The 143302-nt window shown below is 38.0% G+C and overlaps 8 protein-coding genes and 2 long non-coding RNA genes across 27 annotated transcripts; 2 read left to right on the forward strand and 8 right to left on the reverse strand.

Annotated features, from left to right (window-relative positions):
* Positions 1-15674: 15674 nt before the first annotated feature.
* LOC127953758 (zinc phosphodiesterase ELAC protein 2-like) lies at positions 15675-29963 on the reverse strand. Of its 3 annotated transcripts, XM_052553046.1 has the most exons (25): positions 29904-29963; positions 29563-29790; positions 28432-28482; positions 28241-28311; positions 27972-28036; positions 27781-27838; positions 26708-26776; positions 26438-26554; positions 25433-25488; positions 25253-25311; positions 25088-25160; positions 24898-25010; positions 24726-24824; positions 24509-24647; positions 23554-23639; positions 23195-23316; positions 22769-22859; positions 22080-22218; positions 21486-21524; positions 21285-21394; positions 21055-21154; positions 20353-20473; positions 18894-18972; positions 17641-17785; positions 15675-16519 (listed from the first exon to the last, which is right to left on the reverse strand). In XM_052553046.1, exons 2-25 carry the CDS (start codon positions 29739-29741, stop codon positions 16277-16279), a joined length of 2424 nt encoding a protein of 807 aa, XP_052409006.1. In that variant the 5' UTR covers positions 29742-29790; positions 29904-29963; the 3' UTR covers positions 15675-16276. The 3 variants fall into 3 exon arrangements, with proteins under 3 accessions (XP_052409006.1, XP_052409005.1, XP_052409004.1); XM_052553045.1 differs by having other exon boundaries at positions 26438-26551; positions 29563-29932; XM_052553044.1 differs by lacking the exon at positions 29904-29963 and having other exon boundaries at positions 29563-29897.
* A 1297-nt stretch (positions 29964-31260) lies between these two features.
* LOC127953277 (dual specificity mitogen-activated protein kinase kinase 4) lies at positions 31261-42145 on the reverse strand. Of its 9 annotated transcripts, XM_052552296.1 has the most exons (14): positions 41880-42119; positions 40369-40404; positions 38768-38800; positions 37007-37024; positions 36440-36542; positions 36168-36342; positions 35920-36039; positions 35712-35831; positions 35574-35625; positions 35357-35484; positions 33110-33187; positions 32887-33035; positions 32614-32659; positions 31261-31876 (listed from the first exon to the last, which is right to left on the reverse strand). In XM_052552296.1, exons 1-14 carry the CDS (start codon positions 41980-41982, stop codon positions 31763-31765), a joined length of 1275 nt encoding a protein of 424 aa, XP_052408256.1. In that variant the 5' UTR covers positions 41983-42119; the 3' UTR covers positions 31261-31762. The 9 variants fall into 9 exon arrangements, with proteins under 9 accessions (XP_052408256.1, XP_052408258.1, XP_052408257.1 ...); XM_052552298.1 differs by lacking the exon at positions 40369-40404 and having other exon boundaries at positions 41880-42118; XM_052552297.1 differs by lacking the exon at positions 37007-37024 and having other exon boundaries at positions 41880-42118.
* A 5543-nt stretch (positions 42146-47688) lies between these two features.
* LOC127952286 (uncharacterized) lies at positions 47689-82152 on the reverse strand. Of its 2 annotated transcripts, XM_052550675.1 has the most exons (17): positions 82013-82127; positions 69547-69891; positions 69093-69449; positions 67336-67437; positions 67123-67209; positions 59160-59252; positions 58979-59050; positions 58132-58245; positions 57412-57567; positions 57254-57328; positions 57055-57153; positions 56831-56914; positions 50722-50817; positions 50542-50640; positions 48541-48575; positions 48326-48385; positions 47689-48203 (listed from the first exon to the last, which is right to left on the reverse strand). In XM_052550675.1, the coding sequence occupies exons 1-17, from the start codon at positions 82059-82061 to the stop codon at positions 48108-48110; spliced, it is 2019 nt and encodes a 672-aa protein (XP_052406635.1). In that variant the 5' UTR covers positions 82062-82127; the 3' UTR covers positions 47689-48107. The 2 variants fall into 2 exon arrangements, with proteins under 2 accessions (XP_052406635.1, XP_052406636.1); XM_052550676.1 differs by lacking the exon at positions 69547-69891 and having other exon boundaries at positions 82013-82152.
* On the forward strand, positions 52255-56418 carry LOC127952291 (uncharacterized). The gene is made up of 4 exons (XR_008152894.1): positions 52255-52475; positions 53122-53187; positions 53760-53876; positions 54672-56418. It is a non-coding gene; the product is annotated as an uncharacterized LOC127952291 (long non-coding RNA).
* A 1265-nt stretch (positions 82153-83417) lies between the features above and the next one.
* On the reverse strand, positions 83418-90225 carry LOC127952288 (uncharacterized). The gene is made up of 17 exons (XM_052550678.1): positions 90070-90225; positions 89662-90003; positions 89218-89574; positions 88745-88852; positions 88568-88663; positions 87905-87997; positions 87637-87687; positions 87176-87289; positions 86817-86966; positions 86528-86605; positions 86175-86273; positions 85920-86003; positions 85145-85240; positions 84936-85031; positions 84729-84763; positions 84591-84632; positions 83418-84469 (listed from the first exon to the last, which is right to left on the reverse strand). The coding sequence occupies exons 1-17, from the start codon at positions 90125-90127 to the stop codon at positions 84416-84418; spliced, it is 1953 nt and encodes a 650-aa protein (XP_052406638.1). The 5' UTR covers positions 90128-90225; the 3' UTR covers positions 83418-84415.
* A 17747-nt stretch (positions 90226-107972) lies between these two features.
* LOC127952292 (uncharacterized) lies at positions 107973-112163 on the reverse strand. The gene is made up of 4 exons (XR_008152895.1): positions 111845-112163; positions 111425-111520; positions 110040-110135; positions 107973-109904 (listed from the first exon to the last, which is right to left on the reverse strand). It is a non-coding gene; the product is annotated as an uncharacterized LOC127952292 (long non-coding RNA).
* A 2710-nt stretch (positions 112164-114873) lies between these two features.
* LOC127952289 (B-cell receptor CD22-like) lies at positions 114874-116878 on the reverse strand. Of its 2 annotated transcripts, XM_052550679.1 has the most exons (6): positions 116745-116878; positions 116373-116408; positions 115706-115978; positions 115508-115636; positions 115194-115298; positions 114874-115097 (listed from the first exon to the last, which is right to left on the reverse strand). In XM_052550679.1, exons 1-6 carry the CDS (start codon positions 116773-116775, stop codon positions 114943-114945), a joined length of 729 nt encoding a protein of 242 aa, XP_052406639.1. In that variant the 5' UTR covers positions 116776-116878; the 3' UTR covers positions 114874-114942. The 2 variants fall into 2 exon arrangements, with proteins under 2 accessions (XP_052406639.1, XP_052406640.1); XM_052550680.1 differs by lacking the exons at positions 114874-115097; positions 115194-115298 and having other exon boundaries at positions 115466-115636.
* A 3814-nt stretch (positions 116879-120692) lies between these two features.
* LOC127952287 (uncharacterized) lies at positions 120693-129922 on the reverse strand. Of its 2 annotated transcripts, none has more exons than XR_008152893.1 (18): positions 129649-129922; positions 129237-129578; positions 128795-129145; positions 128302-128409; positions 128109-128204; positions 127809-127901; positions 127162-127236; positions 125820-125915; positions 125299-125400; positions 124945-125025; positions 124253-124357; positions 123849-123926; positions 123441-123509; positions 123178-123273; positions 122832-122930; positions 121566-122433; positions 121386-121422; positions 120693-121300 (listed from the first exon to the last, which is right to left on the reverse strand). XR_008152893.1 is itself a non-coding variant. In XM_052550677.1 (18 exons), the coding sequence occupies exons 1-18, from the start codon at positions 129704-129706 to the stop codon at positions 121244-121246; spliced, it is 1962 nt and encodes a 653-aa protein (XP_052406637.1). In that variant the 5' UTR covers positions 129707-129922; the 3' UTR covers positions 120693-121243. The 2 variants fall into 2 exon arrangements, 1 of the variants encoding a protein (XP_052406637.1); XM_052550677.1 differs by having other exon boundaries at positions 121566-121584.
* A 2179-nt stretch (positions 129923-132101) lies between these two features.
* On the forward strand, positions 132102-134331 carry mrps7 (mitochondrial ribosomal protein S7). Its single transcript, XM_052553203.1, has 5 exons — positions 132102-132266; positions 132501-132689; positions 132920-132983; positions 133509-133676; positions 133970-134331. The coding sequence occupies exons 1-5, from the start codon at positions 132223-132225 to the stop codon at positions 134189-134191; spliced, it is 687 nt and encodes a 228-aa protein (XP_052409163.1). The 5' UTR covers positions 132102-132222; the 3' UTR covers positions 134192-134331.
* Positions 134332-134423: 92 nt separating this feature from the next.
* On the reverse strand, positions 134424-138003 carry LOC127953862 (MIF4G domain-containing protein B-like). 5 transcript variants are annotated; one of them, XM_052553207.1, is made up of 7 exons: positions 137870-137986; positions 137413-137435; positions 136985-137074; positions 136790-136899; positions 136488-136643; positions 135995-136087; positions 134424-135899 (listed from the first exon to the last, which is right to left on the reverse strand). In XM_052553207.1, the coding sequence occupies exons 3-7, from the start codon at positions 137064-137066 to the stop codon at positions 135672-135674; spliced, it is 669 nt and encodes a 222-aa protein (XP_052409167.1). In that variant the 5' UTR covers positions 137067-137074; positions 137413-137435; positions 137870-137986; the 3' UTR covers positions 134424-135671. The 5 variants fall into 5 exon arrangements, with proteins under 5 accessions (XP_052409167.1, XP_052409164.1, XP_052409169.1 ...); XM_052553204.1 differs by lacking the exon at positions 137413-137435 and having other exon boundaries at positions 137870-138003; XM_052553209.1 differs by lacking the exons at positions 137413-137435; positions 137870-137986 and adding an exon at positions 137755-137777.
* Positions 138004-143302: the final 5299 nt, after the last annotated feature.

The raw sequence follows: 143302 nt of genomic DNA on the forward strand, positions 1-143302 counted from the left end.
AAAGGGTCACATCATACATTATTCCCAGGTTCACACCACAGGAGAGAGAGAGAGAGAGAGAAGCAGCATTTACATGCCATCTCTGTCTCTATCATTAGTATTCTTCATCCTGGGTTTCTGTCCCTGGCTCTCAGTCGACACACCTCAGCTCCCTCATTCCTTCTCTATATGGCTTGTTTACTAAAGCTAGGTGTTTTATTTCCCCTCAGGGAGTTCATAGACTCGCTGCTCCAGACCCCATGAAGACACAAAACATCATCAACTTTCTCTCGTTCTGTCCAGAACCCAGTGAGCTGAATGTTGACTACATAAGTGGCAGTGTTTGGGGCACTACATAGGAAGCAAACGCACACATGACGCAACCGACACTCCGATGCTGACATACTACTCTGATATGAACAAATACATTCACTGCAACTCAAAAGTTAGCGCTCAGAATGATTTTTTTGTTTGTTTGTAAGAAACTGATTATTTTATTCAGTGAGGATGCATTATTGATGACAGTAAATGCATATATAATGTTAAAAAAAAAATAAAAAATTCAAATAAACGTTGCTATTTCAGACTTTCTATTTATCAAAGAATACTGAAAAATATAAAATATGAAGCTGCACAACATGTTTTAACATTGATAATAATCAAAAATGTTTCTTGAGCAGCAAATCAGCATATTATAATGATTTCTGAAGATCATGTGACACCGAAGACTGAAGTATAAAGATGCTGAAAATTCAACATTACATCACAAAAATAAATTACATTTTAAAATATATTTTATTTTAAATTATAACGATATTTCACACACCATTTCACTGTTTTATGCCATTTCTGAACAGCCTTGGTGAGCAGAAGAGAATTCTTAATAATGTATAATAATAATAATATATAATTACTTTTACACAATATTAGATCATTTCTAAAATTACAACTACTTTATATATATACTAAAAATGTAAATGTGCAATTAAAGCTAGGTAGAATTTTTTTTTTAAATAATAAACAATTTTTTTTTAATAAGTTACAATTAGAATAGAAAATAATATAATATATAATGTACAAAATGTACAAAACTATATATTTAAAAATAAAAGCAAATTCAAAATAATTTAATAAAAATAAAACCTATATAAATATTGCTACAGTATGTGGAGTTTATGTGTTATGACTTGTCTCCCATCTTCAGTGTATATCTGTGTTATTTTAGTGCACATTTAATCACAATTCCTCAGGTGCAGGATCAAATTTGCATGCTGAACACAGGGTTTTATTCACATCACTTATTGGCAATTTAAATAGTCATGATTAATAATAAAAAAATCTAATTGTGTTTCCTCATTGTTTCATATCAGTATTACATTTGGCCAAAACTGCATGTAAAACTGAAAAGTTTGAGTCAGAACACTTTTAGTCAAAACTTCCCAATAAATGGCTCAGAGGAAATGTGAGCAAACACACTTTAAAGGATGCGTCTTGCTTGTTTTGTTCTAATGCAATCTATTAGAAACATCCAACACCTAGGCAAAGTGAATCTGTTTAAAATAAAAAGACAAGAAAAGAGAGACTTATGTGCAGCCAGACTGATTAAAAGTTTCGTTTCATTTAAACTCCCTCCGTGTAACACTGCCAGAAATCACACACGGCAGAATCCCGAACAACTTCCACAACCCACAAACGCACAGAATGTCACTCATTATCATTCAAAAGAAAACAATTACTGCGTCCGAGCGCCGTCTATTGTTCCCCACGTCAATCATTAAGGTGAGAATTAACGCTGCATTCCTCCTCAGATATCTTAATGAATGTGTTCTTCTCCTGACAGCTTGACAGACGTGTGTTTCTGTCATTCTCGTCTTCTCTTCACCAGATAAAGTTTCCTCTATCTGTTCCTGAGCAGAGACTGTCCGTCTCGGATAAGGACACATTTACTCTGGTTTTGTTGAAAAGCAGTCTATTCTTGAGTATTTACATGTATTTTTTTTTTCTCTCGATTGATTTGGCTCCCATTCCAATCACACAACTGTTGGATTTAATTACCATTTTATATAAAACACATACAGGTAGTCTACATACCTGCTTTTTTATGAAAATTCAGTGTTTCTGCAATGAAAATAGGTAGAAGTACAAGCAACATCGTGTTATATTAACAAAGCACTCTCAGAAAAAAACAAAAACAAAAAAAGTGTGAATATATTTATCTTTACCTAAGCAGTAGCTACCTATCACAGTTTCTACCTTATACCCCTACAGGTTGCATGCGATATTATGCATGCTAAATCTTACCCTCAAGAAACTAATATGCACCTTGTAGAAGTAAATAAGATGCAAACGTGTACTTTTTCAGGGTACCGCCCCAATGCATTTATTTTTTCCTGACAGTTCACTAACTTCAAATCCTAGTGATCTGCCTACATAAACAGTAAGGCATCATAGACAGATCTGGGTATAGTAACTGATTACATGTCATCTGGATTACATAATCAGATTACCAAAAGTGAAGTACTTTTAATTTGATTATACTACATTTTAAAATACTTGTAATCAGACTATTTTTTTTTGTTTTGTTTGCATTATTCATAATTTACTGATTTTCCTTAATTCTTTTCCTTTTCATGTTTCTTTCTGAAATAGCCTACCGCTTACATCGGTTCAGAAAGTCTTCCAGTTTAATGGATATTTGCACAAAATCCAGTCTCAAGTCCGGTGACTACAGAAAACTGATTGATTGCTGCTAATAACGTGACAAATTTATTAGATCAAACTTCATCAAAAAGAAATAAAAAAAGTAGTCTAATTACATTACCTGAGTGAAATGCATTACTTTACTAACTATCATTTTTGTCATGTAATTTAGGATCAGTAATGGACTACAGTTTCCATGCAATCTACCCAGCGCAAGGAAACTCGTTAGGTTTTGGAACAGAGATACAATTATATGGCTATGTTCAGAATAACTTATAGCCTAACATAATACTTATATTATTTCTGCAGGTAATAGCGTCTCCTTTGCACTATATGTGCTAGTTTTCAGTATGCATAAAACACTGATAATACTAAAAGTGCAATAACCTATAGGACAGATCAAACATGAAATACTGCATCCACACTGAAAATCACTCACCTTGCACTTAAATTTTGATTAATAAACCGGTAATAGCATTAACAGCTATTTTAAAGTCCCCTACTTTGACAGATGGATTGTGTATCATCACAGAGACCAACATTATGTAATTTTGCACAAAATCACAAATAAAAATGCAAAAAAAATAAAAATAAATCTGTGTATTCAGGCAATACACAGCACAGTTTTCAGTAAATGTAGTATACCAATCCAGACACAGCCATTATTTTGCCACAGTGTTATGTCGGCAAGATCTTAAATCGCCTCATCGCCCAGAAATATTCGCAGTCGCCCCTAAAACAAAAACCACCCAAGGACATCGGAGCGCGGCGTGATGGAGAGAGATAAAATCTTCATTTCTCCCCGGGGATAATAACCTCTATCGTGCACATTGGCTGAAATAAAAGCTGAGACATCAGCAAACCTCACTACCGCAGCTTTATGGATTCATATCGTTTAACTAAATTTGTTTCTCCGTTAGATTATGTGCGGCAGTTCCCATTTCCCGCCCGAGACTGTTTGTCCATTTTGGTGGGCGTCCTGACCTCCTGTCTTGTCATACTAATGCGTACAAATGCAAACACTGACCGCCAGTGCAAACCTTGCTCAATGTGAATGGATTTGTAAGGATAACAATCTAATCTCTGAAATGGCCACGCATTTATTTGGACTGATTAAATTACTCGGTAGAAGGAACGGAGAGGAGTTTTTTTTAGCTACTGAAACACATTGGAAGAATGTGCCTAGGAAAGATGACTTTGCAAAATCTCATTTCGTCCTCACTGAGAAACTACGCAGCCCGAACGAGCAGAAAGCTGTTTCATTCAGTCTGAAAAATAGACGAACAAACCGCTAACTCTGACAGACAAAACACTTTCCTTCGCCACAAATGTTCCCCCGGATAAAATGAGGACCCGGAGGACCGGAGAACACAGGCAAACAAAAGACACTGATTTGTAAGAGACTTCCCAAAAGTGAACCAGCAAACAAGACCGCTGCTACCGCAATCGGTTCATGTAAATTACAAAACAAAATGCAGAAAATTCAGCAGGGGTTTTGTCAATGTTAGGAAACCTTATTTGTTATTTCACTGGTGTCTGAGGGTGGAGATTGCTCTGCAGCTGAAGGCCACAAGTTCACTGCCTGACTCTAAACTATTCAAACTAAACTGAAGGAAAACAGCACAAATAATGATCGGTTCTCTGCTGGGATCGGTGCACATCCCCGTGTTTACTGAAATGCAGGTCGGTCTGAGAGCCAGAGGTTTGTTTTAGTTTGTGGAAAACAGTAAGGAATGACCTTGATGCTAAAACACTTTCTGTCTTTAGGATCTTTTGAGAAGTTGAGATCGGAAATTAGTAATAATGACAAATAAATAAAACAGAATAGGTTTAAATAACTGCAGTATAAAATTCAAAATGCAAACACCTGTTGAAAATTGTGACAAAGTGATCTTTAACAGACATCTACGTGTGTTATCTGGGTTAGTATTAAATTAGTATATTATGTGTTATGTAACGTCCGTGTTATGTATTTTTTAAAAAGGTTTTTTAGTGTGTGGATGCACTGGAGAGTTTCACTCTTTTACACAAAATAGTCTGCGAAAATGATGTCCATCATGGCAGAAAATTACCAGTAGGCAACATTTTCAACATTTTATTCATCCCTACAAAAATGCCAGATTTAAAATACTGGTGAAGCACATAATAATGGTACACTGGGCCTTATTTTGTACAATCTTTTCACTAATGCAGTGATGCATGACCAGATGCTCTGGTGCCGCTCTGAAGAAACACAAGAGACGTAAATGCTGCCAATTATTAGCCACAGTAAAAAGTTTTGTAACTGGGAGAGATGAGGGAGTCACGATGCTGTTAGTACTGAAGCTAACCAATGTGCTACGATTAGTCAAACACCGACGCGATGCATTATTGAAGAGTTTAAAATCAACACTGCTGTTTCTGAGTAGCACTGCTGCTGTGAAGGGCAGTGAGAGATCGACAATAGCGGGATATCATCGATTCTGACAAATCAATGTCATTGAAACTCAAGCTGTTTTACTGTTAGCACTCAGCTCCGAGAATATTGCCAGTTTCATAAAAACGAACCTTTGCCACACATACGCACACACTTTATCATTGGTATGGAGCCGCGGAAAGTCATAATTTTCATAATAAAATTGAACATTGACCTTTCTCACCCACACAAGCTCATTTGAGCGCCATAATGAGACGCTTTTTATTAACCTTCCACTCGCTTTTCTTTCATTATCTCCATCTTTTCTTGCACCTCTTGAAACCACGTTGTCAGACTTTACAATTCAACAATTCTGCAGCTATTAAGATATACACATTTTCGTTATTCTAAGTTAAATTCTAATGTTTTTACCAACTGTATTCCTCCAACGACTTGGCCTTCTCAAAGGGAATAAAGCATGTAATCCTGTCTTGTTGGAGTTCAGAGGAAAAACGTGAAGACAGAGAGAGAAAGTAACACAAGTGGTTTGCTAAAGGCTAGTTATCACTCATTTTCAAAGTGAGAAACTGAAGCAATACGGATCACGTCCTCCAATTCATACGGGTCATCAGACTGCGACAAATGACGAAAATCAGTGGTACTCACACCACATAAACAACTTTGCTTTTTGGGATTAGTAGTTGAATGAAACTCTTACAGTACATCTAGTGCAATAGTACTAGCGACTGACTTGGCAAATTCCACTAATTAAACTAAATTAACTGACTTGCAAGAGTATGACTTCAATTGGACGCAAGAAAAGAGTGTAATTGCCAATGCATAATTAAAGCACGTCACATAGTATGTTTTCCATCATGAGGGTTGAGGGTTTAAAAGTCTGGATTTCTTGCGCTCTCTGTTTAACAAAACGGTGGGCTTGAAAGCAATTATTTCAGAGAGACCGAGAGGAACGTGTCTCAGTGGAGCCCTGAAACGCTGATGAAGCAAACCAGTGAGAGAGAACCAATATAAAACACGGCTCTCTCGGTAACGAGCGGAGGATTAGCCAAAGTTTCTGAGCCTGGAAAAGATTGTTTCAATTAGAGATCTACAGCTTGAGATGGTTTAATGGCAGTCCATGATCAACACGGCAGAACATTGACTTCAGACCTGTGTAGTTAAACAAAACAACGAGTAAAGTATCTGTATTATAAACAGCGGTTTGTGAGATTCAGATCAGTGCATCTCAAATTAGTGCATTGAGAACAGGATTTCAAAAGTGCAAAGATATTTGCACTTGCATGCTTATACCAAAGTGAAATAAAACCAGCAAAAAGGGTGGCTTGACAGTCTTAGCTGGTCTCCTAACTTGGCCAAGCTTTTTTCATTTTTAGTTGGTTTAGTTGGTCAGCAAAGTGCCTAAAACCCCTCTAAAATTCAACAGACTGGACAATTCTGGCATATTTAGTCTCAGTTTTTAGCAGAATAGTAAAGAATAATAATAATGAATATAAAAAAAACAGGATACTAAAAAGTATGTACTTCTCCATCACAAGGCAGTGAAGTACATACTTTCAGTGAGTCAACGTATGTAAATAGTGCTGCAGACTCCCAATTCTTTACTTCGCAGTCCTTTTCATAGCTTTTCCAAAAGACGAGTCCACTGGTGTTGAGCAAATGTTTTGCTTTGAGTTATTTTCTCTTGAAACCTGCAGGGATCCACGGTTCAGTTCAGAGCCAGTGCTCTTTAGGGAATCATGGACGCACTGCATGTATTGACTGTTCTCTCTAGGCAGTCTGGGACTTTAAAAATAGTTGCATGAAAAAGATTCTAACTAGATCTTTTAATACGCGTCCCTGTCTGACGTCTGGGGTTTAAATTAGGGATTGATTCTGCTGCTGACGTCTAAGTTCACAGATACACTCTACATAAGTATGCAAATGTAGAAATACAAATATTTGGCTAATGCACTGCAAGCATGTAGCCCTGCTGGACCTATATTAACGTGTTTTTGTGTTGCTGGGTTGGTATCAAACCTCAGTATTTAAGGGAGCAGCAGAGTACATTCAAGTGTCTAAAGTGTTTTTATTCAGGTAGCTTTTATAAACAGCAGCGTTGTGGCATTTAATTTCGAACTGAGAATGCCTTTTACAATCCAACTCAACTGCTGAATTTGAATTGAATTTGTACTGAGGTTGCAAACATTGTACAGGGATGCAGAATTGCAATTCCAATTTGAAAGCAAGGAACAAACAAGTCAAAGAGCTCAAAGAAATTAATGTAACTAATTTTAAAGAAAGAAAAGCAAACTTAGTCTTTTTTTAAAGCCTTGCATTTTTTGTTGGCCTTACAGATAGAACAGCTGCGATAGATAGATAGAGACAGAAAGAATGGCTAGAGATTATAAGAGACACAATTAGTGCTGTCAAACGATTAATCTCATCCAAAATAAAGGTTTTTGTTTACATAACGTGTGCATTGTGTAAATTTATTATTTATATAAATTCACATGCATGTTAAGAAAAATATGCTAAGTTTATACATTTTAAATATTAATATATAATATCAGTTATATTAATATAAATATATACACGGAAATATTTTCAAAATATATAATGTTTGCATATTTATATGCATAACAAATATACACTGTATACACACATATTATGGAAACAAAAACATATTTTGCATGCAGTTAATCATTTGACAGCACTAGTTAGCTAGACATAATGAATGATAAAAAAGCAGACAGATAGATAGCCTTTACGTTCACATAATAGTGTAGAGTGTGTTTTGGATCAGAGACTCATTGCTGGCTGTTCAGGGCAGACACATCAAGCACATCCTAAGCTCTTTCTCAGCTGTCAGTTTTTCTGTCTGGAGATGCAGGTCATTTCTGCACTGAGACTTCGAGCAGATCCAAATGCTGTGATCCGGAGCAGAACGGGGCTGATTTCACATGCAGCACCAACAGGACATCTGGTCTCGACTCGCTCCCCAGAGATGAGGTTTGCTTCTCGACAGTCTGCTAATACAAACCTGCCCGCTGCGGGAACAGTGGAGCCAACCACCAACCATCCTGAATACTAATGTCTACCACTATGCCGCCTGTAACGCAATGCATGCCGGAGTTAGACACCTGCAGCTTTAAACCTCCGAGAAGGCCATTTTCACGTAGTTGCTGAGCTATCAAAGACCTGCCTGCATTGGCATCACTCTCTCTCTCTCTCTTCTGTGATGAATCTCTTTTCTCAAGGAACAAGACATGAGATACCAGCGAGCAGAGGTGTGACGTGTCTCCAGTTTGACGCTGATCAGTATCTGACGGGCAGGTCATGTAGTTTGGAGTCTACCAGCAATTACCGGCCTGTCCAGGTGAGCTGAAGTGCTGTGGAATTAGGCGATGATCTCCGGTGTAATCACACTCGCAAGTCTGTCCACATCAGTGCCCACTCAAGTGCACGCTGAGGGGGAGAGACAGAACCGAGGTGAGCAGACAACGTCTGACAGGTCTTAGAAGAACTCTATAATCACCTGAAGTATGAAACAAATTTCACACAATGGAGTCAATTGGGTAAGCCCCAGACTCTTTTACCTGCCTGCCTGAATGCTCGTGTAACTCAAAGTAAAGCAAATCACACATGAAATTGCTTTAACATCTCAGCTGTTTCTCCTATTACTTTTAAAAATAAAGATTCCAAAAGTGGAGCTTTCAAAACAATGCCACAGAAGAACCATTTTTGGTTTCCAGAAAAATCTTTCAGTAAATAATTATTTAGAGAGGAATGGTTTCTTAAAGAACATTGGTAAAACTTTAGTAAGGGACCAATTCTCACTATTAACATGCCTATTATTAACATATTGACTCTTTATTAGAACTTATAAAGCACACATTCTGCATGACCATATTCATCTCTAATCCTACTCAATACCTAAACCTAACAACTAACCAGAAAATTTGCAGTTTAATGAGGCAAAAGTCATAGTTAATGTTTGTTTTAATATAGAAAATTGGACCTTAAAATAAAGCGTGGTCAGAACATTTTAATAATTTAAAGAACATCATTAGTTCCCTAAAACTATTATACCTCTATAAAGAATGGAAATTGTTAAATGTTCTCCATGGAACCATCAATGCCAATAAAGATCCATTATCTATTGTTAACCCTCTTATTAAGAAACCACAACTAGATCCTAATGAATTGGAAAATTACAGGCCCATTTCAAATCTTCCATTTATGTCAAAAGTTTTATGGAGAGAAAAATCATCATTTACTCACCTTCACATTGTTCCAAACCTGTATGATGCACTTTATTTTTTTCCATCTAATGCAATTTTGAAAAATATTTATGCATCTCTTTTCCATGTGATCAAATTTCTATCAAAAAGGACTAGAGCTGTGTTTAATTCCACATCTTCTGAAGCCATTAGATGGTCTAGTGTAAGGAACTGACTGAAATTTAAATTATTATTGACTCTCAAATCAAAAAATAAATCGAATATGTGACATCGGTAACATCAAATGTTGTTGGTCCTCAAAGATCTCATGATTAAACATCATGATGTCAAAAAAGTGACTGCATAAACTGAAGTTTTAAAAGAGATCTCAAAGTCTCACTCTGTGCTCAGTTTCGCAAAGATGACAAAAGTATAATCAAAGTTATACTGAGAAGACCAAGAGATCATCTGAGCAATGGCTGAGCAACCATTGAGGAATTGCATTCTCTGCTGTAGAACACTATACAGGTGCATCTCAATAAATTAGAATGTCATGGAAAATGTAATTCCAGTAATTAAACTCAAATTGTGAAACTTGTGTATTAAATAAATTCAGTGCACACAGACTGAAGTAGTTTAAGTCTTTGGTTCTTTCAACTGTGATGATTTTGTCTCGCATTTAACAAAACCCAACCAATTCACTCTCTCAACAAATAAGAATACTTCATTAAAAAAAATATTTAGTGAATTGTTGGCCCTCTGGAGAGTATGTCATTTTACTGTACATGTACTCAATACTTGGTAGGGGCTCCTTTTGGTTTAAGGTTGCGGTTTTCTCGGTTGGTTGTGCATCTTTTTCTTCCACACTTTTTCCTTCCACTCAACTTTCTATTAACATGCTTGGATACAGCACTCTGTGAACAATCAGCTTCTTTGGCAATTAATGTTTGTGGGTTACCTTCCTTGTGAAGGATGTCAATGATTGTCTTCTGGACAACTGTCAGATCAGCAGTCTTCCCCATGATTGTGTAGCCTAGTGAACCAAACTGAGAGACCATTTTGAAGGCTCAGGAAACCATTGCAGGTGTTTTGAGTTTATTAGCTGATTGGCATGTCAACATATTCTAATTTGTTGAGATAGTGAATTGGTGTGTTTTTGTTAAATGTGAGCCAAAATCATCAAAATTAAAAGAACCAAAGACTTAAACTACTTCAGTCTGTGTGCATTTAATTTATTTAATAATTTTCATAATTTGAGTTGAATTACAGAAATAAATGAACTTTTCCACAACATTAACAAGATCTCAAACTGTGCTCAGATTAGCCTGTCTACAATTAAAACTCAAAAGGTCTAAAAATATGACCTCAGATTTTGTTCCCAAGATCAAAAGATCGTAACTGCTCCACATAAATTCTATATTTCTGTGTTTTACTGTATATGACAACAACTAACTCAATAAGATCTCAGTTTCTCTGAAGGAAGCTTAAAATAAATCTGAGACAAAGTTGATACTTGATAGCTTTGAAACGAAACATAACAGAACTCCATTCAGTCTAATGAGTGATGAAAGAGCTAAATCTGAGCAGAGGATAGCGGAGCTTCATAAAGGATCCCTTCAGGGGCCAAACCCATTTCCACAAATATCTACTGTAAAGAGAGATGCTGAGAAAACACACCTGCTTAAAAAAAAAAAAAGAGCTGCATCACAGCAGGGGATACATGCATATGCTTTTATATGAACAACACACAGCTCACTCAAGGGACTTAGATGATGGGGTTGTGTCCCCCTGTAAAATAAATAAAATACAAAAATCACAGCACAACACAACACTTCCTGGATGAAAGAAGAACACAACATAAAATGTGGAAGAACTGCAGCTGGACACACTGAACCTGAATGTCTGTGGAGCTAAAAAGAGCAAAAGCACGGATATTTTTAACTAAATGCATCAATGTTGTGTTGAAACTAAACACGGATATCTCTTTTCACACAAAATGGTGTGCTGAAGTCAGAGAGGTTCCTGATATGAGATCAGCAGGTTTAGAGGGACACTGTGGAGCCTATTTTTCTGGCCCAGAACTGGATTTTCTTCAGGATGAAACCTGAGATTTTTTTTCCAGGGAGACTGTCTCTATAAATAAAAGCATCTGTTACACTTACCAGAAGAGATGAATGTTCTTATGGACCACAGTGACATCTGTCCTGTTAGCAGAGTCAGTTCACAGGGAAAGAGTGCTTGTCTTAAACAAGTCACCAACTATGTTTTAAACCTTCACAGGATGTACTACTATTGGTCCAGTCGGCTTTTGATAAGTTATTAGACTACATCATGTATAAACAACGACCTGACCTCATCATCTTCATTAAGTATTTAGTTCGTCAATAATTGCTTCTTCATTCTTTCAGTGGGAAACAGTCAGTGTAATTCCTGACGAAAGATCGGCCTCCAGTGGCGGACAACAGAAATACATCCAGACAATTGACTATGAACAAATAAAATTGCAAAATGAGGATGTGAGCTCAGAGTGAAGAATATGTATCTGAAGAATGAATAAGGAATAAACGCAGAGGTTAATAATAAAACGTCGAAAGAAATTACCATAACGTTTTCACTCTTATTCTAAAGAGTGATTTCAAACAAGATATTATTGGAATCATTTCCAGAGCATTTCTTTCCCAGCTTTGAAACGATCATAACATTTGCCGCCAATCGAACATCTTATTTAAAAGCGCGCGCTGCCGTTACTGACAGAACTGCTGCGCGCGCTTAACGTAAACGAACCGTTGGCGAGGACAGCGCCTTTCCAACGGAAGACCGAGGGGTTTAATTGGGACGTAGGTAAACATTAATTATACGTTATTCATTTAACTAATTTTAAAGTTTAACTTAAAAAAAACATGTAAAACTATTAAAATCTGTAAATTTCACATAATATTTGCAATAATAATGAAATACATAAACAGAAATCCACCAAGGGTAGCCTATCTGTAATCATAAGTTCATCAGTCTACTACAAAGAAGACCCATCACAATTTTTTTTATCTAAATGATTTAAGGCCCGTTCGTACAAAAATAAAAAAAATTTTAAACCATATGATTTTTTTTTTAATTCATCAGTTGATGGAACGTTTTCCTTTTGGGTTTGAATGGACCTCCAATCTGTACAAAAATATTATGGTACGAAATTATTATTATAAAAATTATTATGTACAAAAATAATATTATTATGGTTTCTGATTAGGGCTGCAACTAACGATTATTTTGATAATCGATTAATCTGTCGATTATTTTTACGATTAATCGATTAATCGGTTTATGTACTTATATTTTAGTTTTTTCCATTTTTCCCCCAAGTAAATTATTAATAAAGGGTCTTTATCATTCAGCATAGATTTTTAAGAGATTTTAACCATTTTGCATTGTCATATCCTCATCAAAAATATACCTGGAGTTGTTTTATTATGTTAGTTATCCTTTGTCGAACTCTTCTGCAATCAAAACACTGACCCATACTCTAGCAAAATTCACAAGGAGATTTCAAATATTGTTTTCACCATGGCAGTCCTTAGAGCTCCTAAAGTAGTTTAACATCCCAAACAAAGCTTAAGGAATCTTTGAGAACATATTTTCACGAAGTATAAGGATAAAACAGAATAAAATTGCAGTGCATTGTATTTTATTATTTACTGGGAAAAAGCTTTATAGCTTATGCTGTGAAATTGTAAACAATCCTTCGAAAAAAAGTGCCAATGGCATGAAACCTGAATGGAACTCACAATTTAAAGTAAAATCCATCAGAAGGTTGTCCAGAAAAAAAAATTGGGACACACAAAAAACCTGCTGTGTGAAAAAGAGCAGTGAATACTTAGAAAAGAAGTGCATTTTAAATATACTCAAACATTTACCTCTCTCATTCAGTCATAATTAGGCTGCAAGTCTGAATTATGAACTGGTAAACGACAAACTGATCACATAACATGTTTGTAAAGCTTTAAATGTTAACTGTTAAAAAGCAATGTTATCAGCTTTTACGACTAAACATTTGCAAACAACCTTGTACTGGAGAATCTGCACAAATAAAATTCTTAGGGGCCGTTCACATATCGCACCTAAAAACGCGTGGAAAACGCTAGTCGCGCCGCTTTCTCCTTCTTTCCAAAGCGCTCGGGCAGAAGCGCCCCTGAGGCGTCTGCCTTTGCTAAGCAACCATGACGTGCTCTCTCCATGACGTGCCCTCTCCATGAAGACCCGGAAATTTCAGCAAAGAATAAATGGATGCGGTGTGGACGCGCCTGGAAAAACGGGCGCATCGCACCGCGTGCGTCGCGACCGCGTCGCTTCCATTATGAGAGTGCATACTGCGCGCCTACATAGGAAATAACGAACTTGAGCACGCAAAAGACACGATATGTGAACGGCCCCTTAAACAGTTCAGTAGTGCAGAGTTTACAGGTTACTCTTCATTTTGAAGGCTCAAAGTAAAGTACTCCCACTTCCCGCTGAATGCTGCAGAGACGCTGTTCGGGAAGCACGTGACATAAAACGAGGCCAGCTATTGGCTATTCGCTACTTCACCTGCTGTACTGGCTGAGTAAAACCTCCGGTGGCTCATTACTGCCACACTTTGGTCACCGCAGATTTGAAATATGCACGAAATGAGCCGCTCATGGCAAATAAAATTTATTTAACGACGAATCGATTACTAAATTAGTTGACAACTATTTTAATAATCGATTTTAATCGATTAAATCGATTCGTTGTTTCAGCTCTATTTCTGATGCTTTTAACTTGCCGAATAGTCTTGCCCCACATGGACGCCACAAGTCTAGATAACCTAATGTAGACAGAACTTGTTTTGAATCCAGAACATTCCTGTCAGAATTCAAACTAAAAGAGCTAAGAGAATATTTGATAGATTTGTTCACAAGAATGAGTTTGTACATGGAGTCCAAAATACATTTTTTTTTAATTAACAACACCAGATCGCCTCAGAGAGTGCTAGCATTAGTCTTTCATAAGCGATTTTCTTTTTCAATAAAATAAACTTTTTTGTTTAATTCAAATCTATCAGATACTTGATATATGTAGATAATTCCCACTGTAATTATATTCACAGCAAACCACACTTTATTTTAACGCTATGATGAATATTTGATCAAAACTGCTCCGCGAGCGTAGCAGCGAACAGCAGGATGCAGTGCCATCGACAAGATCAGAAACATTCCGGTTCGGTGTAACCAGTGTCAGACAGATGCCACAGACATAGTTTAATTTTTCATGTCTCTGAGCTATATCACATCAGTTTATTTTTCAGAGGCGAAATTTGATTAGATGGCAAGATGGTGTTCGACATGTACACAAACGGCAAAGCAAACATCTTTTCCCATTGGGAAACACTTAATGACAGAGTAACCATCAGACCCAGAGACGTGACGTTAAATCAAAGGCTTTGTTAGCTGACTGCACAATCTACTTCAGCGACAGCTTCATCAGTTCCCATTGAAGAAAAAAATGATGCCGTCTTCGTCTAGTCTCAGTTACAATTAAACAAAAGCATAAGGCCAAGCATCTGTCTCAGAGGTTTTTGCTCTTATTCATTTATCGATTAACATTATTTAAAACATAATTTTATAACTTACTCTGCCTTTGAAATTACTTTTGGCTGATGTTATCAATTCATAATACATAGTTTTTATGCACTTTGTGAATTGAGGGGATGGTAAAAAGCATCATCCCGACCTAATTTTTGAACTTATGTTACATCATCTAAGTAAAAATGCATTGCAAAAACTATTGCATGAGTGAAAGAGAACATCTTTACTCTGATGATAACGTTCATCCATTTTGTATGAACGTTCTACAACTGACAGCACCTTTTTTCTCTCCTCAGCCTTCCTTTCTTAGCCGTTTTAAACTTGAAACATCAGTTGAGTCATGTTTAATACACAGTTTTAAATCTTCTATAAACAAGTGGTCTGTAGCTTGATTCGCAGTTATTTCTACAACTAACATATCCTGGTACATAATCAAGTCACATGCCCAACATAAATTTCATACGCTTTTATGTAAAAACAAACAATATGCATTATAAATACATAAAAACAATATTTTTATGCAATATTTCAAATGCAGAAACATTGTATAGTTATAATTAAAATATATATTCTATATTTAGTCTAAAAATCCTTATATATATATATATATATATATATATATATATATATATATATATATATATATATATATATATATATATATATATATATACACTTTTTTTTTTCTTTTTTTTCTGAAGATGAACAATGAAGTGTTTGCACAGGCAGTGCTAACAAAATTGGGCAATGGGCAGTGAAAATAATTACAATAATGACAAACAGTTATCCATGTTTGTTTATTTCCTTAAAATAATTAGAAAAGCCTAATTTGATCAGCCATTTCATAAAACAAAATAGAATTAAATATTTCATTCAGAAATCTAGCACTTTTCACACCACTGCACTCAGTTTACTCACAAAAATAACCCCAAAAAACTACTTGATTCAAACTAAACTGAAAAGCTGCGTCAGTCCCAAATAAAAATTCCAAACCTAACATCTTCCTTCAGTTCTGAAATGTTTCTGTTTCAGGTTTAAAGAGGCTGGAGGGCCAAACTTAACATAGCAAACGTTCAAAGGTTTAAGGTAGTGTACTTTCCCACTATCACTTCAGTCAAACCTGCAGCTTTAATCAAATCGATCGCAGCGGGACTGACTCCAGATCTGATCCCAGCCAGGAACCAATATGCTGTATTTCAGATTTGGCTTGAATCTCAGATTTATCTCCAGCTGCTTTAATCTCATCCTTTCCAGTTAGACTCTGCAGACTTCTACCCAACATGAACTTTGTGATGTACATTTTAAGATCATATTGTTTCAGTTTTTCCCAAGCCTGCCTTCTGATTGGTTGGGCTGGTCTAACCTTCACCCTGATTGGTTCCCCATCAGTTCGTCTTAAGTCGTTTGATGACTGCTTCCTGGTTGAGGTCATCTTGCTCTCTCTTGGCACCTTTGCTCGTCTCATCAGGTTGTCGGCTCGTTCCAGACTCTCCATTAGATGGAGGCTCAGCGGTCTTCTTCATCTCTCTCCTTTCTCTCCTCTCCTCCATCTCTTCAATCTCCTCTGCAAACAATGCCTTCAGAGGCCGAATGAGCCGTGGAAGCATCTGGAAATCTCCAAATCGGATCTGTAAGCACAAGAAAATAGCATATCAAACTTCACATTTGATTATGAATGCATAAAGAACTTCTGAACTATGAAAGTGAGGTGAGAACGAAAAAGAAATAAAGGGAAGGAGTAAAGGAGATGGCATTATTTAAGTAAGAAATGTTGTGAGAATGTAATTTAGGAAGTAAGGAATTAAATAACGGATGGAAATGAGAAACATAAGGAAGTATGAAAGGAAGGACAGCAGGAGCAAAGCATGCAAGTCATTAAGGAAGTAACTAAGGAAGGAAGGGAGGAGGAAAATAACTAAGGGTGGAATGATAAGCATGGAAGGATATAAGTATTAGAGGAAGCAACTGAGAAAAGAAGGATGCAAGGAAGGAAACAACTAGGGATGGAAGTAAGGAGGAACATTTCAAAGGAAGGAAAAAAGGATGGAAGTAACTAAGGAAGTTAAAATAGGATGGATGGAGGTAAATAAAGGAGGAAGAAAGCAAGAAAGGATATAAGTAATGGAGGAAGTAACAGAAAAAATGACACAAGGAAGGAAGGAAATAAGGAGGAAAATAACTAAGGAAATAAGGAAGGAACGAAAGATGGATGGAAGTACTGCAGGAAGTAAATAAGGAAGGTAAGAATTATGCAAGTAAAAAAGAAAATAACTAAGGAATAAAGCAAAGGAGGATGCAAGTAATGAATTACTGAGAAAAGGCAAGGAAGGAAAAAACTAAGGATGTATGTATGGAGGATTATAGGAAGGAATAAAAGGATAGATGGAAGTAATATAGGAAGTAATTGAGGAAAAACCTTAAGGATGTATAAATTTTTTAAGGTGTCGTTGTTACACATTTGACGTACTTAATATTATAAAAATAATAATTAAATATGCATAATTACATGCAAATAACCCAAACCCTAACCATATAATGAGTACACTTAGTTATTTATTTTTTACTGTAACAAGGACACCGTAAAATAAAGTGTAACCGAAAGTAAATAGGGAAATACCTAAGGAATGAATTATGATAGTGTGGAAAGATTCAAGTAATGAAGAAACTGAAGAAGTACATACGAAAGGATGCTTTTTTTTATTTAAGATAGAAAGAATTAGTTGTGAGTTTTATGTGGGAACATCCTCACCCTCATGTGGTCGAAGGAGATCCCCACTTTGCCGTTGAAGTCGTCACTGAAGAGAGGGATCTTGGCGTACCTCTGACTGAAGTGGTTCAACACGATGAACTCCGCGTTCATCTTCATCCCAACGCCGATAGCCTGAGACGTGGTGCTGGAAAGAGTTTCAGATACAAACAAATCACTGACAATCACAATCCAAACCCTAAACCTGAGGCTGAACATCTGGGAATGCTGTGTTGCAGTATTAATCTGTTTTCCTCAACCATTTCTCATGTTCGAGGGCTGAAGTAGGAATCTGTTTTCTACAAAGCCTGCAACACAGACCTGTACATTTGTGAATTTCAGCTGATAAAGCTAAACCGACCCTTCAGCAATCTGGAAGACGCTCTCCACACTCTCAGGCAATCAATTCCTCGCTGAAACCCAAATGAATCGCCCACAAAATCTCCAATCGATTTAGCTCAGAAGCTCTCAGCGTTATTCAGCTCTTAAATTGGAAAGAGCCGCAGTGTGAGACACAGAGCAGTTCATTCATGGACCCAGCGCCTGAGAACTCCAGCAGACGACAAGAAACCCAATCAATGCTCATCTGAGAGGAGAATCCCACAACTTCAAGAGAGACCCGCTAGAAATGAGGAAGCACATTATCCACTGGGAAAGCTGACCACTTTCAATGCAGATTTTCTCCCTCTGCCTGCAATTTTTTAGCTCCCAAATCAAAAGGTGGTTTCATGTTCTTGTTTGTTTTGTTAGTTCGTAAATAGCCAATACAAATCTCTTCACTCAAGACACGAGCTGTCCGATAAGAGCTGTTGATTAACTATTGCATGATTTATGGAGGAGAGCTCATGCTGAAATGCATTCATTGCATTGGAAGTTGATGGAAATTGTGCCACAATTAATTACTTATTTTATATGTGAATTAGAGCTCAAAATTTCAAAGGTGGTAAGAGTTTTTTTTTTTTTTACACAATACAAAATTTTTTTCAGAAGAACTACTTTCTACTTGAATATATTTTAAGCTATATTTATTTTAGAATATATTTCATTTTATTTTAATGCAATTTATTCCTTTTAACAATTTAAGTTTGCCTCATTTTTAAAGTTTGCAATATTGGTTCTGTTATTTTACTATTAAATACAGTGAAGCTGCTTTTAAACAACCTGTATTGTATAAAGCGCTGCATAAATAAAGGCCACTTGACAAACACTACAAGAAAACTTCATTAAAACACTTTATTGACCCTGTGTTCATGTACCTGTGTCTCTTCTCACATGCTTCTTCTTCCATCCCGTCCTCCAGTGTGGCTTCATGAATCAAAAGTGTTGCATTCTTGCCTGAGAGCAAACCAAGAGATGAATTAAACTCTCCCCACCACACACACACACACACACACAGATAAATTACAGCTGACATGCTGTTCCCTCTTTCCCCCCATTGTAAAACACACACCAGTGCACACTCTGTTTCTAGAAATCCATCACCAGAACTGAGACAACAAAGGCCTTTCCTAATGAGACGAGCGGACCGAACCATCTCCGGATTCAGGAGGGGAGCTCGGTTCAGGCTGAATGCCCTCCATCACTGCCGGACTCCCTCAGGAGCCATTAAAGAGGTTTCTGTGACTAGGAGAACAGCGCTGGAGTGATCGATTACGTTGCTGATAAAGACGGGAAGCAGCATTTAAACGCAGGCTTCGTTCGTATCGATCCGCGAGTCACTATAGAGATTCAGGAGCAATTACAGACTCTCTCTTTCCTGCTGGGCCTTTAATGACCAGGTGCTGAAAATTTTGAGGCAAAACTCTGTGGAAATAGACAACGTTTGGTTTGTCCGAAAGTCCAGACTGAAAATATGCAACTATAAATATTACAGCAAGGAAAAGATTGCGCATCTTAAATGAACGAATGAGTGAGAGTTTGAGAGTGTTTGGGTTGACTCATCCTGTCAAAAGAATTTGCTGGCTCCCTTTTCACCTCAGAATCAATAATGAGAGAGATTTAGATAGGTCAAGTGCAAAGATCGCAAGTGTAGCTATTCGGACAAGGCAAAAATCTCATTCAATTTACTGCAAAATAATGAGAAATTATTTAGGTAACGTTTTCAAGTAAAGCCCTATTGGTTAACATTGATTAATGTTTTGACTAACAATGAGCGAAACATTGAATTTAGATTATTTTTTTGTGTTATTTTAGTATCACTAAGACACACTTACAGATTTTATTAATATTGTGAATATGTGTTTATTTTTATTTTTTGTTGCATTTGTCCGTTTTTATATTTTATTTCATATCAAATTGTTAATTCATAAATGAACAGATACGACTTTTGATTTTAACGGCATATTACTGAATGTTAATAGAATATTAGTAAATGCTGAAAGAAATCAATTAAAAAAAGATCGATAAATGCTTTAGAAGTATTTTTATTTACAATTCACAATAACTAATGTAGTTAAGTAATGTTAGCCATTTCCTAATTTAAAAAGTGTAACAGCTTTTATTAAAAATATATATTTTGGTTATAATGTCATGAATCATCAATGAGGAAAATAAAATTAACATTTATTAACTCAAACATTAAAGCATCAGTGCATATGTTCTAACAACTATAACATTTGAAAGGCAACTTTTAGCCAGTTTTACCTTTTCAACTATGTACAGTACATGTGTACAAAGTGATCATAGTGTGTGTGTGTGTGTGTGTGTGTGTTTTACCCATATTAACGACAGCATCGCAGGGCATGGTGTCTCCAGAGAACACGAGCTGCCATCCAGACTGATGCGTCAAGCTGCAGGCGAACGCGTTCTTACAGTGACGAACATAACACGTCTGAAACTACACAATCAGGACAGAACGAGAGGTTTCAGAAGCTATAGATCACAACACGCTCATGCACTCTTCATTCAGTACGGACAGACCTTAATCTGAAGGGCATGCTATCAGATATTTAAAGATTTACTAATAATACTTTGTTTTTAAATATAACAGGAACAAAAACAAAAAATGTATTGCTTCTCTGAGTGAATATGGCAATTGATATTTGATTAAAGTACTTTTGATTAATCATTACATTGGTGCATGTAAATAAATGATAACATATCGAATCCAGCTACTTTTTATGTTACTTTTTGCATTAAACATTTTGCAATTCACATGTTTGGCTGGAAGCCTGGTTGATAAAATAAATACTTTCAGAGCAATAGATATCATGATACACACTGGATGATAGCCAAAAGAATACATACATACATACACACATATATATATATATATATATATATATATATATATATATATATATATATATATATATATATATATATATATATATATATATATATATATATATATATATATATGTGTGTGTATATACATGTGTGTGTGTTTGTGTATAAAATGGCACAGTCCATACAGACCTTGACCAGGTCATTCTTCTTCAGAACAGCCTGAATTAAAGATCTGGTCTTGACTTTGGGGATCTCTGCGCCATCACACAGAAACTTTGATGGGATAATACTGGAACGATTACAAACAAAAGTGGTAAGTGTCTAGGACCAACTTCATTTACTTCAGTTGTAAGAATTCTATGTTCTCACAGAATGCTAGAAAATAAAGATAAAGGTAGAAGGTAATTTTTCTCTCGTACTTGATGTGGCTGAGGATCTGCTGGCAGTGATCGTGATACTGGTTCAACCACGTCATGATCTGCACAGGAGCGATCAGGTACACGGGACTCAACGCTTTACCTAGACTGTTCTGCATCACACAAGACGCCAGGATCAGTGAAATAATGCATACGCATGATCAACAAATAATGAAACGTATATGCAAATAGATGTATGCATACCAGAGCTCGCTCTCGCTCCAATAATAACTGAATCAAACCCTGTGTGAACAACAAAACACACAGCAATCAACAGTCAGCAGAGCACGAAATAACACTCTAGATTATTATTTAACAGTACTTATTATAAAACGAGTAGCTCTGGTCCTTGATTCTGATTCGCTGAGATGTTCAAAGCTGTTGTAAATTACTCTCCAAACATACACCTTTGTTTACGCTTGTGTGTTGCTCAGCAAGTAATTTATTGCAACCGCAACCGTTTCTGAGGAACTACATTGTTTGGAGGAAGAATAACGGTTTTATTATCATTACACTTTATTTGCTCGGTTTTATTTTGTGAAACCTAACCGCGTCATGCCTAACGCCCCTTAGCTTTTATAAAGTCACTGTAAACCACAGCATTTTGCGGCTTAATGCATTATTAAGGATTTATCACACAGCGCTATGATTCAGACTGGTTGATTCTGTGATTAAGTGTTTAAGCATAATGACACTAAACTTTATTTGGGATGATGTATAGTCAGATAATCTGGTTTACTGCATGTACAGTCACCTCATTGCACATTATCTTGTCAGGCGTGTTTGTGAAGCTCCTACCGTGTGATGATCTGCGTGGAGGTGTGACACAAAGACAGTAGAGAGTCTGGAGAGGATCTCGTCCACGTCATCGCCGTAATGACGACACAACTGACCAAACGTTCCCTCGCCACAATCCAGCAGCAGCGACTGAGATGAGCTGAGGAGCAGAGACATGTTTAGACATACTTCACTCATTATAGGGATGTAACGATTCACGGTTTGACCATAAATCATGATACAGTTCTCCACGGTTAGGATTACAGTTTCATATTTTAATTATCATTAAACCGTATTACTGCGATTTGAACAACTGAGGATTAATAAATTCTGTCCAGCATAAAGCACAATCTGATGTGCGCACATTACAAAGAGTACTACGTTTTGTGTGAAAACCGGGCGGAAAAGCTGTGAGGTTTTAAAAGAGCGCTAAAGGAATTATACAAATTAATGTGATTCTGCTGTTCCATAAGCGCCACCTTGTGGCTTTACAGAGAGTTACGTTTACATGCAGCGCGAGTGCAGTATTTTGTCTGGGCATTAAATGGACCAAATTTGCATGCCCTGGTGTACATTTTGACTGGTTGATGAAAAACAAGCTTTCTACACATTTTAACAATTCAAATAACATATCTTTATGGCGCAGATAAAATACACAATTTATTAAATCAATTATCATTTTGGCTGCCATTTTTGATTTTTTTTATTACCTGATGTTCACTAAAGTTCCACTGACGTTTCTGATCTTCATCGGCAGAGACGAGCCGGTGCCCAAAAACACAATCTCAGGAAACTTCTCACCTTTACCAAAAAATGAACAACAAATTAAAAACATCATAAACATCTAAGAATACAGAAGAAAATCAGCCCACGCTCCCTCTGCGAGAGCTCAGATATTTTACAGTTCATCATATTATGATCATTTTCCAGACTTTAGAAACACATATCCTTCAATCGGAGGCATCTGAGACAGATACAGTACAGAGTGAAAGTGAGAAGTGAAGAAAGTTTCACTCTGAGGAAATTAAATGTCAGGCTGTGGACGTGTTCTTGTGTTTCTGCTCTTCTAATTCGATACTTTCATCCCATCCATCCCTCTCTCTCTCTCTCTGTCTCTGATTCGGTAGAAAGCTCACCAGACGAGGAGACGGACGCAGCCGCCTGGAACTTCCTGCATTCCTCCACTTCCTCTAAAAACTTTGGCACTTCGGCTGCTTCCTTCACAAACTCCTCATAGTCGCAGGACGGGATGGCATCTCTACACACACACACACACACATACGAGAAAAGTTCCTCAAATAAGATCAAGTCTGGCATTTCTAAGAACTTTCTAAGAACCAGTTTGTTGAAGCTGAAAAAGAAAATCAAACTCATAATTTTTGTTTCAAGCTGTTAGCTTACACAACAAGCTTGTGTGTTTCAGTTTAATGAGGGCCACAATAAAACTGTCAATTAATACTGTACTTCTACATAGCGTCTGTTGACCTGAACTGACCTTTGCCACTCCAGTCTGGGCCGAAGCTGAAACTTCATCAGACACTCGGCTCTGACGTTAGGAACACGGAGAGAAGCCGGAGGCTCCTACAACAACAACAAACACCATGAGGAATGAATCTTTCCTTACAGATTGGGGGGGGGGGGGGGGTGTTAAAACACCTTTAACCATTAATTAAACTAGAAATAATACATATGTATGTATGTATGTATATATATATAGAGAGAGAGAGAGAGAACTAGAAGAAAATATATTTATTTTTTGTAATTTAGTAAAAAAAAAGTATATTAAGAATAAGCATAAAAAATACATGATATATTAAATAAGAGACCATTTAATATTACATTAAAAATAAATTTTATATTAATTTAGCAGAGTTCAGTTTATTTATTAAATCAATAAAATAAAATACAAAACATAAAAATAATAAAATTTGAAAATAATGTAAAAAAAATCTAAAATCTAAAAAAAAATCTAAATCAAACTTATCTGTAACAGAGACTGTCATATTAAATACAGTTTTACAAATGCATTAAATATGGAATTAAATTTGAAATTATTAAATGAACAAAATGGGGAAAAAAAATATTAAATTACATTTAAAATTTTGAAAAAAAAATTGAAAAAACAAACAAAATAGTATTAATAAATGTATTCAAATACATGAGAATAAAATGACAAATAATCAAATATATAAGTTTCTTCTGGAAATAACTAAAAGATACATTTTAAAAGTTAAATTAAAATGTGCTAAATAATAATAACAATAATAAATGAAATTAATAAATCAAACCACACACTAAAAAAAAAAAATAGCAACGGTCTAAATTTAGCTGTAACCGACACTATTTCATATTAAATTAGCCTACAGTATGGAATTAAATGAGTGAGACTGTAATAGTTAAAGACACTTTAAATGAATAAAAGTGGCAGGAGTGAATGAGAGGTGCTGTACTCTGGTCTTGTAGAGTTTGAGCGGAGGGAAGATCTCAGGATGGATGAGGTTGAGCTGCGTCTGGAGTTTGTGACTGCGGGTGTTGTGCGGCGTGAACGTCTGCTCGTTCATCACCAGATGCTCAGTGCTGCTGGGAAACCTGAGACACGACAGATGCATCACACACACACAGCTCACGATCAGATCTGAGTGTGAGATCGCTGTTCTCCAGCTGTACCTCTCCATCCAGCTCTTGTACTCGTCCGTGTCCAGCACTGACTCCGGCGTCATGTGAACCACGAGAGCCGCACAATCCTCCGCTCCGCCCGTCTGATACCTGCACACATCACAACAGGAGATGTGTAGAGAGAGAAACAGGCCTCGTCTCTCTACGGGACACACCTGCTCACCTTCGGAAGACGTGATTGGTGCAGAGCGGCCGTATGAAGTCCTCTGACGGACAGTCGACGACTATGAACACAGGCCCGGGATCAGCCGGAGTGCACAGCTCCTCGGGTCGGATCTGAAACACACGCTGCACGGTGAGCTGGGAAACCGGCAGATCTTACACTCTTCAGATCAGCAGGAGTGAAAAATCACCTCTTTTCCATCGTGCGTCACAGTTTTTCCAGCTTTCAGAGCTTCGATGATGGGCCCGATGGCTGCTGTTCCTCTGCAGATGATGCAGAAACAGAAGTGATGCTCTAAAGTGTGTGTTTGTGTGTTATAGTTCAGTCCTGAAACCATCAGATGTCAGACACTTACACCGGCAGGCCCATCTCTTTAGCTTTCAGTGCCATGAAGTTCCCTTTCTTTGAGTGCAACTGAAGGAATATTAGAAAGAAAGGATGGTTTTGAGCATCGTGTATGATCTTAAAGGGGAAAAGACACATTTATACTCATGTGTTCAGAGAAATGTGGCACATTCAGATGGTTTCTGCTCACCTTACACACGTAAGCCACCGCGAGAGAAGAATCTCTAGTAATCTTTTCTCTGCCTTCTGTGGAGAGGAAAAAAAGAAATAAATGAGTTCTGCCTCTTCTTCTCTTAAAGTGCAAAAACATGAAACGTAAATACTAATGTTTTGTGAAATGTAGACAAATTTCTTTTTTTTTTTTATGAATGAAATATGAAGTTAAAATGCATTTTTTTATTATTTAACTCAATATGTATCAATAGATCTTGTTCAAATGCAATACAAATTATTTTAATTTTATTATTATTAAATTGATCAACACAAACCATGCATTTCAAATGTTGTAGTACATTTTTTTAAATATATATTATTTTAACAAGACAAAATATGAAAGCATAATATAATGCACAAAAAAAATCATACTGAAAAAAACACTATGTAATTCAAATGCAACATTTATTATTATTTTCCCTTTTCAGAAAATCTAACAATATAATGGACTAAATTAACATTAAATTTATTAAATTATTAATTGTAACAAAATGATTTTATTTATTATCATTATAACATTATTTAATAGTAAAACAAATAAAATAAGTAATAAATATATTTGAATAAAACATACATTAAAAATTTCCCCTTTAAAGGACACAGTTAGTGATTTCAGTCCATGTCTTTGGTCATATAGACCCAGCAGTGTCTTGTGTGTACTTGTTTTTCTATTCTGGTGGGGACTTAAACCTGAATACACACAGACTCATGGGGACTCGTGTCACGTTGGGGACCTAAATTGAGGTCCCCACGGGTAAACAAGCTAATAAATTACAGAGAATGAAGTTTCTTGAAAATCAAAAAATGCAGAAAGTTTCCTGTGAGGGTTAGGTTTAGGAGTAGGGTTGGTGTAGGGAGATAGAAAATACGGTCTGTACAGTATAAAAACCATTACACCTATGGAGAGTCCCCACAAGGATAGCTGACCAGACGTGTGTGTGTGTGTGTGTGCGCGTGTGTTGTCTGGCCTGGACTGGCTGACCCTGACTCTCCTCCAGATCGTCCCGTGTCGTGAGCGCCCTCTTCTGACGGCTGTTAGGACTGCTGCTGCGTCCAGAGCCTGGAGAACAGCCGCCGGCCTCCGCCTTACGCTCAGCTGCTTTAAACATTCACAGTCGAGAGCAGTGTACAAGCCACACACACACACACACACAAAGCACACGTTCTCAAAGCAAATACACTCTACATCCTTTATGTCAATGTTTTTAAACGTTCATGGTGGAAACCAGGGAATAAATGAGGTGACACTCACAGAAGAGAGGTACTTGACTGACGGTCATCGTGTCGTCTTTATATTGAGCTTCTGTATACGGTCTGACAGCTGCAGACAGAAACAAAACAATCAATCCGTCTTATTTTAGTATTAGTGATACACTATTAGAGCATTTATATATGAACCATGACAGCTTTTATTTTTATAGTTTCACTTTTAATTTTAGTTTCATTTAAATAAGTTTATGTCCTTTTTATTATGTACTCTTTTTTTGGCGGGGGGGGGGGGGGGGGTGCTTTTTGTTTTCAATTTAAGTTTATTTTAAATTGACTTGAGTTAAATTACGGTACGTTATATTAAGTTAAGCTGAGTTTACTTTAAATTGAGATAAGTTGTTTAATTTAAAACAAGGTTTGAAAGTAGTTAAATTTAGTCAAGTTCAGTTAAGTTTCATTTAAATTTAGTTGTTTATGACGAGTTGGGCTGAGCTGAATTTAAGTACGTTTAGCTTTTTTAATTTCAGTTGAGCTGAGATCAATTTAAATTGAGTTCATTTTAGTCAAGTTCAGTTAAGTTTAATGCAAATGAAGTATAATTTAAATTAAGTTGAGATATGTTTATGATGAGTTGAGCTGATTTTAAGTAAGTTTAATTTAGCTTAAGTTTAGTTAAGTTGAGCTGAGATAAATTTAAATTGAGTTCATTTTAGTCAAGTTCAGTTTAGCTTAGTTTATTTCATTTAAACCAAATTAAGTTTAATTTAAATTGATTTGAATTGTTTAATTTAAAAATCAGTTAAGTTTCATTAAAACTAAGTTTGATTTAAATTGAGTTGAGATATGTCTATGAAGAGTTGAGCTGATTTTAAGCAAGTTTAATTTAGCTTATTTAAGTTTAGTCGAGCAGAGCCGAGTTAAGTTAAATTGAGTTGAGTTAAGGTTTAATGTTACCTTAAGTTTGCTTAGTTTACGTTTTTCATCTGATATATGGCATCTTATTTATTTCAGATTTATTGCAATAAGCAAAAATGATTTACAATAGATTTAGTTGTTGTTTTAGTAACAGTAATAGCACTGGCTGTAATCCATAGAGAGGATAATGGTGGGCTTTACCAAGTTTAATGTCTTCCAGCTGTCCTGAAAACACTCGTATGGCTTGTAAATATTTATCCTAAAACAACAAAACACAATTCAGTGAGACACTGCAAGAAAATTAACAATAGTCAAAGATTTCGGAGAGTTTTTTGTAGTGAGAAAGACACAAAGATCTGCATTAAATGCAGTGTAGTGTTGACAGACAGTACCAGCTGCGGGGGTCCTGACAGGACACACTGAGGGACTCCAGTGTCTTTGAGGGTCAGGATCATGCCTGCACACACAAAACACAGAACGAAGCCGTCACACAGTGAACCGAGCAAACACACACAGTCTCTAATCATGGGAGGAAACATGGATTGTGAACGGCTGCAGATCAGACAGAAAGCTTTTCAATCGGCTTCATAAACAGCAATGAAAGAGGCATTACTTGTACAGAGAAAGCTTCAGATGCAGCAGAATAAAGTCCCAGTCTGACCTGATAAACCGCCGACCGTCTCCCAGCTCATCCTGGTGAGGAAGATGTTGTCCAAGCGTGCAATTTTTAATCTGCACTCAAACAGAAACAATTTACAATCTGCACACACAGTTCACCAAACGCTTGTTTTGCTCTCTGATCAGATCTTTAGAAGAGGTCAAGGAGTAAAACAGTGATCGTTTATCTCTTACTTGTGTTCCTGCATCAGTCTCTGTGTTCCTTCACCACAGTTAAACAGATACCTGCATATGAAAGACATGCTTTATTAATAAGACCGTGGAATAACTTCCATCTACAAACATTAAATACTGCTTAGACAGCGAGTGGTGCATGCATATTAAGATAGGACTGTAATCAAATAAATAAATGTATATACTCATCAAGCAGATGCTTTTAGCAAAGACAGATAAATGAGTCAAGAGTTTCATGTTTTGTTTTTAAATAAAATAAATAGTAGGTGATTTTATAAATTAAAAAAAGTTAAATAATAATCAAATAACTTTATGATATATCATTTACAGCTACTAGCTAGCACTGAGCTTCTGTAAAAACCTTTAAAATCATTCCTTAACTTAAATACTCACATTTTTATAAGTTTAGCAGTAAATTCTTTCGAAGTATCATTGTACATTTCATGTTCATGAGTTTGATTTATTTTAATGAAAGTATATAAACTGTATATTTCATATAACGTTAATAATGCATGTTTATAAAGTACTGATTTACTAATAAGCATTACATAATGTGATCATGTTTGCTCTATTAATTTTATACAGCATAATAACTATTATTATTAATTATTATTAAGCATTTAATGTTCTATATTTCTTTATTTATTAGTAACATTGGATTATCAATTTCCTTAATTTATGTATTCATTAATTATACACCAAATATTATACATACTACTTAGATGTTCAGTGATTACATAATAAATACATAATATATACGCAGTAAACACACATGTATTATGTGAACAAATTTTTTTATCTTGGATGTGATTAATCGTTTGACAGCATTATTAATCATCTATTTGTTAATGCATGCAATGCATACTTCTGTTTATATATATAACTGGTTTGTAAGCATTGCATAAAGTGATAGTTTCTTAATGTTATTAGTCTTATCACGAAAACCCACATTTGTATAATATTTATTATCATTAAGTAATTAAAATTATAATTTGTTTAAATAAGTTGACATGTCATTGAACTATTCACAAATTTCCATATTTTACTCAACGTCAACTAAGCATGCATTAAACCTGGTGAAGGCTGTTCTAAAGTGTGCTATTTGACGGATGTGAGAGGATCAGCGCGCACCTGTTATACTCGGAGAAGACATACAGCGATGCTCCGTTGTCTCGGCTCCCGGCGCCCAGCGCCTGCACGTAGACGGTGGAGGGCCCGTGCAGCTCGCCCTGCCTGCGGCTCTCCTTCAGCTTCACGTGGCGCAGGTGGTCTCTGACAGGTCTGCTCTTCCTGGAGGACTGAGTCTGCATCAGTCTGACGGATCCCTGCAGCGCAGGCTCTTCACACACTCCCAGCGCTCTGAGTGCAGAGAGACGCGCGAGCATAATCCACGCACATCAGAGCGATAAACACAAATATCACAGCCGGTGTGCTGCTCGTTTGTGTACAGGACAGCAGTTTGGAGGACTCACATGTGTGTTGATGATGGACGCGCTTCCGACGCGTGGTGATGACGCTTGACGCACGTAGAAATAGAACTCGCTAGAATGGCGCATACATATTTAGAGCTAATCTAACTAACGTACGCGTTAAAATGGTTGTATGTGTCTAAAATATCTTAAATAGGCGTAGAATCCCTGAAAGTTAGTCAGGGATTATAATTCTTCTATTTTAACTCTTCACTGCGTATTTTTAATTAAATGTCTATTAAAGTTCACCAGTTTGATTGTTCAGATGTGAAACCAGCAATCCGAAATGATTTCAATTCGATGCAAACTTGACTGCGGTTGGTCCATTCTGATTAGCGCTGAGAAAAGTAACAAGTAATTGAGAGCGCTGTCATCTACATCTGTTACTTTTCTCAGCGCTGGTCAGAAGGAACAACCACAGCCGTTCGCGATTGCTGGGAAAGGATATATAAACCATCGTTTAATGGACACTGCTGTAATGCTTTCTCATTTCTATTTTACTTATCAGTTCGGGCTTTTTAAATATATTTGAAGGACTATACTTTAAAGTTGGCAAATCTCTGAAGTAAAACGAAAAAACATCTTGAAATTTGAACATGGAGAAATGGGAAATCAGCTTTCGGAGCCGACAGGCGCCCTCTGGAGGAGAAAAAAATTTGTATCAAAGAAAATTTTTATTTTAAACTCATTAAAATAATGTATTTTTGTTCCAAAATAGTGTAAACGAAATTATATATTTAAAATAATCTGTAATTTTATTCAATAAAGTTAAAAATAGTATCCATATCAAATTATCAACATTGTTATTTTTAACAATGCCATGTTTTAATAATTATTTATATTACGTAAATTATAAATAATGAAAAATAAAGATCTGTATTATAAAAAAAGTGATATAACATTTAAGAATTAAATTATAAAACACTGCATTATTTTAAAATATATTACATTAAAAACATCAAATAAAAATACATTAAATAGCATTTGTATTCACAATATTAATGAAATTATATATAATTTTTATTTATTTAAATATGAACATTGTTTTAATTGTTTATTATATATATATATATATATATATATATATATATATATATATATATAATAAACAATTAAAACAATGTTCATATTTAAATAAATAAAAATTATAATCATATATATTACATTACAAATCTGAAAAAGAGATTTAAAATATAATACTGAAGAATCAAATGATAAAACAAACTTACATTGTAAATCACTCATATTAATATTTAAAAACATCAGTGCAGTAAATAAACAACATATAGAGTCATTATGCAAAATATTAAATTATTTGATAAGATTGGCTACATTCTACAAAGCACCAAACACAGAGTCGTTTCCATATTCCTCAGTTTTATTTATATTATCAGCACATAGTCGTTGTACAGTGAGGATTACAGAAACCCCGGCCACCTCTGCATCATCATTCACCTTTACATACAAAACACGTTTAATATCACATACACGAAGAGGAGGGACGAGACACGAGCAGATTTCCAGTACGTCGAAGGCTTTCCGAATCAAATATTCCACAACTGATTTCAGAAGTATAAATACAATTCCAGGCTTATTTATTATTTCATTATTTAATATCAGTTTAAAATCACTATTCCGCATCCGCGAGATATCAGACCGCCGTCAGACGTGTGTGTTTGCGCTTTACAGGTGTGTGTGTGTGTGTGTGTGTGTGAGAGAGACAGTAAGAGAGAGAGAGAGGGAGGGACGTGGGCTAGGAGGTATTTTACAGTCGAGCTCAAACTGAACGCCGCGGTGCTCTCGTGTACGGTTTCCTGTTTAATACTGCCGTTCTGTGTTTACACCAACGCTTGCGCCCCGTGTCAGTCCACGTACATGGGGGAGCTGGGAGACGCGGGCATCTCGTCCAGGATCTTGCAGACATAGCTGGCCACGTCCACCGAACGCTCCTCGTATATCTGAATGAAGGGATGTTTCTGAGACACAGAGAGAAGTTCACTTTACTTTCATTTCTTTCACTCAACAGCAACCTCTTGAGAGTTTGTGTCCTTTATAATGCACATCTCCAATAACCTGTGCTTTTATCACATTTAAAACAGGCTAAAAACTCCTACACTGACTTACTGTAGCCTCGATAACATATCAATAATCAATATCATATTTATATAAGAGACAAGATTCCCACGTTATGTAAGTGAATAAGATATTAAGAAGTCATTTCTAATTATGCCAAGCTCTATTTTATTGCTATCTGGGAGTAAAATAATGATTATATTAATATTATTAGTAATAATAATAATAATAATAATTTTAAGTCAAAATCTCCCAATAACTAACTACTGGAAAATTCACATATATTTTAATAATAAATTATTATTTTATTTTATTTGAAGAAAATGCTGTCTAAAAGTTCCTCCACCTCTGGATAAATACATTTCCATGGCTTTTTATTTGAACAATGATTTGGTAAACAATTTTGTAAGCAAATTTCTAGCTAATTAAATATTTTATAGCATAATTTGTCATATTTTCTCAGGTCCTAACTATTAGAAATTTCTCTCATATGTCTAGGTTTTCCATAACAGTAGAAACTCTCATTCAACTTTCATGCAAGTAACACTTTTAATATCATAACAAGATATATAAAATATGATGATACAATATAATTGTCATGATATAATATAATAACAAGATGTTCAAAACAGGTACTCACCAGAAGCTCTTTGTACTTTGGCCTTTTTGACTCGTCCTTTGTAAGGCTGTTAGAAATTAAAACAAGAAAAGATTTGATTAAAACCCTTCGGAGTCAGATTGATCATAAACTCAAGTCTGAGCTCTTGCAGTTGCTGTGAATGAGCAGCAGGAGGCGTCGTGTGCGTCATGTGATCACACAATAAATCAGAGTTATTACATCCCGTCTGCTGAGTCAGCAAGCTCTGAGAAAGAGGAAACGCTGGAGAGCTCAGTGTGCGTGTGTGTGTCTCACCACAGGTTGACAAAGTTGATGAATTTTGGGGAGAACTGTCTCTCCTCTGAGCTGCTGAGCTGCGGCGGGTCGCCCTTCACCACCTGCGTCAGCTGATCGAACACGCTGTTCCACTTGGGGTAGGGGAAGCGTCCCGTGGCCAGTTCATACTGAAACAGCATTGCAACACATCAGACACGCACAGAAATCACTTTCAGATCCCATGACAGATCATCATCCTCACCAGGGTGATGCCCAAACTCCAGACGTCTGAGCGCACATCGTAACCCTGTCTGGAAGCGCTGGGGTCTATCCTCTCCGGCTGAGGGACAAACACACACATCAACATCATTATTATTATTATTACTACTGCTATTTAATACTTTCAAACAATTAATCACACCCAAAATATGTTTTTGTTCAGTTAAAATGTATGTAATGCGTCTATACAAATGTATATATATTATAAACACACATGCACGTTATATTTATATATAAAAAATATTCTATTTATATAAAATAAAATGTATACATGAATAGAAATATATACATTTTTTTAACATATGCATATGTGTGTGAGTGTATTTATATATATACATAACAAATATATACATTACACACACATATTACGTAAACAAAAGCTATTAGGAGCAATTGATTGCAATTTATCGTTTGACAGCATTATTATTATTATTATTATTATGCAGCGTTGTTTTTTATTAATAAAAACAATAAATATATTTCATGATTGGAAGTTATATTTATGTAATAAGTAATAATTGAAGTAATAATATTGTTTTGTTTGGATTGATAAAAATAACATTACATTAACATTTTCAAAAATAAAGAAATCAGGAATATTCTGCTTTAATGTGAATGTCTAAATAGAAATACAGTATTATTAATTATTTTACTAATAAAAAGTAATTTCCTAGTGCATGTGATTTAAAAAAATTATTAAATATTATTATTAGATGCTTATTTTATTAAAAAGAAAAATCCTCCATTTCTGATTTTTTTTTCTGTATCAATCAGATATACCTCACACTGTTGAGATTAAATGTTTTATGGATGAAACTATTTCATTTCTTACATTTTGATGCATTTTTTGGCATGGATCAACATGACATGACGTTCTTTTAAATTCAAAAATAATAATAATCATGTTTTTTGTTTTTTTATCTAATTTTCTGGCAAAGAAAATTTCTTCTTGTGACATATAAAGTCCCGTCCTATGAATATTCAAATTCATTCATAAACACATATGATATCTGAGGTTAATTGTGCTAGCATCATGTAGAAAAGCTGAGATCATGGGTTCATTTCTCAGGACACACACACACACACTCCTGATGAACACGTAAGCGTTTAACTGAGGAGTGCTCTTTCAGCACATCAGACTGTCTGTGTCTGACTGTGTCCAGCTGCTTTACAGACCCAAACACCACAAAAACAGATGTGCTCCCGGCACACACTTCCATCAGACGGCAGCAGAGTGTGTGTGTCACATACTAACAGCTGTGCAGCCCAGTCAACACACTGATGATGTCATAATGCAGTGAGGAGACTCTGGGGATGATGATGATGATGATGAGATCACAGCTAAGATTAGAGCATGATATCATCATCAGCAGCAGCAGAGCCACTGCAGAGCGGAGCTTCATTCATGGACACTCCTGCAGTTACATCACTCTACAGCACACACACACACACACACACGCTCCGCTTCAGAACGGATGGCAGGAAATGAATTTTACTGAATTTTATTTTTATTTTTCTGCAAGTACCTTTTTCCCCAATCATTATGAAAACACACACACACGCAATTTGATGTTAAAATGAGTATTATTTTATGTATTTCTGTATTTATTTATTTACATTATTTATATTATTTATATTTTTATTATTATTATTATTATTATTATTATATCTTTTTTTTTTTTTTTTTTACAAAAAATAGCAATGGCATCTTTAAAAAAAAATTGTATTAACATTTATTTTACTTTATTCTATTTTATTTTATTTTTATCTGCAGCACATCGAATGAATCAAAACTGACCAAAAAAGGCATGCATAATGTTACAAAACATTTCTGTTTTTGAAATTTCTGTTCATCGAAGAATCCTGAAAAAACTAAAGTCACATCAAAGTTCATACCATATTAATACGAATCGATTTCGTATCAAAGTTTCATCAAAAATATGAAGCAGCACAATTGTTTTCCACGTTGATGATAATCAGAAATGTTTCTTGAGCAGCACATCATCATATTAGACAGATTTCTGAAGAATCATGCAACACTGAAGACTAGAGCAATGATGCTGAAAATACAGCTTTGCATTACAGGAATAAATGACATCTTGCATACCACTTTTCACTGTATTTTTGGTCAAATAAATGCAACCTTAGTGAGCTAAAAGATTTCAAAATCGTACCAACCTCAAACGTATGAATGGTAGTGGTAATGAATATATAACTGAATAAATCTTACTGCCATGTACGGTCTGCAGCCTGCGTCTCTGGTTTTGGCGATGGAGTCCACCAGCTGTCCGCTGATGCCAAAATCACACAGCTTAATGTTGCCTTTCCTGTCCAGGAGGATATTCGATGGCTTTATGTCTGCGGAGAGAATGGAGCAAAACAGGACTCCATCTAAACCCACTCGAAACATGCAGACAAAAATACACCGCTCTTTCTGCTTCTCTTACCTCTGTGAATAATTTTCAAGTTTTCTTTTAAGTGGTTAAGTGCTTTCACAGTCTGAAACGACAGAAAGACAACACAGCGTTTTAATCAACGCATCACTTAATCGATGCCAACGTGGAGCAAACGAAACGAAAACTCACAACTAATGTTATTTTCCCTAAAATCTCCTCTGGAATCACTTCGTCTAAAGAGGAATAAACGTATTTGTAGAATTTGTCGAAGGAGGTAGACATGAGCTCCATGCATATCCAGCAATCCCCCTGAGGAAGACAGACACAGAGCAAGCGTCTTGAGAAGAAAGGCTCTCTCAGAAAAGCATGAGACGGACAGCAGAGCGGACGGACAAACCTCTCTGAAAAGAGCCCCATAGAACTGGACGATGTAGGGACAGTCGCTGCTCCTCATGACCACATCCAGATCCATCAGCAGCTGCTTCTGTTCGCGCTCGTCCACCGTCGACCGGATCCTCTGCCACACAAACAGAGTCGTGGAAAAGCGTGCATTTTCAACAAGGCTGTGTGCTATATTGATCACACACACACACTTTCAAAGACAACCTAAAGTGTGCGGTCAGTAACTCATGACACGTGTCTCACTTTGACGGCCATGATCTGTCCGCTGGGTTTGTGCGCCATCTTGTTGACGGAGCCGTACGCTCCTCGGCCGATCTCGCCGAGATCCTTCAGGTCTTCGGCTGTGAAGTCCCAGTGCTGCTCGGGAGAGATCTTCAGCTTCCCAGACGACTCGATACTGTGTGTCCGCAGCCGCTCTCTGAAAACACACGCACACACACACACACACACACATGCACGTGAAGAGCGAAAGTTAAACTGTAAGTGTCTCTGGCCATCAGATGCTCTGTACTCACATGTGTGGGTTCTGGAAAGGAAGTCCGGCGGTGTTCAGAGTGATTCTGGAAGTAGGTTTGATCGGAGGATTGGCAAAATTTAACTTGAGGGCTTTACGTTTACCTGACAGAGGAGGAAGAGACCTTCGGGTTAAACATCACAGTCAGGAAACGGCACTTTCACACCCAAACCAACACACTCATGTAGCATGAAGATAAAGTTTGTTCAGGTTGCTGTAGGATGAGATCTCTAACTAAGCCATGGAAGATGTGAGAGACCAAAGTTCACTAGAGACATGCACATCTGAGCACCAGGAGAGGAACCCAAGAGCCAGGTTTCCTGAAGCCATCAGAGCACGCTGAAGCTGTGAAACATCTTCACTGAGGGTGATGTGATGATGGCTTCAGCAAATCTGGCAGCAGAGGACAGCGACTGCAATCTGACATGCACAAACCCTGCGTTTGACCAAATCAGCAAATCTTTCCCAATCTACCTCCACGCCAGACAGACAACAGAGCGGTGAAAAGATCTGATCACATCCGGACACAAAACAGATGATCTGGAACCAAAACTAAAGACGGACTTACCTTCATCACAGACACAACCTAACACAACCCAAACACAAAATCATTCGTGAATCTGATTCGTGCAAACTGTAAGGTTCATGTTGACTACAAGAGGTGCGCTTTTATAAGCACTAAAAATATCCAGCACCAAAATGAAGCCAATGCAACATGAGAGAAACAGTGACGGATTTGTTCAACAGAAACACCAAAACGAAAAATTAGACTTTTATTAGTTAAAAACTGAAAACAATGTTTCCACAATTCATTTTGGTTAATTGAACTCCGTATGCTTGATATTTCACCTTAATACATTAAGTAATTTTACTCTAGAATCAAAAGTTATTTTTTTACTGTGAAAATGCTTCAAAACACATTATCAAAGAAATTAAACGTCACTGTTTCAGTCACTGTTTTTTTCCACCAAATCTCTTTAATCAGAAACAAAAAAAAACTAAACAAAAAACCCGGAAACCACAAATAATATTACTTTTTTATGTTTCTTTATAAAGAAAAATTCATACAAATAAAGAAAAAATAAGATTATTACTGGTTTGTAGGGAAAAATATCGATCAGACTGCGGAATTAATAAAAATGAATATAAATGTGGGCAATCCAGCTAATTTTCATTAAATAATAATTGATTTTTTTCTTATTTCAGTATTTTATCAATGTATTTTGGTCTGTAACTCTAAGCAGCTTTCTATAGATATTAAAATAAAATTCTGAGAAGGGAAAAAGTAATTAGTTTGCCTTTTTTCAGTTTCTTTTCTTTCGCTATAATAATAATAATAATAATAATAATTCACAAGTAATTTCTGTGACTTTTTCTGCTCTTCTCATAACAAACAGATACACATTTAACCTCAATCCACAATTGAGGAAATACGGGACTTTACGGAGTTATCAGTATTTTCTAAAACTATAATTAATGCTTGTGTCTCCATATAATTGCTAACTTGTGAATAAATTCAAATGAAGTAACATGACACAAGAGAAACAAAAACAATGTTAAATTAAAACAAACAACACTTAAGCACCAAAAAGCCCTTCAGATTCATGAAATAACTGGGAAATGAGTGTAAGCTCATCTCCGAGAACTTGAGGACTATTTTCCCTCCACCACAAGAATGTGAGGATCCGAATACCAGAGGAACGGCATTTCTGAAATCTCACGGCATGTGCGTCCATGTCCCAACAAGCTGGTGTTTGTTCGAGATGCTCATGCCAAAACCATCCCAGCAGTGCTCCAACACTAAACAAAATGCAAACCCAAGAAAACAGGAAGACGGCTACAACACCCAAGACAATCCTGACTGCACCGGTTAGTAGAAAGTCATCTAAAACAACAACCAGAGCTTCCATTACTGTATGAGAACCATTGATCAATGCATGCGCGATCATTAAAGAGATCTTGATCAAGTGCAGGCTGATTTTGATCAAATCGACTGTCCAAGAGGGAATCTTTTTATCAATGGAAACTCAAAGTCTTAGACTTGTGCCGATTTCTCACTAAAACCCTCTTTATGTTGTTGTTTCAAAACAGATATATGAACATTTCAGCTACCGAATGGAAATACTGCCTACCAATGTGTTATTTAATGGCTTAAATTACAATATCTAGAGAGAAGGGTGGCTGAAATAATGCTGATATAGACTTAATACAACCTGATGACAAACGTCAGTATGATTTTTGATTTTTTTTAGACCGGCACAAGTCCAGCAGAAACCCATTAGTGTCCCCGAAACCAGCGAACAGACACGTTTCAGAAGGGTTGGCTTACTTTGATGAAGTCCAGACAGGTTTATCTGAAACCCTGGTGGTGAGAAGAACAACGGACACATGGTTTGAACATCTGTTCAAGTCTAACGCTAATTCTGTCATAATCTGCTCTTCATAGCTATGGAGTCTCAATGAAATCCAAGAAAACCAGCTGACGGATCTCACACTGAGCTTCTAGAGCTCGCTCAAACCAAACCTTTGTGCCGGGATGTGCATCAGTGAACCGGGAATCATGGGAAATGTGTGCACATGCAGAAGAGGCTCACACACAACAGCAACCGGAAACCAGCAGAACGTAAAACAAAGGAAAACACCAGACTACGAGAGAGATGAAGGAGGGAAAATCCAAATGAAACGGTTCAGAGAGGGAATATATAAACAGCGGTTGCTCTTGGGAAAACAATTTCACAGGCTCTCACCGTGGTCCGCCATCAGGGAGGATTGTGGGTAAGAAGAGACGAGAGATAAAGGGAGAGAAATATCATGAGGGGAAATATTGAGTTTCATTGCTTAAATACATAGGTATAAAAGAATCCGTCCAGCTCGGCGTTTGGGAACTTCAGACTATGTTGGAGAAAGATTCATGTTAGGTTATTTCAGGACAAATACACTTGGAAAATGTTCACTCGGAAATTGCTACATAGTAACACATTCGAGAGACAGTAGAGAGACAGAACAGAAATAGTATTTTCTTTTAAAACATACTCTTATAATCTTTTTTTTATGACAATAAGGAAGTTTTGCAACACAAAGACATAATGAAGATGATACACGTCTTAGGCAACAAGTTTATCTGAATACAAGAACGCAGAGATGAACTTCATTAATCATGGGTTGATAAATCAGTTTCCTCTTCCCGTGTAAATGTGAAGCCAATGCATAAAGCTTCCCAAGCAAAGCTGAATCACGTCAGACAGCAGTTTCAGGAAATACAGGAACTACGGTGAGATGCAGGAGATTTTGGAGAAGCACAGGAAAATGAGGAAACAGACGAACTAAACAGGTTTCTATTGAGATTCAATCAATCATAGAGTTAAAAATCAATATGGGCATATTCTGTAAAGCTGAAATCAACCCAGAACAGTGTAAAAATGCATTACATAGACAAAAAATAGCAATAAAAATCAGTAAACATGCACCCAGAAATGAATCTAAAAAACAAACGTCAAATTCATATTTCAACCCAAAATCAGGTTTGTGTAGATGTAATTCTATAGCAATTCTCTGTTCTACAGTCATTTCTATTTAATCCCCTTAAAATATAAACATACTTCAATTATTATTATTTAGTTTTTTATTCTGCATGAATTAATAGTAGTATAATATAACCATATTATAAAAACTAGAATGAACAATCACTAATAATGATAAAAAATGTAATAAAAAAGTAATCTTATAGTTCTTATTACTGTACATTAATTTAGATATTAATAAATTAGTAGTACATAAATTGCACTATTGTGTATTTATTAATTAATTACATGATAGTATTTGTCATTTGTAAAATTGTAATAAGATGGCTTCATTTCCTAAAGACAAAACACAATTATATTTTCATACAATGTCCATGTCCAAACTGTTCAATGTAAAGTCAGTAACTACCTGAATCACTCTGAAACCTCCAGCATGAGCTGATGTCTGAAAATCAAAATGAAGTGCATCAGTTTGGAGAGAATAACCCAGGTTTATTAAAGAGGCAACTGAGGTTGGCCTAGCAAATTTGAGAGGAAAACTGACCCATAAGAGATTACAGTTAATGGCACGGTAAAGATATGCAGTTAAATCTCAAAGTGGAACTGAAACATCTTTAATAACAAGACAAACAAAACAGCAATTGTAATGATCTTGGTGATGACTTTATGATAAACACAATTCATGCACATCGTTGTACTTGTTCAAACCTGCAAGCTTTCAGTTACCGGCAACATATCTTTAACCACTTCACCACACCAAGTCCAAAATAACTCATTTAAAGAGTCACATTTTTAGTACTAACTCATTAGAGCTGTCTGTTTTCCACACAGTTCCACATTTGATGTTAAATACAGCAAAGTATCACATTTTCAAGCTGGTTAGTGTCCTAAACTAATCCACATTCTACCTAAAATTTAAAGTGTTGGTATATAATAATCTATTTTAAATGACACATTCTATCATTCATATTCAATCACGAATATATAAAGCTGCAATCGGAGTCTTAAAACTACCCAAATTACAATCCTAAAAACATTTATGCAGTAGTTTGTGTAAAAACTGGGGGCCATAAGATGCCAGTAGGCCCGTGGAAAGGTTTAGAGAGAAATAGTGTAAAACATACAATAATAATAATAATAACTAAATAAAATGAGTGAGTAAATAAAAATTACATTAAAATAAATATGTATGAATGGGTACATACACAATGAACTATATAAGGCGAGGATGATCATATGTTGGGGCCCGTGGCAACTAAAATATTGAGAAGCGCTGGTTTATGACAGATAAGCTTTCAGTGATCTTACGATTTAACAGTGTCGTTTTCTTAATGAAATCATTCTTATTTCTTTGGTCCACAGATAAATCAAATAACATCTAAATATAACCATTTATTAAGAAATGGCTTTTCAATTCCCCCCGAAAAACACTCGCATTTATCTTGAGTTCATTTTAGCATCGTATCGTTAGCCTGTTATCGTTAGCCATCCAGCTAAAAATGTCAACAAACTCCAATGACAGTCGGTAAACGAACAATGACAGAAAACGAATTGATGTAATACTAAAAACGACATGGGCTTGCAAAATATTCAGCTATACATAGGTTACGTAGTAAACAATGTAATATCACGTTAAAAAAATTAAATATTCACGGGCCTGTCAGTGTTTGACTGACGCGGTTAGCCGTGCGGCTAACAGGACGCTTACATTAGAATTAAACCTACTAGTATAAAGCAATTTAACAGCGGTTTCTACGTTAAAACATACAATTCACAGCTTGTAAATCCTAACTGAGATCGATGGCTTAGTTAAAGCTACGGGGCTAGTAATGCAGCGCGATTGAGTCTCATGTGATGCGAGTAAACGGTCGTTGGATCTCATTGTAGGGTGGATGGATGCGCGGTTCGGCGGTGTCTGACCTTGCATGCTGCTCATGGTGCTGATGTGCTGGCTCTGGGTCTGGTGGTGCTGTGCGCTGGAGGCTGATGCAGATGGGGTACTGCTGGGGCTGGACGTCGCCATTTGAGTTTGACTTCCAGCAGCCAGCGCTGGGCTGCAATGCAGATAGACAGACAGCAAAGCAACCTACAGTACTGTAGTGTACTGCACTGAACTGGACTGCACTGCACTGACTGCACTGCGCGCGTGCGCGTTTCTCTCTCTCTCTCTCTCTCTCTCTCTCTCTCTCTCTAGAGTTAATCATGTTTAACACCTCACATTTGAATAGCTCCGCTTACCAAAAAATAGTACAGTTCAAGTTTATTTTTGGGTCCCCAACAAATAGGTAAAAACTATTTTAAATGTTTTATTATATTATACACTATATAAACCATCATCATTGAGTATATTTCAAATAATAATAAAATGGATGATGTCTTTGATTTTACTTATTTTGGCAATAAAAGTTAAATATCACCATTGACCAAAAAATAAATTTTTTCTGTGACTAAGACAAACATTTTTCTGTGACTAAGACGAGACGTTGACGAGTAAAAAATAATATCTGATGACGAAATTTATTCAGCGTTTTCGTTAACTAGACGAGACTGGACTATCCTATAGGCTATTGTCTTTCAAAATGTGCGTCCCTGTCATTGCATTGCGATTGGATAAGGGCCGTTTGCATATCTATGTGGATGGATAGACTAATAAAACGCGAACTAGCGATCTGAAGTTTGAGTCTGCGCAGTAAGCTTGACCCCCAGGAAGTGCGGTCTTCTAATTGACTTCACTTGTCTCCATTGATTCCGATGGGGTTGATGTGTCCATTCCTTTTACTGTCTATGGTCATGCCGGTCGCACACCGGACGAGAAGCGCCGCGTCGCGTCGCGCCACATGTAGGACAACTCAAGGTATCGCACACTGGACGCGCACATTCTATATGCGTGAGCGCAATTTCGCAGCAAGATGGGAGTTTTATCTTCATCTATTATTATTATTTTAAATATATGATTTTAATTGATAAAAGCTGAGTTTTGAACGTTAATTAATGAAAAGAATCTGTGTTATTATAATAAGTCTGTTATTGTTTTGTTGTATCTGTTGTCTAGGCAACTGTGCAGCTGAAAACGTAACCAAACACTTTTTGTAATGTTTTATTTGAATGAAACAAGTGTACTGTATTTTAATTTCAGTTTCAGTTTATAACATCTGGGTTTTTTTAATATAAAACTATGCGGATGGCGCTCTGTGGCGCGGCAGAAATTTGAACAGCGTTCTGAGTCGTAGCTGGGCGCCGCGGACAGACGCCGAATGGCGCCGCCGGTGTGTGTACTCACATAGAGAATAATGTGTTCGAATTTTAAAGACGTGGCGCGACGCGACGCGGCGCTGCGCTTCTCGTCCGGTGTGCGACCCCCTTAATTCGGTTCATTTGGTCTGAACCAAGGGCAAACAATTATACATTGTAGCATTTTTCAGCTTTTTTTGATTCCTTTTCACACCACACTGATTGCTTTGGTCCTTACCAGTTGAAATGAAACAAAATGCAGTCACATGACAACATCCACATCACTCATTGGCCATGACATATTTCCTAAACTGCTTTTCGATTGGTCAGAATTTACGTGCGGGAAAATTCCAACATAAGAGGGAAAGCCAGAAAACAACACAGAGACAACACAACTATGGAGGGACGACCGTACAGGCTGGTTTTGTCCCTGGCCATAATCTAGTACATTGTTTGTATACACCACAATATGCAAACAATACATTTCTGGAATGAAGCGCGGATGCGGCTTGAAAACAACGTTCTAATGCACTTCAAACGGCACGCTCGTAACTTCAACTCTTCTTAACTCTGACATGCTCATGGTCATCTGACCAAATTTCTATGAGGCTCCACACCTCCTCACTACTCCAAGTCTGTCCACGAGACGCCATGCTAAAGTGCAAACTGTCAACAAACACTTTCTGATCCCATAATGCACAACGCAGCTGACTACGGCAGCTGGTTTAGTCCAAAAATGATCAGTACTTTTTGCAGTTGGGTCTGTTCGAGGTCAGACCACATTCTCACGTTCTCGGACCTCGGACGCGTTCTCGGAGTCTGAGACGCGATGCCGTTTTGTCCGATGACTGAAGCCTTTGAGTCTGAGGCATGACGCCTTTTCATTTAATGACTGAGGTCTGAAGATGTCCTAAAATGTACACCATACAATGGCCCCAGCACCCAAAGGAGTAGGGATGAGGTGACCAGATGTCCCGTTTTTCCCGGGAGTCACAATTAGTTGTTGATTAACTTAAAGTTAGTGAAGGCGGTATAGGCAGAATCACGCTGATAGAAGTGTTCTCTCTCTTGCACGTTTCCACTTCCTCAGTTCTCATATACAGCGTGATCAGTTCTCAGCACTCAAATACACACACAACAGTCCAAATGTTTATTGTGTAGAGTATCTCACGTAAATACATTAGGTTATGGATTAATGAATGTGAACAGGTGGGTGAAAACTGAACGTGTGTCAGTATTTCATGCATGCCTTCCATCTTGAAAAAACAGCCTTCCAAATTAAATACCCATGTCATAAATTTTAACCAATATAAGACGTTAAATAAATTAAAATAAGGTTTTTTACAAATAGGTTTCATTTGTATCTCTATTTGTCTTATTGTGCTTCTTTAAATAAATATATATATATATATAGATAGATAGATAGATAGATAGATAGATAGATAGATAGATAGATAGATAGATAGATAGATAGATAGTTGCTCCTTTTTCTCTTCTGTTAAATGGATAGTTCACCCAAAAATGAAAATTGTCATAATTTATTCAAGCTTAATTGATTTGGTCTAAAGAGAGAAGAATTCATGATTATTTTAATTTGAAAACTACATATAAATTAGCTACCAAAATACATTTTGGTAACTACAGGCTAAAAGTAGTGACTGAAAGTTGACAAAAATGCAATGACTTTTTGTTGACTAAAACTAGACTAAAACTATGAAAGACTCAAATGACTAAAATGTTACTAAGAGTATTAAGCATTTTCGTCTCAAGACTAAGATCAAAAATGCCTGCCAAAATTAACACTGCGTGCTAGAAATACAGCAGAGGTGGAAAGAGTACAAAAATATTCTACTCAAGTAAAAGTACCATTACATTAATGAAATTTTACTCAAGTACAAGTAAAAGTCCCAGCCTAAAAATCTACTCAAGTAAAAGTAAAAAGTAGAGTAAAAATTACTTTGTTACACACACCTGATCCAGCTAATCTAATCATTTAGGTTTATTTGAAAACTACATGATATGTGTGCTGGAGCAGGGTAAGAACTAAACTCTGCCGGGCTACAGCCCTCCAGGAACTGATTTTGACACCCTTGGGATAGGTCTCAAACTAGTTGTTTTTAATTAAAGGAATCAGTTATTTAGAATAATAATTTGGGCTGTTACCAGGCAAATCAGTATCAACAAACTCATCTTTTAATGCAGAGGAAATGCAGTAGATTCATTGGAAGTGGCATTTAGATGTATTACACTGTTTAGTACAGGACAAGAATGCATTTAATCTGCAGTTACAAATGCATGAATACTGTTTTGATATACAAGACATAAAATGTTGAATAATCATTTGAAATGATAAGAAATTAATTATTAAAAAAAAAAATATATATCAAAAGATACTTTAAACGTGAAATTAAAATGGCCAGTATGTGTCAGCAAGTCACTGTTAATAAGTGAGTCACTGCGATTGAACCGAATCATTTAAACGGTTGATTCATTCAGGAACGAAACACTGTCACGTTGCTCAGAGATGCAAAACTGTGATTTGGTGGCTGTGTTTGGAATTATTTTCTGTTGTAGAAATAGAGCAAAAAAAGGCAATATGGTGTCTAAAACGCAAGTCTCTTAATTAACTTGTTTACTGAACTGTTATATATTTGTATGTATATATTCATAATGATTTTTGGAGGAAACAACGGCATTCTTTGTGTGATTCTGATTTAATATATGAAATTATATAAATATGTGAATTTTCTGCCCCTATATCTTCAATTTTGTGATCATTCTAAATGCATTTCAGGAGACTGAATCACACAGTGAAAGAACGCAATATAAATGTGCGCGCACATCATTAAAACAAAAATGATGATATTATCGCAGACAATATAGCACACTCCTCACCACTGTCTTTTTGACTAATTTGTGCAAAACCTCTTGCTAAAATGTCAAAGCTTCATTTTAACGACGAATGCAACGATGCAATTATTTAGCTTACCTCTACATTCTTGCAAAGGGTTGATGTCTTGTCCAGATTTTATAAGATGCTAGTTTGGTCTTCCTAGTCAAGCACAGCTTACACTGCATAATAGAGCATACATATGGCCAGGGGTTCACTTCATTTCCTTCGAGTTAGACTTCAGAATATCACGGGGTTTCGTTTTCAGCGGTGTCTGCACCACTATAATAACGCGCCTGTTTTGTCCGTCTGCATCTTTCTTGCGATTTTAGCGCCAGTTTGCCCACCTGCCCATTATTTACTGCCGTAGTTTTCTAGGGAGCGATTTATTTTTATTATAATTATTATTTTTTTAATCAGTAATTAATGTGTTTTAAAATGTAGCGAAGTACAATACTTCAAACAAAGTAAAATTACAGATTAAAAAAATTACTTTAAAAACTATTAGTACACAAAAAAGCTACTCAATTACAGTAACGCGAGTAAATGTAATTCGTTACTTTCCACCTCTGAAATACAGATACCATAATGTTGAGTAGTAAAATAAAATCTTGTTTTTAGAAAAGGAAAGAGAGGAAAGACAAAAGAAAGGGTGTCGTTCTGTATCCCAGGTTTTCACCAAGAAAGGTGCACGTTAGCCTTTAGTCTGTGAGTGGTATTAACCACTTGTCCACAGTGAAATAAGCTAGCTAGTTGCAGGCTAGTGTTAGCCTACATATCATCAACATTTAATCAGTGTAGGGGAAACGATGAGCAAGATATTCATATTAAATCATTGTCCATACCCCTTTTAGCAGACTTAACAACAGATGAGTCAGCAGCACCCCAGTCTCCTCATAACTGCACCCCTCCCTGTCCCAGTGAAGAAGGTGAGCATCATTCCAGGGACTCCAGGGAGGCAAAAGTGCCTTTCACCCTGTTACGACTTGATGAACCACTGAAACGATTTTGGAAACATTATTTTAAGATCTTGCATCAAATAGTAAACTGCATACTGTATGCAGACTTGCATTTACAAATCACCAGCAGTAAATATTGTGCTAGTACTAGTATTGAACTACAAGCAGCAAGACAGTTGCAAGCCTTTGATTAGAGTTATGTAAAGCTTTTGATGGGACAGTTAGGTCCTAGAGATTTGGTGACAACGGCTGCGCAGAGGGGGCCCAATTAGATTTATTGTGTCATGGGGCCAAAATTCCTGACAGTCCAAGTATATTTTCTAAGTATACTTCATGTATTAAGTATACAAATATCAGTGCTCTAGTAGTATACAAGTGCACTGTTTCAATACTCTTTGGGACTAAATTGCCCCACTTTCTAGTAAACTTTGAGTAAACAACTAGTTTACGTCAATATTTTTTGCTTGTACTGCAACTATACTAAAAGTGAGCTTACAGGTAGACTGATAGTTTACTAATTAAATACTTGTACTAGCATTTTTAGTACAGTGCAGTATAGTATCATTGAGAAAGCAGTTGAATTATTGCTTGGGCACTTAAATAAATACTGTGCTATAAGAAATACCCTCTTAGTCTTCTCTTTTCTGTGTATTTTTTGCCACTTTTTTGAATGAAATTACAATGCCAGTTTGTGCATTTGTTGTACAGATATTTATTATAAAGCTAATGATAGGCAAAATTGTTGCAGAATACAGTAATGAAACTGTAAAATTACAGAACACTGCTGGAAACCCTGCTGCCAGCATTTTACCGTAAAATTACAAAAAAATACTTAATTCAGAATAAAGTAATAAAACTCTTAAAATAAGGTACAAGTATATTTCTTAGAAGTACATGACACCTTTCTGAAAAGTACATACAAGTAGACTAAAACGTTTAGCTTGAAAGAAGTATATAACACGCTTGAAAAAAAGTCTTGTTTGTAAGGGTAATGAAAATTGTGCAGCTAGTGCAGCTGTGTTATCATCTTCTCCAAGTATGAAGGGCATTTTCTCAGTATCACTAAGTTCAGTAAATGATGGTACCACATGAATCATGTGATTCCTCTGTTTTCTGGTTTAGGTTTGATCCACTGAAAGAAGTTTCTTCACACCCTTCTGCATTCTAGGTTATAAAAAAATAAAATATAAAAAATAAACAATATTTAAGAAAAATGAGCAATATTTAATAGCATTGCAAGAAAATATCTTAAATATACAGTATATGATCTTATAAAAGATATTCACCTCAGAATCCTGGTTCTGGTTTGATCTGGTAAATGGAAGGTCATTAGACCTTACTGCTTCCTGGATTGGAAGTATGCACATTTACATATTTTTACATAAATTTTTCCTTTTTTTCAGCAAATATCATTTGGGGTTCAAAAAACAATTCAAACAGTGCCTAAGGGTCAAGTACATTTCAGGTTGACTAAATCTCAAATCAGTGCAGTGGCACTAACCTGACAACACTGCAAACACTTCATCTTTGAAATCCCTGTTAAAAGCAGTGAGAGAAAATAGATTTTTGGTGAAGTCTCAAAACAGATGCATTAAAGCTGATTCCTATATTGAACATTCAACCTTAAAAAAAATAAATAAATAAATAAAAAACAGAATCAATCAGAAAACTTTAGTGTAATCAGAAAACGCAAATGTATATATATATATATATATATATATATATATATATATATATATATATATATATATATATATATATACACACACACACACACACACACACACACACACACAAACAACTATACATATAAATATCTGTGTGTGTGTGTGTGTGTGTGTTAAAAAAAATGTATAGGAATATATGTATTGAGCCTAACTATATTGTTGGATTCCTTGTATATACAGTAAGAATTAAGTTAAGCAACTTAGTTGGTTGCAATGCAATTTTCCATTGCCAACCAACTAAGTTCCTAACAGGTTAGCAAATATGGTTTTGGGAAATGCACACCTGATCTAGTAACTCACTTCATTGATTAATGCTTTCCAATATCTCCCAAGTATAGGTCTCTGCAGGAAAGTAATGGGAATTACCAGATAAGGTTTTTTTTAGACCATGATACCTGATTGGCAGACGTCATAGTGATGGTAGGTTTAGGGGTGGGGTTGGGTAAGCATGATCATTTTGATAGCTGCAGTACCCATTTTAACCACTAGCTGTCTGTCAATACTACATGCTCCATTTTTAACTTTAATTCTACTTTTTTCTTCTTTTTTTTTTGCAATTATCCTGCTCCTTGTTAAACTAAAATACAGTGAGTTTATATCTGTAGTCTCATGTTAATTGTAATCAAAGTCTGTTTGCAACAGCAGCTGGAAACCACCACGACTCAATGGCATAAAAAAAAAAAAAAAACTCATAACATACTCAGATTTTCAAAAAAAAAAAAAAATTCATCAATAATTAAAGCAAGTGTGTCAATTAAATTAAAATATATCATATTAAATTTCTACATTAGTGTGTTGATATTAACACACATTTATGTCTGCAAGATGTATTTTTATGATTGCTTCATCTGGAAAATGTCTGCTGTACAAAAATCTTATAGACCACTTTAATACACCGGTTTTACATACATTCTAAATCATAAACATCTAAAAAACAATTTACTAAATACTAAACATCTCAGAGCCATATTGCAGATGAAAGAACCACTTAAAAAAAACATCTTGCAGATATAAATGCAGACATCAAATAGACTTTTCCATGATGTATGTGTGCTATTAGTGTGTAATTCATAGATGCCCGAACAATCATGTTAACAAGCTCAAACTTCACAGCTGTGCTATGAAGTTAAAAGAAAAAAGACAAACACCATCATCTTTTACAACATGAATATAAGGATGAATTTGAGATATATATAGATCTGCTGTTTATCTCATTTTACAATTTAATTGCATTGCTTAAAAACTTCACATTACTCTTTATAAAACCCTTTAAAAAAACACAAGCAAATCAAAGGAATGGTAAGTAGTGTTCAATTTACTCTTATTTGCATACTGATTTTCTTTCATGAATTTTATCTGTGTCATTGTAGAAAGAGAAAAACATTTAAGGTCACCCAGGAGCTCAGCTGAAGCATATCAAAACAAAAGAGACTGGTTCGGTCAGATTACTGGATTTTGTACTTGGAAGTGTACATGCTTCAGTGTAACAGTCAAACAATTATATTCAAAAAGCACAATATACAATACTATAATGAAGAGTTCAAAGAATTATTCTAACAATATAAGGCTTACATGTTCTCTTTGTGACCTATATTGATCTAGAATTTGAGAGCTATAATCAAAACAAAAAATATATATAAATACATAAATTAAAAAAAAAAAAAACTCCTGCCAGCCTGGTGTAAATCAGAATCATAAAATCAGAATAATGGAAATCAGGTTGTGTTTTTGGCCAAACTATATATGAAACAACAAAAAAGCACCCTCTTACTTACATAACTTAAAAAAGTGTGCAGCCATCCCAAATAAGACAAAGGCACTTTCAGATGGAAAGACAATGATTCTCAGATCCCACACTGTGCGTTTACCATTTACTGAAAATGAAAAGCAGTAAAATCAATACCCTGATAATGGAGCAATTTTGAAGCTTCTTATATATATAACAATTTACTAACCTGTTTTCAGTATCAGTTCTGTCATCATTACAACAGAGTTTACTACGACAACACCGACTGATCCAAACAAATACACTGAGACTTTACGAGGATAATCTGTAATGCAAGTTAAAGCATTTAAGCATTTAAAACAGAAGAACAAAGACTGGCAACAAAACATAAGCTTTTATGATCCAACATGAACGAGAGGAAATTGTACAAACCCGATTCCAAAAAAGGTGGGACACTGTTCAAATTGTGAATAAAAAAGGAATGGAATAATTTACAAATCTCAGAAACGTATATTTTATTCACAATAAGTGAATAAAAGTGAGACATTTTTAAATGTCATGCCAAATATTGGCTCATTTTGGATTTCATTAGAGCTTCACAGTCCAAAAAAGTTGAGACAGGTAGCAATAAGGTAAAGGTAAAGGATCTTATTGTCATTCCAAAGCATGTACATGATCTGGAACGAAATCAGACACTGAGGACCGGTTAAAACCATTCACAATAAATAAATAACTACTCATCAATAGATAAAATAACAAATAATACAAGCCCATATTAATATATGGGTACAGTCTCTCCACACACTAAAAACCCTTAAAAATTAGCAGCATAGTAATAAAGTTAGTGCAATCTTTAGGAATTTAAATTTAGGACAGCAAGTTCAGTTTATCAATTCTGTAGTTAAGAGGCCAGAAAAGTTAAATGTAAATATAAGGAACAGCTGGAGGACCAATTTGCAACTTATTAGGTCAATTGGGAACATGATTGGGTATAAAAAGAGCCTCTCAGAGTGGCAGTGTCTCTCAGAAGTCAAGATGGGCAGAGGATCACCAATTCCCCCAATGCTGCGGCGAAAAATAGTGGACAATATCAGAAAGAGGTTTCTCAGAGAAAAATTGCGAAGAGTTTGAATTTATCATCATCATCTACGGTGCATAATATCATCCAAAGATTCAGAGAGTCTGGAACAATTTCTGTGCGTAAGGGTCAAGGGCGGAAAACCAAACTGGATGCCAGTGATCTTCGGGCCCTTAAGGCCCGTTCACACCAAGCACGATAACTATAAAGATAATGATATTAATATTTCTCAATATTAAATAATAGCGGAGTCCACACTACAACTGTAACGATAAAGGCATAGAGAAACGGTATCGTTGGAATCATTTTCAGAACGATTTTTTTCCAGCTGATGAACGATACAAACATTGACATCCAATCAGAATCCATCCTGCTATAAGGGCTTGAGGATTTAAAGCGGCAGACGCACGTGCGCTTAGAATAAACAGACGATATCGTTCGCTGGTGTGGACGCTAATATAGTTATCTTTATAGTTATCGTTCTTGGTGTGAACGGGGCTTTAGACGGCACTGCATCACATACAGGAATGCTACTGTAATGGAAATCACAACATGGGCTCAGGAATACATCCAGAAAACATTGTCAGTGAACACAATTCACTGAGCCATCCACCTTGTTCCAACTTTTTTGAGATGTGCACTCTAAAAACGGCTGGGTTATTTTTTAACCCAAAATGCTGGGTTGAGTCTGTTGGGTCATTTTGTTGGGTAATTTAATTTCTTTTTAAACACTTTTGGGTAGTTTCAATTTACCAGGTGTTGGGTTAAACCTGCTGGGTTGCATCGCTGGGTTGTTTCAGGCCAGCGCTGGGTTATTTAACGCGCCTTGAAGATGTTTAAATCGCTCCCCAACTGTCACTTTGGAAGAACAACGGGGCAAAGCCACGGCTTTCAACTGTTTTAAGGTAAGTTTATTTAATGTTTTCAATAATAATTATTTTAAATTGGCAGAATTATAACTTTTTTTTGCAGCAACAATACTGTTAAACGTCTACAGGCCAACATTATTTACGTTAAATGATGAACTGTTTACCTCAAACGGCCAACCTACGTTACGCGACTCGCATAATCGTGTTAAGGTATCTGAGACGACAGATTAATAAAGTTTTATTAAGTTTCAGAAAGTGACTGATGGCTGAAATATGCGAATACCTGTGAAAATAGAGGAAAAAGTAGTTTCTGACACTGAAAAGCGAATTTGATATTTAAGTGAGTCAAATGAGTTCAAAAAGTGAATACGACTTTCTGCTCTAATGTAAACGCCTGCAGTTGTCCATATCGAAATTTAAATCATACAAATTACGTACAATATAGTCAGACCGCAGGTCTAAAAGAACCGATGACCCAGTTCAAGTAAACCGGTTCAGTAATTCTCGAACAAAGTGATTCCCGGAAAAGAATCGACGTCTCAGGGCATTTCAAAGTGCGCGCACGCAGGCCACGCACAGCGAGTGACGCTGGCCGCGTTAGTGAAGTGATTTGATGCTTTTGTGGTTTATAAAGTCTTTTTACATACAAATTATAATTCAAAATTTGTTTTTTTCCTGTCAGAAAAGCGCATGGATACATTTGTGAGAGAAAAACTCGTCGAGTGCAGTCTTATTGAGGCGTCTAACGGTAAGTTCGTGTTTATTATACATTTTTACATAATTGTTTGTCTGTGATAATCAACTAACGTTAACCCTCACGTAACTTAAACGCACATATATTTTTATTTCGTGCTGTAGTTAAAGCTGCACCAGAATGTACCTAATTTATGAGCGTAAACATCATATATTAATTTTCCCGATCGTGTTTTTGACTTGTCCTTATCACTTTGGTACATCTATAAGTTTTTATATATGGACTGTTTTACCTACGTGACTTGTCATAGAAATGTCTGTGTGCGCGCATGCAGTGTGATCTCCCTTATCTGTGCCAGTGACTGTGTGTGTTTGATATAGCCAGCATATTAACATAAAACTGTGATTTATAATGACTGGAACATCCCATTGATTAGACAGTTTGAAAGCACACCTTTCAGCCAATCACTATATCATATTCTGCTTCTGTAGACCAACTCATAGGTGAATTTAACTCATAATCATGATGGGTCAATTTCATGATTAACTTCACACAGTTAATTGAACTGAATCACTGTTATTAAAACAATTTGTATTTTTTCTTTTTTTTTCAACTTTATTTTAAAGGTTGGAACAAACATGGAATTCCTTAACTGAGCAGAGTCCACAAAACCCCATCCAATTGTTGTGGCGATTTAAAAATGACAGCAGATCTCTTAGGCATTGATCATAATCAATGGACAGGTAAGGATATTCTGGACTATTTTCAAAAGGAATTGCAAATTGTATATTTAATTGTATTTTTCCACATGTGGACATATACATTGTGAAATAGTCCAAACTCAATTGAAAAGCATTTGTATTTCAGATGCCTTACACAGAAAGCTGTCAATTTGTGTCAAGGGTGGGACTATACTATGGGGCGTGTTTGTATTGGGAGATATTTTGTAGTTTTTACCCCAAATCTCTCACTGTTTGCACTCTGATGCACGTCAGCAAACAACATTGCAGTTCTACTCTTATTTACCTAGTTGCATCTTGCCCTATATTTTATTCCTCCGGTGAAAAGCATTTGGTTAATGGTGAATATTGACCAATAGTACCATGTGGCTCTAACGGTTAGCAGGGGATAGTAGCTGCATTTGGGGTAAAAATGACAGAATTATTTATTGTGTGAGGTGCCAAGAATATAGGGAGATCCGGGTTGCACTGTCTGTTCTTTATCACACATCTCTCGGAGCGGCAGCTGCCTTTAGTAGTGCCTTAACCTCCATTGTTCAAAGCATTTTGCACAGTTGTCTTTGAGTGACGTCACCTCCCAATACAAACACTCTCCATAGTATGGTCCCACCTCTGACAAAAATTGACAGTTTTCAATGTGAGTCATTGGAAATTCAGATGCTAAAGATTCCAATTGAGTTTTGGCAGGTAACATGTGCGACACAGTGAAAAAACAGACATGGTAATTCATAAAACCTCATGTACTTGTTCTTATGTTGCATCTATGCTAACATTAGTCTGTTTCTCTCTTATTCCAAGGTCACTGTAGCCACCCGTATCCAGTTCGTATCCAGACCAGATGGAGATCATCATCTAGAAAAGACCTCTACATCCCTGAAAGACCGCGGAGACCAGGACAACTAGAGCCCCAGATACAGATCCCCTGTAAAGACCTTGTCTCAGAGGACCACCAGGACAAGACCACAGGAAACAGATTCTTCTGCACAATCTGACTTTGCTGCAGCCTGGAATTGATCTACTGGTTTCGTCTGGTCACAGGAGAACTGACCCCCCAACTGAGCCTGGTTTCTCCCAAGGTTTTTTCTCCATTCTGTCACCGATGGAGTTTTTGTTCCTTGTTTTTCTTTAGTTGGGTACAATTAATATCAAGCGATATCATCCACTTGATTGCACAGAGGGACGATACATCAATGAATCAATGACGAATTGACTTTAACTGAAAATTGAGTGTTTACTTTTGTCCCTTTGCATTATTACACACTATTTTCCTATTTAATACTGTAAAGCTGCTATGATGCAGTATTTGATCAATATGACAGGCTTATTACTCATAATACATGGAAAATACAGCTACAAACTGACTTTTTCCATTTGAAATTTGGCAGTCACTAAACTGAAACCGTAATTTTTGTTCAGTGTTTTTGAAACAGTGTTTTTGTTCAAGATTTGCAATTGTGTTTTGGAATGTCACAATTTGTCACATGTGGAAAACGCAATTGAAAATATAATTAGCTATTCCTAATTATTAAAATTGTCCTTCCATAGACAGGCTCTATAACGGAGTACACTGCTCTCAGGTGTAGATCTTTGCTTCAGAGCTTAAGTGTTTGACAATAGTTCACCCAAAAATGAAAATTGTCACTAATTATTCAACCTGGTCTGAAAGCTCTCGAATATCAACGAAAACATCTTAACTTGTGTTCTGAAGATGAACGAAGGGCTTACGGGTTTGTAACGACATGAAGTTGAGTAATAAATGACAGAATTTTTATTTTTGGGTGAACTATATGTTGAACTACCCTAAGCAGTGCACATCTACCTACGTAGGAGTCTTTATATACTTGATATAAATTTAAGGACATCTTTAAATGATTTTACATTTAAATTTAAAGAATGTTAATTGTCAATGTCATTTCACTGTGTATTTAAATAGCTAAAAATCTCAAAATGTAATAGTTAAACAGCTAGACACAGGTCATTCAGAAATAATTTTCTTATTTATTGCAACTGTATTTCTGTGATTTTTATTTATTTATTTTGCATTTGCTGGAAACAAAAAAAGGGAAAATTCCATGTTGTTTGTCATTGGTAAAAAATTTTGAATGTCAGATGGCATTAAAAATATTTTTTAACAGTCTAAATAACCTGTATTCTTCATTATTTATTAATCCATGATTGCTTTGTTAAGCAAAAGTGAAATTATGAGAATAACCCAGCAAGAATAACCCAGAATCATAAAAATGCAAACCCACAAATGGTAAAAATGACTCTATCTTGGGTTTTCTCAATAACCCAGCATGCTGGGTTAAAATGTGTAAACCAGCATGCTGGGTTACTTTAACCCAGCACGTGTTCTGTCCAATATTTACCCAGTGCTGGGTTGCCAATTGGGTTATTTTTAACCCAGCCATTTTTAGAGTGTGTAGATGCCATGAAATTTAAAATCAACTCATTCTCCCCTTAAAATGATACATTTTCTCAGTTTAAACATTTGATATGTCATAATTTTGTATTCTGAATAAAATATTGAAATCATTGCATTCTGTTTTTATTCACAATCTGTACAGTGTCCCAACTTTTTTGGAATCAGGTTTGTATATATATATATATATATATATATATATATGTGTGTGTGTGTGTGTGTGTGTGTGTGTGTGATTTTTGTTCCAGTTGACTTATTTTATTAAATGCAATTAATCTCTTTGTTGTCCCTCTATTTGTTAACATTACTGTCTTAATGTTGTTTGAGTTTTTAGTTTCTGTATTATCATTGATTATAGATGTTATGCTAGATCACATATAGCAAACAAATATAAAATGCTTATTTTTTATACACAGACATGTGGAAAAGGCTAATAATAGAATGAAACAGAGATCATGAAAATATAGGAAACTCAAGAGGGAAAAAATAGACTTGAATAAACAACATGAACAAAAGTAAATTATGAATACTATACCCATATCATCTAATATATATGGGAGGTATGTCATTGCCCATAATAAATGGAGAAACCCAGCCATGCAGGCCCATTCAATGTAATCTGTAAATAAAAAGAAAAGAAAAAGTAATAAGTGAAATGTAGACTCTACTATACCAATGTATTTCTAAATACCAAGTTATTGTTTTGCAACATATTTAATTAGCTCTTTAAAGATTTCTTATTTATAAAAAATATAATACCTTTTTCACTTTTCATTGTTGTAAGGTAAAAGTAGACCATTACTAAACTTGACACAAACATGAAAAATAACCATATTGTCCTCCATGTGAGTGGGTTACCTAAGGAAAATATTTTTTTTATAAATTATCTATTATTGATCATTAAAAAAAATCTATCACTATAGCAAGAAAAATAATTAAAAAAATTTCACATACTTACACCTGAAATTTATCCCACATACATATTGCCAACTGAATACTGTCACCATAACTAAAGGTCCCAAAACTAAGAACCCTAAATTTTTGGAAATTATACATTTTATTGTGGACAAGTCAAATTGTGTTAAAACTGGTCAAATTTTACTTAAGTTAACTTACCACCTCTTGATGCTCCAAATGTATAACACAAGAGAATAAATTGCATTGAAGGTACAATATAATAGCATAAATCAGCTATAGCTATTAATTTACTAATAATCTTTTCACACAGCTGGTCCTTTTCAGATGTCTTTTGATCTCTGAAAGCAGCGAGTCCTATAAAAATATAAAATTAATTCAACAAAATTAGTGGATTTATTATGATTAGTATTTGATTTATTTAGTCATATTCTACAAATAGAATCTATTTGGGGGCACAAATAGATGCTGATAAATGTTAGGTATTTATGATACTATTATACTTGTGTGTGTGCTTGTAAAAAAGAAAACAAGCTTGCAAACTTGGAGGGGGGGGGGGGGTGTCTAGTGGTTAGAGAGTCCTAACCCTAGGGTTGTGGGTTCGATTCTCATGCCAGCAATAACATGACTTACGTGCCCTTGAGCAAGGCACCGAACCCCCGCCGCAGCATAAATGGCTTCCCACTGCTCTGTCTGTGTGTGTGTGTGTGTGTGTGTGTGTGTGCACTTTGGATGGGTTAAATGCACGGTTTGTCTATCTTTTTTTTTGATCCCTGTTCCTTTCTTTAATGATCCACATAGAACAATCGGTTTAATGATCCACGTGTGCAAACCAAATAACTAAAACACCCTTTAGTTTGTAGCACCTAAATGAATGTCACGTTCAAAACACATTTCCCCAAAAAACTAGAAAATTCTTACCTTTAATTACAATGCAGGAATACATCAGAAGCACCACTGCAAAGATGCCTGTTATGATGTTTCTGTCTTCTGCGTCATAACTTAGACTCATTCCCCAAATACGTACAAAGAGAACTATAACGTGAAAATGACATCACAAAAAGTTACCAAACATTGACGAGTTTCATTCACAGCCATATCCTCCTGACTACCAGGAAGAAACAGTTTTGTGAATTTAGTATTTTAGCATATCACATATTTTATTTATATATTTTTTTATATATATTATATGCATTAGGATTTTTGCTTTAATCCCAAATCAAAATTCGTCTTTATAAAAAAAATAAAAATAATTATAACTATAAATGGGTTATAATTTGGATATTAATATATTTTTGGGGCAACATAGAATGAACAAATAAGTGCAATTATTGGAGCAATAGTTAGAAAGATTTTCATAATATCTAATACGAATATTGATATAATTTGTCTATTTATTAGTTTTGTCTCCCAAAATGTGTAATAAACTTGCTTTAAGCCCTGGTATCTGCTACATGGACATGTATGACATCGATGGAAGGTCGGATTTTGATTTGAAACACCATAATATATGACTTTATGAATTTTTTTTTAGTTATTCTCATTCTCTCTCTCTCTCTCTCTCTCTCTCTCTCTCTCTCTATATATATATATATATATATAATTAGTCTTATAATTAGTTATAATTAGTCTGCTTGTAAGATCATGCAATGTAGCTGCAGATTCAAGCTGACACATGACAGATTAACAAAAGATTAACTGCAAACATCGGCAACTGCACATACATAAATGACGGACAAGCTCTTTTATAGGATATTGTTTTGCATACCTGTATAAAAAACTATTGAAAAAACAGCATATTCAACAGCAACACTCACAAGCTTAATCCATCTTCTAATGCCTGTAAAAACGAAGGATACTGCATGTTAAAATCTGCATCAGAAGTAAAACACTTCATCAAGCAAATGTTTAGATGGAATGCTCTCCTATGGTTTTAAAATAAAACATACTTGGAAGACTACTTAGATATGGAGCAGTATTCAACAACATAAGAGGCCTCAGAATATAAAGAGCACAGCAAATGATGATCTCATTCCAAAATCCTGAAAAGAAATCAAAGTGAAATTAATATATCGAAAAACAAAGAGGCGGCAGCATGTAATCTGACTTGTTGTTAAAGGCCGTGTTGCCAGGTTAATTTTTTATGAATTTGTGCAATTTGCTTGTTGGTAATAAACATTTAAACTGTTATCCATTGTATTTAATGTTGTTGGGTATCACAAAACGGAATATAATACGAAAAAGTAGGTACTATCTTACAGCAGTCTCCTTTCCCCCACAATACATTGCATCACGTCAGGTTTGGGAGAAAATTTACCAAAGCCGCCTTGAGAGCATTGAGAGTGACTAGAGAGACGAGTAGTAGACGAGATTATTCAGAAAGCCCAGATTATAGATAAATAGATAAATACATAGATATATAGATAGATAGACTACATATATAGATAGACAGACAGATAGATAGAGAGAGATAAACGCTTAGAAACGTCCATAGAGCTAGCATGATGCCTTCTGTTTCTAGATGACAAAGACAAAGATTACCAATTCTACGACACTATGACAAAGGTTACCGGTACTTCTCTGAACTAACGTCACGATTACTGCCACTGTCACGGTTGGGTTTGGGAAAACACAAAGAGAGGGTAGATCCAAATGCAGGTAAGGGTTTTTATTTAAACAGAGGGGTAACTACAAAAATAAACAGTCATGAGAGACAAACGTAACCAAAAGAGGGAACCGGATGAAACGGGGAACTCGGAAGAATGAGAAGGTAGAGGAAGTCTCGGGGGAACGAGAGCATGAGACACATAGGGTAAGGACTCCATGATGACAACAGAGAAAGACAGCTCTATATAGGGAAACTAATGACAGAGTATTGTCAACACCTGTGCGATTCTAATTGGAGTGCAATTACTGTGAAGACACAACCAGACTAGCGGAATTAAAGTGCCTATGGTGAAGTGCCTAAGGGGAAGTGAGCTCACTAGGGAACACCCAGGAAAACAAAGACTGGCAGCGTGACATTACCCCCTCCCTACGGAGCAGCTACCAGATGCTCCACCTAAACCCAGGAAAACCCCAACAGAAAAAGAGGCAGGAGGGAGGTGGAACGGCGGCGGACCAGGGGGAGGGACGGAGGGACAGAAAACAGGGACAGGAGCAACCAGGAGAAATGGAAAGGTGCAACACAAAACAAGGAGTCCAGGAGGGAGGCGGACAGGTGGAGGCTCAGGGGGAGGGAAGGAGGGCCAGACTAAACTAAAAGGAACAGACAGAAACAGAACTCAAAAAACACAAAACATAAGTCCATGAAGGGCATGTTGAGGCGTCCACCAGGACGGAGCAGATGACCACCACATCTTTGTGGTCGAGGCCGGCGACCACCAGGGCGGAGCGGAAGACCACCACGGCCTTGTGGTCAAAGTCAAAGCCCTCCAGGGCGGAGCGGAAGACCACCACGTCTTTGTGGTCGAGGCCGGAGTCCACCAGGGCGGAGCAGAAGACCACCACGTCCTCATGGTCACCGCCGGAGTCCCCCAGAGCGGAGCGGGCGACCACCACGTCCTCGTGGTCACCGCCCGAGTCTCCCAGGGTGGAGCGGACGACCACCACGTCCTCGTGGTCACCGCCAGAGTCCCCCAGGGCGGAGTAGAAGACCACCACGGCCTTGTGGTCACCGCCTCGGGAACTGTATCGGGCACCGCCTCTGGAACTGCATCGGGCACCGCCTCGGGAACTGCATCGGGCACCGCCTCGGGAACTGCATCGGGCACCGCCTCGGGAACTGCATCGGGCACCGCCTCGGGAACTGCATCGAGCACCGCCTCGGGAACTGCATCGGGCACCGCCTCGGGAACTGCATCGGGCACCGCCTCGGGAACAGCATCGAGCACCGCCTCGGGAACTGCATCGAGCACCGCCTCGGGAACAGCATCGGGCACCGCCTCGGGAACAGCATCGGGCTCCGCCTCGGGAACAGCATCGGGAACTGCATCGGGCACCGCCTCGGGAACTGCATCGAGCACCGCCTCGGGAACTGCATCGGGCACCGCCTCGGGAACTGCATCGGGCACCGCCTCGGGAACTGCATCGAGCACCGCCTCGGGAACAGCATCGGGCACCGCCTCGGGAACAGCATCGGGCTCCGCCTCGGGAACAGCATCGGGAACTGCATCGGGCACCGCCTCGGGAACTGCATCGAGCACCGCCTCGGGAACTGCATCGGGCACCGCCTCGGGAACTGCATCGGGCACCGCCTCGGGAACTGCATCGGGCACCGCCTCGGGAACTGCATCGGGAACCGCATCGGGCACCGCCTCGGGAACAACATCGAGCACCGCCTCGGGAACAGCATCGAGCACCGCCTCGGGAACTGCATCGGGCACCGCCTCGGGAACAGCATCGGGCACCGCCTCGGGAACAGCATCGGGCACCGCCTCGGGAACTGCATCGAGCACCGCCTCGGGAACTGCATCGGGCACCGCCTCGGGAACAACATCGAGCACCGCCTCGGGAACAACATCGAGCACCGCCTCGGGAACAGCATCGGGCACCGCCTCGGGAACTGCATCGGGCACCGCCTCGGGAACTGCATCGGGCACCGCCTCGGGAACTGCATCGGGCACCGCCTCGGGAACTGCATCGGGCACCGCCTCGGGAACAGCATCGAGCACCGCCTCGGGAACTGCATCGGGCACCGCCTCGGGAACTGCATCGGGCACCGCCTCGGGAACTGCATCGGGCACCGCCTCGGGAACTGCATCGGGCACCGCCTCGGGAACAACATCGAGCACCGCCTCGGGAACTGCATCGGGCACCGCCTCGGGAACTGCATCGGGCACCGCCTCGGGAACTGCATCGGGCACCGCCTCGGGAACTGCATCGGGCACCGCCTCGGGAACAGCATCGGGCACCGCCTCGGGAACAGCATCGGGCACCGCCTCGGGAACTGCATCGAGCACCGCCTCGGGAACAGCATCGGGCACCGCCTCGGGAACTGCATCGGGCACCGCCTCGGGAACTGCATCGGGCACCGCCTCGGGAACTGCATCGGGCACCGCCTCGGGAACTGCCTCGGGCACCGCCTCGGGAACTGCCTCGGGCACCGCCTCGGGAACTGCATCGGGCACCGCCTCGGGAACTGCCTCGGGCACCGCCTCGGGAACTGCCTCGGGCACCGCCTCGGGAACAGCATCGAGCACCGCCTCGGAGACTGCATCGGGCACCGCCTCGGCCTCCGGAACATTAGCGGGCACCGCATCGGGAACGGCCTCGGCCACCGCCTCGGCCTCCGGAACAGCAGCGGGCACCGCATCGGGAACAGCCTCGGCCACCGCCTCCGGAACAGCAGCGGGCACCGCATCGGGAATGGCCTCATGGACGGCAGCCGCCCGCTCGGGAGCGTTCTCCGGGTCCTGAGGAACAGTAGCTGCCTGTCTCCTCCTCCGCCCTCTACGATGGAGAGTCGGTGGCGTTGAGTCGGCCATCTTGTGCTGTGGTGCTGGGCTGGCGGCCATCTTGAGCTGTGGCGCTAGGCTGGCGGCCATCTTGGGCTGTGGGGCTGGGCTGGTGGCCATCTTGGGTTGTGGGGCTGAGCTGGCAGCCTTGTCTGGAAACTCTGGTGTGGTTGTTGCATTCCACTGAGCACGATGGTGCAGGTAATTGGTAAATCCCCAAAAGTCCAGGATCTCTAACCCCTTCATCTCCCATTGAGGTAAAGGATCATCCAGGCAATTATTAAACCAATCCTTTAGTGCTGCATCATTGTAACCTAACCCGACTGCCAAAGTCCAAAACAATTGCGCCAGGCCACCCACCTCCCTTCCCTCTTGATGAAGGGTGGTTAAGTTCCGGAATCTCCCCCTCCGTTCCTCCATGGTGGCTGGGGAACCGATTCGAAATCTCACACCGCTGGATCTAGGCATGATGGAGTCCTTCTGTCACGGTTGGGTTTGGGAAAACACAAAGAGAGGGTAGATCCAAATGCAGGTAAGGGTTTTTATTTAAACAGAGGGGTAACTACAAAAATAAACAGTCATGAGAGACAAACGTAACCAAAAGAGGGAACCGGATGAAACGGGGAACTCGGAAGAATGAGAAGGTAGAGGAAGTCTCGGGGGAACGAGAGCATGAGACACATAGGGTAAGGACTCCATGATGACAACAGAGAAAGACAGCTCTATATAGGGAAACTAATGACAGAGTATTGTCAACACCTGTGCGATTCTAATTGGAGTGCAATTACTGTGAAGACACAACCAGACTAGCGGAATTAAAGTGCCTATGGTGAAGTGCCTAAGGGGAAGTGAGCTCACTAGGGAACACCCAGGAAAACAAAGACTGGCAGCGTGACAGCCACTAGATATAAAGAAAACGTTGATTTTTCATATATATATATATATATATATATATATATATATATATATATATATATATATATATATATATATCCATCCATCCATCCATCCATCATCTTCCGCTTATCCGGGGCCGGGTCGTGGGGGCAACAGTCTAAGCAGAGACGCCCAGACTTCCCTCTCCCTAGCCACTTCTTCCAGCTCTTCCGGGGGGGGGCCCGAGGCGTTCCCAGGCCAGCCGGGAGACATAGTCCCTCCAGCGTGTCCTAGGTCTTCCCCGGGGCCTCCTCCCGGTGAGACGTGCCTGGAACACCTCCCTGGGAAGGCGTCCAGGAGACATCCGAAATAGATGCCCGAGCCACCTCAACTGGCTCCTCTCGATGTGGAGGAGCAACGGCTCTACTCTGAGCTCCTCCCGAGTGACCGAGCTTCAGCTCCTTCTTCACCACGACAGACCGGTACAGCGACCTCATTACTGCAGAAGCTGCACCGATCCGTCTGTCTCCTCTCCAGTACCCTGGCATAGACTTTCCCAGGGAGGCTGAGAAGTGTGATCCCCCTATAGTTGGAACACACTCTCCGGTCCCCCTTCTTGAAAAGAGGGACCACCACCCCGGTCTGCCAGTCCAGAGGTACTGTCCCCAACCGCCATGCGATGTTGCAGAGGCGTGCCAGCCAAGACAGCCCCACAACATCCAGAGACTTGAGGTACTCGGGGCGGATCTCGTCCACCCCCGGTGCCTTGCCACCGAGGAGCTTTTTAACTACCTCGATGACTTCAGCCCGGGTGATGGACGAGTGCCCCTCCGAGTCCCCAGCCACTGCTTCCTCAACGGAACACAAGTCGGTGGGATTGAGAAGATCCTCGAAGTATTCCTTCCACCACCCGACGATATCCCCAGTTGAGGTCAACAGGTGCCCATCTCTACTGTAAACAGTGTTGGTAGGGCACTGCTTCCCCCTCCTGAGGCGTCGAACAGTTTGCCAGAATCTCTTCGAGGCCAACCGATAGTCTTTCTCCATGGCCTCACCGAACTCCTCCCAGGCCCGAGTTTTGCCTCCACGACTACCCGGGCTGTGGTCCGCTTGGCCTGCCGGTACCTGTCAGCTGCCTCCGGAGTCCCACAAGCCATCCAGGCCCGATAGGACTCCTTCTTCAGCTTGACAGCATCCCTTACTTCCGGTGTCCACCACCGGGTTCGGGGATTGCCGCCTCGACAGGCACCGGAGACCTTACGGCCACAGCTCCGAGCAGCCGCAGCGACAATGGAGGTGGAGAACATGGTCCACTCGGACTCAATATCTCCAGACTCCCTCGGGATCCGGTCGAAGCTCTGCCGAAGGGGGGAGTTGAAGATCTCTCTGACAGGGGGCTCGGCCAAACGTTCCCAACAGACCCTCACAGTACGTTTGGGTCTGCCGAGTCTGTCCAGCTTCCTCCTCCACCATCGGATCCAATTCACCACCAGGTGGTGATCAGTTGACAGCTCCGCCCCTCTCTTCACCCGAGTGTCCAAGACATATGGCCGAAGGTCTGATGACACGACCACAAAATCGATCATCGACCTCCGGCCAAGGGTGTCCTGGTGCCACGTGCACTGATGGACACCCTTATGCTTGAACATGGTGTTCGTTATGGACAAACCGTGGTTAGCACAGAAATCCAATAACAGAACACCGCTCGGGTTCAGGTCAGGGGGGCCGTTCCTCCCAATCACGCCCCTCCAGGTGTCACTGTCACTGCCCACGTGAGCGTTGAAGTCCCCCAGTAGAACGACGGAGTCTCCAGTCGGAGCACTTTCCAGCACCCCTCCCAGAGACTCCAAGAAGGCCGGGTAGTCCGCACTGCCGTTCGGCCCGTAGGCACAAACGACAGTGAGAGACCTATCCCCGACTCGAAGGCGCAGGGAAGCGACCCTCTCGTTCACCGGGGTAAACTCCAACACATGGCGGCTGAGCTGGGGGGCTATTAGCAAACCCACTCCAGCCCTCCGCCTCTCACCATGGGCAACTCCAGAGTGGTAGAGAGTCCAGCCTCTCTCAAGAAGTGTGGTTCCAGAGCCCAAGCTGTGCGTTGAGGTGAGCCCGACTATCTCTAGTCGGTACCTCTCGACCTCCCGCACAAGCTCAGGCTCCTTACCCGCCAACGAGGTGACATTCCACGTCCCTAAAGCCAGATTCCGTGTCCAGAGATCGGGTAGTCGGGGGTCTCGCCTACGACTGTCGCCCGATCCACTATGCACCGGCCCCTTACGCTCCCTCCTGCAGGTGGTGAGCCCACAGGAGGGCGGCCCCACGTCACTCCTTCGGGCTAAGCCAGGCCGGACCCCATGGGGGAAGGCCCGGCCACCAGGCGCTCGCATACGAGCCCCAACCCCGGGCCTGGCTCCAGGGTGGGGCCCCGGCTGCGCCATGCCGGGCGACGTCACGGTCCTTGATTTTAATTTTGACATAAGGGGTTTTGTGAACTGTTCTTAGTCTGGCCCGTCACCAAGGACCTGTTTGCCTTGGGAGACCCTACCAGGAGCATATAGCCCCAGACAACATAGCTCCCAGGATCATTCGGGTACTCAAACCTCTCCACCACGATAAGGCGACAGTTCAAGGAGAGGATATATATATATATATATATATCTGTGTGTGTGTGTGTCGTTATTGCTGCGATGCAAAATGATAGCAACTCACCAGGACACTTCACCAACTCTCCACTCATTCTCCTCGGACCATGCATAGGCTTGAACGGACATCAGTTCTTGGCAATTCCTCATTTGCCCTCTCACGTCTGGCAGGTTCTTAATTACACAGCTGTGGGCCATCATACATGTTGGCTCTTGCCACCTCTTCCTCATCCCAGTCAGTCGCTATAGTTTTGATGCTGCGTTCCAGGCAGGTTTTTGAGCTCATAATCACTATTTCATACCACTATCGACATTGTACTGTTCCAGGCAAGTTACGGCAAACTTTCTGAGCGCAAGGAATTGTAACTAGATTATTTATTTTATTTATTTATTTATTTTACGTTACATTGACCTAAAATCATTTTTTCAACATGTACCACTTGCATAAACACTGCATCCGTAGGGGCTGTTATTGTTGTTTCGCATGCTGTGTGACCTCGAAACTCGGAGTACATCGATCTAGTACGAGACACGAGTATACGGGTGGGAAGTCATGGGTTTTATTGCAGTTCCAGTGCACTTTATTGGGTTTAACATTGGAAAACACGGGTTACGGGTTGCCTGGAACGCGGCATCATACTAGGCTGAGGCTACCTTTCCTCGACTTCTCCCCAACGTGATGTAATCACAGAGTTGTGTAAAAAAAAACGTTAATACCAAAAACTTAAAAAAATAGGTCATTTTGAGACATTTTTAAAATTATATACATATCTTGAGTGATTTATGTACCCATTAATCGAAAGTGGTGGTTAACCTGCAACATGGCCTTTAACCTTGAATGTGTATATCTGACCAATTTACAACCAATTATAAAACATAACCAAATTAAAGTAAGAGAAGAATGTTGGTTCCCCCAACTGTGGAAGTAAAATATTTACTTTCAGTGAAACCCCAAAAGATGAAGGTAAAAAACACAGTCATGTTTGGACAGATGACAAGCAAAACTTGAAGTTTCAGAGTTGTGCCTACAAACAGAGAGAAGAACTGTCAATTTACAAATAAAAAATAAAACGTAATGATATTTGATACAGACAGTCTGACTAAACTTCAGATATTATATTCTTATTATCATTATTCCTGTTGTTATAAACCTTCATTAGATGATCTGCAGTAGATCAGACAGCAGAGCAGGAGGGCAGATCCAGATGCAGAAATACAGAGTATCAACACCATTATGTGTGAAACAGAGAAACCTGTAAAACATTGACATAGCTTTTGTAAGATGTGGACTTCCACGTGTACAGGTGCTGTTCATATAATAAGAATATCATCAAAAAGTTTATTTCAATAATTACCTTCAAAAAGTGAAACTTGTATATTATATTCATTCATTACACAGAGATATGTTATATTTCAAATGTTTATTTATTTTAATTTTGATGAATATAACTAAGAAAAATCCCAAATCCAGTATCTCAGAAAATGCGGCGTTGCATGGAGTGGATCAGTCTGTGGCACTGCTCAGGTGTTATGAGAGCCCAGGTTGCTCTGATAGTGGCCTTCAGCTCTTCTGCATTCTTGGGTCTGACATATCTTCCTCTTCACAATACCCCATAGATTTTCTAAGGGGTTAAGTTCAGGCGAGTTTGCTGGCCAATTAAAAACAGGGATACCATGGTCCTTAATCCAGGTACTGGCAGCTTTGGCACTGTGTGCTGGGGCCAAGTCCTGTTGGAAAATGAAATCTGCATCTTCATAAAGTTGGTCAGCAGCAGGAAGCATGAAGTGCTCTAAAACTTCCTGGTATACGGCTGTGTTGACCTTGGACCTCAGAAAACACTGTGGACCAACACCAGCAGATGACATGGCATGTGACCCCAAACCATCACTGACTGTGCAAACTTTACACTGGACCTCAAGCAACGTGGATTGTGTTCCTCTCCTCTCTTCCTCCAGACTCTGGGACCCTGATTTCCAAAGGAAATGCTAAATTTACTTTCATCAGAGAACACAACCACTCAGCAGCAGTCCAGTCCTTTTTGAAGCGAGGCGCTTCTGAGGCGGTCTGTTGTTCAAGAGTGGATTGACACAAGGAAGGCGACAGCTGAAACCCATGTCTTGCATACGTCTGTGTGTAGTGATTCTTGAAGCACTGACTCCAGCAGCAGTCCACTATTTGTGAATCTCCCCCACATTTTTGAATGAGTTTTGTTACACAATCCTCTCCAGGGTGAGGTTATCCCTATTGCCTGTACACTTTTTTTATACCACATCTTTTCCTTCCCTTTGACTCTCTATTAATGTGCTTGGGCACAGAGCTCTGTGAACAGCCAGCCTCTTTTGCAATGACCTTTTGTGTCTTGCCGTCCTTGTGCAAGGTGTCAATAGTCGTCTTTTGGACAACTATCAAGTCGGCAGTCTTCCCCATGATTGTGTAGCCTACAGAACTAGACTGAGAGACCATTTAACCTGCTTTGCAGGTTTTCTGAGTTAATTAGCTGATAAGAGTGTGGCACAAGGTCTCTTCAATATTGAACCTTTTCACAATATTATAATTTTGAGATATAATTTTTGAGATACTGCATTCGGGATTTTCCTTAGTTGTCAGTTATAATCATCAAAATTAAAAGAAATAAACAGTCTGAAATAGCTGCCGGGAGACATTGCCAAAATGGCAGCCGAGTGGCACGACTTGCCTAAAAGGACTTTGGTTGAGGTTATATCTTTATACTGTTGCTGTAACATTTACTTATGTTACTGTATAGAAAATCAATTTGTAACCCAGTATTCATTTATTCTTATAATAGTGCCAAATAAAAAGATTTTACCAGGATAAAGTGGATAGTATTTAGCAGGTCATGTAATATTGCATGTAAAATGGCAGCCAACTTATTTATCTCTGACTTACCCAGTCTCTCCAGTACTACTGTTGCATTGGCTGAAAGTCGTCCAGCAAACACTCGACACAAGTAAACTCCTTTATCTTCAGTTCTGACACTCTTCAGTCTGAGAGAGAAGTTTCCTTTGGGGATTTCAGCAGTGAAGAACTCGACTCTGTCTCTGTATCTCTCATGTGATGCATCTGGAAAAGTCTGATTGTTTTGGTACAGAAGAACTAGAATATCTTCATCTTCATCTGTTTTCTTCCATGAAACCTCTTCAATGTGTTCAGGTGTGATGTGAGAGTCTACAGAGCAGTTCAGAGTGACGTCCTTGCCATCATATGCAGACAGGTACTGATCTGATCCTGATACTAGCAAACGCTCTGAAAGAATAAAAATAACATTAAATATGAGCATCAAATATTTTAATGAAATACTAGATTGAATTTCTACTATAAGTAATTGGATTTATTTACTTACCAACATATTTTATTTCAACCACAATCTCACCAAAATTCTGTTGACTGGAAACTTTGCAGGTGTACTGTCCCTCATCTTCAGGCATCAGATTGTCCAGACGGAGGGAGTAGTTTCCATGTTGAATCTGATCAGTAAAGAAATGAGCTCTATCATGATAATCCTGCTGCTGGGACGCTGGTCGGCTCTCACCATCTTGATACAGATGAACTAGAGTCTCTGTGTCTGTTCTTCTCCATTCCACCTCTAGATTCTTCATTAGTAAGAGTTCATCAACATTACAGGGCAAAACCACTGAAGATCCCAGAGGAGCAACCAGAGGACCAGAGGGACCACGAACAATTAACCCTGGAACAAAGACTTTTGTGGTTTATGTTTGGTTTGCAGTTTGTTCTAGTGCAATGCTTCCCAAACCTTTCTGCCCTGCACTTTTTGTGTCTGCCTAATCAGACACATCTGATTCCACTTATCAACTCGTTAGTAGAGACTGCAAGAACTAAATTGGGAGTGTCTGGTTAGGGAGACATACAAAATGTGCATGGCAAGGGGTCCTCCAGGACAGATCTGAGAAGCACCGTTCTAGTGTAAATGGAATCCTACAGAGATAATTATCATTATATACATGATTAAGTATATACAGAATGTAAAAGTAGAAATGCACAGTAGTTCCTTAGGTTCTTCTTAAAAATATCTTCTTAAAATCTCTACAAAATGTTTCTTTCCCATTTTATCCTTGTAACAAGATACATTCTATATCTAAGATTTTTTTAAAGCATATTGTGGTCTTGAGCGTTCAATAGAGCTGCTTTTATAATAATTAAAAAAATGAAAGCTGCAAGTAGCGATAAAAGCGCCCCCACCCCCCTGGCTAACCACCACCTGGTGCCCATAGGAGAACAGCGAACGTTGGGGGTATATGCTTATAAAATGGTAAATATTTGTGTCACATTTCCAACTGCCAACGGGTGACACTATGATTATAACTGAATATTGGCATGTAAATGTCTTCAGGCCAGGACTCTTACCAAACATGTAACGTTTGGGGCAAATCAGACATTGCATGTTTAAGTTAGTCTAAAACAAGTAAATTCCTTTTGCCAGCAGGCGGTGTTATGACTATAAATCAATATTGGCCTAAAGATGAGTTGAGGCCAAGACTCATGCCAAACATGTAAATTTGGGACAGACCGGACATTTCATGTTTTATTTAGTTTAAAACAAATAATTTCCTGTTGCCCTCAGGTGGCAGTGGTGATTATGGTTGAATATAATTTAATATAAATTTAGATGTGTTCAGACCAGGACTCTTATAAAACCAGTAACAAGACCCTTGACGAAAACTCAAGATCTTCGCAATTTAATGCCACAAAGGTCTTTTGATGACCCTCACCAAATTTGAAGACAATCCGATTAAAACTGTAGGAGGAGTTCTTCAAAGTACAGGCATGGAAATGGCAAAAACTCACAAAAATTGTACAGGAAATTCAAAATAACATATTTCCTGTTTGGTTCTGGATTTTGTACCATGCAACTTTCTTGTAGGTAATGGTTTGTTACATGTGTGTACCGATTTTCCTGCATGCACATAAAACGTAGCTCGAGGTGCACTCAGTTGAAATTTTACAGATAGCGCTATTGAGCCATTTTTCCACACCCACTTCAGAAACCTATGTCAGATGAAAATTTTCACCAGTTTTGATGCATGTGCAAAGTTTCGTGAGTTTTGGAGCATGTTTAGGCCCTCAAAAATGCAATTCACTTTGGTGGTGGATGAGGAGAAGATGGAGGAGGAGGAAAAGGAGAAGAAGAAGAAGAAGAAGAAGAAGAAGAAGAAGAAGAAATGGAGCAATTCCAAGAGGTCTCAGGCACCTCAGAACTCGGGCCCTAATAAAAAATTGTTAAGCTGATCAGATAAGGCAACCAGGAAATGTAACCCGAGAAAAACAACATGCTTCACAGTAAAATCTTAGAAATATATCCACAGGTGTATTATAGAGGACAATTTGAACTATGACAGAATAAATTAATAAAATCTATGTATAGAAATCTCATTGTCAGGTCTCAAATAAATTAAAGTGCTAAAAGCTAAATAAATCCCAAAACATGTTTAATGCATAAAATAGAGATTCATTTAAATTTGCTCTTAATATTCACAGTATATTTAATTTTTACATGACACAACTATATAAATTATGTGAACTTTTGACATAAATGAAACAAATTTTGTTTAGTGTGTTTCTACACTGAACAATTTATTTGAGTTCATTTTGTGCTTTTTTTTCTCCAGAACTAGTAGAAAAAAAATAAATAAATACATACCTTCAGATATAACTAGAATAACAGCCGCAGAAACAAACACAAGCAGATCCATGTTCAGCTGAAAATATTTTTTGATTGAAGGTCTGTGAGCATATGTTGAAATTTGATTTACTTTCTTCCTTTTAGTCTAGATAGATCTGATAAAATGGAGCTAATCCCGATGAGCAGGTTCTGATTAAGCTGTACTATGCTAAAAAAAATATTATAATCAGTTTATTCCATTTTATTTTTATGGTTAACTGCCTTAAAAATCAGGTTTGCACACCTGTCTACATGATTTCCCCACTCGAGGTGATCAGACATTAGATCACTGCTATTCAACACTAAAGGACAGTTACAAACCCCTCCCCCGACCAGCATTTGGCAAAGGTGACCATATAAGCATTCTGCTGTTACCAGCATACAGACAATGCCTCAAACAGGAAAAACCGGTTTCTAAAACAGACTACAAATGGAGTGAAGAGGCCATCTCCACACTGCAGGACTACTTTGATTCCACAGACTGGCAGATGTTTCAAGATGCAGCAGGAGACAACATACAGGAATACACAGACTCTGTGATAGGCTACATTAACAAATGCACAGAGGATGTTGTTCCATCCATTAACGTTAAATCATTTCCAAACCAGAAACCATGGGTCAATGGTGAGGTGCGGGCCAAATTAAGAGCACGGACTGCTGCCTTCAACTCTGGTGATTTAACTGCTTATAAGAAGTCCAGGTATGACCTTCAAAGATCAATGAAATCAGCAAAAAGAGACTTTAGGGACAGAGTGGAGTCAGAATATCATGGCTCTGACCCCCAACGCATGTGGAGAAGTCTACGCTACATCACAGACTACAAAGGAAGGAAAAGCATTGGTGTGTCTTTGTCTGCCTCTTTACCAGATGAGCTCAATACATTCTATGCCCGTTTTGAGGCAGACAATACATTTCCTGCTGTGAAAATACCTGCTGACACTGACACCTGCCCCTTGGTTCTTACCACACACAAAGTGAGTAAGGCCTTCAAGAGAGTCAACGGCCGCAAAGCTTCAGGTCCAGATGGCATACACGGACGTGTCGTGAGGGCCTGTGCTGTCCAGTTAGCAGATGTCTTCACCAACATCTTCAACCTCTCCTTGAGACTTACAGTGATCCCCACATGCTTCAAGCAAACCACCATCATCCCTGTCTCCTGCCTGAATGACTACCGCCCTGTAGCACTGACATCAGTCATCATGAAGTGCTACGAACGGCTAGTCAAATCCCACATCTGCTCCTCTCTGCCTGACACCTTGGACCCTTACAATTTGCTTACGGTTCTAACAGATCCACTGATGACGCCATTGCAATGGCCATACACTCTTCACTAGAACACTTGGAGGGAAGAGACACATATGTGCGGATGCTGTTTGTTGATTACTGCTCTGCATTTAACACCATCATCCCTACCAAACTCATAGCCAAACTGAAAAATCTGGGTCTTAACAGTCACTTATGTAACTGGGTCCTGGACTTCCTGACCGGCAGACCCCAGGTGGTCAGAATTGGCACACATCACACATCCTCCTCACTTATACTCAGCACTGGTGCCCCACAGGGATGTGTACTCAGTCCTCTCTTGTACTCCCTGTTCACTTATGACTGCTCTGCTAAGCATAGCTCCAACACCATCATCAAATTTGCTGATGATACTACTATCCTAGGACTCATCACTAATGGCGATGAGACATCCTACAGAGATGAGGTTAATGCACTCACAACATGGTGTGCTGATAACAATCTCTCTCTAAACATCAGCAAGACCAAGGAGATGATGGTGGACTACAGGAAGTCACAGAGAGAGGGTCACGTTCCCATTCATATCAATGGAGAGATAGTAGAGACAGTTAAGAGCTACAAGTTCCTTGTCATTCACATCTCTGAGGATCTTTCCTGGAGCCTTCACTCAGCGACCAAAGTGAGAACAGCCCGTCAGCGTCTCTACTTCCTGCGGAGACTGAAGAGGTTTGCCATCTCCTCTAACATCATGTCAAACTTCTACCGCTGCAATATAGAGAGCATTCTGACCAGCTGCATCACTGTATGGTACGGCAACTGCTCTTCCTTGGACCGCAAAGCTCTTCAGCAAGTGGTGAGAACAGCAGAGCTCATCATTGGACATAAACTCCCAGCCTTACAGGAGTTATCAAACTCTTTCATCTATCAAACTCGCTGCTTGAGAAAGGCTCGCAGCATCATCAAGGACCGCACTCACCCTGCTCATCACCTGTTTGCCACACTACCATCTGGCAGACGTTTACGATCCATCCGTTCACGCACAACCAGACTTAAGAACAGCTTCTATCTTCAAGCCATAAGACTACTTAACAATCAGCTGTCCTCGATCTAAAAAACAAAAAACAAAAACAAACTTGACTCTTGACTACTGTGTGTGTGTGTGTGTGTGTGTGTGTGTGTACTTTGGATGGGTTAAATGCAGAGCATGAATTCTGAGTATGGGTCACCATACTTGGCTGAATGACATCAGAATCAGAATCAGAATCAGAAAGAGCTTTATTGCCAAGTATGCTTACGTATACAAGGAATTTGTTTTAGTGACATAAGCTTCCAGTACACAGAGACAACAACACACAGAAAAAAAACAACAACAAAAAAAAAAAACGGATTGAGTGAGATGCAGGAATGTTCTGGGATGGAGGGTTAACAAATAAATATAAGGATATTGCACGTTTATAAGCATAAGTAGGGAACATTTAACTGTTCATGAGGTAGATTGCCTGGGGGAAGAAACTGTTCTTGTGCCTTGCTGTTCTGGTGTTTGCGGCTCTGAGGCGCCGGCCAGATGGCAAAAGTTCAAAGATGGGGTGACTTGGATGTGAGGGATCCAGAGTGATTTTCTGAGCCCTTTTCCTCACTCTGGATGTATACAGTTCTTGAAGGGTGGGCAGGGGAGCACCAATAATCCTTTCAGCAGTCCGAACAGTTCTCTGTAGTCTTCTGATGTCTGATTTTGTTGCTGAACCAAACCAGACAGTTAATGAAGTACAGAGAACAGACTCAATGACGGTCGAGTAGAACTGTTTTAGCAGCTCCTGTGGCAGGTTAAACTTCCTCAGCTGGCGAAGGAAATACAACCTTTGTTGGGCCTTTTTAACAATGGAGTCAATGTGATTGTCCCACTTCAGGTCCTGAGAGATGGTGGTTCCCAGGAACCTGAATGACTCCACTGCAGCCACAGTGCTGTTCATGATGGTGAGTGGGGAAAGTGCAGGTGGGTTTCTCCTAAAGTCCACGATCATCTCCACTGTTTTGAGCGTGTTCAGCTCCAGGTTGTTAAGACTGCACCAGACAGCCAGCTGCTCAACCTCTTGTCTGTAAGCAGACTCATCACCGTCCTGGATGAGGCCGATGACTGTAGTGTCGTCTGCAAACTTCAGGAGCTTGACAGAGGGGTCTTTAGAGGTGCAGTCGTTGGTGTACAGGGAGAAGAGCAGAGGGGAGAGAACACATCCCTGAGGGGCACCAGTGTTGGTGGAGCAGCTGTTTGATGTGAATTTCCCCAGTCTCACTAACTGTTGCCTATCTGTCAGAAAACTGGTGATCCACTGACAGATGGAGCTAGGAACAGAGAGCTGGGTCAGTTTGGTCTGAAGGGCTGTTGGGATGATGGTGTTGAATGCCGAACTAAAGTCCACAAATAGGATCCTCACATAAGTCCCTGTTTTGTCCAGATGTTGCAGGATGAAGTGCAATCCCATGTTGATTGCATCATCCACGGACCTGTTTGCTCGGTAAGCAAACTGGAGGGGGTCCAGTAAGGGTCCAGTGATGTCCTTCAGATAAGCCAGAACCAGTTTTTCAAACGACTTCATGACGACAGACGTTAGAGCCACAGGTCTGTAGTCGTTAAGTTCTGCTATCTTGGGTTTCTTTGGGATGGGGATGATGGTGGAGCGTTTGAAGCAGGAAGGCACTTCACACAACTCCAGGGATCTGTTGAAGATCTGTGAAAAGATGGGGGCCAGCTGGTCAGCACAGATTGTCACTTACACTGTGTTTGTTATTGTAATAGACATTGTGTATTTAATTAGTCCAAAACCATTAATCAATGCAAGGCTGTGCTAAAAGAATAAACGTGAATATTGTGTTATTCCCTCTTTTTTTAAAAAAACAGCCTACACAGAATCTCTGAACAGCTGTGGTAATGAAACCCATTTGATGAGAGCAGCACTGCAGACTTTCCTGATGGTGAAGAGCTACTTGCTGACAAATTCCGGACATGAGTTCACCTTACTATGAGTGCCAATGTTCTGTTCATAACTATACAGAAAGAGTTAAAAGTACAATAAAAGCACAATCTTACTGCTGTATCTGCTGGGCATTCATGGGAGATCATGGACCATTTTCACAAGACTTCAGCCATCAGCCATCAGTGTCATATATCCTAAACATTTTGTGTGTATGTGTGTGTGTGTGTGCGTGTGTGTGTGTGTATATATATATATATATATATATATATATATATATATATATATATATATATATATATATACATATATATATATATATACATTGGGGATTTTTTCGTCCACTAGGGGGTAAAGGTGAGTCTTATTTTAACTTTCTCTGTGTTTGAGCTAATGGAATGATTTTTGGTGTCAAATCTTATTTTGACCCATATTTTGGGATATTTTTTTGAAATTTTTCAAAAACTCAACGGTACACTGTGGGCAAATTCACTACCCTTTCTTTATGTTTGTGGATGAAAACATCCAATAAATTAAACTGCTGTAAAAATGTATCATATATATATATATTCGTTTTTTTTTTTTTTTTTTTTGCATAAATCTATTAATCAACCTCAGTCCTGATCAAAACTACCAAATGTTAAAAAAATTATTATAATAATAAAAATCCAAGATTTTAACTCTTTAATTACCAAGTTCATAAATTATGTCACTGATTTGGGAAAAAAACACACAACATTACATATTTTCAATATACAAAGTGATTGTGGTTTGGATATTTTTTTTTTTTTACCTTTTATTACAGTCTTGGGCATGTCAAAGATTAGTAGCAAGATTGGCTTTGATGCATAGTTAGATTTTGTGCAGCATTAGATTAAAATTTTTTCTCCCTCATTTGTTGTTGGGCTGTTTTTGCCTCATTGACTTCCATTATAACGTCATTTTTTGATTGCAAAGCCATGAGACAATATAATCATACATTCTTGATTGTTTGTTGTTTTCCCAATAAAATACACAATATAATAAGTAATGACACTAATTTGTGGAGATTCAGCACATTGTGATTTACGCAAACACTGCAATAGGGGCTCTAAATAACAAGTATCCTTAGATTTCAAAAGGTAGGTAAATTTGTTTATCGTCTGCATAACAATGAAAAGTAATACCAAACTTCCAAAAAAATATGCCTAAGGGAAGCACATACAGGGAGAACAGAATAGGCCCCAAAATGGAGCCCTACGGGACCCCATACGTGAAAGAAGCAGTTGAAGAGACAAAGTCTTCTAAGTGAACTGAGAAAGTACTTTTGGAAAAATAGAATCTAAACCATTTCAACGCAGTACCCTTAATACCAACACATTGTTCTAAGCATGTAATCAAGGTCTTTTGGGTTACAGTATCAAATGCAGCCGTGAGGTCTAGTAGAATTAAAATCGCACAGTATCCTGAGTCAGTAGCAAGTAACAAGTCATTAAAAACCTTCAACAGTGCAGTTTCTGTACTATGTAAAAACAGACTGAAACACTTTGTGTATGCCATGTTGATCTAGAAATGAATTCAATTTGTTCAAATAAAACCTTCTCCAGGAGTTTGGAAAGAAACTGAAGTTTTGAAATAGGTCTAAAATGAGCAAGAACCGAGGAATCCAAATTAGATTTCTTAATTACTGCATGTTTAAAAGACTGCAGTACAACTCCCGAGGTCAGGCTGCTATTAATAATTGCAAGAATTTTTGGACCAACAGTTTCAAAGGACTCTTTTAAGGACTTTTTGTCACGGTAGGGTTTAGGAGAAACACAAAGAGAGGGTAGGATCCAAATGCAGGTAAGGGTTTTATTTAAACAGAAGGGTAAATACAAAATAAACAGTCATGAGAGACAAACAAAACCAAAAGAGGGAACCGGATGAAACGGGGAACTCGGAAGAACGAGAAGGTAGAGGAAGTCTCGGGGAATGAGAGCATGAGACACATAGGGTAAGGACTCCATAATGACAACAGAGAAAGACAGCTCTATATAGGGAAACTAATGACAGAGGATTGTCAACACCTGTGCAATTTAATTGGAGTGCAATTACTGTGAAGACAGAACCAGACTAGAGGAATTAAAGTGCCTATGGTGAAGTGCCTAAAGGGAAGTGAGCTCACCGGTGACTAGCCTTGTCTCTTGAAGTTCGACGGTGACTAACCCTGACTCTGGAGGGTCCACGAACACCGCCTCGACCTCTGGAACGGCCTTGGGCACCGCCTCGGCCTCTGGAACCGCAGCGGGCACCGCATCGGGAACGGCCTCGGCCACCGCCTCCGGAACAGCAGCGGGCACCGCCTCGGGCTCCGGAACAGCATCGGGCACCGCCTCGGGAACGGCCTCGTGCACCGCCTCGGCCTCCGGAACAGCAGCGGGCACCGCATCGGGAACGGCCTCGGGCACCGCCTCGGCCTCCGGAACAGCAGCGGGCACCGCCTCGGCCTCCGGAACAGCAGCGGGCACCGCATCGGGAACGGCCTCGGCCACCGCCTCGGCCTCCGGAACAGCAACGGGCACCGCCTCGGCCTCCGGAACAGCATCGGGCACCGCCTCGGGAACGGCCTCAGGCACCGCCTCGGCCTCCGGAACAGCATCGGGCACCGCATCGGGAATGGCCTCGGGCCCCGCCTCGGCCTCGGGAACGTCCTCCTGGACGGCAGCGGCCCGCTCGGGAACGTTCTCCGGGTCCTGAGGAACAGTAGCTGCCTGTCTCCTCCTCCGCCCTCTACGATGGAGAGTCGGTGGCGTTGAGTCGGCCATCTTGTGCTGTGGTGCTGGGCTGGCGGCCATCTTGAGCTGTGGCGCTAGGCTGGCGGCCATCTTGGGCTGTGGGGCTGGGCTGGCGGCCATCTTGGGTTGTGGGGCTGGGCCGGCGGCCATCCTGTGCTGTGGGGTTGGGGTGGCGGCCATCTTGTGCTGTGGCGCTGAGCTGGCGGCCATTTGGTGCCGCTGCACAGGACTGGCGGCCATCTGGTACCATGGCGCTGGCTCAGCCGATCTGCATCTCCCCTCTCCTCTCGGGACATCCTGGGGAAATGGCAGCCCCCATCCGAATCCCGGTTTGATGGGAGGCCACAGTGGCGATCGCTGCCGGACCTCCTCTCGACCGCTTGCTCCGGAGCGACCTCCCCTGGTCCCCCGGAACACCACTAGGCGAGAGCCCTCAAAACCATTTCGCTTGCTGGCTGATGAAGACATGGCAGCAGACATACCGCTGGATCCTTGTTTGATGGAGTCCTTCTGTCACGGTAGGGTTTAGGAGAAACACAAAGAGAGGGTAGGATCCAAATGCAGGTAAGGGTTTTATTTAAACAGAAGGGTAAATACAAAATAAACAGTCATGAGAGACAAACAAAACTAAAAGAGGGAACCGGATGAAACGGGGAACTCGGAAGAACGAGAAGGTAGAGGAAGTCTCGGGGAACGAGAGCATGAGACACATAGGGTAAGGACTCCATAATGACAACAGAGAAAGACAGCTCTATATAGGGAAACTAATGACAGAGGATTGTCAACACCTGTGCAATTTAATTGGAGTGCAATTACTGTGAAGACAGAACCAGACTAGAGGAATTAAAGTGCCTATGGTGAAGTGCCTAAAGGGAAGTGAGCTCACTAGGGAACACCCAGGAAAACAGAGACTGGCAGCGTGACACTTTTTGGGGAAGTCGTGGCCTAATGGTTAGAGGGTTGGACTCCCAATCGAAGGGTTGTGAGTTCTAGTCTCGGGCCGGACGGAATTGTGGGTGGGGGGAGTGCATGAACAGCTCTTTCTCCACCTTCAATACCACAACTTAGGTGCCCTTGAGCAAGGCATTGAACCCCCAACTGCTCCCCGGGCGCCACAGCATAAATGGCTGCCCACTGCTCCGGGTGTGTGCTCACAGTGTGTGTGTGTGTTCACTGCTCTGTGTGTGTGCATTTCGGATGGGTTAAATGCAGAGCACAAATTCTGAGTATGGGTCACCATACTTGGCTGAATGGCACTTCACTTTCTTAAAAGTCAGGGAGGAACAGTATTCATGCATACATGAGGTTGATTTCATTTTAACAATGATCTCTCTGAAAGAGACACCGGCACAAACTGATTAAAAACAGCAGATTTCTGCATTCCTTTTCATTGTTATGCAGACAATACGCAAATTTACCTATGTACCTTTGAAACGTAAGGATACTTGTTCTTAAGAGCCCTTATTGCAGTGTCTTGAGAAAATTAAGGCTGTCAGATTAACAAACACTTATTAAAGAAAAGACTAAAGGTGGAATGAAGAGGAACAGACTCAGAGACTCTGGTTCATCTGTATAAAGATAGTGAGAGTCAACCAAAGGCCCAACAGCAGGATTATCATGGTAGAGCTCATTCTTTACTGATCAAATTCAACATGGAAATTTCTCCCTCCGTCTGACAGCTGAAGTTGAATAGACATGTTTACAGTGATCAGGACTGTCTCTTGCTGTGCTCTTTGTTTTCTGAGGCCTCTTATGTTGCTCTGGGTGGCTAGGCTAAATATTGTTTTGACAGTGGCATTATAAAATGCTTGATATGACTCATACCATATGAAGGCTACAGTAGCCTAGCTAAATTACCAACCTCCCTGCAAAACTCTCATGGCAGCCAAGGAGATCATGATTGCAATGATAAGTCTGCCATGCAAATACGCAACAAATGTTTTTGTTTTATTTTATTTTTTTATTAATGATCTTCAGTCTTCACGGACCTTCGCAGGGTTTACCAGACGGTTACACGAGCTCCACCAATCAGATGCATCACTGTGGGATTGTGGGATTGTTCAGGATTGTGGGTAATGAAGTACTTAGTCAAGACATCGCGAATAAAAGGCATTTATATCAAAACAAGGTTAGTGCCCCATGATCCTTTTGCGTTTATATGAGCATATACTATCGCTTAGTAGCCTACAGCCGTAGCTGGTTTTAAGTCTACCATGTATGGTTACGTTTTTATGGCTTATACCTCAAATGTCAATGCAGAAATTGCATTGAATTTTTACTTCCGGCACCAGCTGTGGGCGGGACTGGACGCTTTTGTCCATATTAGGAATTTCCTGGTATGAATTTTCCTGGTATAAAATCTTGCTTTATTCTGGGTCAGAGTAAAACATCAGATCATTCACAGACTATACAGTCTCTTTGAATTTAAATCCATATTTATTCACACCTGCTTTTGAAAACCTCAATGTGAACACACTTGCCCGAAAAAGTGAGTGATTTACAGCCCTGTAATGAGATGATTTATGCTGAACACAATACCTGTAATACAATAATAAAAATAAAAAATAAACTCCAGCGATTTGAGCGGGGAGTGGATTCCAACTTTATAAACACCTCTGATTCAAGAAGTCAACAGTGGTTTGCTACATTGCTAAACGCTGCGAAAACAAAGCACAAACTATAATGCCCTGGATAGTTTGTCCTATCTGCAATAAAATGCCATTGATACAGCTTTACGTGGGAGTGCTTTTGATTTCGTTTCCTACAGAACAATTCTGTATAAATAAGTGGATTCAACATCAAAATTAAATGTGTAATGTTAAAATGTATGTTTTTAATGTAACCTTCTCGCACAGTGATTTAATTACACTGTTGAAGATGTAATTAGCAGCTAATAATATATGACTCTTTAGGGTAACTTATTGTATAGCATTGTATAGTATAGTATAGTATATTATAGTATGTAATATAGCATGCGAGACTGACATATCGGTGTGACAGTAGCTCCCATGAAACCGTGATTTTCCTTTACTGTTTACTTAAGAAAACTTAAACAGATGCCTCTCAAATTTGCTGGTATTTATATTGCATAGATCTAAAATGAACCATTAATTTAGTTTTGTTTCATGCATTAACTAGAAGAGAGAAAATCAATGTACATACCGTTAATCAGAATGACAGATACACATGTGAATATAAGCAGGCTGTTCATTTTCAGTTATTAAAAATTATAACCAGCTCTGTGGCTGATCGAGCCTGAAGTTTGAGAGCAGTCTGGTGGATCCAGATCTACTGAAAGCGGTTTCAGAGGAACTGTAGTTAATACAGATAAACCAGTTTCTGAGAAACTGCTGATATTTGACATCAACCCAAACAAAAACACCCCTTCCTTCACTGCTCCATCCCCAACATGGAAAAAACACAACATGCCAAGTGAAAAAAGGCTTCCCAAAAAATAAAGCAAAGGTGTAAATGAACAACACAGAAAAACAAAAAAGTAAATAGTACGCAAGAGTAAAATAAGAGTTTGTTTTTAGTCACGTGCAGCACCAGTAAATGTAAATCAATTCATGATAAATAAATGTATCCATAAAAACAATACATTCAGTACATGAAGTCTTAATTTTTGGTCCGTTCTTTACACAAAACTATTACATATTGTGGACTTGGCACATGGATCTTTCATATACAAAATCTTATGTTTAGACCATCATTAAAGATTATAGAAGAATTTGAGTAAAATGTCATTTCAAAGCATATTAGCTCATCTATGGTAGTCATATATGACACCTCTAATGGTTCTGTGTATCACATTTGACAAACGTGCTGTTATGCTTATCTTTAAGAATATGTGCCATATAGTACCAAAAGAGGTTCTCCTATGATAAAAAGCCAAAGATCCACTGTTGAGCATTTTTTTTGTTGAAGCAATAAAGTACTATATGGCACCTCTTATGGTTCTACATAGCACCATTTTTAGAGTGAATGGCTGATCTGCATGTGCTTTACATTTTAAATGATTCTGGGCTGGAAAATGTATAAGGCAAGAATTACTGACATTTTCCAACAAGACATTTCATCTGTAATAATTGAACCAATATTCAACTACAAGAGAAGTTTATTCCTGTTTAATCTTTGCTATAAAGGAATGTTCTGGACTCCTGTTGATGGTTTTCTGGCTGCTGTTGTGTTGACTTTCAGGAGGTTAAAATCATCTGGCATGTTAAGCACAAGACTGCATTATCTTTAATGACACATTGGTTTTCAGCGGTGTGTGCCAACAATATTTAAAAAGGAAGTAATTTCTGTGCAGTGTAGCAGTATGTAGGGAGAGTGGGGCACAGAAGTAACACTTTTTGACATTCTCAAATTGTGTAAATCCACTGTAATTTCACACTTGTATAATACACAGGTCACGGTTTCATAATTACAGTGCATATGTTTTTCTTTATTTACTCCCCAAAATGGGAAGGGAAAATGTGACAAAATGCCCTGTAGATGGGGGCATGTTGTCACATGACAGCTTGAAATGTTATCTGATCGCATGAAAAAAAAAATACAAGACAAACTCAAATATTTTGTCAATAAAATTAATTTATTTAAAATAAAATGTGTTTTTTTTTTTAAGAATTAAATATAATCTTATGTTGGAGTTTGACAATGAACATATTGCAACCACACAACCAAGCCAAAAAAAGTAAACTGAAACACAAATACAAGTGCAACAAAAGGGCTCCATAGAGCTGAAACACACAGATCTCAAAATGAATATTTGGAAATGTAAACTGATATTTTCTACTGACACACTTCAGCAAAATATATAAATAACTGGCCGAACAACAATCTTTTAAATAAAAATACTAACGTGCCAAAGACTTTTGCACAGTAGTGTATGTATAAAGTAAATATGATTTAATTATACTTATTTAAATATACTTAAAGTATCCATTCATATGTGTTAAAGGCTAGATTTTCATTGAGCGGTGATCGCAGCGAAAGCGACTGCTCCCTCGTGACCTTTTGTAAACTCTATTTATGACAAAGATCTGCACAGATACAGATATTTTACAATCGGTTCGATAAACACACCTTGTGTCCTCTGTTTGTGTTTGAGTCCACTCACGCTGCTCCGCTGCGGTCTGCGTACTGAAGAGCGCTGAAAGCGAGGAGACAGGTCTAGGTACCGGTTTCGGTACCAAACCCCATCTACAGCTAGAATCAGCTAGTCTTAAAAACAAATCATTATTAGGCTACATGAAAGAAAAGAAAAAGTTTGATGCAACAATTAACATATTTATAGTTAGGCTACTTACAAAGCCAAGATAAAAAAATATGTAAAAAAATAAAACATATACAGTATAGCTACATTACAATTTAAGGATAAGTTTGATCTCTTATCTTAAATAACTGCGCTTCTGGGAGTTTGAACAAATGTTAATAATGTTGGATTAAGAGTGCTTTCCTCTCATTGTTGATCACGTCTGTGTTTCCATTGAATCGGGAGTTTCTTCTGTCATGTCAGTCCTACAGCCTCCAGATCCTCAGTCTTCAGGAGAGTTCATATAATTAAAGCATCTGGTTTGATTCATTGGCAGGAGCTTCATCAGATACTGCTGCATTCTGGGTTCAGGAAAAGAGATATGTTTTAATCTACTTATTTAGGATGACTTTAACATGAAGCAAATAGCCTTTTATTGTAGGTTGATAATAAAATCAATAAAAGCATCTATAAGATACTGACCAGTGAATCCTGGTTCTGGTTTGATTCAGTCATCGCTGCTTTCTGGTTAATACGGATAAATATGTTAACTACATTAAACATGAACTAAATTTCAAGTCGACTGTTCAGTAAATCTCTAATCAGTGCAATAATACTAACCTGACAACATTGCTGGCACTTTATATCAGAAATCCCTGTGTGTTAAGAGGCAGAATTAATTAAGCCATTAAATCAGTTTGGAAAACTTCATTATGAACAAGACACCACAACACATAATGACCAGCTGAAATGAATGTAAAGGACATTAAACATGCTGAAGATTTGTAATGAAAACAGAGAAATTATAATAATACCAGTTTTACTTACAGGATTGAAACAAGAGTAAAATCAGCAGAGAAAACACAAAGAGACTTTCAGAGGTGAAGACGACGACTCTCATGTCCACCACACGCTCTCCATGAACTGAAAATCAAATCTAAACATTAGACTATAATCATTAGTATTATTTAAATTCATCTTTTTCAATAATTACATCATATAGCATGGTAGCATAATAAAATGTTGTGTTGACTCACCTGTTTTCAGGATCAGTTCAGTTATCAGTGTAACAGAGTTCAGTAAAACAACCCCAACTGATCCAAACACAAACAGCATCTTTTTAATGGTGAGATCTGTAAAATAGATTCACCATTTTGTTGTTCAGATGTCCTGTATAAAGCATAATATTAATTCACTTTAGAGTCATAACACCATTTATTACCCACTAAAACTTTCAGCCATTAGAATGAGAATCCATCTTAAACTACTCTTAATCTAATCTATATTTATTGCCAATTTTATTATCATTCTCAATTCTATAAGGATATTGTTGTGTGATTCTGGAGGATCTATTTGATTATTATTTTGTTTTGAAATGGCTAAACTGGATTTAAAAAGGTTGATTAATAAATCACTAATGTTACACTCATGCGGTTTTCTGTAGTTACATGTTCACAAATTCATAAAGCAGACACACATTTAAATCGATGTAAATATATAAATTCATAGTTTTAAGCCATTTTAGTAAATTAGCAATATAGGCTAGTTGTGTTGTGGATTGATATTTTTGACCAATGTCAGCTATAACGCTGTGAATCAGAGTGCATTATGGGTAGAGTGAACCCCACAGTGAAAGTAATGTCAATTTCCCCAATCAGAGAGAGAGAGAGCCATCGATGATGTTTTATTTTATTAGAATTACAATGAAAATCTCTTCCAAACTGATAGCACACTGTAGCCATATTTAAAGCCAAAGACCGAAGGAAGGAAAAACTTCTCAAAGATAAATCCAGTAGATGATCAATACTGTACCCAGATCTTCAGTAATATGAATGTACATTCCGATCATCCACAGCACTTGCACAAATACAGCTGTACATGTCCATCCTGCTCCATCTGCACAAGAATATTTGTATTATATATATTAGACTTTATTGTATAAAAAATTCAGTGACTGAAATCCATGTTCAAATGTTCATTTATAAATGAAACACACATGAATTATGTGCTGAGGGAATTAGAAAAATATGTTTTAATAATTTCCTGTTATTAGTAATGGGATTGTACCTTTTTCATTTTTCAGTGCTGCGATGTAGAAATACATCATTACTGCAGTCATGATAAACATGACCATCATCCACGATATTACATTGAGCATATTTGAACCTGAAGAAGATTTGAACATTTGAATACAATAATCTGTTCAAAACAGAGATTGCTTGGATATTTAAAAATGTGAAAATGAAAGCAAAAACATGAATGTAAAATGAATCATGTAACAGAAAAAAACATTTTGAACTGAACTTCAGTGAGATTCAGATTAGACTGTGACACTGGTCTTTGAATCATCCAGATTTACTGAAACTCTGTTTGCTCACTGATCACAGATCTATAGACAGATGAATTCATCACATACTTACAGCTTTTATCTTGGCTTTTTGGTAAACAGGTAAATGTCAGAAAAAATAAGAACGGGAAAATGATGGAGATCAAAAACCCTAAAAACAGAAGAATAGCGACATCTGTGTAAGATTTACTTAAATAATTTTTTGTATTCTGTAACAGAGACATTTGTAATAATGCAATGTTTTTATTTTCATTTAATTTATGAACAAAGATGAGACTTAAGTCTCACTAATACTGCTGTTCTCATTTGTGAATATTTTTTACTCCTCATTAATGTCACAGATTTGATTAAGAGTCACTGACCTCCTCCAGTGGCTCTGAAAGCGATGAACAGGAGGGTGAATTGTAATGAAGGCAGAATGAAAAAGCTGAATGCAGCTATAAAGGTTAATTTATTCCATATCCATTCACATATCTCTCCACGACATGACATCTCCTTGATTTCAGTAAACACTAAAAGAAAATAAACGTTTTCTTCAGTTCTGCTTCAGATGTGATTTTTTTTTTGTCCGTAGAGATTGTAAAAAAAAAAAATGTCATCATTATTATATGGGAATTACTGTACTCATGAAGATCGCTGACAATTTAGTTGCTTATATAAGATGAGAAAACAGATTCACAACACTTACACTGTACAAACAAATGGAAACAGAAATACTTACAGTAAATGAAGTTGATGACAAAGAGCAGAATCATGACTACAAACACAGCTATTAGTGTTATTTTTTCAGACTCTGCATAATGTCCAATATTTCCCCAAGCTCGACTCAAAAGAACTGAAACAAAATAACAGCAGTTAAATGCTTGATTCTGATTGGCTGATGACATTCTAACGTATGCAAAGCTCTTGGAGAGAACAAACACAGGACAGAAACTTCTTGTCAGCAATACTATAAAAAAATGATTCATAAAATAGTTTCACAACTAAAGAGCTACATTACATTTCTTAGTAGTGAAGTGGTAAAGTTGATATATTAGTCACGATACACTAAAGTATTAATCCATTGCTGATATTTTTAGGTCACTGCAGATTATTCTGAACTAATATTGTGCATTAATGACAGCATGATAATATGAACACATGATCACATGATCATATGAAAAAATGTTTGGATTTACCAACCTGAAAAATAGACCATCATAAAAATAAACAATTCAGAGCGAAGGTAGATTCCTGTGAACAAAAAAAGATTTTTTTTAAACAAACAAATACATGCAATACTTCACAGAAAATCAATTATTCTTTTCCACATTGTTGCACTTCATTAAATAAAATAAAATAAAATAAAAAACTCATAAAGGTCACTAACAGAGATTATGGGGATTTCAGACATAATATGAGAAAACAGATGATATAAAAAGAAAAAAAAAAAACAATGAAAAATACAAACCTGACATCTTCTCTAAATATGATGCAACATAAATCAATGTCAGAGGCCTCAGAATATAAAGAGCACAGCAAAAAATCGTCTCATATAGAAATCCTGCAACAAAATCACTTATGAAATTATTGACTTGAGACCGCTTTTTATTTTCCACATTTTTCTCTACACCTCATAATGACAAATCAAAAACCTGTGTTATATATATGAATTACATAAATGAATTGAAATAAAATAAAATATCACACTGACATAAGTATGACATTTGAAATATCTAATTCTCCAGATGATCTATTATGTTAGACACAACTTAAGTATCAGAAGACTTTAGAATAATCGTATTACTGTATACTGTAATAAGTCTTTATTTTAAGTTTAACTCTTGTGCAGTCCTTATTTGTGAACCACACTCATGTTCCTTTCAGTGGGGGAAATATTTATTTGATCCCTGCTGATGTTGTAAGTTTGCCCACTTTCACTTTAAGTGAATCCTAATGACAGCTTGTTAGGTGAATAAGACACCTGTCCACACAATCTGTATCTTCCATTCCAACCTCTCCCACCAGCATGGGCAAGAACATTGTTAAGATTATATTAAGAGTATTTAATATATTATTATACTTATTTCATTTTAATATTTACAAATATAACTGAGAACACTAAACTACTCACCTTCAGTAAAGCCCCAGAGGATGAAGGCCAAGAACATACAGATGTTTGGACAAAAGACCAAATAAAGCTCAAGTTTCCTGATTTTGTTGCTTGTGGCTGGAGATCACAGTTAAAATTAACAAAACACTTACTTTGATTTAAATAACAATATATATATATATATATCAATTAGCTTACAAACAGTGTTATCTGATCTGCAGTAGATCAGAGAGAAGAGCAGAAGCACAGCTCCAGAGCCAGCAGTGAAACAGAAGAACAACACGGCTATGTGCCGAGACGAGAAACCTGTGAAACAAACATCAAATATAACATTTGCATCTGCCCTGAATCAACTTGGTGTATTTAATCATTGATTCTTATATTGCAATCAAGGCAACTCATTCTTTAAATAACCTCCTACAATCATTTTAACAGTAATTTGCACCTTACATTGCGTGGTAGATTTCAAACCAGCAGTTTTAACAAGTATCTTGTTTACACCAAGTGGAAACGATAACAGATGCTATTTTCAAATTGTGTCAACAGAACAATATTCAAATGATTTGAAAGGTGGGTGGGGTTAATAAAAATGTAAATTGCCAACAAGGTTGTCTTTTTAAATTTGGCACAAATAGACATTGTTTTACTTTTTACTTTGTTTGCGGACTCACCCAGTTGCTCCAGTAAAACAGTTGCATTGGCTGAAAGTCCTCCAGCAAACACTTTACACATGTAAACTCCTTTATCCTCAGTTCTGACACTCTTCAGTCTGAGAGAGAAGTTTCCTTTGGGGATTTCTGCAGTGAAGAACTCGACTCTGTCTCTGTATCTCTCATGTGATGAATCTGGAAAAGTCTGATTGTTTTGGTACAGAAGAACTAGAATATCTTCATCTTCATCTGTTTTCTTCCATGAAACCTCTTCAGTGTGTTCAGGTGTGATGTGAGAGTCCACAGAGCAGTTCAGAGTGACGTCCTCACCCACAGATGCATAAACTGACCGATCAGATCCAGACACTAGCAAACGCTCTGAAAGAATAAAAATTGTTTAAATTCCATCACATAAAATACATCTGTTTAATATTTTTCAGCAGAATTGAGGTGGCTCTCACTCACCATGCTTTATTTGAACCACAGTTTCTCCAGAATCCTTCTGACTGTAAACTTTACAGGTGTATTTTCCCTCATCTTCAGCTGTCAGATTGTCCAGACGGAGGGAGTAGTTTCCATGTTGAATCTGATCAGTAAAGAAATGAGCTCTATCATGATAATCCTGATGCCGGGACGCTGGTCGACTCTTACCATCTTTATACACATGAACCAGAGTCTCTGAGTCTGTTCTTCTCCATTCTACCTCCAGATCCTTCATTAGTAAGAGTTCATCAACATAACAGGGCAAAACCACTGAAGATCCCAGAGGAGCAACCAGAGGACCAGAGGGACCGTGCACAGTCAACCCTATCAAGAAACAGACTAAGTAATGTCTTAAAAATCGCGTATAAACTTAAAAGTGATAATACTTACCATCAGCGACCAACATAATAAGAAGTGGTCTTAAAATACAGGTAAGAATGTCCATCATGAATTAAAATCAGACAAAGCTATCATTATATCATAAATGAAAACGACATCCTTTTCGACGAGGGTCACGGGAGGAAAGAAACAATTTCACTTTCGCTTTATTGAATTATGTGCACATCAGGAGATGATAAGAACAGGCACTGAAACGAGAGTTCAGAAAAACACGATCAAGCAAGCCGCGATTAAGATTGGTAATATAAAAAGATGACATTTCTCTATTATTTTTTTGTACTTGTGCTTTAATATGAGTGTTATTTATAGGCGTTTTGATGGCTGTGTAACTGTACTTTTGGACCTTTCAAATCATAGCAGGGATAGAAAAAGAGATATGGGAAATTATTTGATTTAGAGGGCAATAAAGACCCCATTTTTTATAAGTAGAAAATAACAATAGTCAGTTCCTTTAAGAGACGTCACAGAAATGGAAGTAACAGACTTACCATCAGCTACATTCATAATAAGTAGTGATATTAAAATACAAGTAAGAATGACCATCATGTATTAAAATTAGACAAAGCTACTTTATAAATGAAAACGAGAGTCTTTTCGTCGAGGGTCACAGGAGGAAAGAAACAATTTCACTTTAGCTTTATTGAATATTGTGCGTCAGGACCTGTTTATATATATATATATATATATATATATATATATATATATATATATATATATATATATATATATATATATATATATATATATATATATATATATATATATATATCTGATGTATATATATGTGTGTGTATATATGTGTATATGTGTGTATATATGTGTATATGTGTGTATATATGTATATATATATATATATCTTATTGGCTAACGCCAGCTGGGGGCAGCTGGCCAATTGACGAGAAGCATGCAAATACTGACAGGTTCGCGTGCAGTATAAATTGCATGGGCACGAACATTATGTCAGAATCTCTTTTTTCATGCTAGAAGATTTGTCTTCATGCTAGAAGTCTTGTCTTGCCATCGTTGAAGTTGCATTAGAGGATTACAAACCTGTATCCTCTCATCATCCGATGGCTGTTACTTGTCAGATTTGTGTGGTTCCCATTGACCCGCAGGACCCTCACCAGTTCTGTGTGACCTGCCTGGGCCTCTCCCATGCCGAGGCAGCTTTCATGGAAGACACGTGCGCCCACTGCGCCGAGCTGCCAAGTGCTGGGAAGTGGCTTGGGCAACAGCGGGGATGAGGCCCACTGCTGCCAGCGAGCCGCTGGTGGGCCCTCCCCCGCCCCAAGACGAGTTCGATGCTGTCAGCTTCACAGACAATAGCCGCTGGTGGGCCGTTGGTGGGCCACGGGTGGGCCGCTGGTGGGCCCCTCCCCCCATCACTCTCTGCGTCACAGAAGGTTTGGGCATTTCAGTCGGACCACTCCGACCACGAGGGAGCTTGTCAGGATCCTCGGCAAGGCAGTCAAGGAGCTGGACCTCACCTGGAACGCATCTGACGAGCCTTTGAAAAGTAAGCTGAACTCGTGGTCTCTCCAGTTGAGCTGCCGCCAGGCCGCATCAAGGAGAAGAACCCCATTCTTCTCAGACATACACGAGCGCGTGGTGAAGTCGTGGGCTGCACCCCAATTGGCGCACACCCACTCTGCCACGCAGGCCATGTTCGCGCACATGGAAGGGCACACGGAGGCACACGGGTATGTGCGCATGCCCCCATGTTGAGGAGACTGTTTCTGCGCACCTGTGCCCGTCTTCCTCAGCGCTGGGTTCAGACCTCAGCCTGCCCTCCAAGCCGTGCAGGTTCACGCCCCACCAGGCGGACAAAGCCTATGCTGCTGCAGGGGAGGCAGCTTCTGCTCTTCACGCCATGGCTATACTCCAGGTGTTTCAGGCAAAGCTGCTTCAACCAGCCAAAGCTGCTTCACATCATCAGGGATCTGTGTGCGGCAACTGATCTTGCGCTGATGGCTACCAAGCGCTCCGCTCAAGCCATCGGCCGTTCTATGGGGTTCCTGCTCGTCTTTAACAAGCACCCATGGCTTACCCTAGGTTACCTGAAGGACGTGGACCACAGGGCGCTTTTAAACGCTTGAGTCACTCCCTCCGGCCTCTTTGGTGACACCCTAGCTGTGGAACCCTGATGTGTGGCCGCTGTGGGGACACTAAACAAGCAGGACACTCTGCACACGAAGTGGGGAGTTTTCACAAAATGGTGCGAGGACATTCATATTGACCCGGGGACCTGTTCCGTGTCGGATGTTTTGCGCTTTCTACAGCACAGAATGGACTGCAGGAGTTTGCCATTCAGGCTGAAGGTGTATGTGACCTCTATTACCGCTTCTCATTCCCCGGTTGACGGGCAATCAATCATTAAGCATGCTCTGGTAATCAGTTTTCTCAGGGGAGCGAGGAGATTGTGTCCTTCACGGCCCTCCGTGCCACCATGGGATCTAGCTCTAGTTTTGAGGGCTCTATCTCTGCCGCAGCTTCAATTAGGGTTAAGGAGCTTTCCCTGAAGACTGCCTTGCTTCTTGTTCTCGCCTTATCGAAGCGCATTGTAGACCTACTCTCAGTTTATAGTTTGTAGAAACACTCTTACACGGCCATTGGCTAGAACTGTCTTGTTTATGTATGGGGGTGATTGACTCAGTTCTAGGCTTTTCTTCACTGCTCACGGCTGGATTTTATACAGTTCCCATATACGTCTTAGCTGACGTAATGTTGTGTTGCCACCTCGAGAGTGGAACGTCTCCGGTTATTATCATAACCTCGGTTCCCTGAGAGGCAGGAACAAGACATTATGTTATCCGCCGTGGTCGCTATTTGATAAGCTGTGCTAGCATTCAGTCGTGATTCTGACGTAATTTTGCGCCCATGCAATTTATACTGCTGCGAACCTGTCAGTATTTGCATGCTTTGCGTCAATTGGTTAGCCAATAAGATTTCAGCAAAAGTGGAGAAGGGAGGAGTTCCCATATACATCTTAGCTGATGTAATGTCAACAAAAAGCGGACGGGACAGGTGGTCACTCCATAATCGCGCCAGTTATTCAGCCAGTAAAGTGGAGGCATATGTGTTTCAAAAATGTGTCTAGTACTACGGTACATAAATTACAAAGGTTTAATTGGCATTTTTATTTCGAACGATCCGACTGACCGTGGCCTGAATATCATTAAAAATATTTTTGGATGACTCTTAACCACAGGCACCCGCTCTTTTTGGATCAACCTGCGCATCACTGGTCAGGGCATGAGTTTGCACCACCACGAAAATGGGCGTCTATTTCTACTGTGTGAGTTGAGACCATGCATTATTAACTTAATACAATTTTAAACATTTGTAATCCGTTTGTTTTTGTTGTCTTGTTTAGTAAAGAATTATCTTTAATTTAGCATTGTGTTTGCTAAAATAGCAGGCACTTTTATTTAAAGTTACACACGGGATTAATTTACTGTTACAATACAAGCTATTCATAATCTCTTCGCCAAAATTAATTACATGTTTAAAAAAATTCAAGGAGATATAATGCACAGTGTTACGAGTATAGTTAGTTTGTTTAAAATAAAATGAATAGATCTGGAGAAGCTTTGGGGCCGTACAAATATTTGTAGACATATCTAACTTACATACATACAGACGGTTGGTCTGGGAACACCCCCAGGAACGCCCCGTCACATGATGTGAATTTAGCTGTGGGGTAAACATTGCCTTGGCGCCAATTGAAATACACGGGACAATCATGCCGTAGAGTTGCTGTGTCGTTTTCTGTACCTCCAATAAACAAACAAACTATGAATTGAAGTTCTACATCATTCCTAATAAACATACAGAGCCGGAAAGGATGACAAAATGGCTAGAAGCAATAAGCTGTGAGGATGATCAAGGGAAGTTGTGGAATCCCAAGACTAAGCATGTGTATGTGTGTGTGTGTGTGTGTAGTCGGCATTTCATCACAGGCAGGCTACATTAACATTGTGTTCATTATTAACGTTATCAAAACTGTGTAAGAATGTTTTAGAAAGTGTCAGGCATGTATAATTAGCCTTATCATTCTACATGAAGCAAAACTATGTAATGTTAGCCTAGTCTTGAACATAAACTCGCATGAAAAGGTGTCTGTACCAGTACACCAAATCGAACTGAAACATTTTAAATGTCTCCAATAAGCATGAATTCACTAATTACTTAAACTGTTGACTTTTTTTACGTGGCTGACACTCCCTCTGAGTCAAAATAAACCAATATCCCGAAGTAATTCACGTACTCAAACAATACACTGACTAAACTGCTGTTAAGAGCGAACTGAAGATGTACACGATCCGAGCCAGAACACAAACGAACACGCCCACTGCTGGAGCAGTTCTCGTTCTCGAATCAAGAACCGGTTGCATCGGTTGTCGGATCAGCAGTACACTGAACTGAGAACCATTTCTGTCAGACGTGTCCAATTTGAGAACCGATTAGCTGATTCTCGTTCTCGAGTCAAGAACCAGTTGCATCGGTTTTCGGATCACCAGTACACTGAACCGAAAACAGTTTCTTTTGGACGCATCCGATTTGAGAACCGATGAGCTGATGATACTGCGCATGCGTAATTCAGCGACAGTGTGTGTGATCTAAACTACCAAACTGAACAGTAATGGATTAAACATAAGTGGAGTATACTTTCTGCACTGATGAAGACTAATTTATTGACGTCATAACTGTAAAGCTTCCTAGTTTGCAGATCACTGCCTGTATATGTGTTGAAGCTTTAGACACAAAAATCCAAAGAGTAAGAAACGTATCAGATTATAATGATGTTTTAATTGACCTGATGTTATGATTATTGACTTTATATTTGAATGTGTTAATCCCGCGATAGACTTGACACCAATGACGTCATTACATTGAGTGTAAAAGAACTGGTGAACTGTTTTTTTCAACTGGTTTATTGAATCGAACTGTCCGAAAGAACCAGTTCGCGGAAAAGAACCGAACTTCCCATCACTAGAAGGATTTCCGTATACCCACTTAAAAAAGCCTTAGGATATGTAACAACTTTGTTTTGTGTCAGAACTGTCTGTGTTTGCGAAGCGACATGGATTGAATTGCGGGATCCAGTCAAAAGTGGAGCTTGCTATATAAAGCAGAGAGTCACGTAATTTGGCCATTTTTGAATGAATACATCTATAGTAGGGCTGTACAATGAATCAAATATCGATATGGCAGGGGCGCAGATGGGATCTTTTAACTGGGGGGGACCGGGCTGTCCAGCAGTCAAATTTTTTCAGTCCAAAAAAATCACCAGCTCAGTCATAGACGTACAAATTACGTCTCAAAGAATTTTAATATCATAGAAAAGGTTTATTTTTTGTAACTTTATTCAAAAAAGCAAACTTTCTTATATTTTAGATTCATTGTATCGAATGAGATTGTGAGAATCTCCGCTCATCGCTTACGGAACTGTTCACCCCTCCGCTCCGCTCATTATCGCTCATTATCAGGCCGCTCCGCTCATTATCGCTCAGCACTCAACGCAGTTTGCTTCGCGCTCCACTCAAATTGCCCCCCACTTGCTCCAAAAAAGAAAAAAATCTATATATGACTTTTAGCTTAGACCACACCCTTATCTCCTAAAGAACTAATGAGCAACAACAACATTTTTCAAATAGAAATGTTTTATTTCAAATTACAAATGACAAATTAGTCACAAAAATTACTGTAAAATTAAACGAATAAATGGGCTTAATAATATAAACACAAATTATATAAACAAAAATATACATAAACGTTTTAAAAGTAAATTAACTATTAGGCAACATTCTTATAACTGAACTTTTGCACAGCGAGCAGGATTCAATTTTAAATTGGCTTATATCAATTGTACCAAAAAAAGAAAAAAAAAACTGCTGTAAATTTAAATGAATAAATGGGCCTAATTGTACAAAAAAAAAAAACTGCTGTAAAATTAAACAAATTAATGGGCCTAATAATATAGCCTAAATAAAAATTATATAAACAAAAATATACATACACGTTTTAAAAGTAAATTAACTATAAGGCCAACATTCTTATAACTGAACTTTTGGCAGAATTAAAATTTAAATTGGCTTATATCAATTGTACCAAAAAAAAAAAAAAACTGCTGTAAAATTAAACGAATAAATGGGCCTAATAATATAAATAAAAATTATATAAACAAAAATATACATAAACGTTTTAAAAGTAAATTAACTATTAGGCAACATTCTTATAACTGAACTTTTGCGCAGCGCGCAGGATTAAATTGTTAATTGGCTTATATCAATTGTACAAAAAAAAAAAAAACTGCTGTAAAATTAAACGAATTAATGGGCCTAAATACATAAATAAAAATATACAGGCTATAGGCCTACATCAAAGTCTTAAAATTAACTATTAGGCCCAAATTCTTAACTGGAGTTTTGCGCATGAGTGCACGTGGATTTCAATTTAAATTGGCTTTGTTGTCAAACTAAAAAAAAAAAGAAAATAAAAAAAGAATTGCTTTCCTTATCTACAGTTCTTTTGAGTTCACCTTCAAGAACACAAGTTTGGACAATGTCTGAGGCTTCAGACTCATGCGGTGGTTTCTTGAGAGCAAGCCAGCAGCAGAGAAAACCCTCTCTGCGCTCGCAGACCCACTTGGGATGCTGAACACAATGCGAGCTACTTAAGACAGGCGGGGAAAAGATGTTGAGTTTTCTTTCCAAAATCTAATGACATCTGCGTCTGGGTTCTGTCTCGGGGATGAGAGGTAACTTTCAACTTCACCTTTGGCGTCTCCGGTAATGCGTTGCTGCTCGTTGAAGTATGACCCGAAGAGACGAGCTCTTTTTGGTTCAGGCTCGGGATCCAGGTCTGCGGCGGGTGGTGTGTCGGTCTCGGGTGTCCCACTGGGAGCATTAATTTCCTCCGCTTCTTTTATGAGGAGGTCACGGATCTCCCCGAGTTTGTTGCATACAGACTCATCTCGGATTATCCATTCTGTCTTGAAACGGGGATCTAACACTGATGCTAAAATGAGATGTTTGTCAGAATAGTATATCCCATAGCGAGTTGACACGTTGTTTCCTCTGTGTTCAGGGTACTCTTGCGTACACTTTTCACCAGCTTGCCGACTTTCACTAACAGCCTATTAATGTTATCGTGCTCATTAATGGCATCTTTGATCGCCAGCTTAAGCATGTGAATGGGGCATCTCCGATGTAAATTTGACACAGTAAAGTACTGATTTATCATAGTGTCTACATTAGTTGTTATCACTTCCACATGGACTTGCGAAGGCGCTGGTGGTCTGCTACGTAATAATCCTCCGAGTTCGCTTGCTACTTCAATGTCCACCCCAACCACTAATTATCAGGAACCCGCTGAGCCCATGCAAATTGGTTTAACTAAAGTCTCGGTGGAAGAAAAGGAACGACGGCGAGTTAATCGTCTGTGTTTCTACTGTGGTCAACCAGGTCATCAGTGTCGTTCATGCCCTAACAAGCCCTCCCAGATCAAAGTGAGTACGTCCTTAACCAATATGCTGACCAGTTGTTTTACTCTTCTCCTCACACTCAACCATGCTAATTCTGCCCATTGTGTTCCAGCACTAATTGACTCCGGTTCTGCCTTAAATTTGATTCATCATGAATTGGTCCATGAACTCAACATACCTGTTATCCAGTGCATACCACCTATTAACATCACTGCCATAAATAGCCAACCTATTGGTGGAGGAATTACCCATCAAACTGTGCCCGTTACTGTCAAGTTTGGCCTGTTCCACTCAGAGACTATTTCTTTGTATGTTACATCTACACCACAACATCGAGTAGTATTGGGTAATCCATGGCTGACTATCCATGATCCACAAATTTCCTGGAGCTCCAAGGAGCTTACTAAATGGTCGCCATACTGTAACAGCCATTGTCTTCAACTCCAGTTACAATTTCCCTGTTTAACCACCATTATTGAAAGCTCTGCATCTAAAGAATCAGTTTTTATTCCCCCAGAGTATTCTGATAACAACGAGGTCTTCAACAAAACCAAGGCCACCCAGTTACCTCCTCACCGCCCGCTTGGACTGCGCAATTGAACTGTTACCGAACACTACACCTCCCAAGAGCAAGGTATATCCATTAACCATTCCTGAAATGCAGGCCATGGAAAAATACATTGAGGAGGCTCTAGCATCTGGTTTCATCCATCCTTGCACGTCACCAGCAGCATCGGGTTTCTTCTTTGCTGAAAAAAAGGATGGAGGTCTACGTCCCTGCATAGATTACCGTGGTCTCAACACAGTGACTATTAAAGAACAGGTATCCACTTCCATTAGTTCCTCCTGCATTAGAACAGTTACGTGAAGCCACTATTTTCACCAAATTGGATCTGCGCAGTGCCTATAATTTAATCAGAATCAGAGAGGGTGATGAGTGGAAGACCGCCTTTATCACCACTAGGGGGCACTATGAATACTCCGTTATGCCGTATGGCCTGGCCAATGCCCTGTCTGTTTTTCAATCGTTCATTAATGAGATTTTCCGTGACCTTCTGAATCACTATGTTATTGCTTACATTGATGATATTCTGATCTATTCGAAGACACGTGAGCAACACATCAATCATGTAAGAAATGTTCTGTCCCGACTACTGGCTAACAATCTATATGTCAAGGCAAAGAAGTGTGAGTTCCACGTCTCTAGTACCACCTTTCTTGGTTACAAGATAAGTCACAAAGGAGTAGAGATGGACACTGGAAAGGTTGAGGCAGTCACAGAGTGGCCATGTCCTACCACGCTTAAGGAGCTACAGAGATTATTGGGATTTGCTAACTTTTATAGGAGGTTTATCCGTAACTACAGTTCCATTGCAGCCCCTCTAACCTCATTGCTTAAGGGCAAACCAAAGAAATTATCTTGGACTCAGTCTGCCCAAACTGTCACGGTTTTACGCTGCCAGAAGGAATACGGAGTCGAGGATAAACGGAACAAGGTTTTTAATATATCCAACACAGGGGATATCCAACATGGAGCACAGAGGTAGACACACGTAAGTAGCAAGTGATGAATGAAGACCCGACAACACAGAACTGAAAGGACAAGGCTTAAGTACAACAGATAATTGGGGAAACACAGGTGGATGGAATCATTAAATTAACAGGGACATGGAACACATGAGGAAGATAATGGACACACCTGGGAACTAATCAAACACGGAAAGACAGAAACTGGGTCACGGGCAAAAACACACTAAATGAGTCCAGGTGTGTGACAGTACTCCCCCCTCCCGGTAGGTGCGTCCTCGCACCGTAGAAACAACAGAGGGAGGCGTGGGTGGGAACTTGGGAGGAGGTTCCGGTGGAGGACGGACTCCCAGGAGGGGGCCAGCAGACAGGGACCACAGAAGGAGGAGCCAGGGAGGAGACGACGGAGGGAGGAGCCAGGGAGGAGACAGGAGCAGGAGGAGCCAGATGGTCCACCAGAGACCAGCCAGGACGGAGATCCAAGGTGGAGTCGACGGCGGGAGGAGCCATGGTGAAGGAAGGGTCGACGACACCAGGGGGCCGACAGGCGGAGACTGCACCGGTGGGTGAGGAGCCCAAGATGGAGCAGCACAGCCGCAGAGCCAGGGGGACATCGAGGTTCCGGAGGGCCTAGGTGGAGCAGAAGGCTCAGGCGACCAAGGCGGAGGCAGGGTCCTGGCAGACCGATGTGGAGCCGGAGCGACCGAGGATGGAGGTGGAACCGGAGGGAAGGAGGAGCCTGACAGAGCCGGAGGGATGGAGTGACGAGGTGGAACCAGAGGAGTGGAGTCCCGAGGCGGCGGATGGTCGACGACTGACCAAGGTGGAGCCGGAGGGACGAGGGAGCCCGGTGGAGCAGGTGGGATGACAGGCCACGGTGGAGACGAGGGAGCTAAGAGCCAAGGCGGAGCCGCTGGGTCGAAGGACCGAGGAGGAGTCCAGGGCTCGGAGGCTGGAGGCGGAGACAGGGCCTTAACACGCCAAGGCGGAGCTGGAGACTGGCAGTCCAGCGGCGAACCACCGCGCCCCGATGGCGCGGACTGAGGGTGAGCTGCGGGACTGACTGGCACCAGCAGGGATGGCGAGGAACTGGCTGGTCTAGGAGGAGGAGAGAGGAGAAGGATGGGAGGAAGGACAGGAGGATCAGGACTGGACGGAACCAGCGAAAGAGGAGTAGAGGGACCAGCAGGTTTGAGAGGAGGCGGGAGAGGGAGGCTGGGAGGGAATACAGGAGACACAGAAGATTCAGAGCTGGGCGGAACCAGCGGAGACACAGAAGATTCAGAGCTGGGCGGAACCAGCGGAGACACAGAAGATTCAGAGCTGGGCGGAACCAGCGGAGACACAGAAGATTCAGAGCTGGGCGGAACCAGCGGAGAAACAGAAGATTCAGAGCTGGGCGGAGCCAGCGGAGATACAGGAAACTCAGGGCTGGGCGTAACCAGCGGAGAAACAGAAAACTCAGGGCTGGGCGTAACCAGCGGAGAAACAGAAAACTCAGGGCTGGGCGTAACCAGCGGAGAAACAGAAAACTCAGGGCTGGGCGTAACCAGCGGAGAAACAGAAGATTCAGGGCTGGGCGTAACCAGCGGAGAAACAGAAAACTCAGGGCTGGGCGGAACCAGCGGAGAAACAGAAAACTCAGGGCTGGGCGGAACCAGCGGAAATGGAGCAGAGGAAATGACTGGAGGAGGTAGGAGTGGGAGACTGAGAGGGTATACAGGGGAATCAGGGCTGGACGGAACCAGCGGGGAAACAGGAAAATTAGGGATTACCTCCATAGACCAGTCCATCAGATCCAGAGCTTGCTCCATATGACTTTCAGAGACTGTATACAGCTCTCCCTCAGTCGCAGGAGTGTGGGCAGGGCTTTCCTCCACGCCCTCGATCTCCACGAGGACTCCCACGATGCACGGTGTTGCCGGCTCACACACCTGGTCAGTCGTGCTCTCGAGATCCTGTTCCCTGACAGTGGATGGCTCGGGCTCTGCGGCTGCGGTGGGCTCTGGCTCCGTGCGGCGTGATGGTGGCTGGCTGGTCTCTGGGTCGGGAGTGGGGCTGGCGAGGTCCTCTATGGGGCAGACGGTGAGAGGTGACCCATTTCTCGCCAGAGTCCACTCCACGTATGCGGCGAAATCCTCTCGAGGACCATCTTCGGACGACAACGCTCTGCATTTGGAGTTCAGGCTGGTGTTGTAGAAGGTGCAGAGCGCGCCGTCCGGGTAGCTGGTGGCATTAGCTAATAAGGAAAACCATCTGGTGTGGTCCTCGAGAGAGCGTTCTTCCTGCTTCAGCAGAAGGATGAGGAATTCGGGACGATAGAGGGGATCCATAGAAACACTAAGAAAAGAAAAGACTTTGAAAACACAAAAACAAAACGGAGGGAAGAACACGCAGTTTTCTATTTTCTCTTATTAGGTCGGGTCTTCTGTCACGGTTTTACGCTGCCAGAAGGAATACGGAGTCGAGGATAAACGGAACAAGGTTTTTAATATATCCAACACAGGGGATATCCAACATGGAGCACAGAGGTAGACACACGTAAGTAGCAAGTGATGAATGAAGACCCGACAACACAGAACTGAAAGGACAAGGCTTAAGTACAACAGATAATTGGGGAAACACAGGTGGATGGAATCATTAAATTAACAGGGACATGGAACACATGAGGAAGATAATGGACACACCTGGGAACTAATCAAACACGGAAAGACAGAAACTGGGTCACGGGCAAAAACACACTAAATGAGTCCAGGTGTGTGACACAAACAGCCTTTGAGACTCTGAAAACTAGTTTTACTACAGCCCCAATTTTGAAACATCCGGATCCTGACTTGCCATTCATTGTAGAAGTAGATGCCTCTGACTTTGGCATTGCAGCAGTTCTGTCGCAGAGACATGGGAACCCTGCAAAAGTATTTCCCTGTGTTTTTTTTCCAGAAAGCTAACAACCGCAGAAAAGAACTACGATGTGGGTAATAAGGAACTGTTGTCAATTAAAGCAGCACTGGCAGAGTGGAGACACTGGTTGGAGGGAGCTCGCCATCCTTTCCAGGTTATTACGGACCACAAGAATTTAGAGTACATTAAGTGTGCTAAACGTCTCAACCCTAGACAAGCCCGTTGGTCATTATTTTTCACTAGGTTTCAGTTCACAGTCACTTACCGTCCAGGAAGCAAGAACGACAAGGCTGATGCGCTTTCACGACGATTTGATTCAAATGAAACTTCTTGTTGTCAAGGTCCTATTCTACCTCCTTCAGTGATTGTGGCACCCATTCGCGATCGGATATAATGGAGGAACTACAACGTGAAAGACAAACAGAAACCAGGCCACCAGATTGTCCCCCTGACCGTCATTATGTCCCTGGGTCTCTCCGCCAACAAATTATACAATGGGTGCATACATCTTTAAGCTCCGGGCATCCTGGTATTCAACGGACAGTAGAAATGGTGCGTAACTCCTTTTGGTGGCCTAATATATTTAATGATGTTTCTATGTATGTCAAGTCTTGCAGTGTGTGTGCTCAGTCCAAGACACCACGAGAACTACCAGCTGGTCTTCTTGAACCTCTACCAATTCCTCAACGCTCTGGTCACACCTGGCTGTAGACTTCGTTACAGATCTGCCCAGCTCCAATGGCTACACCACGATCCTGGTAATTATTGATCGTTTTTCTAAGTCTTGCTGTCTTATCCCACTAAAGGGCCCACCCACAGCTATGGAAACTGCACAAGCATTGTTTCACCATGTTTTCCGTGTTTATGGGATACCAGAGGATATCGTTTCTGATAGAGGTTTCGCAATCTACATCTCGTGTATGGCAAGCTTTATGCAAGCAACTGGACATTAATGTGAGCTTAACATCTGGCTATCACCCCCAGGCTAATGGACAGGTTGAGAGATTAAATCAGGAATTGGGACATTATCTCAGATCTTATTATAGTCGGGAACAACAATGTTGGAGTGACTTTTTACCTTGGGCGGAATATGCACTGAACTCACTCACTCATTCATCTACAGGACTCACCCCCTTCAAGTGTGTTCTAGGTTATCAGCCTCCTATGTTCCCTTGGTCTGGGGAACCTTCTAAAGTGCCTGCGGTGGACGATTGGGTCAGAAGAAGTGAACGTGTGTGGGACAGTGCCCATGTGAGGCTGCAAAGGGCGATCAGAGCTCAGAGGATCAAGGCAGACCGCAGGAGGCGTCCCCATCCCAACTATCAGCCGGGTCAGAAGGTCTGGTTGTCGACTCGGGATCTACGGTTGCGGCTTCCCAGCAGGAAGCTCAGCCCATGGTATGTAGGCCCATTTCGTATATTACGGCAGATTAATCCGGTAACTTACAGGCTTGAGCTTCCTGCTCATTACTGTATCTCTCCTTCTTTTCATGTATCTCTGTTGAAACCAGTCCACCTTGCTTCCGGCCCCACTACTGAGGAGAGAGAACCTCCTCCACCACTGGACATTGATGGAGCTCCAGCGTACTTGGTAAAGGAGATTCTGGATTCTAGACGTCATGGGGGCCAGTTGCAATACCTGGTGGACTGGGAAGGCTATGGTCCAGAGGAGAGATCATGGGTGGCTGCCAAGGACATTCTAGACCCATCGTTGACTCAGGAGTTCCACCAGGCAAACCCTACTCGTCCTGCACCCAGACCAAGGGGACAGCCTCGGAGAAACACCTGGAGGTGTTCATAGAGGGAGGGACTCTGTAACATCTGCTTCCACTATTCATTCATCCAACCGCCAGAGGGAGCCGTCTCCCGAATACTGAACACTGTCGCTTCTTCTCTCATCACTTCCTGTCTACACCTGTTATAAGCCATGTTGTTTGTGCAATATGTTGCGAAGTATTGCCAGTTTATCCTGTCTCTACCAAGCGTTTCTCATAGTCACGGATTGTTTGCTTGTGTATGTCTTTTGTCTGCCCTTGACCTTGTCTCTGATTTGGATTTGTTTGCTATCTGGATTGACGCTATTATATACTACCCTTGGCTTGCTTACTGACCACGATATCTGCTCTCCATTTGCCTCTGTTTGTGCTGTTGTGCTTAATAAAGCTCTGCACATGGATTCCAACCCACAACCGAGTCAGTCTTCGTTACAGATAGCAGCACATCCAACTCCTCCAAGAAGTTTCCCAAATGACCTGGGGGACAATAAATGAACACAAAGTGGATTTTAATAGGGTTACAGTAATGGCATGTGATTCAAATGAACCATTACCTGTAGGTGATGGCTGAAGATTCATTCGTTTGATATAAGGAGACCAGTACCTCCACCCCTCCCAGTGGTACGAGTGAAATTAGTGGAGAGGGCTGCAGGGGTGGCAGTGTCTTCAGGTTTGATCCAAGTCTCAGTCAGTGCCATGAAGTTGAGACCGGAATGAGTAGAAATAGATGAAATGAAGTCTGCTTTGTTAACTGCAGAGTGGCAGTTCCAGAGAAGTAGAGGTAGAGGTAGAGGGATAGTAGTGATAGTAGAGATCTGAAAGCACATAGTGACTACAAGTGTAAGAAATATTTGAGAACAAGTTATACAAAAACTAAAGAAAGATACTCAAGTGCCCTGTCGGTGTCCTTGCTCGGTGGTCACGCAGGTAGAGTCGATGGTCTTTACCCTCGTTGGTCTTCACAGGAGGAGGATTCACACAATGGCTGCCGCGACCGCTGCCGCGGTGAAACCTAACGCTTTTGTATTTGCCTGATTACCTGTGATTGAAGTCAGCTTGCTACACCTCACTATTTAGCAGATCGAAACTGGGCAAAATCATATGCAGATCACAAAACCAAGCGCCACTTTCAGCACGTATTTACCAGGGTAAGACACACACAATTTAAACCAAAAACTTTACTAGCACTGACGATCACACAGAAGTCTAATGAGAAAACAAGACAAAACACTCACAAGCTGCTGTCCTTCTCTGTTGCTGGCTGTTTCTTCTGTTTCTTTTCCATTAAGTACTAGTAGCCTACTTATTCATTAGGTGCTTATTATTTAGCTACTAGTGCTTATTCTTAAGGTAATAGTGTTTATTCTTTAGGTACTAGTGTCTGTTGAAAAGATACTAGTACTTATTCATTAGATACTAGTACTTATTCATTAGATACTAGTACTTATTCCGATTTAAAGATACTATTCACCATACTATTCAAATAGAAAAGAAAACTTTTTTTGTAAACAAGAACACAGAAAACGTATTTTTGTCAGTTTTGTAACACTGTAATTTTGTAAATATAGTAGCCCAATGTGTTTGTTGGTCATTGAGTGACCTCTGGTGGCAGGATGAAGATAAGACATAAATTTTATTAGCTGTTGTTTTCCTATTTTTCATCCAGTATAAACAATAAATACCATACCAGGAATTTTCTCTTTTTTCATACATCACTGGTGCTGCAGAATGTTACATTAATGTTCTGTACAGGGCACACTGCGTAACCGAACTTGGCTGTATGTCACGTCACTTTCACTTTTTAAACTGTTGTCAAATATTTATTGAGTTATTTAATAGTGTATTACCATGATAGTGTTTAAGCGTTTGTGTGAATGTCACTTTGCACCTGGTTCATCATGAGATGTTCTCATCACTGCCCCCTTTTGGTGGCTGTCAATGTTTTTTAATGGTAAAAAAATGATTTCCATACTTCTATATGTTGGTATTATCATTATATCAGTTAATTAAATATGGTTTTAAAATGTAAATTCATGTTTAATCCATAAAAGATAAAATGTTGCTATCATATTTTTTATGGTCAAATTTGGGCAACCACAGCTACCAGTGTTTTTGACCACAATTTTTTTTTTTTCTTTTTTTTTTTTCTTTTTTTTTTTTACAGTGTAGCCCATTTTGATTTATTTATTTTTTGGAATTGTACTTAATGCACTTCTACATTTTCAGAAATCCAGCCCCATTCAGACAAATTTAACTGAACAGAATCGTTCTAGTTATTACACACACATTGGAGTGTATATTAAGCTATATTTAAAATATAAAATATAGTAAAATAATTGCTCAGCAATATTTTTCTTTTACTTTTATCCGTTGACTTACCAAGTCTCAGTGCCAAATTTGATTTGGATGAAAGTACTTCAATAGAACCTTGTTATTTGTAAGCTGTACAGGTGTATGGTCCCTCATCTTCAGCTGTCAGATTGTCCAGATGGAGGGAGAAGTTTCCATGTTGAATCTGATCAGTGAAAAAATGAGCTCTATGGTGATAATTTTTGTCCTGTTCCTCAAGTCAAATCTCACCATCTTGATACAGATGAACCAGAGTCTATGAGTCTAACTCTGAGCTCTTTCCACCTCCAGATCCTCCATTAGTAAGAGTTCATCAATATATATATATATATATATATATATATATATATATATATATATATATATATATATATATATATATATATATATATAAAACAGTGATTTAACTGATGATGCTAGAGTGGTTATAAAGGATAAGAAGGATTATAAAGTAGATGACGGCCATTTTGTGCATAAAATGTTAGGATAATCATGTCTCAGTTATGTACGTAACCTTCGACGTAGGGAACGGTGGTGTAGAATGAACAGAATTTGCTGTAGTTTCTACAGCAAAATATTACAGAATATCACTGTTTGAACATTTTACAAGATGTAGCTATAATTCGCAATGCATTATGGGTCAAATAAGGTTTTACAGTAACAGTAAATTTGCATGTCAACTGTAATTCATTTACAAGAAGCAGGTGTTGTAACTGTAGTTCCTGCTTTTTACACTAATTTACTGTAGTGTGGGATTATGGGATTGCACACGCATCATTCAAATCTGAAATCCAGCCAATTGGAGTGAGAATGATTGAAGTTTAGAGGCTTTATTCATAATTCCTATATATATATATATATATATATATATATATATATATATATATATATATATATATATATATATCAATCAAAGTGGTGGTTGGCCACCTAGACCAAAAAATGCCAGGGCTGTTTTTTGTCCCACTCAAGCCCTGGTCCACAACATCCATTTGAGGTGATAACAGACCACATAAAGCCTTGCTCAGCCTTGCAGTACCTCCAAGAACCCAAGTGTCTTAACCTTAATGCTGGACTCTGTTTTTTAACCACTTCCACTTTGTGGTCACTTACCGTCAGTACTGACGCTCCGAATATACAGAGAGAGTATGCAGTTTGCATAGGGTACCAACACCCAGGGAGGCACCATCGCAGTTGCTCAAAAACAACATTTTTTTTTAAATATTCATATTGACATACGTATACATAAATAAACATGAACATATACACAATTATAAAAAAATGTGTTTTATGGTGAAGACTGTAAACAGGCTAAGCACACGTCCACGCCCATGCTCGCTCTCATCTCATGTTTGCGGCTGACGAATGATCATAACTGATGGACACTGTAGTTTTACTGTAGTGTCAAATGTATCTCAATTTATAGAATCACCCATATGTTAGCCAATCATCTCACAGCGTTCAGATCAGAGGTTTAAAATCAGGGTAGATCATTTGAAACAATATCTGATGTAATCATATGCACCTCAAGAAACATTATCAAATAATAAAAAAATGCAGTCCATGACCCCTTTAAGTGTACACTGCACCAGCACCATTCTTTGAAAAAGAAGAGTGGATGCAAGTATTTGTGTTAAATATGATTAGCACTATTTGGACAAATGAATGCATTCATGACAATTTTAGTAAGGATTAATTCAGCTCATTATATTTTTATTAAAATTAGCCTGAGAGGGTAATTTCTGCTTCATTGTGACATGCAAAGTATTTCTATATACAGTCTCTCAGTGTTATTAATACATGTTTAAAGTATATATATATATATATATATATACATTGAACTTGGAATATGGAATAAACTACACTGTTGTTATTATTTAATAAAGAAAAAAAGAAAAGTGTTTTGTTTACTCACCTGTTTTCAGTATCAGTTCAGTCATCAGTGTAACAGAGTTCAATAAAACAACACCAACTGATCCAAACACATACACAGGGACAATACACTAAAAATCTGTAATGCAAGTTTAATCATTGGATATGAAGTTCAAACAAAAAATATAAATGATTGCATCAGGTGGCAAGACCATTTTTAAATATATACCCATTAAAACAAGGTTTTCAAAAAGTTCAAGTTCAGTTCATTTTTTTTTTTAATACATAGAGACAATGAAGGTCAAAACAGACAAAGAAAAGATCTTAATGGATCTGTTGAATGACATCATTCAAATCAGTTCGATCTTAATGAGTTTGGTCTTGGCTGAATATATCTACATTGCTGCTTCTGCAGCAGAGAAGAGACTGAGAATTGCTACTGCCAATACATCCAAAACCGACATGCAGATGTCAGCATATGACAAATATTGCTGCTGTACATATATATAAAAAAATAACCCCCCCCCCCCCCCCAAAAAAAAAAAAAAAAAACAGGAGACACAAGAAATGAGCATTACATTTATGCACAAAACAAACCACATACATAGTTGTATGTCAAATACAAAATCATGGAAGTAACTGGTGACAGAAAACCAAACCCCCTTGCTTGTTGAGACTTTGCTCAGCCTAAAAGATCGGTCAGAGTGCAGGATGTGGCTTATTTTGCACAGTCTCATTTCGGTCTCTTTGATTCACCATTATCAGATGAAGACAAATTTTCCATTTCATGAGTCTCATGCTCTCTGTTCAAAACAAGAAATTAGCACGTACATATCTGTACTCTATACTAAGATGACAAACCTTATCCAGCAGATCAGCTGATATATTTTTGCATAACCCTTAGATGATGTCAGTGACTTTCATCTGAATTATATACATTGTGTGCAAATCTGTGTCAATATAACAGGAAAAAACACAATTACATGCCAAATATCCAACCTGTTCTCATGCCAAAAACGTACTTGTGGGAACTTTTTTGCAAGATGCGAAATACATAGCGCCATGTGTGTTTCGTGACATATTCAATGTAAAATGTCCAATGAGTGAACCGATGAACATATACAGTATATGGTGCATTTTAGGTGATGTTGGTTTTGTACGTCGCCGCAGTTCTGCCTTGAAATGTCTGTTAAGTGGCACTATAACTTTAATAGCATTGACGTTTTAAAATAGCGTATCTGCACTACACCTGTCCTAAATCTACTCGATAGTATAAACAAAAGTAAATGTGATGTAAAAACGCAATCACTAGCATGGCGTTTTAGCTTGTTTTTTGATCTCTCATCTTTCAGCTCATTCATCGTGAGTCATGTTTTTGACAGGGTTTGGAACCAAGGATTCTGCATCCTAAGTCCAATTCTCTGCTGGCTGAGCTACCAAGCAAGCTTGTTATGTTCAGAAAGCCAAACATATGGAGCTGTAATCATAAACGATTACAAATGCTTGCTGTTTTACCACCTCTAGTGCTCATTTCTGTTGGAAACTGCAGTGATTTATACTTACTGAAAAAGTTCCCGCAGGTACATTTTCATCAGCTATCAATCTACACAGTTTTTTCTAGAGGATAACAGTTATAAAGAATAAAAAATGGAAATTACTCAGGCCTAATCTTCACTATATGACAGGATGCATTAGAAAGAGAGAGAGAGAAAAAAATAAATGCCATGTTACCATATTGTAAAATATTGAATGTCAAAATATTTAGCAAAAAAAAACAAAACAAAAGCTGAGTCTCCATTAAAAAAATATTATAAGATACTTAGAAAGAACGGAAGTTAATTATCCAATATAAAGCCAAAACACATTCACAGGGGAAGACAATGATTCTTAGATCCTTAATGATACGCTCCCCGTTCCCTAAGCATTAAAATAAAAAAAATTACATGAGGATAAAAGGAAGATTCGGACATTTGCAAATAAAATGGTAAAGATTTGTTATAATGTGATATTGTAAATTTAGTCCAGAGCCTCCAGACAATGTGACAAACTTACATGTTTCCAGGATCAGTTCTGATGACAGTAGTCCAGAGTTCAACAAAACAAGACCAACTGTTCCAGATGCATACATGGTCATATGAGAGGGATGCACTAGAACACAGACGTCAAATGGTTGCACTAATTCATGAAACTATTATGACAAAATTATATTCTTACTACTATACTAGAACTACTATAGAATATTGTAAAACTATTAGTCCTGTTGCATCAATACAACTATTTATATACCTTTTTTTTTTTAATTGTTATGTCAAGAACATTGAACATTTCTTAAAGTGATTATTTTTAGCAAAGAGTGATTACATGATTTCGATCCTGCCACACTACTAAATGTTCTGCCTTTGTGTGAGAACAAATCTGAAGTGATTCAAAAGTCAAAATGATGAGCAGAATATATGCATTTATCCTTGGATTAGAGCACACAACAAAATATAATAAAAACAACTCTGGCTGTCATGAAGTTACTAAGACTGAATATTACTGTCACATAATGTCTTCATTATGGTCTATTAGTTGTTTCATATGTTCAAGTGTTTTGCACACCCCTGTGATAAATGGCATGAGTTGCACCAGTTTGGGCATTTCCTGTGGGCAGCCATTTTAAACAGGAAGTGATGTGGAAAATGTGTAGTGGAAAAGAAAAAAAAAATCCTGCATCACAGCTATCTTATTTTCTTTAACTAGTTTGTAGTATAGAGCTGAACAGACTTTCCCAAAAGAAAGCCATTACAAAATGTTCATATAAAATAAATTTTGAATTAGATCTGTACCTGCTATGTAAAAAAATAAGATAATTGTAGTGGCACCTATTTGCTTCTAATTCTTCTGTACAACTTTTTGAAGTCAGTCAAATTATAACCAGTATTTGAAACACGAGCAAACCACGATCTTCATTTGAAATGTTTACTTCCAAAACATAAAATAAATAATGTTACATGGTACGCACGGTCAAAAAACTGTGTTGCTTCCAACGTCTCTAACTTCAAACTAAAACTAAACACATCCAATCGCTTGCATCTACACATTACTAAGTATGCATTTTAAACCAAAATATTTCTTAGGAATTTTAATAAAATATTTTCTTATTAATTTTACTAAATTATTATTTCAGATGAACTAATCTCTATATGGCTCTTACAATAATAATATAAAAATATTTATTTATTTATTTATTTAATTATTTTTTTTTTTTTTTCAAACAAGACATATGTCATGATAACATCTCATTGCCCAGGGGTTCTAAAACAAAGATGTTGAAACTGTTGGGAAAAAAAATATTGTAGTCTGTTTGAATATGGGGGACTTATTCAGACAAGTTTTTGTTATTATGGCTCATGACAGTTTTCAGTTTAACACACTACACACTTAATCTCACTTACCTGATTTGAGAAGGCCACATAAGGAAATGTGTTCGACAAAGAGTGCCAATGATAGAAAAAATGAAGAGATCCAATTAAACTGCATCCGACCAAATCCTAAAAAAAAAGGCTTATTACATCTTTTCTGATATTTAAACAACTATTTTGCGAGAACCTTCTGTATGCAAGTGGATATTTATCTAGTGGTAACACTTCAGGTGTATTTGTAATACTACTACTACTACTACTACTACAGTATGTAATAAATAATAATAATAAAAATTGTTAGGTGAAATATACTTATTGTGTGCACACTGAATGGCATTTCTTCAGCTATTGATACAGGTAAGGTTAGGGACAGGTTTGGAGGTATTAGGTGTCACACTAACATGCGTTAATCTCTTTTCTAAGCCACTATGATAACTAATGAGAAACTCTTACCTCTAAACAGTTTTAGACAGAAGACCGCAACACATCCAAAGCATATTCCAAGAAATAGATGTGCCATGTTCCTAAAATGTGCACTCTTTTCATTGATATAAAAAACTGTCAGAAGAATAAAAAAAGAAGACAAATAAATATTACTCCATATAAAATAAATATTGTTACTGTGCAAAATAAATAAATAAATAATCAAACTGGAATTACTATGTAATATTTGTCAATGTATTGTTTCAATCAAATGAGGCCAGTTTACATCATGAGAATTAAAGGGATACTCCACCCCAAAATGAAAAATTGTAATAGTCCATCTGCCATCAGTGTTTTAAACATAACATTATGAAGCGACGAGAATACTGTTTGTAAGTGAAGAAAACAGAAATAATGACTTTATTCAACAATTCCTCTCATCTGTGTCTCTCCAAATCACTCAGACGGTCTACACTCTTCTGCGTCAGCCGCACCACAAGGATGCACTGTTTTCTTTCAAATCAAAGCATAAATACAGGTAGAAACAGCGCATCCTTGTGGTGTACCTGATACAGAAGAGCGTACGCAGCATACAGTGATGTGGAGAGACACAGAGGAGACTGTTGACAAAGGAATTGTTGATTAAATTTGTTATTTTTGTTTTCTTCACAATTTTTGTATTCTCGTCGCTTCATAATGTTATGTTTAAAACACTGATGGCAGATGGACTATTCTGACAATGCTTTTCATACTTTTCCAACTTTGACAGTGCTACTTACTTGGAAGTCTATGGGACAGTAACAAGCCTCCCGATTATCATCCAAAACATCTTAAATTGTGTTCCGAAGATGATAAGAGCTTTTACGGGGATGGAACGACATGGAGGTAAATGATTAATGACAAAATTTTCATTTTGGGGTGGCGCCAAACTCCCTCACAAAAGAAGAAATCCCACAGTGAGGACGACCGATTATCAGGATCAACTAAACACTGTATTTTCAAAAGTATATGAAATATTTAAAGTTCAAGGCATAGAATCTTTAAAATATGTCCGAGAGTTTTACATAACGGTCTGTTATTGTGGCGACAATTCCACGCCTCGAAACGTGACACTGAACGAAACGAACTGTGATTGATTCACATGTCAGTCAAATGGCCTCATGGGCGGGCCTTGACCAATGAAAGCTGCCATGAATTCCAGACCTTCAATCTGATGGTCTGGCTACACGAGACTATTAATGTCAGACTGTACAACAGTCAAGGGGAAGTCATGGAGAAGTCATGGTTAAAGAGTCGGGCTCATAACCCTTAGGTTGCAGGTTTGAGTCTCTTACCAGCAGGGATAGTCAGTGGGGGGAGCTCTCTCTCTCCACCTTCAATACCACGACTGAGGTGCCCTTGAGCAAAGCACTCAACCCCCAACTACTCTCCGGGTGCCGCAGCATAAATTTCTGCCCACTGCTCCGGGTGTGTGCTCACAGTGTGTGTGTGTGTGTGTGTGTTCACTGCTATGTTGTGTCCATTTTGGATGCGATAAATGATGAATGAATGTTGAAAGTATATGAATGGCAATAATAGCAGCGTATTTAAAAAGAATCGTGTAAACTTCACTACACACCCACATGAAAAAATTTATGCAGTTAGAAAAAATCATTATTTCTGATCATGGCTTGTCTTGAAAAACAGAGACAGTTTTATGTTTGTCATAAGAGAAGTCACACTGCAGGACTGTGCACCAAATCTTCTTCCACTGCCAGAAAAAGGCAGTGGGTTACATATTCATACTAAAAGACAAAAAACTTTCATTTTGATTTCATGGGGACTTTAACACACAAAAGAGTGATGGTAAGTAACTTTAACCAAGTGAAATCACCCAGTCTCACAGTTTCAGCTAAAAATCTTCTTCTGTACTACATCTTGGATGGCCTGGCTTGAGTAAATTAATTATTTTTAGGTGAATTCTCCATTTATTATCCCCCCGAAAAAAAGAAGAAGAAGAAAACCTTTACATTCTAATACATACCTGTAAGATACATAACAGGTCTCAGAATATAAAGAGCACAGCAAGTGATTATCTCACTATCAAATCCTGGAACATAGCATTCAGTTTTGGATATAAGATGACATGACAAAAAATTGTGTGGTGATGGTGATGAAGAATTACATCAAGAGAGAATAAACAAACACAACATATCAACGCAGTAATATTAAAGGGTTAGTTCATCTAACACTGCGACTTTATTCAGCATTGTCTTCTCTTCCGTGTCTGTTGTGAGACTGTTCAAAACAAAGCAGTTTGTGATATCCGGTTCGCGAACTAATCATTTGATGTAACCGGATCTTTTTGAACCAGTTCACCAAATCGAACTGAATCGTTTTAAACGGTTCGCATCTCTAATACGCATTAATCTACAAATGACTTAAGCTGTTAACGTGTTTAATGTGGCTGACACTCCCTCTGAGTTAAAACAAACCAATAACCCGGAATAATTCATGTACTCAAACAGTACACTGACTGAACTGCTGTGAAGAGAGAACTGAAGATGAACACCGAGCCGAGCCAGATAACGAACAATAGACTGACTCGTTCACGAATGAAGAACCGGTTGCATCGGTGTTTGGATCACCAGTAGTTCTTTCGGACAGTTCGATTCAATAAACCGGTTGAAGAAAACGGTTCACCAGTTCTTTTGCGTTCAACATAATGGCGTCATTGGTGATGATTGCCCTTGATTCAAGCTTTCGGTTTACCCGCACCCATAACACTAGCACAGAATCAGTTCAGAATCAATCACAAAAAGAATCAGTTCAATTCAGACGCTCTGTGTGTCGGTCTGCTTCACCGTCAGACAGAAACGGTTCATGACTCAAGAACGAGTCAGTCTTTTGTTTGTTATCTGGCTCGGCTCAGTGTTCATCAAAGTTAACAGCTTAAGTCATGTGTGGATTAATGCGTATTGGAGGCGCGAACCGTTTAAAAGGATTCAGTTCATTTGGTGAACTGATTCAAAAAGATCCAGTTACATTGAATGATTCGTTCGCGAATGATTCGTTTGTGGTTTTTCGATGAACTAACCCTTTTAAGTCAGTGATAAAAAACTCTTGCATAATACAAAGAAATAAATTTACTATTGTGCTTTAGTAATTTCATTTTTGTAAATGTATGAACCACGAAACTTACCTTTAGAAAGACCCCAGAAGATGAAGGCAAAAAACATGCAGATGTTTGGACAAAAGACAAGTGAAACCTGAATTGTCCAGAAGTTTGTTCTGCTTGAGAAAGCTGTGCAAGCAATGAGCAAAACACTTACAGTAACACATGCTGAATTTATTACAGGAAATATGAAGTATGGAAATATGGCTCTTCTTATAAACACACCTGTGCTATTTGATGGGCAGTAGATCAGACAGCAGAACAGAAGCACAGCTCCAAATGCAGAAACAATGCAGAGAACCAACACCATTATTTTCAAGAAAGAAAAATCTGTCAAAAACAGTTAATCAGCTACATCTGGTATTGAGTCAGATTATGTTTGTTTTTTCTAAAATAATTAGAAAACAATAATTTTTAATTGGCGCGATTGATTCTTTAATGGATTTTCTACATTCTCCTTTTTTTTTTTTTTACTCTGTAATATATTTTATGAAACCAGTTAATCCAGATGTTACCAGGTGAAGCACATTATATCTTACTTGATGAAACAGTACACCAGCTGAATGTCCAGCCTGTAGAGGAGCCTTTAACCTCACAGATCAGAGTCACCGGATCTCCTTCAGGCAACCACTTCTGTAGGGAACCACTTAAAACTGCCTCGGGTCTATCTGAAATAGACACATCACTCATTAACATGTTAAACTTGTTTGTGTTTATGAAGAGATGATCAAACTCACCAGATACTGTCAGTGTAACTGCATCACTCTGTTGTGATCTCAGTGATCCTTCTCTCTCTGCTCCATAACAGGAGTATTTACCTGCGTCAGTCTCAGTAACAGAACTGAATGTGTGTTCCTGTAGTTTACTGAAAACACTGTCTGAACCGTCTTTATCCCAGCTGTACTGCCAGCTAGAGACTCCTTCACCATCAATGTCACATCTGAGAGTGACCGTCTCTCCTCTGAACACATGACGATCAGGTTTAATGCTCACTTTGGCTTTTGGTCTTTCTGTACAATGACAACAATTCACAATAAAAATAATGTGCTGCTGCTTTTACTTTCTAGATGAACACAATCACTTGATTGTGAAACATAAATCAGATGAGGCTGAAGTGTTGTTCTCTATAACTGTTATAACTGTCAATATACAATCAATGGGAATTTGAAAACATGAGTTGTTTATGTTTTTCAACAAGTCTTCCAGCAGAAGATCTTGTTTCTCTCTGTAAAATCTAAATGATTACAGAGTGAATGTAATACATATATATGTTGTTTTTGATAGACTTATGTTTTTTGGTGGGTTTTTTTTTCACACCTCCTTATAATCATAATTAAGTTGGTTTGTAACAGTTACTGTAAAAACAGTCGTATGTGATGAAATACATGAATCAAATTCACTCACGTTCAGTTTGTTCAGAGTGGATGTTTGAAATCAGCACTAAAACACAAAGAGAAAACTCATTACAGTGTGAACATGGTCAACTGTGTATATTACAGCATCTTATAACTGATCTAGAGTTGATGACTGAACAAATACACTGATCTACAACACAACAGAGTGTATTCCTCTTCTCAAACAGCACTAACTGCACACTTCCTGTCTCAAAATCATCTCTCACTCTCACAGTATATCTTAGACTAGATCTGGGTTTGAAACTCGTTTAGCAGCGAGAGAAAAAAAATCCAGAAACACTAAATAACTTGATCCTTTTTATAATATAATAGTAATTACCATATTAAAATACATGAAATAGATAGATAGAATAATACTCACAGAGCACAAGAGAAAGTTGCCTGAGCTCCATACTGACTGAATGATGACAGACAGGTAAAGACACAGACTGTGTTCAAGCCTCAAGACTTCCTGAAACCTGCGGTCAGATCTTTAGAAACAACAGCACAGATTAAAGGCATACAAATGTGCATCATGTGTGACAGAAAAACTTTCGATGTTTTTGATCATTTTGTAGCATGTTTTCACTAAATGTCCAACTTTTTCTAATGATTTTCAACAGAAATGTTGTAAAGATTCAGTATCAAATTGAACAATATTAATTGCCATTATGAAAAATAAAATTCTGGTGTGTTTTTAATTGTAAATTTTGATTTTAAATAATAATGACTAATTTTGTTTTTATCATATTTTATATATAATAGTGTATAATTAAGTGTATCACAATTATCTAACTTATGCTTTTTTCCAACAGCATTTTAATAAAATATGAATATTTTTCATTCAGACAAGACATATGCCATGAAAACATCTAATTTTCCAGGAGTTCTTAAACATAGATGCTGAATTTGTTGGGGGAAAAAATAGTCTTTTTAAATATGGGAGACTTACAGTATTCAGACAGGTTTTGTTATTATGGCTTATGACAGTTTTGAGTTTAACACACATTTAATGTGACCTGAAGGCCAAATGGACACCGCCACATCGTGTCACATGGTTCCTGTACACTTCCTGGTTGTTATCTGCCCATAACAACACTGATAAACCTCTGTACACACGAAATATCCGAATAATAAACCCGCGATAACGATAGTAAAGCTTGGTATGAGATTTTCTTGAAATCTGGGGCATTTTTATAAAAAATATAAGAAATTTACATCTGAAATGCTAACTCGTACAGCAATGTAAAAGGCTATAAATAGCATATTTTTACAACAGTAAACAACCAAATTCCACCTGTGATCGCAAAAGGATGTTATTGCAAACACTCGATTGGGGATGAAAGTGAGTTTTGAGTAAAAGTGTACTAATAATTTCATAAATTGTCTGATGTAGCTAAATGCTAACGTTGGCTCTAATGCTACTAATAGCAGGTGCATTTCTTCTTCATAATGCATTTCTGTCACAATAATTCATGTAAGGTCATAAGAAAATGTTCTGTTTAATTTTTATAGTAAGACTTTTGATAAGCCTTTGATTAGCCTCTAAAAACGAAGGCTTTGGTAGACTTGTGGCTTTAGCTACACTGTGTTTCTAAAATAACATCCTACATCAACAAATTTTTTTTACCACATTTAAAAAATATGTTTTTAATATTTGTATTTTTGTTTTTATGTTTGAGCTTATATTTCTCTATTATCATAACAGTCTGAGTAATTCTGATTCCTGAACAGTAAACTTTGAAGTGTCAGCTTTGTGAACAAATGTTGATTATGTATCTAGTCAGAAAGAAAAATTAGCAGAAACCTTTTTATTTTGGGTATGTCATTTCTTTCTCCATGCCAAAATGGGGGGTGACTGGTAAGGGGTTAAAACCTCAACAGCAGACTTTTGGTCACATGGGCTAGTTCCAGTGCTGTAGTTGTGCATTTGTGGCAACACATTGTTGTTTTCTGTTTTGTAAGGCAAACTTGGGAATAAAAACAAATGACAATAGGGGATTTTTTTTTTTTTACTTAAAAAAAAAAAAAAAAAACACATACATTAAACTATTAATGACATAATTTGGATTTTTGGGTGAACTATCCCTTTAATGAAAAAAAAAAAAAAAAAAAAAACATTAAAATATTAGAAGCTTTGTGTGTGTGTGTGTGTGTGTTTAGTTTAGTTTTTTTTTTTTTTTGCTCATAACTATAAAACATAAAACAAAAATAGACGTCATTATTTAGTTTCTCCAGATAAAAAAAGAGCCCAAAATCACTATAATCCGTCATTATCTAAAGATATTCCTCATGAATTTATAACACGCATAAAACTAAATAAATAAATAATAAATAATAATAATGATCAAAGGTATCTGTAATGGCGATTTCATTCGTAACCTCATGAAACATATTTCAGAGGTCTTCAGAGGTTGCACACCTGCCGTTTTAGCTCGTAACTTCGCCAAACATGCATAGATCTTGAAAAATCGCACATTATTTTCAGAAAATTAGATTTTTTTTTTTTTTTTTAATAATCTAATGCTAATCCTAGATGCTAATCCTAGATAGAGGCAGCAGTGGAATTCGCCAGACCAACTGCATAACTGCTTTACTTTCGCTTTCATTTTTACTTTAACTTTTTAACTGTAGCTATGGATGGATGGATGGATGGATGGATGGATCATAGATGGATATTATAGTGCGGCATGATTACAATAATTTGGCCATTTTCCCTAATAATAATACATTCTCAAAGGCTAAACAAAACTACAAAAGTTAAGAGTAATCATTTCCCCTAATATTATTGACGAATTTTTGGAGTTTTCTACTGATAAAGGCTATGATGCAACCTTATTAGTCTTTACCGGACGGATACCCAAAATGTATTTAATAAAATAAAATCAATAATAAAAAGCTTAAAGAAATAGGAAAGTGGACTGCATGACAAATCTAAAAATCCATTTATGGCCACTCAAATCTTATGATAGCTTATGATGCTGCATCCACACTGATAGTCTAGATGCCAATATAATATACTAAACCTTTAATGTGAAGTTATAGGTCTCCTGATATAGCAGGTTAATTTATTAAATATGATTTTAATAAATATGATACTATCCTGACATGGTTGAAGACGTCTCCATCCCTGTGTGTATTCAGAAATAGTATAAAAATAAATTTACAGGATTTGATATCAGAAATCATTGATCTCAATCAAACAAATTTACAGTGAATGACCACACACACACAGAGAGAGAGAGAGAGAGAGAGAGAGAGAGACCTTTAACACGCCTTTATTTGTAAATACATTATATAAACATACCTCAACCAATATTCACTTATAACAAATAAATAATAAAATGAATTAAAAACTCATACAGTACATATATTCCTTTTTCCCAATACACATGCATATATATACCCACACAATAACCTTAAAAAGATTTACTTATATTAAGCAAATTATTAACATTTAAAAAATATATAATCCTCATTTATACCACTTTAACAGTCACATATTTTTTTTTTTTTTTTTTTTTAATGTAATTCCAATTCATTTTCATAATTTACTGTGCACAAAACATCATTCAAAGCCCAAATTTCAATAAATCGATCAAGGTTATTAGTCAATTTCAAATATGCAAGGGTTCCTATACTTCCTCCTTTCCTTTCAATTTTTTATTTTCCATTGTAACTATATTGCCATCTTTGCAATCCTAACATTTTATTGGACTGATCTGATCCTGAAACTGGCAAATGCTCTGTTCTCTGTGAAATAGCAGAGTGAAAAATTCAAAGTAATGTCAAAGTATTGTTCTGAAATGGTTTAAAGTGGTTCAGCGAGCGATCAACGTATGAGTACTAAGTTATTTGGCAACTTGTTTACAGTCTCTTGAATGTTTCAATTGTCAGGACTTTAAAACATGTGCATCATTATATTGCATGCATTGCCTCTTATAGTGACCGTTCGGTGTCCCTATTATTTATTTTTTCCAAACACACGTCTTGTTTTCTATCCTTGTAGAGACTCTGAATAGGCATAATGGTTTTTCTACTGTACTAGTCGTATTTTCTTTCGCCCTACATGTAAACCTATCCCTCACAGGAAACTTTCTGTTTTTTGGTTTAAGTCCCCACCAGGATAGAAGACCAGACACACACACTTTAAACATTATTTAATTTGTATCTTTGTCTTATTTATATATTTGTGCTGTTTACATGATCGGCCTGCAAACCCCAGCTATGGCCCTGCCGGGGCTCAGAAGATAACGTCATGCATCATATATTACTAAGGACATCAAATCAATGTCATTTAACTAAAGTCAAATTAAAGAATTGATAAAGCTTTTGTGGTCTCATGATTTTTATTGTGATATATGATGATTATATCTCATAATCTTGGAGACTTCAATAGAAAGCACTCTCAACATTTATTATTATTGAAATGCATATACACACACATAAGCTAAAGCAATTAAGATACCATACAAACTGCTGGAGTGACTTAAATGTTACATTAATACATTTATATAGATTTAAATGTTGTACAGATCTGTTTAACTTTAATATTAGCTGAAACAGAAAATATGTGGGCTTCAAACCACTAATGCAATAGATTTACTAAACATGTTCAGCTCCCTCTTCTTTAACTGAATACTCAAACATGAATAAACATATATTTTTAATAACACAACACATAATAGCTGTACGTCAATCTGTTTATGAAGAAATGGTTGCGTTTTGTTAATAATAATTATTAGAAGAAACTTATAACAGCATTTACTTTTGAAAATGTGTACCAGAATGTCACCAAACCCTGTGATTTACAATGTAATGTTCAGTGTCAGTTTGTTACAGGATAAAGGTACACAAGTTGGTTTCTCATATCTGTGTCTGTTAAACGTCAGGATCAGGTGCAGACAGATTCTCCGTTTCATGATCTTCTGTTGTGCTCTGTGTTCAAAACAAGACATTGTTGTTTGGCAACTACACATCTGAACTCCATCATCTGAACCAACATCTATAATTATTACATTACCCTAGGATGACCTCTGTGAGGTGAGTTCTGTGTAAATCTGCATTAGAAAAAGAGAATTACAGATTTAACATTGATATATAAACAGTTGCATGTACTGCACACACACACACACACATACACAAACACACACACACACACACAGAGAACATAAATACGGTGTTGAATAAAATCTGAACTTACCCAGTTGTAACAATCTTCCCTGTGTGACAGGAGACATTAGAGAGACTAAGTTGTTAAGAATGTTTGTAATTGGTTCAGTAAAATAAGAACGACTGTATAAAAGGCCAAACTTAAATAATGCAGGCTGCCACTACTGGTCACTTTTTGTTTGTCACTTCGACGTTTACCTCACTTTTAGCAGCACTGAACCTCCTTCACCTCAATAACTGTTTGTATCCAGGGGCAGACTGGCCATCTGTGTGCTCTGGAGAATCACAGAACGGCCGGTTCTCCAGGACGGCCAGCCCACCACCCGCCACGCACGCAGTCACCTGTTTTTTACCCACTAATCTGTTTCACACTCCAGTACTGTAGGTGGCAGCAATGCACCTTTAAGTTGGATGCCAGCTGCACTGGCCATGGCCGCCAAGTAAGGAGAAGAAGAAGTGGAAGAGTAGGAAGAGCAAAGACGTTAGATAGAAGAAGCATAGAAACAAACAAACAAACAAACAATATGAATAGATACTGAAGCCGCTTAATGTCGCAAACTAACTGAAATATTTAGCAGCACAGCCAGCAGCAGCACCTCGCAGTTAAATATAAGCAGCAGTGAAGTAGTGAGCCAGACAGCTATGCAGCAACATGCCACCAGTGATGATGATGAGGGACAGAAAGATGAGCTTGTTCCACATCCAGATCCAGATCCAAGTATGGAACATGAGAGGAGAAAGAGAGGTACTTGTTAGGGATGATGTTAGGAAGTTATATTCAGGTTGTCATGCCAGGCGTTATTGTTGTTGTTGTCAAATTTCCGCTCCCCGTTTGCTTTGGGCCAGGCCTAGTCAATGTCCAGGGCCGTTTTTTTGTCCCAGCCTGTCCCTGTTTGTATCTGTTACAAATCAGCATTATAGAAACTTGAAAACAAATCTACCATATTCGGCTAGTACTGATAAAATATTATTATCCACAAACTGATTACAATTGTATGTATTTTGAAAAGGTTCACTGGCTTTTGGCCACTTTTTGACTAAAAACAAAACAAAAACAAAAAAACCGGCACGCACATAATTCATACTAACATTTCTGAGTTTGAGTCATTATTGAAGTCCTTATTTTTAATGTTCAGTGCTGGTAGATCATATTAGTCTCTCTATTCTTTGACAATGATTTTGATCTCTCACTCTTTCTCCCTGAAAAACTGTCACTTCTGTACTTGTTTTGTGTAATAAAGTCCAATAAAATAAAAATAAAAAATTCCAAACAAAAAAGATTTAAAAAGATACTTACAGTAAGCATGCATTTGTAAGACCAGCCAATACAAGGCAAAAACACATTCAGAAGGGAAGACAATGACTCCCAGATCCTTCAAGACACGCTCACCATTTCCTAAGAATAGAAATGAAAGAATAACATTGAACAGACAGATGCATGGGACATATGAAAGCAAAGCGGTACATTTTCAGTATATGTTAAACGTAACCATGCTGGGTTTTGTTCATTTTCAGCAAGATCTTTGTGCAAAAGTAGTGTGATGCTACACACACACACACACACTCACACATATATATAATTATATACACACATATAGAGACAAACCTACAGTTATTTGCAGAAATTGGAAATATCCACTCACGAGCTTTCAGGATCAGTTCTGCAGTCAATGTAACTGAGCTCAGCAAAATAACACCAACTGCTCCAAACATGTACATGACTTCATTACAGCGGGACACTGTAACACACAGACAGACAAAACAGGCAAACAATCAAATAGATGCATTAATTATGCAGGACTCTTTTCATAGCAATACTATCAAACTGGCTTTATGCCAAAGGCTTACTCTAAATTGTGAGAAAGAAAAATATAATATATATTGGGATTTATCAGTGAGTAATTACATGAATTTTCTCGTCTGTGGCTCGTTTCAGTGTTTTCTCCTCGTCTCTGGACTACTACACATTCAGTCACTGTTAAAACAAAACAGACTAGATTTGTGGGGTAAAGTTGGCTTTCGTTTTGTAAATTGGTTGTTTAGTCCCACTTCAATGAACACAAATGTGACTTAAGTGTAAGTCTTACGTGTATATCTATGTATTAATTGATTAATAATGTAACTATTTATGCATTTATTTACAAACAGCATTGTGTTATTTCATAACAAAAAGGTGCTCTATTTTTTTTATTTGCATCTGTAAGACATAACACATCATTTCTACTTCAGCACCATAATGTATGCTCTTTTATAACTACAGTATTGGGTAATAAAAGACATACAGTAGAAAACATAAGCCAGGGATGGATAATACCTTGCACATTTGCTTTAAAGATCACGATCAGCTTCAGAACTTCTATAAATAAAATGACACGGATCCATTCCCAGCACTCTGTCAAATAAAATCAAGTCATTTTGATCAGCTCAACATGTCTTACAAAAACAACATTTTGTGTGTATTCTAAAAATGTCAAATTATTAATTTAGTTATTATGTGAGCTAACATTTATCACAAGGATCAAGAAAATACACATTACTCACTGTCCCAGGTCAAGATAATAATAAACTAAATAATAGTAATAATAATTGTCCATTACATAAAAGACAAATCTGAGCTTTCCCACAACAAATCTACTTAAACTTTTATCTTTACAAATCTATATATGCTTTTTTAACAATGTGTTTCAATATGAAAAATTAAAGATAAAGGCATCATACCCTTCTCTGTTTCCAATATGGCTGGAAGAACATAAATCAATAGGATGAAATCCAGGAGTGTTATTACTATTATCCCAAATAATGTTATCCATCTATGGTGGAGAACTATGAATATAAACATGGTCATCAGCATTCGTTAAATTTCACATCACATACTTAAACTGATCTCAGATCTGATACGAATCAATTCATGTTGGCATGAATTTAAAACTAATCCAATTAATGTTCTTAAGAAGTGTTTTTGGTGCTCAATTTATTCTTGCAATTCTTTGTGCATTTTTATTTTTACCTCGCAATCTTAAAAGGAAACAAAATGTCATAACTACCTCCTCTTATGAATCACCTGATGTCTATGATACAACATGATATGCTGGGCATGCAGCAGTTAAGCCAAAAGCACGTAGGCCTTTAATCTGGTAAACACAACTCACTTTTCAGAATGCAACCAAAAACCAGTGGATAAAAAATTAAGTCACATCCAATTATTATTATTATTTTTTCACAGTAGTTTCTCTCATAAATACATCACAGTTTGGTAGTAAAATGGGCGACAACTTCTGTTTTATACCAACTTAAGTACCGTACATATTATAAAGTTTGTATTTCTATTCATAAAATGAATATTTTTGAGATTTACTCTTTCCACACCCATACAGATACAATAATAAGAACTTATTTCAGCATGTACTTACATTTGAATTTTGCTTGCAGACGAGGTAAAAAGAATATAAAGATCTGCAGTAGTGACAAAACCATTACCACAATGAGATGTCCTAAAATAAGAGAATAATTAATTAATCCGTTACTTTCCCATCCAAACAAATCACCAGTTAAATATCATTAAAACACATGACATGATTTGCTCAGAAAACTGAATGTACTTTTCAAGTTCTACATCAAGGTGAAACTGGCTGAATTATATATCTTTTTAATTTTTATATTAAAAAAAATATATTTAAAAAGCATATAATAAAGAGACATTTTTACAAACTACTTTTTGCATATCAGTTTCATAAATTATGAAGGGATCAGTATATAGGTGTTACCTAAAGAGGGATATCCAAATGAGTACATCAGAAACAACTGAAACAACTGAAAAGGAGAACATAAATAGACGCAAACTAAAATCCACCTTTGGTTTTTAAAACCTAAAGAAGGGAGCGAGAAGAAAGACAAACGTGAATGGAAAATGTATTAGAAGATTCCAGATAGTCTATCACAGTGTGGGATACTTTTGATTAAACTTCTTTCTAGAAGTAATATTACTTTGCAACTCTAATAACTCATATTGGAGTAAAACACAAAGAATGTGTTCACCACTCTTGACTTGGACGACCTTAAGACATCAACTAGAAATCAAATGTACCAAACACAGTTAGGCCTAAAAGGAAACTGTCTGCATTTTCTGTATGTATTTGATTATATTTTTTTGGTAATTGCAGAATTAAATTTTTTTAAATGAACAAAACCATTGGTAATAAATCACCTTAATAAATCTTTGCTTACATACTTAGCATGTCACATATCTTCAGTAATGTAAGGAATCAAATCATACTGAAGCTCTTACCTTTACTCAAGATGAGACAGAGAAGCACAACAATTCCAAAGTACACTCCACTCCAATCCAAGTGTGCTCTCTTTCTCCAGCCATATGTAAAAATAACTATAGAAATAAATAAACATTAAATGTCACACAAGACAGATGATGTCCTGTGCAAAAACAGTACATATGTAAAGATGTGATGAACTTAACAGTATGCATCAAACAATGTTGCTTGAATTACCTGAGGTCCGTGTAACACTTTGCAGTTCTTTGTTCAATTTGCAACATCAAAATTAACCAAATGAAAAATTGGCTTCAAACTTTAATTTTCCATTTCTTTGGAATAATTCACAAACGGATAATTGTTTCTCTGTTTAATTTTCAATTCAACAAGCTTGGGTTGTTGCGTCCGAGTCTGATTTTTGAACAAACATAAAAAATTACGGTCCGTGTACATTTTGATCATTTCATTTGCTATTTAGAATGCAATAAAAGTGAAGCAGAAATAAAAATCAATAATAGACTGAACAGTTCCATGATAACATGTCTGTAACATTTACCACTCTCGTATTTTAAGTCTAATGCACTGTAGGTGTGTGTGACATTACTTAATAATTGTGAAAATTAATATAGTTAAATTTATGAAATAAATTAGTAATATTAGTTTTATTACATACTAAATTGGTTGATGTTTCTCTTCTTAGTCTTCTTTGTTGGGCTTGAGAAAGCCAACATTTATTTGAACATTATTATTATTAATTATAAGAATAATTGACACCGACTAGAACCTTGTTCTATGTTTCACTAAGTTCAGCTCAGATCTTCTGACTCCCGTTGCTGTATAACTGGTCAGACTTAACTACCCAAAAAATCCTAGTGGCTTTTTTTATCTGACCAATGCTGTCCACTAGAGGGGGCGACAGGTTTAAAAAAATTCCAGTCTACTCTTTTTCTGTTTACATCAGTTTAAATGACAAATAAATACATTAATTTATGTGTACGGCCATGAATATGCCATATATTTTAGTATAACATTACTTTTTTATAATTTAAAGAAGAAACCAATCCGATGTATATTTGACATTTGAGGTTTAATACTATAGAAAAGCACTAGAAGTTATTCAGTTAGAGTGTTTTCAGCTTGTTTATTTTCATATAATAATACGGCATACGGTTGTTTCAAACCATGGTATTAGCATTGTGATAATCGTATTTAATAATCGCAATTACAATTTCAAGGGAACAATCAACAATTATGATTTTTGTCATAATCGTGCAGCCCTATGCGATATTCTAATTTTGTGCCTTAGTTTTGAGGAAAACAAAGCTAATGTCAGAATGTTGTGTGAAATGTGCATTTACTTACCTGAATAAAAAACGACTGTAAAAATAGCAAGCTCTCTGGTTATTTTGAAAAACTTTATCCATGTTTTAAGGATGTCTGTTGACAGAAAGGGTTGAACACATCAAATTCATATTTTGTAACACACCAATGCACGGTCATGGTATTGATATAGGCATTAGTATATCTGTCTATAAAGAACAGCATTTTCTTACTCCCAACATTAAAAATGAAGCATGGTCGTGCATCACCCTGCAGATGCTAAATCCCTCAGATACTTCATAACCAGGTTTCTTAGGCATGCATTCAAAATATTTCTGTTAACAAGATTCATGGCACTATTATGCATCACATATTTCTTCTATTGCTTGTACTCAGCATTTAAACAGTATTACGTTTTGGGTAGAACAAAGTGGATTATTTCACTACAAATCCTACAATGTTCCTGACACATTCAACATTGCTGCCAAAAATATAATTAGAAAATAATCTTGAGGCTGAGTTTGTGGTTTAAAACAAATGTCATGCTTCAGTAATTGACACTTGAAAGGCAAAAGAAGGAATGACTAACAATATTGTAATGTATCGTGTTAATATGTTGCTACAAAATGCATTAACTGATCTCCTTAAAACAAAAAGTAATAAAAAATAAACTTTAAATCCTAACATACCTTGAAGATACTTTAAATAAGGCATGGCCCAAATCAACATAACAGGCCTTAGAAAATAAAGAGCAGAGCAAGTGATGGTCTCACTCAAAAATCCTGAAACAGAATAATAACTAATTAATGACAAAAAAACTGTGTTATGTGAAAGTTTTGAAGAGTTAAACCATTACAGAATATATACACACAGCATACCAACAAGTGTGCTACATTATTAAGATTATATTAATATTACTTTATGTATCAATATTATAATCATTTTATTTTACTATTTACAAATATAACAAAGAACACTAAACCACTCACCTTCAGTAAAGCCCCAGAGGATGAAGGCCAAGAACATACAGATGTTTGGACAAAAGACCAAAGAAAGCTGAAGGTTCCAGATTTTGTTGCTTGTAGCTGGAGAGAAGATGCAGAATAATCACAGTTTAATTAACAAAACACTTATTTTGTGGCATGCAGATTTAAATAACAATATATATAGCCATTCACTTACAAACAGTGTTATTTGATCTGCAGTAGATCAGAGAGAGGAGCAGAAGCACAGCTCCAGAGCCAGCAGCGAAACAGAAGAACAACACGGCTATGTGCCAAGAAGAGAAACCTGTGAAACAAACATCAAATATAACATTTGCATCTGCCCTGAATCAACTTGGTGTATTTAATCATTAATTCTTATATAATTAGGATGTTTGAAATCAAGACAACTCATTCTTTAAATAATCTTATTCAATCATTTTAACAGTTATTTGCACCTTACACTGCGTGGTTGATACTATTTAAAACAAGCAGTTTTAACAAGTATCTTGTTTACACCAAGTGCAAATGATGACAGAGGCAATGATCAAATTGTGTCAACAGAACAATATTCAAATTATTTGAAAGGTGGGTGGAGTTTACAAAAAATGTCCATCGCCAACGAAGTTGTCTATTTAAATTTGCCACAAATAGACATTGTTTTACTTCCAACAGTATGTTTGTGGACTTACCCAGTCTCTCCAGTACAACAGTTGCATTGGCTGAAAGTCCACCAGAAAACACTTTACACATGTAAACTTCTTTATCCTCAGTTCTGACACTCTTCAGTCTGAGAGAGAAGTTTCCTTTGGGGATTTCTGCAGTGAAGAACTCGACTCTGTCTCTGTATCTCTCATGTGATGAATCTGGAAAAGTCTTGTTGTTTTTAAAGAGCAGAACCAGAATACCTCCATCTGTTCTTATCCATGAAACCTCTTCAATGTGGTCAGGTGTGATGTGAGAGTCTACAGAGCAGTTCAGAGTGATGTCCTCACCATCATATGCAGACACAGACTGTTCTGATCCATACACTAGCAAACACTCTGAAAGAATAATATATGCCTTAAATTCCATCAGATAAAATAAATTCATGTCTTTAATATTTTCAACAGAATTCAGGTGGCTCTCACTCACCATGCTTTATTTGAACCACAGTTTCTCCAGAATCCCGCTGACTGTAAACTTTACAGGTGTATTTTCCCTCATCTTTAGATGTCAGATTGTCCAGACGGAGAGAGAAGTTTCCATGTTGAATCTGATCAGTAAAGAAATGAGCTCTATCATGATAATCCTGATGCCGGGATGCTGGTCGGCTCTCACCATCTTGATACAGATGAACCAGAGTCTCTGAGCCTGCTCTTCTCCATTCTACCTCCAGATCCTCCATTGATAAGAGTTCATCAACATAACAGGGCAAAACCACTGAAGATCCCAGAGGAGCAACCAGAGGACCAGAGGGACTGTGCACAATCAACCCTGTCAAGAAACAGACTAATTAAGTAATGTGTTAAAAATCGCGTATAAACTTAAAAGTGATCATACTTACCATCAGCGACCATCATAATAAGAAGTGGTCTTAAAATACAGGTAAGAATGTCCATCATGAATTAAAATTAGACAAAGCTATTATTCACGGGAAGAAACACTTTCACTTTCGCATAGTTTAATTATGCTCGCATCAGGACGCGAGATGAACCGATAAGAACAGAAGCTGAAGATACGGTTAAAATATCACTGCCCCGCCTAGAAAATTGGCATCCTTCTATGCTATTGACAGAGCCTTGAAAAACAGAGTTGCGACACTCCCATCGACTGCCATAGGAACTTTGGAATGCGGAAGTAACGCGTGTCGTGGAGCAGCCAATAGTTCCAAACACTGATAGTTCCAGCGCTGAACTCCACACATTTTCAATATGTTTCTGAAGTACGCTCGCTGGTAAATTGAGGAAATTACTGTATTTTCGACATTTGAACGCATTAGCCGACCTCTCATGAATCTAGATAATAGTTGTATTTTATGTAGCCAGCTTTATTAATGTTTATTGGAGCCTGAGGTAGGTAGACTCTTAATCGCTGCTAAAGTAACAAACACTTAATATTAGCTACCATAATCTGATGATGTGCTACATTTACCTCAAATTTTCTTCAAGTTCGTTGGCATACAACGTTTATCGTCGGTTATTAGATTTGTTGTTAAAGTGATTAAATGGTTTGAGATCGTATTGGTACACCTGATTACAATTAACTTTAGCTAGTTTAACTAGAATTTTTGTTTTTTATTTATTTTTACTTGCTCAACTAGATAACATCGCTAACTTGTATCTTGCAAGGATATGTAGCATAAATGTGGATGATCCCAGCAAATAAAAAGTATAATTGCAAAAACAAAAAGATTATTAAATCTATTTTTAAATTGAATAGGCTGACATGTGAAACCATTTGAGACTGACTGAAGTCATGATTTTAATAGTTGTTATTTAGAATACAGTGAAGAATTTCAGCTGCATAACTCATGTTCATGGCTCTTAAATGTTTTGATGAAAGAAGCACATGTACACTGCTGCTCTGGAAAATGTATCAAGGACAATAGTTATGACCATAGAAGCACAAGAAAAAAATATACAGCACATACTGTACATTATTAATTAATCCAAAATTAAATGCACACAAAAATTAATTCAAATCAAGGGGTTTTATTGGCATAAACGTCATAAGAACATTTCCAAAGCATCAAAATGAAATTTTAAATACACACAATATATACAGTAATATTAACATTAACAGAACTGGGTGAGGAACAGCCGAACTCAGCTTAAAAAAAAAAAAAAACATATACCATGGCAAGACGCAGCAACCAGACTCAAGACGGATGCACTGCTTCAGATGTGCTGCCCAAGCTCTGCTGAAGAAGCACAAAGAAATTGAGGACTGGTCAGCAATGTCACCCAAAGAAACTTACTGCAGCAGATGAAAGGCACATCATGCTTACTTGCCTCGCAATCGGAAGATGTCCAGCAGGACCATCAGCTCTGAGCTGCAGAAAACTGGGACCCTAACATCCATCTATCGTCTGGAGAAGTCTGGTCCGAAGTGGCTGGCCAATTCCTAAGAAGCAGGTTTTAAGACAAATTTGATTCACTATTTTGATCCATTTCTAATTTCGACTACTCTATATTATATAAACATTTATTTAATTATATATATATATATATATATATATATATATATATATATATATATGTGTGTGTGTGTGTGTGTGTGTGTGTGTGTGTATATATACTATATGTGTACACACAAACTCACTATATGTAAAGTATGTGTGTTTATGTACATATGTGCATATGCATGTGTGGGTGTGTGCATATCTATCTATCTATCTATCTATCTATCTATCTATATATATATATATATATATATATATATATATATATATATATATATATATCATTTTAAATTAATCTAAAGTTGTCCTAAAACCTTCTTATTAGGACAAATTAGTTCTTAGGAGATAACTTTTTTTTATGTAACGTTATGTGTATATATATATATTATTAGTATACAGACATACTGTAGGTTATTATTAACAGTACACTTATGTTTAGGGAAGGTTTAGCCTGTGTTTAGGGAAGGATGAAGGGGTTAACCATACCGAAATGAATCCCGTTAACGGTAATGTTATGGATCGTATTTAGGAAAAGAGAACACACTTTAAGTGTAGTAAACATAGTAATCAGTTCATACGCGTTAATATTTGCCGGGAAAATGCTGTAATATAGTCGTTGCTGTAAATGTATTTAGCCGCCCGATCTTCCCTCCAAAATTAATATGGTTAAAATGCGTAACTTTACAGCAAGAAAAACATGTTTACAGCCTGGTGCAAAAAAATATTTTGGTCTCTAAAACTAATTTTTGCCCTTCGTGACACAAGGGAATGGCATGATTTTACTCAGGCAATATTTTAGGACGCATTCCTTCATTTGAGGTCCTTCACGGTCGCGTCAGAGTGAGTTTGGTTTAACCGCTGATCTGAGATCTGTGTTTGTGTTTGTCCTCTAACCGTGGATGTAACAGTTTGGTCATCCAAGCTGATCTGAGACAACCCGATTAAACGGTCCTTAAGATGGCAGCCTCTGTCAGACATTTACTGAAACCTTGGACACCGAGGTACATTTAACTAGTTTTCTGTATTTATTTTTTTGCCAGGAATGTCCGAGATATGATCTAGGTCACACTAGCTTTGCTGTGTAATTCATAATCTGTATGATTTATCGTTGATTCTATGTTGTTCATCGCAAACTGAACCATGTGCATAAGTGTGTTTCTCAGTCCACGACTCTTCTGATTTCTCTGTTACAATCATATCGAGTAACGTTCGTCTACTCTGCATCTGTCTCTCAGTCTGTGTTTGTTGAGATGGAGTCGGTATAATCCATACTATCTGGATCCTGATCCCAGTAAAGATGCTGTTGTCCCAGAATCAGAGCTCAGTCCTGAAGATAAAGAGCTGCAGGAACTGAAAACAGTGAGTCCGATCAAAGCAGCTCTGTCCAGCGACACCAGCTCTGCTTTCAGTGACCCTCTGATCAGGTAACATCAGAACGAGCTCAGAAACATTATAGCTCTGTGACATGAATGTAAACCGAGTGGGGGCCAAAAGATACACTGAAAATCTAGAATATAAAATAATTTAACCAAAACCATTGTATGTTGATTGCTTATTTATGCTTACTATCTGAACGTTGCTGTGGTCCCAATATTTTGGACCCCACTGTATATGGATCTTTCATAAGCACAAATTATCTGTTTTACTTCAACAGCAAGTTCATCAACATGATGATGGAAGATGGAAACAAAATCCTTGCTAGAGGAATCATGACACAGGTTTTTATCAAATCTCATTACACACTCACTAGTGATCAAACGTTTGGTGTGATTAGTTTTAACTGCTCATCAAGGCTGCTTTTATTTCACCAAAAATTCTGTAAAAACTGTAATATTGCGAAATATTAGGACCATTTAAAATAACTTTTGTTAAAATATATTTTCAAATGTAATTTATTCCTGTGATCAAAGCTGTATTTTCAGCAGCATTCCTCCAGTCTTTTGATTATTATTATTTTTTTTTAAATTGATTTCTGAAGATCTTGTGACACTGGAGTAATAATTCTGAATATTAATCTTTGCATCACAGGAATAAATTACACTCTACAGTATCTGACAGGTGAAGTTATTTTGAATTGTAATCTATATATTGATATATAAGATATAAAATCTTCTAGTTTTTCCATTAATTTTTATTTATAAACAACAGCCTTGTTAGCATAAGAGACATCTTACACAAGTATTAAAAAGTTGTTTCTATGAGTCTCAACATAATTTCTGCTTGGATATTCTGTGTCTGTGTAGACGCTGGAGACCATAAAGAGAAAACAGGTGGAGAAATACCACAAATCTCCAGCAGCTAAGAGAGAAGAGATCGAGTGTAATCCATACACCGTCTTCCAGCAGGCTCTAGAGAACTGCAAACCCATCATTGGACTGGCCAGTGTCCAGAAAGGAGGCAAATCTTATCAGGTCAGTGAACAAACTTTAATATTCATTTCACAACTCTTGAGAGAATCTAGTCAGATGTTTGTAGATAAGTAACTCAGAATTAGTGTTTAATCAGTGGATTAGCAAATGGCCAACACTTGGCCATTTTTTCATTCAAAAAGTGAAAATCATCATTTATCAACATTATCATTATATGACTGATCTTCTGTAAAACAAAATTAGTTTTCAAAATCAGATCTTTCCCATACAACGAACAGTTCGGTTGAGCAAGAGGAAAGACAGATGTAATATTTAATTGTACTCCGTTCCTGCAGGTGCCCGTTCCTCTCACAGATAATCGACGGCGTTTTCTGGCCATTAAGTGGCTGATCACAGAATGCAGAGACAACAAGCACCGTCGAACACACATGTACGAGAAACTCTCGCAGGAACTGCTGGCCGCCTTCGCTAACGAGGGAAATGTAGTGAAACGCAAACACGACCTTCACAAGATGGCCGAAGCCAACAGGGCATATGCACACTACCGCTGGTGGTAGAGAGAGGACGTCTGCACTCCTAGTTCACCCACAGACGTGACAGCATCAGGAGTTTGGGATGGATGGGCATCTCAAAAAAGGACATGACAAAGTATCTTATCTCGTCTTCGTGTAAAAGTAAATAAACCTATCAAAAGTCACATTTCCATTTTTGCCAAGGATTTTTTAACAAGTTGAAAAGTGTTACAAAAAAAATCTACAACACTTTTTTTTCCAGTACAGACTCGTAATCTTGTGCTTAAAAATAATTAATAGTTTCTTTATTGAAAACAACTATACAAGTCACTGGTTTGGCCTGAGGAATCAGTGAGGCTGAAACAACTGCACAGAAGCTTCATTTTTGACTTTCAAATACAACATTTAGTCATATCACCTGACTACATGTTAACATTTCAGACCAGTGGATCTCATCAGATTGAAATGAATTAATAATAAGAAAAAATAAATATTAACGTAACTGTGTGAATTTATGCAAGCTTGCCTGTAGAAGTTTTTTTGATATACATTCACTCTTCTTTTAGTAGTATAAAAATATTAGCTTGTAAGGAAACATTATATTTAAATATGACTCTTATAAACCGTTTCTGGTTCATTAAAAACAACAAATATATGAAGTAAAGTAATATTTCTATACAATAGAAACAGCTGTTCTTCTACAGAAGCAAATATAACTTGTTAGCTTATTTAAGAAAATAAAATACTTAAAAAAATATTAAATATATCCCTCCATCTCTATTAAATAAATCCATCTAATCATCTCTAGTGTTTAGATTACAGCCCTTGACACTAATAGAAGACCTAAATAAAATGAATCATGATTGTAATGCTCCTATTCTGGCACTTCAATGATCAAACGGAGATGTACTTCAACTTCATTCACTTTCAAACTGATTAACTACAATGTCTTAAGATCTGTGACCAACGATAACTAAATATACTGTGATTTATAGCCAAAAAAAGCTTTAAAGCTTTTTTCTATAACTTTCTACTATTTTTCTACTTGATTAAAAAGTATGTTTAACCATGAATGAACTGCATTATCGCACATATTATTATTTTGTCCTGGGGAATGCTGGGACATATTTCTAACATTACAACATGGGCTATTATTTGCAGATTGGAAAAAAACTGCTAATTGGGGAAATGCTACCAGCACCCACTGATTAAACCCCAAGTGGCCTTGGGTGTCATTTCAGAGATGATAAAGTTATAAAACTTTGCTCTAAATAAATTATGAATTGTGTTTTTTTTTCTAATAATATGAATGAATAAAACTATATTAAACCAGGAATGAGTATTAAAAAAGTATTAAAAATATGATCAACTTCATGTCACTTCAAGTCAACTTCAAAAACCACAACAAAACCAAAACCCAGTACTGCAACGAACTTTGACAAATCGTGATAAATGCCTAGTGAATCTCCAAGCCTTCATCAAAGGTTAATGTAAGAATTTCTTGTTTCTCTGATTGGTGGAGGCCTCAGTCTGTCACTTCGCTGTAGTAGTATTTCTGAGCCGTTTCGTCGAGAGTCCAGCCTCCTGCACGAAACTCAAGGATCTCGAGCAGGAGCAGGCGACCCATGGAGCTCAGGTCCTCCTGCAGGAGAAATCCATCCCTCAGGAGATTGAACAGCTCATCCATGAGCTGCAGGTTCATCTTCTCCAGCTGATCTCCAATACGATGCAACTGTAACACCAGACAGTCCACCTGAGAGACAGAGAGAGGGATTTTGTGATCCATTACTAATTTACTCTATTAAGTCTATCCAGTTCGATCAACCAGTAATAATGCTGAAGATTCACCTCCTCCTCGTTCTTCAGGGCATCAGATTGGGCCAGTCTGAACAAACAGTCATAGACGGGGTGCACCAGGGCCATCATGGGCATGTTGTTCACCTGCAGCAAACAGAAGAAAGTTCAAAATTAAGCACTTCAAATAAATTTGCATATGCAATTTTATGGATTACGGAAATACAATTTTCAAGTTAGAAATGTCTTAATTATGGATTTGTTTCTTATAAACATGGAGCTTTTCGCTTCCCTAGATTTTAGTTGATGGACTGGATTGGTGTGGATTATTTTGATGTTTTTATCAGTTGTTTTGACTCTCATTCTGACGGCACCCATTCACTGGAGAGCATCCACTGCTCAACAACTGATGGAATGCTAAATTTCTCCAAATCTGTTCTGATGAAGAATCAAACTCCTCTAAATCTTGGACAGCCTGAGGGCGAGTAAATTTTCATTTTGGGGTAAACTATTCCTTTAAGTTTTAAAACAGAAGGCAGCTATTCACCTTGAGGTAGTCAAAGACGTTGCAGATGAAGGACACAAGGCAAACCCACTCCTGAGTGGATCTCTTCCGAATCTCTTCTCTGGCTTTGAATTCCTGCTGCAGTCGGTTCAGAAGGTTACGCCGAAACACATTCCCATTGGTCTGTTTGGCCTCTGCCTGAATCAAGTGAGTCAATTGATTACAACTCAATCCTAATAAACTACAAGACAAATGTGAGCATTTTTATACATTGAAGAGAATGCAAAATGCAAACTTTTAAGTGTTCTGTATTAAAAACATGAGCATGTGGTGCATTTATTTACCTGGACAATCGTGTAACAGATGCGTCCGGCCTCTCTGCTGAAGATCAGGTCCTTCAGAGACTGGTCCACTATTACATTGGACACTTTTTCCAGGTCAACTGAACCTGGATCTGAGAGGGGAGAAGCAACAACAACATTCGTGAGCCCAACTGTAAAATACGTCGTGCAAAATCACTGCAGATTAAGGACAATGACCTTTCAAGGCAGTTTTGAGGAGTTTCTGTGTCTCCAAATCAAACGACTGGATCGTGTACTCTTCTTTAGAGGAGTTCTCCATTCTGTTTACTATGGGAAGACAGGGGAATCAATCAACTAATCAATCAATAACCAACCATCAAGCACATAAGATGTTTTTCTGTGAAAAGAACTGCAAATATACCAAACAATGTGCATTGTGTGGTTGAACAATAAGGAAGAACAAATTAAGTTGAGCTACAATTAACAATCCTGTTACAGACAAATACTGTGTAGTCAAATGTCTTGTCTGCAAACTTTTAGAAAGAATACCATGATATATTTAATGGCAATGCAACTCGCACCAATAACACACTATCTCCACATTGTCACTGTGCTCATGTGAAACAGGTGATGTGTGAAATATGTGCAGTCATCATCAGTCTTACTTTCAAAGGGAATCAGGGCAGCTCTGTGTTAAACAGGGATAAACCGATTAGGACAAACACCAATGACATTCAACAAACGCAACAACTTCATGATAAACGACTCAAAATACTGATTATTATGGACCACAAGCACTGTTTTGTAAGAGCGATAGCAACTGTAAGTTTACAGTCGATTGTAAGGCGTAAATCTTTACTTTCCCACGTGCTGTCGAAAAGTTAGCGAAGAAATTATTTATTATTATGGTTCAAAGCACATAAAACAGCCCAATAAGACAAGTAAAACTACATTTAGACAGTCAGCGGCAAACTAAAATATTTATAAACAACAACACAGGAGCACACCTAACCGTTTCCATGCCAGCTTGATACGCTAGAAGCGGATTTCAAACATTCAACAACACTGCGAAATCCAAAAAAAATGTTTATACTACTAAAAAAGAGAGAGGGGTAATATTACATGTTCAAAAGGACATAAGGCAAATGTTTTTCACATGTCTAATCCTCGCTCTTTTCCTGCCGTCTCCCCCAGTAAGCAAATTTACGTTGGACGCACGGCTGGTCTTCTGAATATTAATTACGTAATGTGACGTTGTCTCGGTTGAAGTAACCGATTGGCTGAAGATGGCTAGTTCTATTTTAAATATTCATTGCGTTATCCTGGACCCCATAGAAAGGACGAGAAGCAACTTTTGTATGGCCGTAGTAAGCAAAACGTGTCTCTCAATTACGTAAAAAAAGAAAGGAAAAAGAAAATGTTCAACACAATCAGGCCTGCCGCGGTTCATTAGAACATAAAAATGATTAATTATTAAACCAATATATTTGAAAACACACCCTCGATTTATTTTAATACTATATGAGATCGTGTGGCTGAACTTGGTACAAAAATATTAATAATAAATTACAAAAAATATTCTAATTATATGTAATACATTTCAAAATACTCCTGATTAATAAAATAGGTCTTCTAAAAAAGGTCTTCTTACATTTAAGATGATATTTTACACAATTTCAACAGAGGTAGAATATCATTAATCTCGTCATATATACAGTAACACCATCTCAGAAGTCAATATGCATAAACTGAATTAAAAAAGGCAGAACATGTTTCACAAGTCAGTGGAAAAAGCAACAGAAGAGCATATTATGTTATACATTCAACTCTGGATCCACTTTGCAGCTTACTCTAGCCAGAAACATACACCTAACTCTTGAAAGAGAGTCACAAAACAGTTACAGTAAAATTTAACATTCCTCAATACCCATTTTGATGTTACAGAAAAAATAATAATAGCACTGATTACTTTAGTAAATATTGTAAAAAGAAAATCCAGCAATAACATAAGAACAAAAATGAGAAAGTACACATTTAACAAATTACATGTTAAGTAATTTACATATATATATTTTTTGTGCACATCAATGGCACAATATTGCAGATATAAAAAATAATCCAGTCCGAACCATGATGATGTGCACCAGTCTCTGCTGCTTATAGTTATGCAAACAAAAATATGGCCCTTGCCCTCAGAAATGTTTCAGATCATGTCAGATCTTTTAGAAAGTGCAGTTAACTTCATTGTAAGTCAATCTTATCTTCTTGATGCTCCTCACTGTTCCCAGGTACTTTTCTCAGAGTTTCCATTTCATGGGATTCTCCAGTCGTCTGGTTCATATCTATACTCGTGTGCTTTATGCCAGGAGTCCTGTCGGCATCTGCAATTAGGCTTGAACAAATCCTGCCACACAGACCTGTCCTGCGTCAACTGTAAACAAAAGAAAAAGTATTATTACAAAGCAGAAAAGTCTTATTTATTGCTCCTGTTTATTAAAAAGAGACCTACAAATTATTATATATTAAAAAGACAATGTTTAAAATTAGCCTTTACCAAAATTAAATTATTAGAGATATATAAATACATACATTCTTTATTTCTCAAGAGCATAATGTAACAATAAACCATATCTCCAGTCATCACAATCATCATTGACCTTATTAATATACATTGATAACGTTGATCTGAAAAGATGATATAAACAGTGAAAAACATGCTACAACTCTAGAATAAAACTTCCTCAGTAGAACCAAAGATTTTGGTGTGTGAAACAGCTGATTTGGAAACACTGAGGACCACAACTTGTGAAACATTTATTTATGGTTCAGAGAAACAAAACCAGTTCTGGCACTTTTATGTGTACATTAACAATTATTTGAAAAAAGTGACACATTTTATTATCATCTGATTTATTTCTGCATTCATAACAGAGCAAAATATAGTTTCTCATCCTTACAGCGTTGATCTGTAAACCAATGATGACTGTTCTGATCACTGTGCTGATGTTTTCAAAATGTTCAGCTAAAAGTACTGACACAGATATAAAGTATTAATTTACACTTACTGGTATACTGAACTACTGTGCTCTGTAAAAAAAAAAAAATCTCTCTCTCTCATTCCTACATATACATACATAAATGTGTGTGTGTGTGTGTGTGTGTGTGTGTGTGTGTGTGTGTGTGTGTGTGTGTGTGTGTGTGTGTGTGTGTGTGTGAGTGTGTGTGTGTGTGTGTGTGTTTATATATTTATGTGTGTGTGTTCGTGTTTATATATTTATGTGTGTGTGTTCATAGTGCTGGCCAAAATTATTACAACACTAGTATTTTCAGCAGCTAAAATGGTTTTAAATCAACTTTTTATCTTTTGATGTAGAGTCAGTAGGAAATATTTTACATTTCCAAACATTCATTTTGCCATTAATTGTAATACTCCAGTGAGATTTTTGTCTGAAAGCTAGTGCTGCACACAGAGATCTGATCTCATCCTCATCATCATCAGTCTGTCTGAAATAAGATGAAGAAACCGAACAAACTGAGACAGACTCAATCCAGAAGAACTGTGGCAACATCTCCAAGACACTAAGAAACACACCTGCATAAGCTACCTGAAAAATTTTGATTTAATTTAGTTAATAAAAGTTAATTAATAAATAAAATCTATTAATTTCATTGTTTATGACAGCATCTTCATTTTACAGCATTTTTACACAAGTGCCTTAAACTTTTAACAGTATACTGTATTGCATAGGTTTCTTGGAGCATTCTGACGAAACTCTCATTATTTCCAGTGTAACTGATAAGAAACGAGCAATTTCTTATGGATCTCAGTTCGAAACAAAGGCAACCGTTTTGCTTAACTCAAAATATAGATTAACTGATTTATTTTCCTTTTTGTCAACTGTAAAAAGTGGTTTTATACAGCCATCTGGTGGTTAGCAGAGGAGTTGACATTGGAACTCAACTATAAGTTATTCTTCTTCTTCTTCCTCTTCTTCTTCTTCTTTGTCTTCCTCCTCCTCCTCCGCTTCTTCTTCTTCTTCTTCTTCTTTTTCTTCTTCTTCGAGAAAGTCTATTGTGTGTTATGTATGTATGTGTATGCAAAAAAAAAAAAAAAAAAAGATATTCCCTTTGCATTTCATGTATTTGTTTAATAAGTGAAATTCATTTCAAGAACTCACCAGTAACTTCAGAAAATTACTTTAAAAAAAAATATGAGCAGTTTGAAGTATTTTATTAGAGGCAATCAAAGAGCTCTCTCATATGGTTTCTTAATAAAAGTTTGATGATATTGTATTTTTGTTTTGCAGAGCTTTTTTTCAGATGTTGTGCATCTTATTTACAGTACTGCACATCATACTCTTATCAGCAGCAGTAAAATAACAGCCAAGGTGTGAGCTTTACTGTCATAACAATCTCACTTAAAAACATAAAAAGTCACTTTTCTGAGGTGGGATTGAGTTCATTTAGCCAACATTAGCAGCAGCCAGAGTCCAGAGTTTGGGATGGTGTCATGACAGAAGCACTGCAGTATCCAATGGGAACATGATATAATGCCATAATAAAACCTGATAAGCTCAGAATGGATCTAAATGAGGTTTTTATGCTTGTGTCAACATGGCCAAAAAACTTGCTTTCTGTCACATCGAAGTAGCAGTGATAGTCTACAGAAAAGAACTGTGTGTGTGTGTGTGTGTGTGTGTGTGTGTGTGTGTGTGTGTGTGTGCGTGTGTGTGTGTGTGTGCGCGCGCATGTGTGAGAGCACCTTGTTTTTATATCCTGCTGGGGACTAAGTAGGGAACTAAGGTTTTTACATTTTTAATTAAAAGTATTTTATTTTTTTTTTATTTTTTGCAATGTAAAAATGCAGTGAGGGGTAGGGTTGGGGAAGGGTGTTAGAATATATGGTTTCTGAGTATCCATTACGCCTGTGCAGAATCCCTACAAGGATTGCAAACCAGACAGTTCCATGAAAGATGCAGAAATAATGTTTCATGCTAATGTTTTGAGAACATCATTAAAGACCAAAGAACATTCTACAGACATTCTATTAATTTTATTAGAAGAATATCAATAGCTTTGTTATTACTAGAATATATTATTAAGCATTGACATCTTGATGTTACATTTATCATTGACATTTTCTGTAAAGCTGCTTTGAAACAGTCTGTATTGTGACAAGCACAATACAAATAAACTTGACTTGACTGAGAGGCTGTGTTAGTGTTAAAGTGAGTGAAGTAGATCTGTTATCTCCAGCTGACACACGGTCGATCTCACAGTAGGCTATAACATGCACCTTATACATTCATCAAAACATCAACATACCAGAGCCATCAGGATGATGTAGGTGTGGATTCTCTGTCTGTTTGACCTTTTTTTTTAAGTCTCATGCTGGATAGGAAGGAAACGGCCTCCATTCCCTGCTCCTCCTCTTCCTGTATCTGTGTGTTTCCCTTCTTCTGCCCAGATCATCCTGAAATTTATTTTTACAATTTTTATGATGCCCTTTCTCCATTGATCTGTGGAAACTCCACAGATGTGTCTGCCTGTGTTCTACAATAATCAAGACGTACTGAACTATAGTCATTTATGGACTTCTCGGAGAAGATAAAAGGAACATTTTGATAATGCAGCTCTGATGAAAAGGGAGAATTCACAACAACAACAGAAAATAATAATAATATTGCATTACATTTGAACAACCTTGCATGGCTTTATTCGTTTTAGAGAAAATAAGTTATGAGAGAATTTTCATTTTAGGGTAAACTACTCCTTTAAGACTTCCATGTCAAGTGCCTACTGATTAGAAACCACAGAAATACCAAAACATTTCCATGATATGAAACTTCCTTTTCCTCCTTAACTTTCTGCTTTTAGACCAAACTGAACTACCATTGTCCTCAATGGAAGCCTATTTCTGCACATAAAAAAAAACAAACAAAGCATAATTATGGAATAAAATGCAATTAAATAAAAAGTATAAATAATGACTTAAGTGGAAATTATGATATACCAAGTCATAATTATGACATAAACAGTCAAACGTTAGACTACATTAGAATTATGACTTTCATCTCATAATTTACATCTCGTGAATATGATTTAGTATGTAATAATTTTGATTTCTTAATTTCTTCATTTTTACATTTTTGTCATAATTTTCTGAATTTGGACTTTTATGTCTTAATAATGACATTTATGTCATAATTTAATCTTTTTATCTCTTATTATTCTTTAAAAATAATATCTATGATTTACTAAATTATTTTTCCTATGTGGTGGAAATGTACATCTATTCTTGTCAATATAAATGAGATCAAATAAAAAGGAAAGCTGTGTGAGTGATTCAGAACATTGATATTTGTTTAATGTCTTAATATCCTCAAACACATCCAGTTTAGGTCAATCAGCATTTCTGACAGTCAACATTACACTGTAAAATGTTCTGTGCTTCACAGATGTATCTTGCTTCTGGGGTTTGAGCTCAGCGTGTGACATTTATTACTTGCCAGTGGTTCCCAACCTGGTTCCTGGAGACACACCCCTCAAACACTA

The sequence above is a fragment of the Carassius gibelio genome, chromosome B3 (assembly GCF_023724105.1).
Source record: "Carassius gibelio isolate Cgi1373 ecotype wild population from Czech Republic chromosome B3, carGib1.2-hapl.c, whole genome shotgun sequence".
Lineage (NCBI taxonomy): Eukaryota > Metazoa > Chordata > Actinopteri > Cypriniformes > Cyprinidae > Carassius > Carassius gibelio.

Excerpts from the sequence above, each read along its gene's own strand:
- LOC127952289 (XM_052550679.1), bottom strand. The coding sequence starts at position 116,775 with ATGGAGCTCAGGCAACTTTCTCTTGTGCTCT. Across the intron at positions 116,409-116,744 it reads GCAACTTTCTCTTGTGCTCT|TGCTGATTTCAAACATCCAC; the intron begins GTGAGTATTATT and ends TTTGTGTTTTAG. Across the intron at positions 115,979-116,372 it reads CCACTCTGAACAAACTGAAC|AAAGACCAAAAGCCAAAGTG; the intron begins GTGAGTGAATTT and ends GTCATTGTACAG.
- LOC127952287 (XM_052550677.1), bottom strand. The coding sequence starts at position 129,706 with ATGATGGACATTCTTACCTGTATTTTAAGACCACTTCTTATTATGATG. Across the intron at positions 125,401-125,819 it reads CTGTCTCATCTTGAGTAAAG|GTTTTAAAAACCAAAGGTGG; the intron begins GTAAGAGCTTCA and ends TCCCTTCTTTAG. Across the intron at positions 125,026-125,298 it reads ATTTGGATATCCCTCTTTAG|GACATCTCATTGTGGTAATG; the intron begins GTAACACCTATA and ends CTCTTATTTTAG.
- mrps7 (XM_052553203.1), top strand. The coding sequence starts at position 132,223 with ATGGCAGCCTCTGTCAGACATTTACTGAAACCTTGGACACCGAG. Across the intron at positions 132,267-132,500 it reads CTGAAACCTTGGACACCGAG|TCTGTGTTTGTTGAGATGGA; the intron begins GTACATTTAACT and ends TCTGTCTCTCAG. Across the intron at positions 133,677-133,969 it reads AAGGAGGCAAATCTTATCAG|GTGCCCGTTCCTCTCACAGA; the intron begins GTCAGTGAACAA and ends CCGTTCCTGCAG.
- LOC127952288 (XM_052550678.1), bottom strand. The coding sequence starts at position 90,127 with ATGATGGACATTCTTACCTGTATTTTAAGACCACTTCTTATTATGTTG. Across the intron at positions 87,998-88,567 it reads CCTCTGGGGCTTTACTGAAG|GATTTCTATATGAGACGATT; the intron begins GTGAGTAGTTTA and ends ATTTTGTTGCAG. Across the intron at positions 84,764-84,935 it reads TTTACTCTTGTTTCAATCCT|GGATTTCTGATATAAAGTGC; the intron begins GTAAGTAAAACT and ends CTTAACACACAG.
- LOC127952286 (XM_052550675.1), bottom strand. The coding sequence starts at position 82,061 with ATGAACAGCCTGCTTATATTCACATGTGTATCTGTCATTCTGATTAAC. Across the intron at positions 59,051-59,159 it reads ATATCTAAGTAGTCTTCCAA|GCATTAGAAGATGGATTAAG; the intron begins GTATGTTTTATT and ends TCGTTTTTACAG. Across the intron at positions 57,568-58,131 it reads TTCCTGCATTGTAATTAAAG|GACTCGCTGCTTTCAGAGAT; the intron begins GTAAGAATTTTC and ends ATATTTTTATAG.
- LOC127953758 (XM_052553044.1), bottom strand. The coding sequence starts at position 29,816 with ATGCTCGCGCGTCTCTCTGCACTCAGAGCGCTGGGAGTGTGTGAAGAG. Across the intron at positions 28,483-29,562 it reads GTCTTCTCCGAGTATAACAG|GTATCTGTTTAACTGTGGTG; the intron begins GTGCGCGCTGAT and ends TTTCATATGCAG. Across the intron at positions 27,839-27,971 it reads TGTCAGGACCCCCGCAGCTG|GATAAATATTTACAAGCCAT; the intron begins GTACTGTCTGTC and ends TTGTTGTTTTAG.
- LOC127953862 (XM_052553204.1), bottom strand. The coding sequence starts at position 137,066 with ATGGAGAACTCCTCTAAAGAAGAGTACACGATCCAGTCGTTTGATTTG. Across the intron at positions 136,644-136,789 it reads TCTGTTACACGATTGTCCAG|GCAGAGGCCAAACAGACCAA; the intron begins GTAAATAAATGC and ends CACTTGATTCAG. Across the intron at positions 136,088-136,487 it reads ACGTCTTTGACTACCTCAAG|GTGAACAACATGCCCATGAT; the intron begins GTGAATAGCTGC and ends TGTTTGCTGCAG.
- LOC127953277 (XM_052552296.1), bottom strand. The coding sequence starts at position 41,982 with ATGGCGACGTCCAGCCCCAGCAGTACCCCATCTGCATCAGCCTCCAGC. Across the intron at positions 35,626-35,711 it reads TAGGGAAAATAACATTAGTT|ACTGTGAAAGCACTTAACCA; the intron begins GTGAGTTTTCGT and ends CTGTCGTTTCAG. Across the intron at positions 32,660-32,886 it reads ATCAACTTTGTCAACCTGTG|CCTTACAAAGGACGAGTCAA; the intron begins GTGAGACACACA and ends AATTTCTAACAG.